The sequence below is a fragment of the Mus musculus genome, chromosome 5 (assembly GCF_000001635.26).
Source record: "Mus musculus strain C57BL/6J chromosome 5, GRCm38.p6 C57BL/6J".
NCBI classification, from domain to species: Eukaryota; Metazoa; Chordata; class Mammalia; order Rodentia; family Muridae; genus Mus; species Mus musculus.
Window position 1 is genome coordinate 87,318,594 of NC_000071.6, and position 140,169 is coordinate 87,458,762.

Below are 140,169 nucleotides of genomic sequence, written 5' to 3' on the forward strand. Positions count from 1 at the left end.
TGAGACTTCATCTTGGTGGATGTTACCTTTGATAGATATACAGTGTCCTTCCCTATCTATTTTGATTAGTTTTAGTTAAAATTATATTTTATTGGATGTTAGAATGGCTATTCCAGCTTATTTCTTGGTACCATTTGCTTGGGAGAATTTTTCCAGCCCTTTACTCTGAAGTAATGTTTGTTTATGTCACTCAAATGTGTTTCTTATATGCAACAAAATGTTGGATCATGTTCATGTATCCAGTTTGCTAGTCTGTGGCTTCTTATTGGGTATTGGTATTCATTGATGTGGAGGGATATTAGGAAATGATGATTATTAATTCCTGTTATTTTTGTAGTCAGAGATTGTATTATGTAATTGTATTATGTATTTGTGATTTTCTCTCTCCCTCTCTCTCTCTCTCTCTCTCTCTCTCTCTCTCTCTCTCTTTTGAGATGATCAATTTTTTGGTTCTCCTTGAGTATAGTTATCCTCCTTGTGTTGGAGATTTCCTTCTAGTGTTCTCTTTAGGGCCGAATTAGTAGAAAGAGCTTATTTATATTTGAGTTTGTCATGGAATATCTTGGTTTCTCAATCTGTGATATATGGGAATTTTCCTTGGTAGAGTAGAGTAGACTGGCATTGTGGTCTCCTAGAGGCTGCAAGGTATCTGCCTAGGATCTTCTGGCTTTTAGCATCTCTATTGAGAGATACCTCAATAGAGCAATCTACAGATTCAATCTACAGATTCAATGCAATCACCATCAGAATTCCAATGAAATTCTTCACAGAGACAGAAACAGAAAGTCCCAAATTCTTCTGGATTAACAAAATAAGCAGGACACCAAAAACTGTTCTCAACAATAAGAGAACTTCTGGGGAAATCACCACCCCTGACCTTAAGCTGTATTATGGAGCAATCATAATAAAAACCACATGGTAATGATATAGAGACAGATAGATCAATGGAATAGAATTGAAGTCCCAGAATTAAACCCACACATCTATGGTCACCTAATTTTTGACAAAGAAGCTAAAACCATTCAGAGGAAAAAAAGACAGCATATTCAACAAATTGTGCTAGCTTAAGTGAAGGTCATCATGTAGAAGAATGTGAATTGAGAGTTTTGTTGGGTACAGTAGCCTGGGCTGGCACTTGTCTTCTCTTAGTGTTGGTATAACATCTGTCCAGGATCTTCTGGTTTTCATAGTCTCTTGTGAGAAGTATGGTGTAATTATAACAGGCCTGCCTTTAAATGTTCAATCATAATCAATTACCATAGATGGAGAAAGCAAAGTATTACATGACAAAAGCAAATTCACAGAAAATCTTTCCATGAATCCAGCCCTTCAAAGGATAATAAAGGGAAAACACCAACACAAAGACAGAAATTACAAACTAGAAAAAGCAAGAAAGTAATCCTTTAACAAAACTAAAAGAAGACAGGCACAAGAACAGAATCTCAACTTTAACAACGAAAATGACAGGAAGCAACAATTATATTTCTTTGATTTCTCTTAACATGAATGGACTCAATTCCCAAAGAAGACCCAACATTTTGCTGCTTACAGGAAACCCACCTCAGGGATGAAGACAGACACTACCTCAGAGTAAAAGGCTGGAAAACAATTTCCAAGCAAATGGTCTGAATAAACAAGCTGGAGTAGCCATTCTAATATCGAATAAAATTGACTTCCAACCCAGAGTTATCAAAAAGACAAGGAGGTGGCACTTCATAATCATCAAAGTTAAAGTCTACCAAGTTGAACTCTCAATTCTACATATCTATGCTCCAAATGCAAGGGCAGACTCATTCATTAAAGAAACTTTAGTAAAGCTCAAAGCACACATTGCACCTCACACAATAATAGTGGGAGACTTCAACACACCACTCTCATCAATGGACAGGTTCTGGAAACAGAAACTAAACAGAGACACATGGACACTAACAGAAGTTATGAAACAAATGGATTTAACAGATATCTACAGAACATTTTATCTTAAAACAAAAGGATATACCTTCTTCTCAGGAGCTCATGGTACTTCTTCCAAAATTGACCATATAATTGGACACAAAGCAGGCCTAGACTGATACAAAAATATTGAAATTATCCCATGCATCTTATCAGATCACAATGGACTAATCCTGATCTTCAATAGCTTCATAAATAATAGAAATACAACATTCACGTGGAAACTGAACAACACTCTTCTCAATGATAGCTTGGTCAAGGAAGAAATAAAGAAAGAAATTAAAGATTTTTTATAGTTTAATTAAAATGAAGCCACGACATTCCCAAACTTATGGGACACCATGAAAGCAGTTTTAAGAGGAAAACTCAAACCCCTTAATGCCTCCAAAAAGAAACTAGAGAAAGCATACACTAGCAGGCTGACAGCATACCTAGAAGCTCATGGATGGAAGGAAGCAAATTCACCCAAGAGGAGTAGATCGCAGGAAATAATCAAACTTAGGGCTGAAATCAACCAAGTGGAAACAAAAAGAATTATTCAAAGAATCAACCAAACCAGGAACTGGTTCTTTGAGAAAATCAACAAGACAGATAAACCCTTAGCCAGACTAACTAGAGTGCACAGGGAGAGTATACTAATTAACAAAATCAGAAATGAAAAAGGAGATGTAACAACAGAACCTGAGGAAATCCAAAATATCATCAGATCCTACTACAAAAGACTATACTCAACAAAACTGGAAAACTTGGATGAAATGGGCAACTTCTTAAATCAGGATCAGATTAACGATCTTAACAGTCCCATTTCCCCTAAAGAAATACAAGCAGCCTAGTCTCCCAACCAAAAAAATCCCAGGACCAGATGGCTTTAGTGCAGAGTTTTATCAGACCTTCAAAGAACACCTAATTCCAACTCTAATCAAACTATTCCACAAAATATAAATAGAAAGTACTCTAACCAATTCATTCTATGAAATCACAATTACTCTGATACGTAAACCACACAAAGATGCAACAAAGAAAGAGAACTTCAGACCAATTTCTCTAATGAATATAGATGCAAAAATACTCAATAAAATTCTTCCAAACCGAATCCAAGAACACATCAAAATGATTATCCATCATGACCAACTAGGCTTCATCCCAGGGATGCAGGGGTGGCTTAACATACAGAAATCCATCAATATAATACACTATATAAACAAACTCAAAGACAAAACTTCACAGGTTCTTCTCATTACATGCTGAGAAAGCATTCAACAAAATTCAACACCCCTTCATGATAAAAGTCTTCTAAATACCAGGAATTCAAGGCCCATACCTAAACATAATAAAAGCAGTATACAGCAAACCAGTAGCCAACATCAAACTAAATGGAGAGAAGCTGGTAGCAATCCCACTAAAATCAGACACTAGACAAGGCTGCCCACTTTCTCCCTACCTATTCAATATAGTACTTGAAGTCCTAGCCAGAGCAATTCGACAACAAAAGGAGATCAAGGAGATACATATTGGAAAGGAAGAAGTCAAAAATTTCACTTTTTGCAGATGATATGATAGTACATATAAATGACCCTAAACATTCTACTATAAAACTCCTAATCCTGATAAACAGCTTCAGTGCAGTAGCTGAATATGAAATTAACTTACACAAATCAGTGGCCTTTCTCTACACAAAGGATAACAGGCTGAGAAAGAAATTAGGGAAACAACACCCTTCACAATAGTCACAAATAATATAAAATACCTTAGTATGACTCTAACTAAGGAAGTGAAATATCTATATGACAAGAACTTCAAGTCTGTGAAGAAAGAAATTAAAGAAAATATCAGAAGTTGGAAAGATCTTCCGTGCTCTGGATTGGCAGGATTAATATAGTCAAAATGGCTATCCTGCCAAAAGCAATCTACAGATTCAATGCAATCCCCATCAAAATTCCAACACAATTCTTTACTGAGTTAGAAAGGCCAATTTGCAAATTCATCTGGAATAACAACAACGACAACAAAAACCCTAGGATAGTAAAAACTATTCTCAACAATAAAAGAACCTCTTGTGGAATCACCATGCCTGACCTCAAGCTTTACTAAAGAGCAATTGTGATTAAAATTGCATGGTACTTGTACAGGGACAGACAGGTTGATCAATGGAATAGAACTGAAGACCAAGAAATGAACCCACCCAACTATGGTCATTTGATCTTTGACAAGGGTGCTAATACCAACCAGTGGAAAAAAAGACAGCATTTTCAACAAATGGTGCTCACACAACTGGTGGCTATTATGTAGAAGAATGCAAATTGATCCATTCTTATCTCCTTGTACAAAACTCAAGTTTAAGTAGATCAAAGATATCCACATAAACCAGAGACACTGAAGTTTATAGAGGAGAAAGTAGGGGAAAGACTTGAAGATATGGGCACAGGGGGAAAATTCCTAAACAGAACAGCAATAGCTTGTGCTGTAAGATTAAGAGTTGACAAATGGGACCTCATAAAATTCCAAAGCTTCTGTAAGGCAAGAGACACAGTCAATAAGACAAAAAGGCCACCAATGATTGGGAAAGGATTTTTACCAATCTTAAATCTGATTAGTAACTAATATCCAATATATACTAAGATCTCAAGAATCTGGACTCCAGAAATTCAAATAACCCTATTAAAAATGGGGTACAGAACTAAACAAAGAATTCTCAACTGAGGAATACTGAAGGACTGAGAAGCACTTTAAAAAATGTTCAACATCCTTTATCATCAGAGAAATGCAAGTTAAAACAACCCTGAGATTCCACCTCACACCATTCAGAATGGCTAGGATCAAAAATTCAGGTGACAGCAGATGCTGGCAAGGATGTGGAGAAAGAGGAACACTCCTCCATTGTTCATAAGATTACAAGCTTGTACAACCACTCTGGAAATCAGTCTGGCATTTCTTTAGAAAACTGGACATAGTACTATCAGTATATCCAGCGATACTTCTGGGCATATACCGAGAAGATGTTCCACCTGGTAATAAAGACACTTGCTGCACTATGTTCATAGCCGCCTTACTTATAATAGCCAGAAGCTGGAAAGAACCTAGATGTCCCTCAACAGAAAAATGGATACAGAAATTGTGGTACTCTTACACAATGGATTATTACTCAGCGATTAAAAACAATGAATTTATGAAATTCTTAGGCAAATGGATGGATCTGGAGAATATCATCCTTAGTGAGGTAACCCAATCACAAAAGAACTCACTTGATATGCACTCACTGATAAGTGGATATTAGCGCAGAAACCTAGAATACCCTATATACAATTTGCAATACACATGAAATTCAAGAAGAAGGAAGAACAAAGTGTGGATACATCATTCCTCCTTAGAATAGGGAACAAAATACCCATGGATGGATTTGCAGAGACAAAGTTTGGAGCTAAGGCGAAAGGATACACCATCCAGAGACTAACCCACCTGGGGATCCTCCCCATAATCAGCCACGAAATGCAGACACTATCTCATATGTCAGGAAGACTTTGCTGAAAGGACCCAGATATAGCTGACTTGTGTGAGGCTAGGCCAGTGCCTGGCAAATACAGAAGTAAATGCTCACAGTCATCTATTGGATGGAACACAGGTTCCCCAATGGAGGAGCTAGAGAAAGTACCCAAAGACTTGAAGGGGTCTGCAACCCTATAGGTGGAACAACAATATGAACTAACCAGTACCCCCAGAGCTTGTGTCTCTAGCTGCATATATAGCAGAAGATGGCCTAGTCGGCCATCATTGGGAAGAGAGGTCCCTTGGTCTTGCAAACTTTATATGCTCCAGTACAGGGGAACTCCAGGGCCAAGGACTGTGAGTGGGTGGGTAGGGGAGCAGGGCAGGGGGAGGGTATAGGGGACTTTCAGGGTAGTGTTTGAAATGTAAATGAAGAAAATATCTAATAAAAATTGGAAAGATAAGGAAATAGAAAAAAAACCTGTGTTCAAACATTGGGCAGATAAGTAAATATGCATAGAAATTTTCAAATGATTATACTCACAATATACTGCTAATGAATAACTTAAAGGCACTGAGAAAACTTATACTGGACAGTGCTCTGAAATTCAATCCTATAGTTACTGCTTTGGCTACAATGTAAGCAACATTATTGCATTGTTCGACAAACAAAGGAATGCCAGCCATAGGGATTCTATGGATGGCTTTATGTATGGCATTGGTTCTACCATGATATAAAAGATGTTTAGTTTTGAGGTAGCCTAGGATCAGAATGAAGGTCTAGGAATTAGAAAGAACCTTGACAGTCTTTTTTTGTTTGGTATATTTTTCTACTTTAACTATTTGAGAGAGAAAGATGTATTTAAGTGGGCAGTGGGATTGGTAGGATCTTAAAGGAATTAGGGAAGGGGGAAAATGACCAAAATACATTGCACAAAAATTCTTTTCAATAAATTATTTTTGGAAAATAAAAAAGAAATCATGCTCTAATATCTGCAACACTATAAAAACAGAAACGTTCCTTCTTATTAGAAAAGTACCCTCTCACACTAAATTCTTTTGGTTGTTCTTAGACAATATGATAGGCTTATGACATTGACTGTAAGAGATCCTCATATACATCAATAAGATTGGTATTATATGTCTTCCCAGAGGTCTAGCATATTGTTATTCATCACTTCCTTTCTATAGAATATATTTAGAATTAATTTTCCATATCTTAGAAGAGTGAGAGGAGAATGCCTACAAGATAGAAGATTGGAACAAATCAGTAGTTAATTATCATGCTTAATGTTTACATTTATTTCCAGTCTGAAACAGAGCTGCTTATTTGAAAATAGGTATAAAGCAGGAAGTTGCATGCTTCTTGTGGTGATTGTTAATATAATTGTCACTCAGGGCTTTCCCAAACCTAAAAAAGACCTAGTTCTTTTTCTTTCTGTTCCCCATTTTCTTACTTTCTTTCATATAAAGTTTTTGACACACAAACAAACAAAATTTAGTGATGATGAATGTCAGAGTAACGACACACAACAATAGGAACCCAATCACATCTAGGGAGTGGTACTGAAACCAGCTGAGGTCATGGGCTGCCACACGAAGATGCTTGGCTCCTTTGTGACGCATGACAAACTCAATCCAGAAGACTGCTCGGTCCAGGGGCTTCACTGGCTGATCATGGTGGATTCTTGATAACCGCATGGCATTCTCTTTATAACTGAAAGATAAACACACCAAAGCATTGTGTTTCTTATTTATAGAACAACCGAAATGTTACACAAGCCACAAGATATATGTAAGTTTAGGATCTACTTTCTTGTACTTTGTTAGTTTCGGGGATCTTCAGGACTTTAAAGAAAAAGTAGTTGAAGCAATCTGTTCCTAAGACAATGTGATCAAAGGCAGACATAAAAAGTGTAACATCTAGTTTTGAATCAATGCTCTCATCTTTTTGAAACAATTGTGATATCAAGGAGCTATAGTGCCCAAGACTGTTTAAGATAAAATGGAGAGACATACATATTTATCTGACCACTAGCATCTACGTAGTTCAGGTTACTGACACAGAGTATAGGCAGTCAGCATAAGTCAGTCATTTTAGAGTTGAGGATTCTTTCACTCCTTGATGTGTTGGGAGCCCTACTGAAATTTATAGTTGTTTTATAGAATCAAATATTGTTTTATAGAATCAGATAATGGGAATAAAAACATTATACCCTATGTTGTCAATATTCTTAAGTACTATGTGGCTTAGTGTTAACATCAAATTATTTTAAGTTAAATACTATTTTAGTCTTACATACTCAAGCACACATACACACACACACACACACACACACACACACACACACACAAACTTTCTAAAATTACTCATATCATTATTTCTTTTGTACATCAATATATTTAAAATAATAGAATAATAACTATTTAATGCATTAATGTTTAAAATAATCATAAAATCTAACCACTCTGATAGTTAATCAAAATGAGTCAAATTGCCACCAACTAAAAACTTGGTAAGAATCTAATGTAAAATCTATACTAATGTTTATGCAAAAAAAGTAGCTATTCTTAAGAAATATCAATATTCCTAGCCCTAATGTTATCTCCTAAAATGTATCTTTTTAATAGCCAAAATATTATGATACACTGACTCAGAAATATCTACTACATAATAGTAATTTTTAAGCATAAGAGCATTATATATTATTTTTGAAAAGTAATATTAAGCATATTATCAGTTCCACCTTGTATTTAAACAATACATCTAAGTGCCTATATATTTATTTCTTAAATTGAAACTACAAGTGAATTTGTATAATCATACTATATTTTACCAACATGTGGATTGGTACAATCTTCAAGCAAATATTTGTTCCCAGTTTCGGGAACTGACTCCAGCAGATAGAAAATGAGGAAAAAAATGTTCTTTTTTTTTTTTTTGCATTTGTTTTATGTTACCTGTTTGAAATATAAAATATAAAACATTGGAAAATGTCCAGAACGATGGCAAGGCTGCCAGTTTTCCACGCTGTAATACTTACGAAGGCTCATTAATGACTGCCCTCACAGCACTGAGTAAATCTGTGCTCGTCATTGTACTGATGCTGACTTTCAGGGCTGCTCCCTTGGCCTCCATGTGAGCGATGTTGTGAGGCTGATCCCCTAACATGGGAACGCCCACCATAGGGACCCCATGGTAAATGGCTTCATAAATCCCGTTTGTTCCACCATGTGTGATGAAAGCTTTGGTTTTAGGATGTCCTGTTTGAGGGGCAGAGTGACAAGTCAGTATGGATTTCAAGCTATTATATTGGCAGAAAAATGAATAGTGTCAGTCACTGAAGATTAAATGTTTCCTCTAAAGTTTGGGAACTGGGGGCATTGGTTCCCTAGAATTAATCCCTTCTTCACTGATTGAGAATCACTGGGGTGATGATATCTGATGAAGACTGCTTCTCAGCAGTCTTACCTGAGCATGCTCTTTTGTGACCCAAAGCAAAACCAAAACAAACTTAACTTAATGAATGATTATTTCATTTTATTTGTATCCACAGTAGAAGTGCCATATGAAAATTTAGATTATTCAATATTATCCACTGATTTGATGTCCTTTACCTAACTCTACAGCTTTTCTCGCTCAAGTTCTTACCAAGAAGATCATTCTGGGGAATCCAATTAAAAAGCCGAGTATTGGATCCTAATGTGGCTGGCTTCTTGCCTGAGTATCTCCACAAAACCTGTTGAAGATATAAGATAGATATAAGATATAAGATAGATATAAGATATAAGATAGATATAAGATATAAGATATAAGATATAAGATATAAAAGATATAAGATATAAGATATAAGATATAAGATATAAGATATAAGATATAAGATATAAGATATAAGATATAAGATATAAGATATAAGATGATATAAGATATAAGATATAAAAGATATAAGATATAAGATATAAAAGATATAAGATATAAGATACAGTGTTTTTTACAATGCATAGCCTATACTTATTAGATGAGATTTGAGAAGATAGTATATTTGTGGCAGCTTGGAAAAATTAAGAGATAATGTAAACCTGTTCATACCCACCTGTTGAAACAGCTTCTACAAATAGTCTAATAAACATAGCCTTACTACCTTGATCTTTATTATGGGAAACTGGCAGAACAAGAATTTACATGAAGAACTACTTTAATTAATCAGAATACTGAACATGAATGTCTCACACATTTAGTTCACATGATCTAGTGATCCCAATTATTGTGCACAAACTGTATCCCTTTTCCAAAAACATAACTAGGTTTAATGCTTGTGATAAATATTTTTCTTATTTATGTGATGACCTTCTTCATTCCCTTCACATGTTTTTCTTATTGACTCTTCTTCCCTTCTCTTTTTGTTTCTGCTTCTGTCCTTTCCTCTTCATCCCTCTCTGGTCAATCTCTCTCCTTCTGTCTCTCTATCTCTATCTTTGTCTCCCTCCTTCCCCCTCTCTCTTTCTCTCTCTTTCTGTTTCTCTCAGTATGTTTTTCACTTTTTCTATATTAGTTAATTGTTTAACAGTTAACATTTCCTACATAATATTTTCTGTAGAGTTAAAAAAATTCATATAAAAAAGTGGTAAAATATTGTAGAAGAAAACTATAGAAATAAACCCTAGTTTTTAAAAGTATTGTTAGCATATTTCATATAATTTTATGCACTTAGTCTAGCACATAAAGAATCTTGTCACATTTTACGAATAAAAGTATATGGAAAATAGAATTCTATTTATTAAATTTATAAAATTTATTAAATATAAATTGGAAAATTAATTATTTTTGACAATATTAGAATTCTGTATTTGAGAGTATAGAATATTCAATTTGGAAAGAATCAGAGACCCTAGGTTTCTACTTGCAATGAAGTATACTTTGGTAAAATGAAAAACATTTATGGTGTTTATTTTTAAGTCTGGTTTCTCTCTACTATGTGTATAACCTTTCTCTTTTTGTAAACCAACTTGCTAAATCATGACCAGAGGTTTTTCTAACATTCCGTGACAGTCACAGGATTTCAAAAGTACTTGGATTATTCTCCATGAAGGTTTGTGCCTAGTCTTACTGTACTTTGTTATGCCATTTTCAGTTGATATCCCTGGGAATTCAGCTCACTTCTTGAAGGGAAATGGGAAGGATGTGGGAGTTAGGGGAGGTGGTGTGGTGGACTCTGTGGAGGGAAACTGCACTCAGGATATAATGAATAAAAGAAGAATAAATGAAATAAAAACTAGAAAGACCAGAAAAGCAACATCTCTTTTAGTCCTAAATGTCAGTAGGCAAATGAGCAAACATAGCTAAACTGTAAAACATCATGTATATGTTCAATCAATATTTACTTAAAGCTGATGTCAGCTGCGCTCACAGATTTAAGCTTCCATCTGTAGAGAACCCTGTAAGCTGTTCTCTGGGCTCCACTCTAAGCTGGTGTGCTCCCCAGGATCTCACAAGAGGATATACCAACCTTCTGGGGAATCTGGGCAAGGACAGAGGCAATGAGGTTGGCTTTCTCTTCTGTCAGGTTTTTGACCATTGACCCCAGTGAAAATACTACTACACCATGTTCTCCAGAGCTCTGAACAAATTCTTCCATTTCCTGCAAACATAACATACTTTTTAATAAAATCATGTACCATCCTTACACATGGGTGCCTCCATTTAATCCAAATACTCTTGAGTCAGAGAAAGGCAGATCTCTGTGAATTCAAGGAAGGTCTGGTTTACACAGTGAGATACAGGCATACACATCGAAACAGACATTGACAGACTGACAGACACAGACACCCATAGTACCTAAATGATATTGAACTTTTACTTGAGTGAGTGTCATTATTTCCATAGTCTGCATTTTCAAAACTGGTGAAAGCCATCACTGACATTTTTTGGTCAAAGTCTATTTTGCTAAAGTACCTGAATATGAATAAAATACCTCACCACATTCCCATGGGGGAAAAATGTCTAGACTGTTTTGTGGAGTTTTGCATATGCAGAGATTCTAGTAAGTGAAATATAACAGTGTGGTGTGCACTTCCCTTGGCAAGCAATGTATATGTATTATATCTATCTATGTATCATTTAGGTATTGATTCATAAAACCCTATACAGCAAAATTCAGCTAACCTTGGTGACAGCTGTAGCTTATAAGAAAAGCATATTAAGATTACTAAAATAAAGTTTACATGTAAATATTCTCTTTCTAGCCTATACAGGAATAAAGAACGACCCAGGAAACATCGTTTAATGTTCAATCTTCTGAAAATTACGTGCTTAAAAAATTTATATTTCTTCATTTTCAATGGAAAGGTTTTTTTCCTAGTCTCTACCTGTTATCTACTTTCTCAGCAATTTTCATTTCAATATACTGGACATTCACTTTTTTTTCCTATACAAGGTCCAAGAAAAGACATGTAATTTTCTGTTTTACTTCAAAAACCCCTGGCTTCATACTCATAGGGGCACCATCTATCATTTGAATTTACCTGTTTTATTACTTTTCCTTGATGTTCATGATCTTAATTCATACCAATGCCTCATATTTTAGACATCTCAAAAGTTTTCTTCAGTGAAGTAATAAATCTTTGGCTCTTTAACACATGTAGTTGAAAGACAAACTCATCATTGTCAACTCTGGCTAATTTTTCTAGCAATTATTACTACAGCACTGAAGGTCAGCACACCTATTCTCTCTTGATGCTAAGATCTGTTTTGCCCTAATTCTAAATGCCTTCCACACATGCTTTCTCTGACTCAATAAATCCTGAAAGGTTTGCAAGTACTATCATGAAGTTGTCTTCCTCTATCAAGCTGTTGGATTCAAATAACTGTTCACAAGTCTATCAGGTACATAAAGAGTGCTGTTGGAAGGCTCTTTGGTGTTTTTTGGGACTCCTTTTTTCCCACAAAGGAGTCACAGAGATACTTTGAATACATTACCTCTGCATCTTATTCACAATGCTAAATTCTATAATAACATTTGGAAGATACAACAAGTTTCATTTAAGAGTAACTACTATGATAACAGGAAATTTTACTGTACAGAGAACACTAGATAGCATTACCTTTGATACTGAAATTATTAGCCTTGAAGGAAAAGAATCAGTTTTTGTATTGCAAAACAATTAAGACTGTCTCTGTCATCAACCTACCTTAGGTAAAGGCTTGGCAGGTTTGCAGTGCAGTCCTCCCACAAACTCAAAATTTGGTAAATATGGACGAGGAAACTCAACATCCCAATATGTTCGGATTAGCCAAATGTCAGCTTTCCCCACAGTCTTACAGAACGTTGTGGGCCTTCCTTGAAAACACACAGAAGGTTGAGAGGACAAAATCAGCACTCAGGTTTGTTGTGGGAGAAAATGTACCATAGGAAGGCTAGAGGCCAGTGGCTGGTGTCTGTCAATTTGACACAAACATAGACATAGCTGGGAAGAGGGATTCTCTGTTGAACAAATAAATACCTGCATCAAATTGGCCTCTAGGAAAACCATTAGGATTTATTCTTTTTTTTCCATTTTTTATTAGGTATTTAGCTCATTTACATTTCCAATGCTATACCAAAAGTCCCCCATACCCACCCACCCCCACTCCCCTACCCACCCACTCCCCCTTTTTGGCCCTGGCGTTCCCCTGTACTGGGGCATATAAAGTTTGCAAGTCCAATGGGCCTCTCTTTCCAGTGATGGCCAACTAGGCCATCTTTTGATACATATGCAGCTAGAGTCAAGAGCTCCGGGGGGAAATCCTATGGTGGTTCCTCAGAAAATTGGACATAGGAATTATTCTTGATTGATGATCATTGTGGCAGAGCCCTGCTCACTGTGAAGGCACTATCACTCCTGGGAAGAAAGACCTAGAGGATATAAGGAAGCTGGCTGAGCAAGCCCTTTGTAGCAGATATTAAGTACTGTTCCATCCTGGCTTCGACTTCAGTCATTGCCTCTAGGCAATGCTCCCCTCAAAAAAACAAAACAAAACAAAACAAATCAAAACAAAACAAAAAAACCTGTGACCCAGGATATGTAAGCCAAATAAACCCTTTCCTTTTCGAATTTCTTTTGGTCATGATGTTTCATCACACCAATAGAATAGAATAGAATAGAATAGAATAGAATAGAATGTGAGAGTGTGTGTGTGTGAACATTTGTGTAGTTTAAAGGAAGTTAAGTTAAATGGGGTTATAATGTTTCCACAAAGGGCCATAGACTATATAATAAAACACCAGTACCAGACATGGGAAAACTGCCTTTTGGGTTATTAGAACTATGAACAACAATGTCCCTCTTGCAAGATATCCACAATAATGTAATAATGACACCTTTACTAGTCAATAATCACTGTTTAATTGGACTGAAGACCTTCTCAGTAACGGAATTTAGATCTTGTGTTACAAGCCTAGCCAACTATTCATGGCTAGTGAGGTCTACCAGAGAAAAATCTACTACTGCTACTTTCTTGAACCTGTTTCATTTCTAAGTGCATTCTAGGCATCTATACCTTTATCTACATATAAATGTAGATATAAGCAGACCTTTGGAGGCCCAATATTAATTGGTGCAATTTTTCCCAATATTGATGGGAAAAATCTCCCATGACCCATTCTAAATGAAACCAAGGGGGGAGATCCATCAGTCTTTTCTAGAAATGAACTCCATGTATGTTATCCCCTACCAAGTCAGCCCTAAACACGGAAATATATGAGCAATACTAAATGTACTAAGTGGGTTACTCATGTGTATATGTGTGTGTTTGTGGTGTACATATATGTGTATTTACTTATATGTGAATCAAAAATAATTTAAAAGGAAGTCAGGAACTTGGAAGGAGTGGGTATGTCATCAGAAGAGTTGGAGGAGACACAGATGATAGACTTGCTCTAAATACAGCAGTCTTGTATGAAATTCTCAAAATAAAAATAATTAAATTAAATTAAGTAATACATTTGTTCACTCCAGTGTTGTATATGCAACAATCATTTTTGCTTAGTGATTATTAAGAATTACAGAATCTGGAATCTTTAACAACCAAAAATTGATGATAACCTATCTAATATTTTCCTGTACTGTGAATTGCATTCTCCCCACTAGGAAAGATGTATATAATCTTGCACAGGACAAGTCACAGAGCAGAGTTCATCGAAAGGATGAAATGTGGAGTGAGTCCTGACATCTTATGCCATTTCCTCATTTGCTAGGGCTTGAATGGAAAGCATCTTACAGAAATGGAATGCAGATGTATTCACTTTTTTCTCTTCTCTTCTCTTCTCTTCTCTTCTCTTCTCTTCTCTTCTCTTCTCTTCTCTTCTCTTCTCTTCTCTTCTCTTCTCTTCTCTTCTCTCTCTCTCTCTCTCTCTCTCTCTCTCTCTCTCTCCTCTTTCCTTTCCAGTTCCTTTTGCATTCCAATTACAAAACCCCTACTCAGAAACCTATTACTACAAAGCTAGTCTGCTATTGTTTCCTCTGTGTAATCTTCCATGGCCCACCTGCTTGTGGGGTTTTATCTTGTTATGATTCTATCTTACACATGATGTTTATAGTTTTCGAGCCTGAAATCTGTTCACCCAGAAGAATTGGTAGTGGTATCAGCTCCTGAGTCTGTGAATTCCTGGCTGGTCATTTTGCAGTTCAAATAAACAAATTTTCTCTGGTTAATTAAACTTGGTGTGTCCTGGGTGTTGGGTTTTCATCAGAGTCCACAGTATCCAAATGGTAATTCAGCTCCACCTAGTGGCAGGTACCCTGATTTGTGTATGGACTTTCTTACATTGTCTCCCAATGATAAATACTAAAAAGGAGAAAATCTGTACACTAAACGAACTATAAATTTTAGATCACCAGATCTTCATAGATTGTTACTCAGTCTGCGTACTGACTGATTTTGTGTGTCAGCTTGATACAAACTGGAGTAATCACAGAGAAAGGAGCTTCAGTTGAGGAAATGCCTCGATGAGATCCAGCTGAAAGGCATTTTCTCAATTAGTGGTCAAGGGAGGAGGGCTCCTTGTGGGCTGGTAGTCTTGGGTTCTATAAGAAAGTAAGTTGAGCAAGCCAGGGGAAGCAAGCCAGTAAGAAACATCCCTCCGTGGTCTCTGCATCAGCTACTGCTTTCTGGCCTGCTTGAGTTCCAGTCCTGACTTCCTTTAGTGATGAACACCTGTTTGGATGTGTAAAGTAAATAAATTCTTTCCTCCCCAACTTGCTTCTTGGTCATGATATTTGTGCAGGAATAGAAATACTGACTTAGGCACTTTGCTACCCAAATATTAGAACTTCTCCCCTTTTTTGTGCCATTAGAGAAGGATTGTTTGATACACCAACACTGAGCTGCTTACTAATTGATTTTTTTTGTAGAAACTTCCAATTTCTTGGAAAGGTACATAGTGTGAGAGTAGGCCTATAGTCTACCAAATGCATTACAGTATGTTCAATTAAGGTGTCTATGTTACTCCATTGCAGTAAGCAGGTATCATTACAAAAGGCACAGACGGTTCATGACAAGAATTGAAAAGCAGATTCTGATATAGCCAGAACACTCACATTGTGTTTTCCCCCTTCAACTTTTAGGATAACCTCAATATTCAACTAATGATACCATCTACAGATCAAACTACAGCATTCCTGTTGAGGATGATGTCAGTCAAAGGCAAATTCAAAGTAAGAAGCTGAGTGGAAGGCACAAGCATGAGTGCATATAACTACAGCCATCTTCCTTTTTTATGAAGATGCCAAAAATACACAACTTCAACAAATGGTGGGAGAACTTGGCATGAGAAGAGTGGAATTAACCTGTATCTGTCACCTTGCACTATCTCCGAATACATCAAAAATCTCAATGTGAAAATTATAACACATGAAACTATGAGAGAAAACAGGCCAAATCCTACAAAGATAAGCACACGAAGTTAAGCACTTCAGTTGACAAATGGGACCTGTAAAACAAAAAGGAGAGGAAGAACTGGAGTGAAGGGGAATCCTAGAATCTTGATTCAGAATAGTTTACAGCTAAATATCAGATAACATATTAATATCGAGAATATAAAAAAATCCATCAAGAAAACAATCAAAGTAAATAAAACTTTGAGTGCTGGACCTGGAATGAGACTTCTCCGAAGTCTCACACAAAACCAACTAAAGAATGTCTTTTAAAGTGTTTAGTATCCTTAGCAATTAAATAAATGAAGCTTACATAAAATGATGGGCAATTCACATTATTTGATTATAGGGAAAATAGTAGCTGTCATACAGGACGATATTTTCTTCTCTCAGTTGTGGCCCTGCTGAGAAGAGATGACAAGGTGTCACTCATGACTAGAGCAGCAGAGGGCCACATTGATTTACCTTGGATCTTTCTGTCCCTTTTATGTCTGATTAGCACTGTAATTTGCTCTGTCACATCACAACCTCACTATTAACACTGTCATATTGAAAAGTTTGTTAGAGTAGTTTATATTTGAGGTAGTAGAATACAGAAATATGGAAAGAGTATCAATCTCTAAATCCTATTTCTCCAGAGATTAAAATACAGTAAAAATGTTCACTTCACAAGCAATTACTTTTTTTTTTAATTTTATTCTGTTTTCTTAGGAATGACTGGTTTTTGCCTTTCAACCTGATATTACTCTGAGACTGACTCTATCAGATTCCATTCAGTTTTATTTATTTTTATCAAGAATCTCAATGATATATTAAACACCAAACAGATAAAATGGTGATTGCATGAAAATATTTAATAGTTCAATTCTTGATTGAAATATATTGCCAAGGTAGTTTAACCACAGTCTTCCATGACTCACCCTTAATTTGTGACGTGTATAAAAATAAAAAGCACCTCAATTAGCAGAAGAATGGTATAAATATAAGACCAATAATCGGTGGTTGCAAATAATTGTGTAATAAAATTCAAAACCATGCATTGCACACTGAATATTTCTCATATAATTAATTTATATTTCATATCATTACGAGCACAAAAGTTTTTTTTTTTTAATTTTTGCAGTAGTGTATTGTTTACCAATAAGAGACCCACAATTTTTTAAAATGTACATTTCACATCCTGGAATTAGTTGTCTCCTTGTATCTAACAAATAAAATCATGTTGCATTCCATTGATATTTATTTGTGGATCACTTCTCTTAGAACTGATAATGAGCTCTTAAATTTTGAAATACTATTAAACAGTTTAATGAGTACAACCACATAGCAAAAGGACTTCATTTTGCCTCTCTGATTCTTTATCTATAAGTGATTTATTACTTTCACATGTAGAGTTTTACACGAAAGTCAAAATTTATAAAATGTATTCTTGTTATTGTTTTTAAACATCTACTAAGCATTAAAATAACATTTAACAACTAGCTTAGTATGAAAACTCTTACCTAGGGTTTCACTGTAAAACTGATCCCAGAATGCAAAGTCATATTGCTGGAGCCAGTACTCAAACAACAGTGAAAACATCATATTTTTCACCCTCTCTGTGAAGGTCATATTGTCTGTCAGCTCACTCATGACAACCGGTACATACGAGAGTGGAATTGGAAGCTGGCCACAGTGTTTCTCCATGTAGTAGCCCATGCTGAACCTCAGTGTGTATACGAAAGGGATCTGAAGCACTTCTGCCACCAACTCTCCACAGGGAACGACAGGGTCTATAACCACTACATCATATTGTGCATCCCGTAGCTTGTCCATGAATTTCTGGTTGTACAATACACTCCTACAAATACTTTCAAAATCTCCAGTTACTTGAAGAAAGAAGTCTTGTAATGTTTTTGCTGCTTCCCACAGTGACAGGTTTGGAATGACATTCACAGCTAGATTTGCAATCTCATTTAAACGATTCTCAGCTGTCTCGATTTCATACAGCAAAGGAATATTCTCAAAGTGCAGTGGAATACGTTTACTCTGATCTATGATGATACTGGGGTATTTCAGGACTGTTACCTCGTGCCCTCTTGCTCCAAGCTCCTCAAGAATAGTCTTTAGATTCAGCCAGTGGCTCATATCACAGGGCCACACGAGGACCTTGCTGCAGAATCCACAGCCGGCCCAGCAAAGCTGCAGCAGAAAAAATGCCGCAACACATTTTTCAGAGACCATATTGTGCCTCCTCAAGTTGTTTCGCAAAGATTGAGGGTTTGTTCAGTTGAGTAATAATTTAGATAAGAAAGAAATTAACTATTAACTTTTAAACTTACAAAGACACGGAGCTCAAGAGAGTTCTATCCAATAAAACACCATAGACTAATATTATATAGATTACAACCATTTCCTTATGAATAGCTGGATATTCTTTTTTATTTTCAATTTTTACTAGATATTTTTTTCATTTACATTTCAAATGCTATTCTGAAAGTCCCCTATACCCTCCCCCCACCCTGCTCCCCTACCGAACCATTCCCACTTCTTGGCCCTGGTGTTACCCTGTACTGGGGCATATAAAGTTTGCAAGACCAAGGGGCCTCGGGTGACTAGGCCATCTTTTGCTACGTATGCAGCTAGAGACACGAGTTCTGGGGCTACTGGTTAGTTCATATTGTTGTTCCACCTATAGGGTTGCAGACCCCTTCAGCTCCTTGGGTACTTTCTCTAGCTCCTCCATGGGGGCCCTGTGTTGCATCCAATAGATGACTCTGAGCATTCACTTCTGTATTTGCCAGGCACTGACATACCCTCACTCGAGACAGCTATATCAGAGTCCTTTCAGCAAAATCTTGCTGGCATATGCAAGAGTGTCTGCGTTTGGTGGCTGATTATGGGATGGATCCCCGGGTAGTGCAGTATCTGGATCGTCCATCCTTTTGTCTCACCTCCAAACTTTTTCTCTGTAACTCCTTCCATGGGTATTTCGTTCCCTATTCTAAGGAAGAATGAAGTATCCACATGTTGGTCTTCCTTCTTCTCGATTTTCTTGCATTTTGCAAATTGTATCTTGGGTATTTTAAGTTTCAAGGCTAATATCCACTTATCAGTGAGTACATATAAAGTGACTTCTTTTGTGATTGGGTTACCTCACTCAGTATGATATCCTCCAGATACATCCATTTGCCTAAGAATTTCAAAGATACATTGTTTTTAATAGCTGAGTAGTAATCCATTGTGTAAATGTACCACATTTTCTGTATCTATTCTTCTGTTGAGGACATCTGGGTTCTTTCCAGCTTCTGGCTATTAAAAATAAGGCTGCTATGAACATAGTAGAGCATGTGTCCATCTTACCAGTTGGAACATCTTCTGGGTATATGCCCAAGAGAGGAATTGCTACTATGTCCAGTTTTTTGAGGAACCACCATACTGATTTCCAGAGTAGTTGTACAAGCTTGCAGTCCTGCTGTGACCAAGTGAGGAGTGTTCCTCTCTCTCCACATCCTTGCCAGCATCTGCTGTCACCTGAATTTTTGATCCTAGCCATTCTGACTGGTGTGAGGTATAATCTCAGGGTTGCTTTGATTTGCATTTCCCTGATGATTAAGGATGTTGAACTTTCTTTTCAGGTGCTTCTCAGTCATTCGGTATTCCTCAGTTGAGAATTCTTTGTTTAGCTCTGTACCCCATTTTTTAATGGGGTTATTTGAATTTCTGGAGTCAAGCTTCTTGAGCTCTTTGTACATGGTGAATATTAGTACCTTTCAGCTTTAGGATTGGTTCCTAAAATTCCTTTCCAGTCTGTTGGTGGCCTTTTTGTCTTATTGACAGTGTCTTTTGCCTTACAGAAGCTTTGCAATTTTATGAGGTCCCATTTGTCGATTCTTGATCTTACAGAACATGCCACTGCTGTTCTGTTTAGCAATTTTTCCCCTGTGCCCATATCTTCGAGACATTTCCCTACTCTCTCCTCTATAAAATTAAGTTTCTCTGGTTTTATGAGTAGTTCCTTGATCCACTTAAACTTGAGCTTTGTACAAGGAGATAAGAATGGATCAATTCACATTCTTCTACATGATAGTCACCAGTTGTGTCAAAATCATTTGTTGAAAATACTTTCTTTTTTCCACTGGATGGTTTTAGCTCCCTTGTCAAAGATCAAGTCACTATAGGTGCAAGGGTTCATTTCTGGGTCTTCAATTCTATTCCATTGATCTACCTGTCTGTCGCTATACCAGTACCATGCAGTTTTTTATCATAATTGCTCTGTAGTACAGCTTGAGGTCAGGCATGGTGTTTCCCTGAGATGTTCTTTTATTGTTGAAAAGAGTTTTTGCTATCCTTGGTTTTTTTTTTTTTTTTTTTTTTTTGTTATTCCAGATAAATTTGCAAATTACCCTTTCTAACTCTGTGAAGAATTGAGTTGGAATTTAGATGGGGATTGCATTGAATCTGTAGTGGATATTCTTGTTTAACCTTTTTACCTTAAGCTCATTAAAAACTGTGACAAAATGTGATATTTTAAAATTAAGTATGGAATGATAGGAGATATACCAGCTGAGTTTCAGGAAGGAAACTAGATAGAGATTACTAAAGAAAATGAATAGAAGAACATACAGTAACGAGAAACGATGTTAGAATTATGAACAATTGAGTTGAAAGTTCTCAGTTCACTGTAAAAATCACAGAATATGCAAAAAGAAACTAACCCCAAACAGGAGGCTCTGAACAATATTGAACTCTATGCTATGAGTGAGTTTATTTTAAATCTCTATGAAAATGTGTCAGAAGAATATAATCTTGGTCTGTGAATGGAACATAGCATTAGAATTCTTATGATTGATGCAAAGTGAATTAATTGACATTGTTTTAAAGAAAAAAAAAGTGGTACAGAAATTGTGGAAACTACCATCCAATGTCTAGCCTAGTATGAGACCCATGCAATGATAGGGACTCCGTTCTTCACAGTGCCTAGAGGGCCAGGAACCAGAGGCAGGAGTGTCTAGAGACCAAGGATAGAATCAAACACCACTGGCAGAAAAAAAAAGACATCAAGGAAATGATTGATAGTGATATTCTGCTATATTTATTGATTTTTGCCTAGCTCAACTGTCATCAGAGAGCCTTCACCCAGCAATAGATGGAAACAGATGCAGATATGCACAGCCAAACACTAGGGGGAAGCTTAGGGAATCCTGAGGAAGGGGGTCAGAAAGCATTGTAGGAGCCAGAGGTCAAGGACACCAGAAGAAAACACATAGAGGGGGCTCTAGAGTACTCTCCACACTGCAGGACATTGAGATAGCCTCTGGATCACGGGTGAGTGCAACACACCATCAGCTCCAAAGAATCACAGAGGGTCTAGTGCCAGCAGGAACAGGGACAAAGGAACCCTGCCCGACCAGAGACTGGGATTCTTTCCATTCAGGGCCAGACATGCCATCTTCTGCTTGAACCCAGCCTAGGGTGTCTAGGATCTCAGAGGACTCTCCACGCTGCAGGAACCCTAGCACACCCAAGACCACTGCAGAGCATGCGAGTGACAGAAGCAATAGAGCTTCTTGGGCAGGGTCCTCTTAGACCTTCATCCTCAGCCAGGAGGTGAAGCTGAGACCCAGACCCCTGAGCAACTTCCTTGCCAGAGGAGAGGCGGCCTACAGGGAACGCTCTGACCCCAGGACTCAGGAGGTGGATCAGAGCTCCAGACTTCTGGGCACCTATCCTGGAAGAGCAGAGCTTGCCTGCAGAGAGTGCCCTGACCACTGGGACTCAGGTGAAAGTTGGACTCCGAGGAGTGCTGACACAGGCTAACAGAATCACAGGAGGATCCAGCTCCAGCCAGAGACAGCTTGAACATTAACACCAGAGATTACCAAATGGCAAAAAATAAACGTAAGAATCTTACTAACAGAAAACAAGAACACTGGGTAGAACCCAGTATGCCCACCACAGCTAGTCCAGCAGGATATCAATTTTTACTTTATTAATCCTGCCGATCCATGAGCATGGGAGATCTTCTGAGATCTTCTGTAATTTCTTTCTTCAGAGCCTTGAAGTTCTTATCATACAGATCTTTAACTTCCTTAGTTAGAGTCACACCAAGGTATTTTATATTATTTGTGACTATTGTGAAGGTGTTGTTTCCCTAATTTCTTTCTCATCCTGTTTATCCTTTGTGTAGAGAAAGGCCATTGATTTTTGAGTTAATTTTTTATACAGCTACTGGACTGAAGCTGTTTATCAGGTTTAGGAGTTCTCTGGTGGAATTTTTGAGGTCACTTATATATACTAGCATATCGTCTGCAAATAGTGATATTTTGACTTCTTCCTTTCCAATTTCTTTCCCCTTGATCTCTTTTTGTGGTCTAATTGCTCTGGCTAGAACGTAAAGTACTATATTGAATCGTATGGAGAAAGTGGGCAGCCTCGTCTAGTCCCTGATTTTAGTGGGATTGCTTTGAAATTCTCCCCATTTAATTTGATGTTGGCTACTGGTTTACTGTATATGGCTTTTATTACGTTTAGGTGTGGGCCTTGAATTCCTGATCTTTCCAAGACTTTTATCATGAAGGGGTTGTAAATTTTGTCAAACGCTGTCTCAGCATCTAATGAGATGATCACGTGGTTTTTGTATTTTAGTTTGTTTATATAGTGGATTACATTGACGGATTTCTATATATTAAACCATCTCTGCATTCCTGGAATGAAGCCTACTTGGTAATAATGGATGATCCTTTTGAGGTGTTCTTGGATTTCTTTTGTGAGGATTTTATTGAGTATTTTTGCATCGATATTCATAAGGGAAATTGGTCTGAAGTTCTCTTTCTTTGTTGGATCTTTGTGTGGTTTAGGTATCAGCGTAACTGATTTCATAGAATGAATTTGGTAGAGCACCTTCTGTTTCTATTTTGTGGAATAGTTTGAGAAGTGTTGGAATTAGGTCTTTTTTGAAGGTCTGATAGAACTCTTCACTAAACCCATCTGGTCCTGGCCTTTTGTTGTTGTTGTTGTTGTTGGGAGACTATTGATGACTGCTTCTATATCTTTAGGAGAAACGACACTGTTTAGACTGTTAATCTGATCCTGATTTAACTTTGGTATCTGGTGTCTGTCTAGGAAGTTGTCCATTTCATCCAGGTTTTCTAGTTTTGTTGAGTATAGACCTATGTAGTAGGATCTGATGATATTTTGGATTTCCTCAGGTTCTATTTCCTCAGGTCTTCTATTTCATTTTTGATTTTGTTAATTAGGATACTGTCCCTGTGCCCTCTAGTGAGTCTGGCTTAGGTTTTATCTATCTTGTTGATTTTCTCAAAGATCCAGCTCCTCATTTGGTTGATTCTTTGAATAGTTCTTTTTGTTTCCACTTGTTAGATTTCGGCCCTTAGTTTGATTATTTCCTGCCATCTACTACTCTTGGGTGAATTTGCTTCCTTTATTTCTAGAGCTTCTAGGTGTGCTGTCAGGATGCCAGTGTATGTTCTCTCTAGTTTCTTTTTTGAGGCACTCTGGGCTATAAGTTTTCCTCTTAGGACTGCCTTCATTGTGTCCCATAAGTTTGGGTATGTTTTGGTTTTATTTTCATTAAACTGTAAAAATTCTTTAATTTTTTTCTTTATTTCATTCTTGACCAAGGGATCATTGAGTAGAGTGTTGTTTAGTTCCCACGTGAATGTTGGCTTTCCATTATTTATGTTGTTATTGAAGATTAGCCTTATTTCCTGGTGATCAGATAACATGCATGGGATAATTTCAATATTTTTGTATCTGTGGAGGCCTGTTTTGTGACCAATTATATGGTCATTTTTGATGAGGTACTGTGTGGTGCTGAGAGGAAGGTATATTCTTTTGTTTTAGGATAAAATGTTCTGTAGATATCTATTAAATCCATTTATTTCTTAACTTCTCTTAGTGTCTATGTGTCTCAGTTTAGTTTCTGTTTCCAGGATCTGTCCATTGGTGAGAGTGGGCAATTGAAGTCTCCTACTATTGTTGTGTGAGGTGCAATGTTTGCTTTGAGCTTTACTAACGTTTCTTTAATGAATGTGGCTGCCCTTATATTTGGATCATAGTTATTCAGAATTAAGAGTTCATATTGGTAGATTTTACCTTTGATGTGTATAAAGTGCCCCTCCTTGTCTTTTTTTGATAACTCTGGGTTGGAAGTCAATTTTATTCGATATTAGAATGACTACTTCAGCTTGTTTCTTCAGACCATTTGCTTGGAAAATTGTTTTCCAGCCTTTCACTCTGAGGTAGTGTCTGTCCTTTCCTTGTGTTGGTATTTTCCCTTCATGAGGTGGGTTTCCTGTAAGCAACAAAATATTGGGTCCTGTTTGTGTAGCCAGTCTGTTAGTCTATGTCTTTTTATTGGGGAATTGAGTCCATTGATGTTAAGAGAAATTAAAGAAAAGTAATTGTTGCTTCCTGTTATTTTTGTTGTTAAAGGTGGGATTCTGTTCTTGCAGCTGTCTTCTTTTAGGTTTGTTGAAGGATTACTTCCTTGCTTTTTCTAGTGTGTAGTTCAGTCTTTGTGTTGGTGTTTTCCCTTCATTACCTTTTGAAGGGCTGGATACCATAAAAGATATTGGAATACTTTGGTTTCTCCATCTATGATAATTGGCAGTTTTGCTGGATATAGTAGCCTTGCCTGGCATTTGTGTTCTCTTAGGGTCTGCATAACATCTGTTCAGGAACTTCTGGCTTTCACAGTCTCTAGTGAGAAGTCTGGTGTAATTCTAATAGACCTGCATTTATATGTTACTTGAACTTTTTCCCTTACTGCTTTTAATATTCTATCTTTATTTATTGCATTTGTTGTTCTAATAATTGTGTGTCAGGAGGAATTTCTTTTCTGGTCCAGTCTATTTGGAGTTTCGTAAGGTTTTTGTATCTTCATAGGCATCTCTTTCTTTAGGTATAGGAAATTTTCTTCTATACTTTTGTTGAAGATATTTGCTGGCCCTTTAATTTGAAAATCTTCATTCTCATCTATACCTATTAACCTTAGGTTTGGTCTTCTCATTGTGGCCTTGATTTTCTGGATGATTTGAGTTAGGATCATTTTAAATTTTGCATTTTCTTTGATTGTTCTGCCCATGTTGCCTATGGAATCTTCTGCACCTGAGATTCTCTCATCCATCTCTTGTATTCTGCTGATGATATTTGCATCTATGGTTCCAGATTTCTTTCCTAGGGATTTTATCTCCAGGGCTGTCCCACTTTGGGTTTTCTTTATTGTTTCTACTTCCCTTTTTAGGTCTTGGATGGTTTTGTTCACTTCCATTACCTGTTTGGTTATGTTTTTCTGTAATTCTTTAAGGACTTCTACCTCTTTAGCAGTGTTCTCCTGTATTTCTTTAAGTGAGTTATTAATGCCCTTCTTGATGTCCTCTACCAGCATCATGAGATATGATTTTAAATCCGAGTCTTGCTTTTCGAGATTGTTGGGGTATCCAGGACTGGCTGAGGTGGGAGTGCTGCATTCTCATGATGGTGCATGGTCTTTGTTTCTATTAGTGAGATTCTTATATTTGCCTTTTGCCATCTGGCAATTTCTGGATTAATTGTTATAGTTGTCTCTGGTTGTAGCTTGTTCCTCCTGTGATTCTGTTAGCCTCTGTCAGTAGACCTAGGAATCTAGCTCTTTCCTGAGTCTCAGTGGTCCAAGTACTCTCTGCAGGCAAGCTCTCCTCTTGAAGGGAAGGTGCACAAATATCTGGCATTCAGACCTGCCTCCTGGCTGAAGATGAATGTCCAAAACAGGACCTGTCCCAGAAGATGTGTTTCCTCTACAGTCTCCACGCTCACCTGCACAGACTGGTCACTGAGGGATGTGGGACACATGATGGCTCACTCACCTGCTCTGGCGTTCAGAGCCCTCCAGGGCAGACACTTCTCCTCTTGCGGGGAAGGAGCCAGGATGCGTGGAGTCTGAAAGGGGTCCATCCCAGAAGCTGTGTCGCTTCTGCCTGTCCCAGAAGCTGTGTTACTTCTGTAGTCCACACTCTCACCTGTGCAGACTAGTCTCTGAGGAAACCAGGACCCAAGATGGCTCCCGCACCTGCTCCTGCAGAGCCCTCCCAGGTGGACTTCTCTCCTTTGGCAGGGAAAGTGCCTGGATATCTGGAGCCCAAAACAGGATCTGTCCCAGAACCTGTGTTGCTTCTGCCTGTCACAGAAGCTGTGTCACTTCTGTAGTCTGCACTCTCACCTGTGCAGACTAGTCTCTGAGGGACCCCAGACCCAAGATGGCTCCCTCACCTGCTCCCACTGGTCTCTTCTTAATCACAGCTATTGTTTTAGCTCCAGCTAAGCAGCATCAATAGGCCAAATAATGCAAAGTTTCGATTTAGTACTTCTGGTATCTTGTTAATCACAGCTGATTCTTCAGACCCATCTAACCAGCACCACAGAATCTTCACAATCAAAATAACAATGGCCCTGATTAGAGTCTTTAATCTTACATCTGAAATTTCACAAGTCAGGACTCCATCTTCTGCAATGGTCTCAACATTATCTTCAAAGCTCCTACACAGCATCCCACAAAGCTCTTAACAATGAATGGATCTTCCAGCCCAGAGTTCCAAGTCCTTCCAAAGTCCTCCCCCAAACATGGTCAGGTTGTCACAGGAATACCCCACTCCTGGTACCATTTTGTCTTGGTCAGTGTCTATGTTCTTGGAAAAACATCATGACCAAGAAGCAAGTTGAGGAGGAAAGGGTTTATTCAGATTATACTTCCATACTGCTGTTTATCACCAAAGGAAGACAGGACTGGAACTCAAGCAGGTCAGAAAGCAGGAGCAGATGCAGAAGCCATGGAGGGATATTCTTTACTGGCTTGCTTCCCCTGGCTTGCTCAGCCTGCTCTCTTATCAAACCAAGACTACCAGCCCAGAGATGGCACTGCCCATTGGGAACCTCCCCGCTTGATCACTAATTGAGAAAATGCCTTACAGCTGGAGCTCGTGGAGGCATTTCACCAACTGAAGCTCCTTTCTCTGTGATAACTCCAGCCTGTGTCAAGTTGACACTCCCCCATCTCTCTTTTTTGCCAATTGCTTCTGAACTAACACAAAATATATTTCAATATATGTGTTCATCTTGGGATGCGACCATAATTCAGAGCACAGTAAGACCTAAAATTTACTCTAGTTTAAATAATCATTTTTTCAGTGTTAGATAATACCTGTTTAAGGCATGATTTCTTTGCAAACACCACAAAGATTGAACTTCCCATGATGCATGCTTAGTAAAATATCTATCTTTACTTAGGTTTCTTTTTTCCAGTGTCAAAGTTTTCTCTCAGATGGGTATTTGTCATGCATGAGGTTCATTGTAAGGACAGAACCCATTTATCCCTACATCTACTTTTACATCTCCCTACTACCAACATTGACAAGGCACATTCTTTATTCTCTTTTTCTCTGTTAACATAGTAGAAATAATACTTGGCTTGAGAGTTGATGAACCTTAGTCTGCCTTTAAATGATTGTTTTTAACCCCAAGAATGAAGAAAAAGATTGCATGACTAGCATAGGCTGCATGCTATTTTTCTATTTTGGATATTAGTTCAATATTACTATGCTAGTGAGGTCATTGATAAAAATCAAACTTCTTGAAATGTCTTTAGTATGTACAGTGACCTCAAATTATCAAGTAAAAGACAGAATTTTGGGTTCTTTTATTCTTGTTTGCAACATCATAATAATGCTAATATTTTATGCTGGGAACCTAATGACCCAATGTCATTGTCAAACTCATGGGTACATTTTACTTAACTCTTTGTGGAAGCTATGCAGAGGCTGATGTAATTATGCTGGACTTTTTCTGTTATGTAGCTAACCGTTGACCCCAGAGAAAACATTACCACATTCTGCTCTGGATCTCTGAATAAAGCCTTCCACTTTCTGTGAAGACAGGTTTTATTATATAAAAAAAAAAAAAGAGCAACATCAGAGAAAACAGGAGTATAATTGTTGTGAAAAAATAACTAGGAGAAAAAATATTGAGAATTATCAGGTACATGTGTGGTAAGTGTCTTCATCTTTGTACTCTTTTCTCACTCTCAAAATAACTCTATTAGAGCTGTCAGCACAAGTTCTTTGTAGTTTCTATGTTGGAATTCTCTGCTTATATCTCAATTTCATTAAAATTGTTCATCACAGAATTAAGAAGCAAAGATCCAAATCAGATAAAGCACAGTTTACTCAATATTTCTTCCTATTCAATATAGTTATACTTCATCTACTGAAGTGATAATCTGTGTTTCTGACTCACTGTAGTCACAGTGTTTTACTATAGCATTTGGACACTCTATAATCTAAGATTACCATGCCAGTGTATGTCCATGTTCTTATTTTTTACATTAACTTTGTCATCAGTTGCCTACTGGGTACCCAGGTCTCCTATGTGTTCTGTTTCTCAAAGGATTATTGGTGTCCAGTAATCATACATCACCTTTTAAAAATTATATTGTTAGATATAATCATTGTGTTTAACAATCAAGATAAAAGGAATTTGCCAACAAATACAATAAACAAGGCTCTTGTTTTCCATAATATGCATTTCATAGGTTGAGAGTTGTATCTACTATTAGGCAGATTAGATGAGTTATTTGCCTTTTTGCTGTCAATCTCCTTTTCTCTGACCTTCTAAAAAATTGTACAATTCACGTTGCAATAGAGCTATGATGACCAGAATGTAGAATCTGCATAACTACACATTAGCCTCATCTACCAAGGTTAATCATTTCTCCATAACTGGTACACAATTACTGTGTTAATACCAGCTATGCCCAAGCAGCTCCCTAATATGGCACTGATTCCTGAAGTAAGGCAGCCAAATATTAGATTTTGGTAAGGACATTACCAAGGATGATTCCTGGCTTGGAGAGGGGTTCCTAAGAAAGTGCTTTTGGGAGTAATAAAAGAATGACTGGAAGTCAATCATGGGTGCAACCTGAAAGCTCTGTGTTCTGCTTTAGCTGGTGCTCCAGAGAGCCATGTAGATAGTTCAGCTATTGCAGATAAAAGTCCAGTCATTTATTGACATAATTATTCAACCATTACCCCAGGTTCTCTTTCGATTATTCCACAATTCAGCATTTTATGACTTTAGTCCCTTGATTCAGAGAATCAGCAAGTACTTTTTTAAAGATAACAAATGATCTCAGAGATCTGCCTGATTTTGTAAGCATAATAATAAGTTTAGCTACATGTAGTCCCATCCTGAAATTACCATTCCCACCATGCCTGAACCTAAAGTCACTCTTTTCTAGGATGAGCTTGAACTAAGTAATCTGCCTGCCTGTGTACCTGATAAAAAATGTAGATCGGTGGGATCTTGCCCTGAGATCACCATTTCCTAAAATCTTTATCTCTTTTCTTAATATTTTTCTGACAAGCTGGCTCATTAGTGTAACTGTCTGTTCTTTTAGGTCTGTGAAGCCATTTGAAGAGTTCATATTACATCCCTATATTTTGCATAGTCGAAAAATTATATATCCGTGAACTCATGTTTCAGAGTTCTTTACCACAGCCCTAAGGGATGTCCTTAGGTTACAGTGTTTACCTTTTTGATGAAGAACATATGCTTGCCTCCCAGACACATCCTGTTTCTAATTATCATAGAGACATTTACTATTACAGGTAAAACATTCCTCAAAGGAAGAACATGAATATATGTTCATTATTACAAGCAAGCCCCACACCAAAGAAACCATCAGCACTCATAAAAACCCACATCTTGCTCTCTCTGTTCCAAGGGTGGGGAATCCTGTCATGTTGTCCTTTCCACAGCAATGCAGGACTCAGCAGGACACTACATAATACTTTAGGTATTTGAGGTAATATCTTAAACATGTAGCTTATCTTTAAATTAAAGCCAAATATATGATGCCTTTTTATTTTTCTTTGTATATACATACCTAAAATCCAAAGGATTAAGAGTAAGACTGAGACCTCTAAAAAGTATGCTTCTTTATTTCCTTCTTTTTTTTATGATTAGTCCATACTCAGGTAATTTAGAGCTGAGGAGATATTTTAAATAGGACAATGGTACAGCTATCATTCACTTCAATCAGAAACTATTAGAGTTCTGTCATCACTCAAAGCAAGTAATTTTTAATTCAATAAGGAAAGGCCATATTCTCTTGTAGTTGAATAACTAGCTCAATTTTTAGGTTGAGAATAGACACAATTTCTATCTATTATCCACCATTCAACAACCAGGCCAGGAGAAAGTCAAGTGAAATTACTAATACAAATTGTGTTAACACAATGATTTGGAGTTGATAGAATTTTGAACATTAACCAACTAATGAGCCCTTTCCTTGGAGAGACCATGAGAACATGGAATACTTATGAACAATGAACTTTGAGGCTCCTTCCTTCTCTTGTACACATCAAAAATGCTCTGTGATAAGAGTTATATAACAACAGCTCTGTTGATAAGGTCTGGACTCTTGTTTCATGAAGCCTGCGTTTCTTCATATGCAGAATTTCACAAAGGAATTCTATTGTCTAAATTTGCATTTTATTGCTGTGAAGAGATACCATGATCAAGGCAACTCTTATAAAGTAAAATATTTAATTGGGGCTGACCTACAGAATCAGGCCTTTAATGATTTATCATCATGGAAAGAAGCATGGAGGCATGCAAGCAGACATAGTGTTAGAGCAGGAGCTGAGAGTACTTCATTTTGATCCAAAGGCAACCAGAGCAGACTGGAATTCCACTCTAGGCAGAGCTTAAAGCTAGAAACCTTGAGCCTACCCCCACAGTGTTTCACCCTATCCAACAAGTCTACATTTACTCCAAAAAGGCCATAACTCATAATAGTTCCATCCTCTGTGGGTCAATCATTCAAACACATGAGTCTATGGGGGCCAAACCTATTCAAACCACCACAGCTATAGAAGTCATTTCCCAGCTGTTAGTTCTTTAATCCACAGATAAAATAAGTTACACTGATGAATGTGGCTTGTATCATCAGGGATTTTCTGCAGTCTCACTTGACTTTTGATAACACTCAGGCAAGGGAGATGCAGAAGAAAACAGCAGAAGAGGGAGAAAACTTGAGTGAGAAGGATATTGAGTGGCCAAAGTGGTTTTTCAACCCCAGTTTCCTACACAGTGGCATGGCTAGTCCACTACTTCTCAATGCATGATTACCATACTTTGATCTCTGCTGGAAAAAAAAATAAAGTGAAAAGAATAGGAAGCAATCATGAAGTCAACACAAAAAGAGCTTTTTAAAAGGTAAATAAAGATAAACCAAAATACATAAATATAAGCCATTTGGAGATAAGGTTGGTAACATTTACCAAATGCTTTTAATGTTCACAATATTATAGTAATTTATGTGCATCTTTAGTTATGCACATATACAAGAATATTATATAGTTATTTCTTACATCATCCACCAGCGTTGTTCCTTTGGATAGCTGTTACCCATGCTCATTTGCTCACTTGAAGAGCTGATTTTCCTAATAAGAGCACAGCCAACTAGTACTTAATGGTGGTGGTCAAACTGCCCTGCTAACTTGAGCTGCCCCTTGGAGGGATGGTCTCCTCTTGGAATGAGAATGGGCCTAATTGCTGGTTGTAAATCAGAGTTCTCTCCATTGTTATGGCAATGAATCTAATTAGCCTAATCTTGGTGAACAACTTTAGCCTATTAGCATCCTAAATTTTGCTGGTCTCCAGCTGCCTTGGTTAACAGACCACTTTTTTGGTATTTTGGAAGCAGTGCTCTTTCAGCTAAATTCTTAGTGTTATTTAATTATTTTCAAGTAAACCTATCACTAAATCCTTTATGACACGAATGCTATCACTTCAGACCTCCCTTACATCAAGATGAGTATCCTGTCCTTTAATTTAGGCACCTATTGTCATATGATCAGAAAATCTGGTAAACTAGTACATATTTGGTGTTAAAAGCAAATATGAGTTTAAATTAATAGAAAATAGAGACTGGAAAATTACACAGTGATCCCAATATAAGTATTTATTTTAGCAGAAAATTAAACATTTCATTATAAATGTGGTTATACAGTATGAATGACAAAATGTTTTAAGTATAATGGATAAACACAGAGCCAAAGTACAGTCCATTAAAATTTAAGAAATTACTGCAATAATTCTATATTTGCTTTTTATAGAAATAAGTTTCAAATATTGTTAGTAATGGTTTTCTGAGGGAAAAATGGCAGCTTAGTTCATTGCCTTCATTTTTTGGAAAAAGTATCTGAAAACTTTGACGGGATAGCAAGCATACAGACATATATTTTAGGGAAAAGCAGGAAGATAGACCATATTAATTTAAATGTACAAACAGTTGTTATATATTTTTTCCTATTATAATATGGATTCACAGTTCTGAACTGACCCTCTCTTGCCTGTGACAACAAATAAACACAGTAGCTGTCTATTATTTAAAAAGTTAATGATGAATCTTCTCATATTTTACTAATCCCTGTGGTCAGAGCTGTATTTGTGTGCTCTGTGGACCCCTTATGTTATTCTTAAATAAAATTCAGCTTGTCATCGTGTTCATGTTCACCTCCACTGCTGCTCCTTTGGCCTTCATGTGAGCAACGATGTCAGGCTGATCAGTGAACATGGGGACTCCCACCATAGGGATATCATGGTAAATTACCTCATGGATTTCATTTGTTCCACCATGGGTGATAAAAGCTCTGATTTTGGGATGTCCTATTTTGAAGACAAAGAAAGGAATGTGTATATATTTCATGCTAATTCGTTGTAGAATTTCAGAGGTAGAAGGGTAAGGGTCATAGTTATCAATGAAGGCAACATTTTGTATAAATGTTGAGAATGAGACATTGTGGTTCGAGGGAATTATATTCCCAGATGTTTGAGTATGTGTGTGGGGGTGGGGGTGGGGGGCGGTGAACTTATTTTCACTGTCTGGGAAGATATTACTGAGGTAGAGATGTCTAACATCTGATGGGAACTGAAAATGCTTAAAGATACAGTTTCGTCCACAGAGCAACCATGAATGTGTACCGTTCAATTATTTCTTCCTTAAACCTAGAGGTGAGGACTGTACTGTAACTTAGTTGTGGAGTATTTCCATTGCATGCAGAATCTTCTAGATTCAATACTCAGTTTTAACACAAAAGTAAAACTTGAAGTAATATATAAAATGTAAGCAATTTCCTAGCATTGAGACGGTTTAAAACATTCAATAATTTTGAGGGTTTTTTTAAATTGGATATTTATTTATTTATATTTCAAATGTTATGCCCTTTGCCAGTTTCCCATTCAGAACCCTGCTATTCCTTCCCCACTCCCCAAGCTCCTATGAGGGTGTTCCCCCTCATACCCCCACCTCACCACCCTGACATTCCCCCTACACTGGGGCATTGAACCTTCACAGGACCAAAGGCCTCTAACTTGCTTTCTGACTACACAGAGTTTTCTTGCCCCAGAGTCTTACGAAGATCATTCTGAGGAATCCAAACAGTCTTGTATCGGATCCTAATGTGTCTGGTATCTTTCCTTTGTATCATCACAAAACATGTAGAAGACAATGCTTTCATTTTGCAAGTAAAGCACACATTGTGAAGGTGTGCTGAGGCAGCAAATTACTGAGAACAAACTGTATACATACTTTAGGTTGTATTTGAGAAGGGGTTACAGATATGGACATTTGCAAACAAAGAGTTACAGGTTAGGACTGTCTACAACAAGCCACTACCAACAGCTTCTACTACTGATCTAATAAACACAGATTAGTAATTTGATCTTTATTATTGAAAAGCCATTTGGAATATACTATTGGGATAATTTTTTTTCCTTGTAGTTTTGGGGTTTTTTGTTTGTTTGTTTTGAGGGAAAACTATATAGGACTTGCTTATAAACCACTTTTGAAAAACTTAATTTTGGAGTAATGCGACAAGTTTTTAATTTCTAAATGAGAAAGACTGAAAGAGACAAACATAGGTATAAAAGACACAATTTTTAAGATGACTATAAAAGTATTACCTTTATAAAATTATATTAAAACTAACCAATACTTGAGTGACACTAAGTTAGTCCAGGAATAGGAATAAATAGAGATAAATTGTAGAATAAGAACAATAAACTTTAAGGATAACTGAATGTCATAAATTATAAACTACATTATATTTTAAAATGATATTCAATTTTTGTTTGTATAATTGTAGAATATTCAATTTAGAGAGAATAGTACATTCTAGACATTCTATTTCAAAAACACCCATATTTACATATAATCTTAATGTGATTCAGAAAGTTGAAGTATAGCTTTTAGCATGATATCTTTCTAAAGAAAGTATAGTGTCTTTCTTCTTAAAAGCATGGTGTTAAACTAAATTTCAGAATTTGGTGTCAGTCAATCTAGGCCAATGATTTTAGAAGTGGCCTAATGGTTTCTTTTCTATCCTATTAATAGATTATAGAAGTCTATTTTTCATAGTAACTGGGAAATAAGGCAAATGAACAAATACGTCAAAAAATAACACTAACTCTTGAAAACCATCATTAGTAGTGTTCAGCAGCTGACAGGTTGCTGCTTCTCTCGGCAGATACCACTACCAGTCTCTCTATTGCCAGTCTGAAGCTGTTCTGGTCTCAAAGACCAAGGGCTTTACTGACCTTCTGAGGAGTCTGGGCGAGGGCTGAGGCAATGAGATTGGTCTTTTCATCTGTCAGGTTTTTGACCATTGACCCCAGAGAAAACACCACAATACCATGTTCCCCTGAGGTCTGGACAAACTCTTCCATTTCATGCAAACATGACATTCTGTTGAAAATGTGTAAAATCATTAGGAGGAAATCTAGTTCCCTTACAATTCTAGGTGGAAAACATGGAATTAAGGTTCAAAGGAATGTTTATATTTCTCTGTCCCATGACATGTAAAACCAGAGAGTAAATGTTGAGAAAATGTGTTTTTTGAAAAAAAATTATAAGGTGTATTCAAGAAGAATGTGACACCAAATCACCGTAGAAGGGAGCAGAAAATAGAGGTAGCACTTCTCTTTGCAAGTGAATATGCTATTCTCAAAATGTATCTGTAAGAAAATAAAATGTTAGTTGACTTGGATGAACATTAGTGAAGCCAGTTAACCAGACTTTCAGAATTATTATCATGCCTGTTACACAAAAGTGAGCCCAATAAAAGTATCTTGAAACTATTATAATATTTGAATCTATCTACTCATGTTATTGTTTTCTCTTGATGTAGATGAGTTCAGACTGCATCAAACCTTATTTGTTGGTGAAACAAATGTTTTCTAAAAAAAATATCATCTAAAATATCTCTTTATCTTCTTAATAATATTATACTAAAATTTAAAGTCATCTTCATTATTAGTTCCTGATAATGGTTTCGTACCAATTGTTACTTTGACAATACAGGTCACCACAATGTCTATTAATACACACACTGAATTCTGAGAGATAGGCCTGATCCTGAAGGCTCTCAAAATGTGCTTTCTCTTACTCATCAAATCCTAAACAACTCATCAGGAGTACTCGTAAAGGCTCTTTCTCTATCAGTTAGGGAAGGTGTCCTTGGCCAGAGCTCAGTCAGGGACATTAGGAAGACTTCAGCACACCCCAGGCCATCCATGGTCCTGCCTTTCTACCCCCATTGCAGATTCCACACCATAGAAAAACAAACATTTTTTTTAAAGATTTATTTATTTATTTATTTATTTATTTATTTATTTATTTATTATATGTAAGTACACTGTAGCTATCTTCAGATGCACCAGCAGAGGTCATCAGATCTCATTAAGAGTGGTTGTGAGTCACCATGTGGTTGCTGGGATTTGAACTTCGGACCTTCGGAAGAGCAGTCGGGTGCTCTTACCCACTGAGCCATCTCACCAGCCCACAAACATTTTTAATATACCATTTATTCCATTTTGTTGTTAGTTTCTTTTTTTATTGAAAATAGATTATTCTCACATAAACCACTCTTACCATTAACCACACAGTTAATCCACTTCTCCTGATATCCCTCCTCCAAAACACAGCTCCCCCCTCTCCAGATCCACTCTGAAGCTTAAATTCTCAAGTCCAAATAATTCACTATAGTTAATAAAATAAATATGATGAAAGCAGAAATTCTCCTGAAAGACTGGAGTTACTCAGCAGCACATCTTTGTTATTAAAGATATTAACCTTGAAGGAAAATCAGTTATTATATCGTGGAATAATAAAGACCATCTCTGTCATCAACCTATCTTAGGTAAAGGCTTAGCAGGTTTGCAGTGCAGTCCTCTCACAGACTCAAATCTGGTAAATATGGATGAAAAAATTCAAAATCCCAATATGTTCGTATTAGCCAAATCTTAGCTTTCCCCATAGTCTCCCACAGTGTGGTAGGTCTTCCTGGAGAGTACACATAATATTGATTGGAAGAAATTAGTACTCATATTTGCAAATTAAAAAGGTATTATGCATTTCCTCATTAGTTTTTGGAAGGAAATGTAGACTTCCTAAGATACTTATCATAACCCTATGTTAAAAGAGGAGGAGAGTGAAAACTAGAAATTACAAAGACAGTGAAAGAGGGTCTTAAAAAAAATAATAAAAGTTTACGTGTAGCTACAATGACTGATGAATTCCACAATTTCTTCTCCTTAGTAAAAGGCAGAAGATAGTTTGGCTCTATTCTGTAAACTATGTGCCACCATTCACTGCTCTCCAGTCTCTTCCTAGGAACAAATTTCTCTTATACACTGTGTTATACTTGGTTTAAAAATTATGTTGGAGGATTCCCATTATGGAAATGATTCATCATTATTTCATTGTTGGGGGAGCCCTGATTAATTTTCAGAATACAATAAACTTTGGGATGTGAGATAAAAATGCAAGGATAACCAATACGTGTCTTTACACTTACCATTAAGAAGAACACTGGAATAGGAAAAATATTGAATGATACTTTCAAGAGCTATCTAGAGAAGATAATTATGTTTATATAATAATATTAGACAATTATTCACAGAAAAACTTGCTTTAGGTAAGAAAAAAACTGTCAATGAGAATTTTTTTAAGTAAAAAATTGATCTTGTGCAGGCTGCCAGATACTATTTCTAAAGGCCACCGATTAGTAGTTTTGACATGTGCATGAAGTCACAGAGCCTAATGACATAGCTAGGTTCACTACCTGAGAATACTGAGCTCAGAGTTTCCAGGCAGTGGATTTAATCCATCTCAAATCTCACCACCAAAATGTTTATATCCCTAACTTGCTTTACATTACATGTGCTTCTTCCAGGCTTTAGAGAAGTTCAGTAGATAAATTTTATATTCATAGATTTTAGAGTTAAGAAACAGTTATTTACAATAGTTATTAAATTCTATGTTAAAGCATTCATATTTGGATCTTGGATTGCATATCATTGGTAACATGTTTGTATTACATCAAGAGGCCTTGAAATTTTATTCCAAGAATTCTATAAAAAGCTGGCAGCAGTAATTCCTATAACATTAGTTTGGGGTATTTAAAGAGAAATGAATACCTGGTTTTCATTTGCTAACCAGGTTTGCCAAATTGGTGGGATCCAAAGTCAATGGGCCATTTCTTAGTACGTAAGGCAATAGCAATATGAGAAGACAATTAATACTGTCTAGCGTCCACACACAACAACATATAACCTCAGACCCATGCACACATATACACACATAAACCTAAAGCAGTGATTCTGGGTTATAAATATGAAGTCCATGTAAAGCATAGAAAATTGGACAAATATTTACATTTAAAGCCAATTAATTTCTTAATGTACACTTTTGAAGTATTAGGGAGGAACAATGATTGTAAATGTGAGAAGATCAGGGAGTTTGTTGTGAAATTGTGTCTACTAGAAGTGTTAGAAGCTGCACTGTAAGTCTCAACCACTGAGTGCTCAAACATGAGCTGAACAAGGGAAACAACAACAGATGTATCAAAGTGGGCAGGGGACAGACCTGGAGGCCTCAACCTTAAACAACTGTAAGTCATACTAAAAGTGGGAGACACTGCCTTTCCCAGAGAGGAGTACACCAATGGCTTATCCTTGACCCACTGGAAACATATATTCAGCCCTGAAAGCATATATTCAAGTATAATTTTGCCAAATAAGCAGATTGTATTTATGTATTATATATACACATAAATGTGTGTGTGTGTGTGTATAAAAAATAATGAAAAAAAGAGGCCATCAAGTTGAAAGAGAATAAGAGGGCATATATGGAAGAGCTTTAAGGAAATATGGAACTGATGAAATGATATAATTATATATAAACACAAAAATGAAATAAAATTTAGCAGTCATAAACTGTACTAAATTGAATTTATCCAGATGTTTAAGGAATAGTTTACCATGTCCAAACTAATAACTGTGATACGCCAAGTTAAAATTTAAGAATTAAAATATTGTGATATAAAGTATTTTTACTAGATTGGCATTCATGTGTAGCTTTTTGTATGTTTTGACAACATGTATCCTATTTCAAGTTATCACGAAGCAGTTTGGTGAGAATTTCATACTTCCCAGTTTCTAGCACAATTAAATATTGCATTTGTCATGCTGCTTGCAAAGTGGAGTGTTGTCATTGCATTCACAAGTCTGTCTACATTTTGGATTCTGTCATCTCATCTAGTAAATTCTTGGTGACGTCATTCTCACTGGGCACATAAATTCTTTCAAAGTTCTGTGGGGGACACTTGATGTGCTGTGACCTTGGAAGATGCTCTGACATCGGGACTGTGAGCCCTGCCCACGCTATGCAAGCTTCTTGATGTGCTGTGACCTTGGAAGATGCTCTGACATCGGGACTATCAGCCCTGCCCACGCTATGCAAGATTCTTGATGTGCTGTGACCTTGGAAGATGCTCTGATATCGGGACTGTCAGCCCTGCCCACGCTATGCAAGCTTCTTGAGAAGAAGCTTTAGGTTGAAGCCCATATCTTGGTTACGCTCCAGGACATTGTCAGGAAAGCTGTGATCAACACAACAGAGACACAGCAGAGAATCATGGTCCTATCTGAGAAACCATTGCTGTGGCTCCCCACCCTTCACTGAAGAGGATGAGTGTCTGTTAATTGAAGTGGAAATTTATAGATGAAGCAAGTCAAATACTAATTTCCAGAGTTATAAAAACACACAAATGGGAGGAAATCTGTCAGTAATTGTCTATGTATAGCACTTATATGCCTTATAGGAACCTATAGGCTAATGAAATTAGACCAATAGACATTTAAGTTTCTTTGGTAACCCTATGGATCTAATTGTCTCTACCTCCATAGCTCTGTTATTAGAAACCTTTGCTACAGTACTGTGTATTTTCATGTGGACTCTGGTGGGCAGTATCAAACCCTCACACTAGTTAAGCTAGCCCAATACTGAGTAAGCAATCTTGCCACCTATTGATATCATGTTCATTTGTAGAACGATTTTTTTTAAAGATAATAATCAGGTAAACTTGTTAGTCCTAGATGTTTATTAGAATAAACTAGTTACTAGTCTCAGAAAATGCAAAGACAATACATAACAACTTTAAAGGTGTGACTTAAAGGAGAAGATAAATATTTTAATAATAAAATTGAAAGATGCCTTGATTTCCCACCAAAAGTTAAAAATGTGCTGTTATTAAAGTTATACTTTATTTTGTGTTCTGTTCCCACAACATAAAATATATAGGAAGTGAGAAATAAAAAAAAATATAGAAAGTGAATTTGTTTAGTTAACTCACTTTGTAAGGTAAAATCTGACATCTGGAAGAATCTTGAGTCCGGGGATGAAGGACTTCTGGCTACATCAAAACACAGCAGATAGCATCCTGACTGCATGCCTATGAACGTGAGAGAGTAACCACTCTGAAATATAGGGAGCAAAGATAAGCACAGTGAAGAACAATGGCTACATGTGCTGCTGAATAGGAATGATATTGTCATATTCCTGATATTCCCGTTCCATTATCTGTTAGGTGGATGAAGGTGATTAGCCCCTCCTCCAAAAAGAGATGCAATCCTGACAACACAGGATATAAACTTTTGGATGAGCTCACTTGTACGTATCCTTTTATTCCCCTCTGCCCCTTAAAAGTATGTGTGCTAGTCATTACCCACAACCCAACTTTACTATTCGACTTTTTCCATAAAGAATGGAAGGATAACATTATAAGGAGAACTCTGTAGGAAACAAACACTTTATGAAATCTCTTATATTAAGAATAATAATATAGATTCTTCCAGTTTCTGTCTGTGCTCTGAGCTGATTCTGTGCCACAGTTCTTCATACCCAAATTCTTCCTGGAGAGAGCTGGTCTCCCAGGAGTTCTGATGCACAGTCTTACAGGAGGGACAAGCTAGAGTCAGAGACAGCAAGACCACCCACCAGAAATAACCAGATGGAGAGTGGCAAGGGCAAGAACATAAGCAACAGAAACCAAGTCTACTTGGCATCATAAGAACCCAGTTCCCCCACCACAGCAAGCCCTGGATACCCCAACACACCAGAAAAGCAAGACTCTGATTTAAAATCACATTTCATGATGATGATAGAGGACTTTAAAAAGGACATAAATAACTCCCTTAAGGAAATACAGGAGAACACAGGTAAACAGCTAGAAGACCTTAAAGAAGAAACACAAAAATTCCTTAAAGAATTACAGGAAAACACAATCAAACAGGTGAAGGAATTGAACAAAACCATACAGGATCCAAAAATGTAAAAAGAAACAATAAAGAAATCACAAAGGGAGACAATCTTTGAGATAGAAAACCTAAAAAAGAGATCACAAGTTACAGATGCAAGCATTACCAATAGAATACAAGAAATAGAAGAGAGAATCTCAGGTGCAGAAGATATCACAGAAAACATTGATACAAGAGTCAAAGAAAATGCAAAAAAAAAAAAAAAAAAAAAAACAAAACAAAACAAAACAAAAAACCTCCTAACCCAAAATGTTCAGAAAATCCAAGACACAGGGAGAAGACCAAACCTAAGAATAATATGTATAGAAAAGGTGAATATTCCCAACTTAAAGGGCAAGTAATTATCTTCAACACCATTATAGAAGAAAACTTTCCTAAACTAAAGAGATGCTCATAAACATACAAGAGGCCTACAGAACTTCAAACAGATTGAACCAGAAAAAATTCCCCCCCTTACATAGTAGTCAAAACACCAAATTCATAAAACAAAGGAAGAATATTAAAAGCAGTAAGGGGGAAAATGTCAGATAGCATATAAAGGGAGACATATCAGAATTATAGCAGACTTCTCACTAGAGCCAATGAAAGCTAGAAGATCTGGGTGAGATGTCATACAGACCCTAAGAGAACACAAATGCCAAACCATGCTACTATACCCAGCAAAACTCTCAATTACCAGAGATTGAGAAACCAAGATATTCTAGGACAAAACCAATTTACACAATATCTTTTTTACAAACTTGGCCCTACAAAGGATAATAGATTGAAAACCCCAACACAAGGAGGGAAACTACACCCTAGAAAAATCAGGAACGTAATCTTCTTTCAAAAAAACCGAAAAGAAGATAGCCACACAAACATAAAGATAACATCAAAAATAAGAGGAAACAACAATTACTATTCCTTAATAACTCTTAATGGACTCAATTCCCCAATAAAAAGACATAAAAGTAACAGAGTGAATACATAAACAGGATCTAACATTTTGCTTCATACAGGAAACGTGTACCTCAGTGTCAAAGAAAGACACTACCTCAGAGCAAAGGGCTGAAAAAAATTTTCCAAACAAATGGTCCCAAGAAACAAGCTGGAGTTGTAATTTTATTAGCATAAATAAAATCAATTCCCAACCAAAAATTATCAAAAAGGATAAGGAAGGACACTTCATACTCATCAAAGGAATAATTTACTAAGAAGAACTCTCTATTCTGAATTTCTATGCTCCAAATGCAAGGGCACCCCCATTCATAAAAGAAATTTTACTAAAGCTCAAAGCACACATTGCACCCCACACAATGATAGTGGGAGACTTCAACATCCCACTTTCATCAATGGACAGATCATGGAAACATAAACTAAACAGAGACACATTGAAACTCACAGAAGTTATGAACCAAATGGATTTAACAGATATCTATGGAACATTTCATCCTAAAACAAAAGTATATACCTTCTCAGCACCTCACAGTACCTTCTCCAAAATTGACCATAGAAGCAGTCACAAAACAGACCTCAAATAAGAATATTGAAATAGTACCATGGATCTTATCAGATCATTACAGACTAAGTCTGGTCTTTAATAGCAAGAACAACAACAAAAATAAAATAAAGAGAGAGAGAGAGACAGAGATTTTGAGAGAGTGAGTGAGTGAAAGAGAGAGAGAGAGAGAGAGAGAGAGAGAGAGAGAGAGAGAGAGAGAGAAGCCCACATACACATGGAAACTGAACAATGCCGAACTCAATGATAAATTGGTCAAGGAGGAAATAAAGAAACTAGAGACTTTTGAGAATTTAATGAAAATGAAGGCACAATATACCCAAACTTACAGGGCACAATGAAAGCAGTGCTAAGAAGAAAACTCAGCTCTGAGTGCCTCCAAAAAGAAACTGGAAAAAGCATACACTAGTAGCTTGAGAGAACAAAAAGAAGCAAATACACCCAAGAGGAGTAGATGGCAGGAAATAATCAACCCCAGGGCTAAAATCAACCAAGTGGAAATGAAAAGAACTACACAAAGAATCAACAATACAAGGAGCTAGTTCTTTGAGAAAATCAACAAGATAGATAAACCCTTAGCCAGAGTAACCAGAGGGCACAGAGACAGTATCCAAATTAACATAATCAGAAATGAAAAGGGAGACATAACAACAGAAACCAATGAAATCCTAAACAATCACCAGATCCTACTACAAAAGGCCATACTCAACAAAACCAGAAAATCTTGATGAAATGGACACTTTTCTATCCAGATACCAAATATCAAAGCTAAGTCAGGATCAGATAAACAATCTAAACAGTCAAAAACCCCTAAAGAAATAGAAGCAGTCATTAGAAGTCTCCTAGCCAAAAAAAGAAAAAAAAAAGCCCAGGACCAGATGGGTTTAGGGCAGAATTCTATTAGACCTTCAAAAAAGACTTAATTCCAATACTCTACAAACTATTTCACAAGAAAGAAACAGATGGAACACTACCCAATTCATTCTATGAAGCCATAGTTATCCTAAGTGTTATCCCTAGGAGACAAAACAGTTTCTGGCTAATTAGGAACTTGGCACAGTTCCCTTTCATAGAGGTCTTCAGAAGAGATTTTTTTCTACTTCTATCATGCTTAATGTTCCAAATAGATATTAAAAACTGGTTGAGTGCCTATTACTTTTAGCTCCAGAAGATTCATGTATATTTAAGAAGTATTTAACTATTATAAATTATTTTGATGTCTAAAAAATAATAATAATATAAAAATAATACACTTGTCTTTTTCACTATTAGTTTATTCACATTGGGTATCCGTATCACTATTAAAATATATAATATCCAGGAAAAGGCATTACATACAACTAGTTTCCGACAATGTACTCCTACTTAAAATAGTTTCTGTTCAAAAGTGTTTAATGAGGAAGTGAGGTGGCTCAGTAGGTAAAGGTGTTTGCCACCCAGCTTAAGGATATGAATTCATTCCTGAGGACTTACCTGGCAGAGGGTAAGACAGATCCTCAACTTAAATTACAGCCTCCACCTGCACTCTATGGCATACAGAGACGGGGTAGGGAGGGAGAAGAGAGAAGGGGGATGTTTAGTAATATAGGGAACACAGAGGACTTAAGTATTTAACAAACAACATCTCAAATGGTAGGATTTGCAAGTCTAGTCATTATTCTGTAATGTAAGAAGTATAGTTTTTTTTTTATTTACAAAGACATTCGCAAACATTATATGATTGTTATGGCTTACTTTGAAAGATTTAGCACCTACCATGTTTTTCTGCAGATTTTTGCTTTTAAATTTAACTCTTACCAAAACACAAGTCAATAGCAGTTTGAGAAAGAGTGTTATTTATTTATAACTAACCTCAAGCTTCATTTGTCAATAAAACATGAAGTTTTTCTAATCAAGGAAGATTAAAACTTACCAACTTACTACATCCAAAGATATAAAAACTCCATGGTTAACATTCTTGGCAACCTTGTGAATGTCTTCATGACCCCCGTGTGTGTCTTTTGAGAGTTTCCTACAACTCATTTTGATCATATTCACCCCTTACCCAATTCTTTCCAGATATGCCCTCTCCCATACTCACCCAACCTTTTGTTGTACTTTGTTTTTTAAATTTGCAAGATCAATTAGTGCTCCCTTAATACTCTTAAGTGTCTTGTCTTCCAATGGAGCATATAGAGTTACTACATTCTCAGAGGAAACTGTCTCTCCCTTTCCTAGCAGGTAACAATTACCAGTGACTCTGGGTGATAGGTATAATTTCATGACCCATTCCCAACACCATGCAGAGAATCAATGCAGTTTTTACTTACACAGGTTTTAAGCAGAAGACACTTTTCCTTCTAGTCATCCACATGTCTCTGTATATGTACATATGACATTACCACCGCCTCTGTTTGCATCTCTGTATTTATATTTGAGGTCATACAATTCCACTGCATGTGTCTATTTATGTACCTATAATGTCAGCTTCAGCTGTTGTTTCCTCATTATAAGGCATTGCTGTAGATATTGTCTTATTGGACCCTCCTACAACATTGTTGTCAGATGTTAACTCTTGCATTTCATTGAGAACTACAGTAGAGTTTTGTTACATATCATAAAACTAATATGCAAAGTTGTTCAACTGGGATTATATTTTCAAATTTATTTGGCCCACTGCTGAACTGGCATGATCATTCACATTTAGTAAGAAAATGGAAAATAACATTCATACATTGTAGATTTCCTCGAGTCACTCACTACTTTTATAAGTTTTAGATTGACTGGATTGTGGAGTACATTGATAAACATTATAAAGAGGATGGCCTTTTTATTCTGAGTGATTGATTCATCTTTCTTCCTGCTTCCTAGTTATAGTCAATTCTCATTTTCCTCCTTATGTCATCTTTTAAAACAATTCAGAACTCAGCTCCTTTAAACTAGTATACTGCTACATGGATTTCAAATTATAGATACAGTTACAGAATTAAAGAAAAACTTACTAGAAGCCTTGCCTATATTCAAATGATAAAACAAAATGGCTAAAAAAAAATGGCTACATACCTAAAGCTTTAGTGTAATAGGAATCCCATTGTTTCCAAAGGGTTTCAAACATATAGTCCTGCATTCTGTAAGAAATGAAGTTTCTTACTCGGCCAGCGAAAAACATCTGGTCTGTGAGTTCCTACAGAATTGCAGGTACATAGGAAGGAGGGAATGGGACCTTTCCACAATGCTTTTCCACTGTGGAGGTAGTGGAAAACCACAAGAAATAGATAAATGGAATTCTCAGTTCTAAATCCAGGATGTCACCACAAGGAAATATTGGGTCTGATAACAGTACTTCGAACATTTCTTTCTGCAGCTTAACCATTAGCTTTTCATTCTTAAGAACACCATCACAGATACCTCTGGACACCATGTGGAACTCCTCAATGACTTTGGCCATTTCCTTATTGAAGTTTAGATAGTTGAAGGATATGGCCCGTTTTCCAGCCAGGTCAAAACAAAGTCCTTGATCTCACTTTCAATTTTTTCCTTGCCAAAGGGCACTGGATATATTTCGAATGTCAGAGATGGGCTGATGGATGATGAAAAGGGTCCTGGAGGCCACAAGGACCATCACATTATGCTCTATTCTTAGGAGTTCATCAATTATGATTTTTACATTTACCCAGTGACTGCCTTCCATGGGCAAGATGAGAACGTTCCTAACAAGACTCATTTCGAGGGTACTTATATGAAAAGAACAGAGAAAAATATTCTTCAACATGACTGATTTGATGTAGATTTCTTAAAATGTGGAACAAAAAAATTTCTCTACTTTCCTAGAAAAAAAAAAGAAATACAAAAATATGATTCCTTTTTTACTTAAGAAAATCATATTTTAGTAATCCTTTCTCTTCCACAAGTTATTAGCAGCAATAGATTCATGTTTAATGGAATCAGGCTCAAAGTAAGCTATCATGTGCTTTAATGTGATTCCTACTTTTTATCCCTTCTGAATTTGATCTTTTGACCCCTGTTTGTATATCCTATTTGTTGATTTTTTTTTCTCCTTAAACTGATTCAAGTCCTTGTACTCATCAGTGCTAACCTTCAAGGCTAGACAATAATGTCAGTGGGAAAGTGCCAGAATCTACTCAGATATGTAAGGACTTTAATAGTGATATTTATTTATTTATTTATTTATTTATTTATTTATTTATTTAAGTGAGCTCATATAATTGCATTACTGGCAATAAAGCTTTTGTTTTAATGACATAATCATATAAGTTTATGACAAAAGTATAATATGAAAGTCAAATACATGTGGTGCATTATTCAATTATATTCATTAATGCTTCACCAACACATTTGAGAAATTATTTTGTCAGTTACTGACCGAGGAAATATAAGTAAGCAAAGAAAATATGCACTGAAAGATATGTAATTTGTGATAAATGATGCTCTGGAGAAAAGGCTCTACTTGAAGAGGTTTGCTTATTCAAGAGCAATCTGACTAACTTATCTCGATAAACAAGCTTACCCAGGCTAGTTGAGATGTCTTAGGTATAAAGTCAGCCTTTAATACTTGCTAACAGTTGCTAATATGAAAGACCCTAGAGAGTGCTTGGCATATATCGATCTCATTCTCTTCTTTTGTCATTTTCAAGAGATTTGACCTAAATGGAAAATGTTATTTCACTTTTATGTTTTGTCTACTGATGACAGCCTCATCCACAGTTATGTAACCTTTAAATTAGCTATAATACTTCACTGGACTGGACAATTGATTGTGATTCTCTTTATTTATATAATTTTTAGCAAGAAGTCAATCCCAGTTAAATATAGTATCCTCTAGTAATTTTTAACTTATTGGGTAAAATGCTTTATTAGAAAATTAATGTAAAGTATGTTTTTCACATTTATTTTATACTAAATAAAATTTAAGAATAAATTACATAAAATGTGTTACTACATATAATGTACAATTATATAATATAGAATTGATACTTATACAATCATATGTACAGAGTGAATGAATACATAAAAAGATATATTTATTAATTAACCAATATTGTGTTAGACAACATAAACTATTCTTCTTAGAATCCTTTTCCATTTTTTCTTTTAATTTAATATAATTGTTTTTATTTATTCACTTTATATCTCTCTCACTGTCCCCCTCCTGGTCACCCTCTCCTGCAATCCTTCCACGTTTCCTCTCCTGTTCTCTTTTGAGGGGGTAGGGAGCCCCATGGGTATCCCCACACCCTAGGACTTCAAGTCTCTGCTAGGCTAGGTGCTTCCTCTCCCACTGAGGCCAGACAACACAGCCCAGCTAGTAGAAAATATCCAGTATAGAAGCAACAGCTTTGGGGATAGTCCCCACTTCTCAGGAGAGGTGAGAGCTCCAATTGCTTTGAGATAGAATGATGCATATGGTAAGTTCCCCTTACAACAATTGAATTCTCAGAATCAATGAGCTCCTGGTTTAAGCCTTATATGCATGAAAGTAAAACATTGGGCTAAGGGATGTTATTTAAATATGGTTATGTGGGAACAATAACAATACAAGTCCATGATAGAGAAACCTGATGCAGGTACACTAGGAGCTCTACAATGTAAGGGTTTAAATCTAAAATCAATAGCATTTATGTCAGCTTCACATTATAACCAATCTATTCTTTTGTTACAAGCTACTACTCTAGGATGTGCTGCTCTTGATATTCCTTGTCCTATAGTATTGGCATTTCCCCTATTCTATGTCCATTTAAGTAGCACACAGGTTTTGGGGGACCTCATCTGCCCATTGCAATTGGACTATTTGGGTCACAGTAGTTAATACATGAGGGGAATCATAGTTCATATAGAGCCATTAATAAAAGTTATACAGGGAAAAGCAGTCATGGTCACAGTACCTACTAATTGGAAATTTAATGACAGGAAAATTTGCACACTTATCATCATCATCATCATTGTCTATATAGTCTCTTCATGAAAAAAAAAAAAAGACAGTGCTCCATGTAGGAGGATTCAGTAGTACAAATGAAACTGTAGCTTTAAGCATTTTATTAGAAGAAAATGATACACCATTATTAGCTTTAAAAAGAAAACAAACAAACAAACAAAAAAACATGTATAGAATTGATTGAGTCTGGAACTGATGTTTCTATTGTTGCCACAGAAAAGTGGCCACCTGAATGGCGTATAAGCTCATACCTGAGAGAGTTGGCAAGTATGAGCTCTAAAAAAGTTAAACAAAGTTACAGTGTATAATGAAGAAGACATAATGCAAATCCCATAGCCTTCTGTCACTCATATTCTGATTAATTTTTGGTGAAGAGACTTTCTATAACCATCTAAATGCAGAGTTCCATATTACTACCTTTAATGCTACCTATTCTTCAAAATTGTAATTACTAATGAAAAATTGTGATATAAAAAGGAAATAACGTAAGGATTACAAATGATTATGAAATCTATGTTCTCACACAAACAATATCATAAGCATGTATTGGGTATTTCATTGTGGCCAATAATTACAAAAAATTTTTGTTAGTCTGTCTGAATATCTCAAAGACAAATTTCTTTACTTGTTTGGTTGGTTGGTTGGGTTTTTTGTTGTTGTTGTTGTTGTTGTTTTGTTTTGTTTTGTTTTTGTTTTTTGGTTTTTGGTTTTTTGAGACAGGATTTCTCTGTGTAATCCTGGATGTCCTGGAATTTACTCTATAGACCAGGCTGGCCTCGAACTCAGAAACCTACCTGCATTTGGCTCCCAAGTGCTGGGATTAAAGGCATGTGCATGTGCCACCACTGCCCAACCAAAGTCATATTTTTGTTTTTGTTTTTTTTAATTTTTTGAGACAGGATTTCTCTGTGTTCTCCTGGCTGTCCTGGAACTCACTCTGTAGACCAGGCTGGCCTCAAACTCAGAAATTCACTTCTCTCTGCCTCCCAAGTGCTGGAATTAAAGGTGTGCGACATCACACCCGGCCAAAGACATTTTTTAAATAATTTATTTTTAATTTTTAATAAATCCTTGCGACATAGTCATATCCCCAATGATAAATCAACTGTTCAGAGTTAGCAAGAAACTAGGTTTATAAAATTTTTATAAGAAAAAATGTATCCATTATGCAGCATTTAAGAATAAAGCTGTCTAAAGAGCTCAAATGTGACACACCTGTGGCAAGTTTTAAAAGAACATGAATCAAAACACAGTATCAATATATGCCTATTCTATAACCTCAAAATCTTAATATATGCCTATTCTGGGACATCAGTCTAGTCATTGTATGTTTCCTCATCCCTACTCCTTCCCACTTCCACCTCTAAAATAAGACCTGATCATAGAACAGAGAGCCCGTTATGGGACTCTTGATTATCACCCATTAAAATTCTGGTTGTTGCTGGCCATGTGGTACACTCCTTTAATCCCAGTACCTGGGAGTCAGAGGAAGGTGGATCTCTGGGTTTTGAGGCTAGCCTAGTCTACAAATTGAGTTCTAGAACAGCCAGAGCTCACAGAGAAAGAAACACCCACAACTCTTCCCTAGATTTTTCTTTTTTTGTTGTTGTTGTCTTAAAAAGGGATGCTAATGCTACTAAATTATCTAACTCAAGACAGACCCCCTACAACAAGAGGATCCAGGGCCAGCCATGGTAGAGGCAAAGGTTTGCCCAACTCTTTAAAGTAGAACTCACTCACACCTTATGACTAACCATCTTTTTCACTAGAACTATAAACAGATTTTGCTGAATAGCTAATCAGTTACCATTACTACCAAAAGTAACAGTTACCTTTAAGCAGTAAAATAATAACTTCAGGATGGTTAAAGCACAAAATCAACTGAGAATGACAAAAATTAGTATACAGAAGTGGCCTTTTAAATCTGTGGGCCAAACATCCAAGGGCTCAAGCAACTGTCTATTAATATTTGATCTGTGCTGCACATGCAGACATCTCCTTATCATAAAGCATAGTACAACTATCATTTACAGGAGCATTTACGCTGCGTTGAGTGTCATGGCCACACCAGAGATGAGGTGAAGTGTAGTCAGTAATATGCAAATATGATACCTTCTCTCGACTTGAGCATCCACAGTATTGGTTATACAGGGTTCCTGAGATTAATCATCCTGTCTGAAGGCCGAGAGAGAGAGAGCCACGTACTTTCCTCTGAACCTGCTCTGTTGCTGCTGTTGTTACAATTATCTTTAGGGTTAGAGACTCAACAACCCATGACATCATGCCCACAAGGCAATCATGGTACACTGAGCTGTCTCCTGAGCCCTGACCATTTAACCTCTTAGTGCTGTTTCAAAGCAGCTGCTCAATTTTCTGATGTATGATAAAAATCTAAAGATATAAACAACACTTGGCAATTAGCAAAGTGTTCTGAAAGTGTCTGTCAAATGTAAAATATGAGTTCTAGTTACTTCCTCAATCTTGTCATAGCCAGGTATTTGGACAGGCTAAATTAAGTTTTACTTATGGCATAATTTTACAATAACCTCACCTAAATATCTTTTACAGACATCAGTGCATATATATGGGATATATAATTTAAAACTGTAAGCTAGTTGAGTTTTTCTTTTCTCAAAACAAATTCTGGTTGTAAAATACCTATGTATCATTTAAATTTAAAACCAAACCAAACCATTCTTACCAGGTAGAAAATTTTTCAAATCATTTACACATTCACAATCTATGTATTTTGTCATGGTCAACAAATGGACTCAAATGGTTTAAGTTATCCCACCATTTGAAGAGGAAAGTATCTGCAATTATCTTAAACCACAGAGTTAACTTAATTTCACCACTGGCTGCCTTCTTCAAAATTTCTCTGACTTCTTCCTTTGATACATAGCAATAGCTTTTAATCTCGTTGGGATCTGGATTCAAAGTTACATTCTTCCTCAGAAACAAAATCTAATCAACTTCATGTTCACCCCAGATACCATCAGATTGGGCCTTGTAGTAAATTCTTGTTAGATAATCCATTTCATTTAGATCAACCTCTTCCAAGGGTATTTCCAACTCGGCTTTCAAGCGCCGCTTTGCTGCTCACTTCACACCAATGGCGTTGTTCTCTTCCCGCTCGCCTGGGATACTTAATGGATGACTACAGCAACTATTGGTGAAACGACCTGGAAAGGTAATTTTAGCATCTGATCTCTGCTGTAACAGGAGCTTATTTTCAGTATTAAACAAGAAGACACTAAAAGCTCAATGTATTAATCCTTTGTCGATGTTTTCATTAAGGTGACAATTTTTCTTGGTGTCAGCCCCAATTTTATTGTCATTTTCATCAATAAGAATACACATCTCTGCTAGAAGCTGTACCTGTTTTTCATCAGGATGGCTGGTATTTATTTCAGGCATTGTGACAGAATGTCTGATCTGACCTAGAACACAGAGATTCCGGCTGCAGGTGCTCCAAAGACATATTTTTAAAGGAAAGTTATGATCTCCTTAGCAGTAGTCAGCCAAATGTTGAAGAATAGGAACAAAGATCTATGTTTCCCTCTGTGGAATTCTCTCATATTTTTAGTTAAAAGATAATATGGTAAATAGAGGTTGACTGACTTATGAAATCTTAATGCCACCATGTAGCCAATAGGAGTTTTACAGCCTGCATTATCTACACTGATAGCTATTGCTAAAGATTGGTCTTCAATTGATTTTGGATTTGAAGAGCTGGTATTTCACTATACATATTTGTTTTGATAATAATGTATATAAAACATTTTCTGTTACTTCACTCAATCATAGAAAACCCCATCTTTGCTATCAATGGAATATATTACCTTGAGGTATGGTAAAAATCCACTTATGTAGGAAAGATTTTAGAGCCTGTGAAGCAAGCCTTCCTTCAGGCTTATAGTATTCACTATATGGATGATATTCTGTTAGTCACCTCCAAAGAGAAAGAGCTACAATGTGTGTGTGACATGATTTAGGATGTGCTACATAAAAACGCTCTTATAATCATACCAGAAAAGGTACAAAGATCAGACATGGTATAATATATGGTATAATATATGGGACAACTGCTAACAAGAACACCTGTTAATACCCATTAAAATGTCAGACAGGACAGGACATTTAAGACATTTTCTAAATTTATTAGGGACTAACAATTCCCTACATGCTACTTTTAAAAAGTGTATTTCTTTAGTTTTATGTGCATTAGTCTTCTACCTCCATGTCGGGGGTGGGGGCGGTTATTGAGGGGCAGGGATAATGTGTGTCCCAGAACCTTTAGAACTGGAGATACAGACAGTTCTGAAATGGCATATAGGTGCTGGGAACTGAAACTGGATTCTCTGGAAGAGCAGTCAGTGCGCTTAAACACTGAGACATCTCTACAGCCCTGCTACATACTACTTTAAGAATACCCAATTAATCACTAGCCAACTGTTTAAAACTATGAAAGGTGAGATGGGATTGGATACATGTTTATTTTATCTGCAGAAATAAATTAAGAATTAAGGTTATTAGAATCCAAATAAAAGAGGCATTTCTGTATTACATGGCTCCTTTGTACCCTTTAAATTTACATATATTCCCCACTAAATTGTCTTCTATATGTATTGCAGCACAAGAGAGCAAATCTTTGAAATAGATATATTTACTCCATAAAATGTAAACTGCATGCCTTTCTTTTCTTGCTCAATTAGGAAATCAGGTGAGGATATAATGTCATCAATTATATGGATATATTCCTTGCTGTATTACTGTACACATAACTAACAATCACTTTTAAAGAAATTTGCAGAACTCTATGGATTTTCAAATTTCAAGTACAGATTCTTATAGTAGGATAGGAACCTCTTAATTTCATCTTCACATCCTACCATGCTCCCATTACTCCAGGATCTACAATCACTGATTAAACCAGCACTCATCCTGTACTTATTGCTCCTATTTTTGTATACTTTTGTATACTCTAACCTCCCTGATTCAATTGCAGAAGCTGATGCATTAACTGATTATTTTTACCTCTCCACAATGCGAGCATCACCACTTATAAACTAATACTATTGGAGTTCACGCACAATACCACATCCCACTTGGACAAATGAGAGTGATTATAGAAGAATGTCCTACTTGTTCTTCCTTACGCTGACACAGTTCTACAGTTGAGACCATCCAAGAGGTAAAACTATTAGTGAATTATGGAAAGTAGGTGTAGCTCTTATGCAGTAGATTCTGTACATGTGTAAACATTGATTCATACTCTAAATTTATTTGAGTTGTACCTCTATACCCAGAGAATGTTGCAAACTTTTGTTCTCATGGGAATGCCTGCTACAATAAAAAGTGACCAGGAGCCAATCTTTAGTAGAAAGAATTAAAAACTTTTGTAAATGATGGAATATTAATCATATGGTAAAACTTCATAATACTCAAAAACAGAACATAATTGAAAGAGCAAACAGAACATTAAAATAACAACTATTTAAAAATAAAAGCAGGGAGACATGAAGGTACATCCTTGCACTTTCTTTACTTATACTTATTTTGAAATTTACCTGAAGGTGATACATGTTCAGGAACTCAAACCCATTTATTCCCAGAACATTCTGCACTGTTTTTAGACAAACCTGTGAGGTTTAAACAGTTTGAGACTTGGAAGCACATTTGGCTGAAGAAATTTGGGAAAGGATATGAATTTGGCATTGCAGATGTTGTCCCTGGAAGATTATAGATTCCTCTCAGGCCCCTCCAGCTCTGGACCATGAAGAACAAAGGTGGAGAAAGAGAATAGTGCAGTCATCATGAAGACAGTAAGTCTCCAGCTAGAAGGGCAAAAAAAATTATTGACAAAACCAAACCATTAGGACCAAGACTGCCTTCCTGTGGCCAGGTAAAGACCCAGTGCACCTAGGAAAAAGTTATACAGAGCCCTTTGTCGGCTGAGAATCTCATTCTGTTGATTCTAGCTGCTTTGACCTTTGTGTCTGTGGATACACATGCATCAAAGGACAATTAGATTTATCTACATGTACAACAAAAACAAAAACAAAACACATACATGCATGCACACAACAAAACAAAACACTCTGTGTATTCTGTATTCAAAAAATTAAAACAAAGCAGATTTTCCATGAGAAAAGTGTTCCAGGAATAGAGTCACATGAGTTGATTTTTGACTGCTTCTGAGAACACGCCAAAAAAAAAAAAAAGTACAGGAGACTTTGACCTCAGTTTTTTCAAACCAAAAGCTTGTTTTCAGGATGTTTGTTTGCCCTTATCTCGGGGGTATGTGATAGGAGTGGGTGTGCTGCAGGTTAAATGCTTCTACTTGATATTGTTATCTAGAGAGTGTTTAAAGTGTCCTTTGTGTTCCTCTATGGTATAGCAAGTTTTTACCACATGCAGCTCGTCTTTATGATTATAAGGAGCTTGAACTCATGTGATATGTACTAATATGACCTTTCTTAACTTTCTGAGTTTAAATTGTCTGATTCTCTGAGTACAGTTAGCTGTTGCATGAGACTTTAGTCTTTCTCTTTATCTGGAGCATTGACAGTGTAGGTTTTAAAGCCAGATAGTAAACCTGCTGCATCAACTCTACCCAAATGGACACGTGTCCTTTGCAGAGAAATTCCTGTGGACCAATGGTTCAGAACATGTCTGCATCATATGCACAATGGACTTCCACCTGCTCTCCAAAAGACCATTATGAAAACAGCAAGTGAGAGCAATATTTGTTTTTAAAATTTCTCTCTGAGAATTTTATTTAATTAATTTTGAAAATTAATTCCTACCTACCACAATCTTCCCTAAGTCACCCCTTTCCTTTCAATCTATCTTAGTATTCTTAAAAAGCAAAACAAAACAAAATAAAACAAAAACAACAAAAAACTTCAAGACCAGATTGTTTACTCCAAATATTCTTGTGTATGTGTATTCTTCAACTAGAGAATGGTTGATTTTGCAGGGGCTGTACTCTTCCCCTATCACAAGCCAACTTTTATCAAGAGCGCATGGCCCTGTGTGGACTGAGTGCCACTCTTCCCTCTCCATGCTCAGATTTGGCCTGTTTTCATGTTGCACAGGTATCGTACATGATGGATTTTGTTCACGTGAATTCAAAATTCTATAATTTTATCTCTTCATGAGAAATCAATTTGACTTTGTGATTCTAAGAATATTAATGGAGACCTGTAAATCTCTAGTCACTAAGGGCTAGACAATTGGCATATAATATTTAATCCACATCATTGCAATTATCACTTAGACTAGAACTTTCTCCAACCCAATTTTTAAGGGGCCTTCATCCCTGTGTGTTCTGTGTGTGTTGGAGCATGGGTGAGCTGTTTGATGTGTGCAATTTCATGTTCATGAGACCTAAGGTGAGCATGTGACAAAGAGAAGACAACCTCAGATGTCCAATAGAATGTCTTTTCTGACATTCATACAAGACAAAATTTCTTTTTTTTTGTTTTTTTCTACTGCTGTCCCACAAAAGTCCAGGAATTTTATTTCTGCCTTCTCTCTCTATGAAGGTACGATTGCCATAGAGTCATACGATTCCATGTCTGACTTTATTTGGATTAGGGGGATTCAAACTGAGCTGCTCACAATGCATTGAAAACATTTTATGTACTGAGTCACCTGTGTAGCTTAAACATTAACTAAATATAGCAGATATATGTTAGACATATATATGTTAACCTCCATCCTATGAGCTTTGTCTGGGAGTTCTGAAATTATTACCTTGTTTGGGGCCTGAATTGAAACTGATTCAGATAAGATGAGAATATTACCCTGTACAACAACTTTTTGCAGTCTTTTGTAAACAATTTGAGACCACAAATGATATGGCTATTGAAAGCCCTCACCAAGTATAACAACACTACTTTTTACCTGTTGATGGGTATGTAGTCTTTATGACATCTTTCAAAGATTTTACTGCAGAGAACGGAGTGTTTTTGTGACAGATATAATAGTTACAAGCCGAGGACAATGATAGGTGCTAGTACTAGAATTTTCAGACCAGTCTCATAAAATGGACCATTATCCTCACATCTAAAATAGATTTTCTTTGTGACTGAACCAATTAACTATTGGATCATTTAAAAAATATATTGTGATTAGGGAGAAGATTTTCTAGTAGAAAACATAAGACACTCATAAATTTCCAACAGTTCAAATTATATTACTTTACAGTATACTGTGTGAAGTGATTCATCTGATAATTTTTCACATCCAACTCTTGCACTCTCCTATTTTTGTATTTCTTCCTTGAATGGTCCAATTTTCACTCAGACTGGTTAGAAGCTGAGACAGATGCTTCATGTATTATGATGCACAGAGATGATTGTAATGGCAACACTCATCTCTCCATTTCCTTTAGATATTTCTTCTACAAATGCTAGCAAGGAGCCCAGAAATGTAGGCTTTCTTTTTCTAATTATTTTTCTCTCATTTAGACAAAAGGGTACTTACATCAAAGTTAGAATGCAAACTCCAGCCACATTTCAAACATTTAAATACGTGCTTAATGTTCTTATGCTAACCGGTCAGTGGTAGCACATGCCTTTAACCCCAGCACTTGGGAGGCAGTGGCAGGCAGATTTCTGAGTTCGAGGCCAGCCTGGTCTACAAAGTGAGTTCCAGGACAGCCAGGACTATACAGAGAAACCCTGTCTTGAAAACCAAACCAAACCAAAACAAATCAAAAGAAAAAAATAATAAAGAGTAACTCCTCACTAAAAATCTTACAGTGACTTAAATAATTGAAAAATGGAACTAGTAACTCTGACAATTTTGCTGTGTCTACACTCCCTTGGCAGTGATGGCTGGCATCATATGCCAGCATTTCAGAATGTGTCCACAGTAGTCACAATGTTCATAACCAAGGTACTCATAGCCAAAACACCTTCTGTAGTGTTGTAACATCTCTTGTGTGTATCTGTTTCTAAATTGGCTTAGGTCAATTAGAGCTTACGCAAAACTTTAGGTTCCACAAGTCATTCTTAGAATCAGATCTTTTACGGAATTTCTCAGAATTAGTATGCAGTTACCTCCCGTGGTCACTTTACCTCACCTTTTGTGAAATCTGGGCAAGGGCTCATGCAATTGCATTGGTCTTTTCTTCTGTCATATTACTGACCATTGACCCCAGAGAAAACACTACCACATTATGCTCTCCAGAGCTCTGAACAAAGTCTTCCATTTTCTGAGAAGAAAGAATTTGTTCTATCACACAATAACAATAATAGAAAAATCACTCCTGAAACTCATACAAAAAATAAAGTCCCTAGAAGAATAAAAACTGAAGTATTCTTGGGAGTTTTTAGATTAATGTTGTTAAAACATTATGAAGACAGAACTGGCACAGTTGAACACTTTGAACATCACAGGCAGCAGTTCAAAGTCTACTCTCATACGTTAGACAAATGTTCTCCCTATTTTCCTCTGGTAAAATAAAAGCTCAGGAGTGCAAATGCAGTTTGTGAAATACTTGCAAAATTGTAACATCGTTACATTTTTATCTTACAGAAAGTATAAAGTTTCTTTGCTGTTTTATTTCCTTTCTATGATGGCTGATTTAACATTACTATCTAGTATTTGATGAAATCATATCTGAGTTGTAGTATGTACATATGTGGTAGTTAACACAAATTTCCTTTAATTAATTAAATGTTTTAGTCTTTATAAAGTAATCATAACTGCATGATATACATATACTAGGAATACTTTTCTAATATAGTGTATAATTAAGAGTATTTTCAAAGATGATGTACACAATTCATTCTTTGAAACAGAAACTATGTCAATGTTTTTTTCTGTGAATATAAAAGTAATAACCTCATATATGGTAATCACAGCTTTTGAATTACTGAAAGTTTCTGATGTGCTGAATTGAACTGACCTTATTTCTCTTTGTGTGTATTTATATATGTGTGCATGTGTATGACTCTGCACCTGTGTGTATCAGTGTGTGTGTGTGTGTGTGTGTGTGTGTGTGTGTGTGTGTTGGAGATTAGTAATGCCTATGAGGTTTCCTGCCTTTGTTTTAGCACATGGGTGCCAAAGGTGAAAATCAGATGTCTTATCTATCAATCTTTAACATAATTTTTGAGACTGTCTGCCATTGAATATGACCCTCCCATTTTTATCTGGTCTCTATGCAGCAAGCTTCAGTATTAACCAGTTTCTGCATCCTTAGTACTAAGGTCATCATGCTGTGCCAGGACACCCAACTTTTTCTATGGATACTGGGACTCAAACTCATGTCCTCATTGTTTAGTAAGAACTTTAACCAATGGTTAATCACTATAGTCCTCTGTATGACTTAATTTAACTCACTGATTTCCCAATTCTATCATGTCCTTTCCTGAGTTTATTGACTTCCTACTTAGCAGGACTCTTAATTCCACATCCCATACATCTGTATTAAGGGGAGTAAAAGGTGATGACAGATATAGAATCACTTTCACAATAAATAAAATGAAATGAAAAGGAGATAAAAAAGAATATATTTACCTTAGACAAGGGTTTAGCAGGTTTGCAATGGAGTCCTCCACCATAATCAACATTTGGTAAGGTTGGGTGAGGAAACTCCAAATCCCAGTAGGATCTAATGAGCCACATTCCTGCTTTGCCCATTGTCTCAGTTAAGGTGGTTTGTCTTCAAAGACAGAGAAAATGAGCAAATGAGACAGAGAAAAGTTGAAAAGCCTGTCTTTTGTGTATGAATTATAGTTTCTTAAAAGTGTTGGGAAAATTGTGTTTGACATAGAAAATCTGCTTCTTATATGTAATACAATTTGCATCTGTAATTGACTTGTGGCTCATACAATTTATATAAATGTAAGTTTGGGTTGGTTTTTAAAGGACTTACCATATGTTTCCTCATTAATTTAATGATTTCCTCATAGTTAATGAAAAAGCCACTGTATGAATAAGTATGCATTTTACTTCTCTCTAAATCTTCGAATGACACTCTGCAAACATAAACATACATTCCAGGTACAAATGTCACAACATATTTTGTACCTTGCCCAGGATTCCGAGGGTCATGGTAGTTTGTAGCTAATCTTTTTTTCTTCTTTTGCCTAGGGAAATAAGAAGTTTATGAATGGCTGGATTTCTGCTTAGTGCTTCAAACCTTATTTCTTACTAACACATTTAATATACTTATTCTGTAAAATAATCACAATATTTTCAAAAATTATGAGACTAGGAATTTTTTGCCCAGTCCTAAGTATGGTATATTTTTTAAGACAAAAAACATGATTTCAAAATATACAGACCGAGCGCATGAGTATCCATGCTTCTGTAGAGTTTAGACATTTGCAATAAATGTTATGAAATGGCACAATGTAGAAATATGGGGCTGGTAGAACCTTAGTTTTACTCTTAAGCTTGGGAAATAACACAGAATCTTTCAAGAGTAGCAGAAATCTATAAGAAATTAAAAGAAAACATTATATGATTTATCTTTTCATTTATGTGTGTGTGTATCTGCATGAGTGTATGCTAAATTTATCCCAGTGACTATGGATACAATAAAAGTGTCACAGGTCTGCTGAAAGTGAAGTTACAGGAAATTTTGAAACACTGGACACAAGTGGGTGTTAGGAATAGACAACAGGTACTAAAAATGTGGAAAGAACATTCTTAAACTTTTGGTCATATTCTCACAACCCACACCACTTAATTTTCAAAACTGATACTGGCCTAGGTAAAAGAAATTAATTTCTTCAATATTACACACACACACACACACACACACACACACACACACACACACACATCATTCTTGAATCTACACGGATCAAAATTTGAGTACCTGGCTAGGGTCTTGTTAAAATAGAGAAACCTTTTGTATTAAATGAGATAAAAAAATATTTAGGGACTAAATGCTTCTCTTTGTCACCATATAGCTAACTAGAATGTCTTATATCAGGACTACTACCGTCTTCTATTTGATCAATAATATGAGCTTTTACAGAGAGTTTGTTAGCTAATATAATTACATTTGACCACCTGTAAAAGACTCCACTTTGTACTTAACAGAAATGCATCTTAATATACATGTGAAACATGTTAAGCCTGTGAAGAGAAGCATAACTTACCTAAAGTTTCGCTGTAAAACTGACCCCATTTCTTCTCCCTAAATGTCTGGAAACAAAAGTCAAAATAAAGCATACATATCATATTTTTATCCCTCTCTTTGAATGTCATTTGGCCACCTCATCCTGACAAAATTACAGGTACATAAGAGGCAGGGAGAGGAAGTCCTCCACTGTATTTTTCAAGTTGTTAGCCAGGGAAAAGCCAAGACTATATAGAAAAGGAATTTGGTGCAGTTCAGCTATGAGCTCCCCACAGGGACCAACAGCATCTGACAAAGTAACATCAAACTTGGATTCTTGGAGTTTTGCCATGAGCTGTTTGTTTGAAACTGTGTTTTTACAAAGAATTAGAGATTAATCAGAATATTCATCAATTATATTTTGTAGTAAAGGGGAATATGATAAACATGTATCTCTTGGAAACTCATAAGTCCATATATCCACAACACTAGCAAAAATAATTTCCATGTCATCATTCCTGAAGGATGTAGAAAAAGTTTCAAACTTAAGGCCAGGCAATACTGTGGGATCAAGAAAAATGGAAATTGAAGGTCTCAGAATAGTGACTTCATGGCCCTTCTGTACAAGTTCATCCAGTATTATCTTTATATTCATCCAGTGACTGTAGTCCACCAGCCACAACAACACCCTCCCATACTTTGCAGATCTGAAGCAGCAACTTATCTGCAGCAGCAGCAGAACAGAAATCCACTTCCAAAGCATCCTGAAAATTAAAGTCCTTCTGTTCAGAGTGTAATCCCTTTTGTCACTGCTTGACCTTTTATCCAAGAAGCATTAGCCAAGAAGTTAAAATATAACTGGCACTGCTCAAAGCTGATAAGGAAATGAACATTACTGTGTTGATAGAAAAACATGAGTTTATCTGCCCCTCTAGATACCCCAGAGTCTGAAGGTCTCCCAGGAGATCTCCTGTACTCAGGGCAAAAGGTAAGGGACCCTCCCAAATAATTGTAGCAGCTGGGAACCCTGATGATCCCAGCAGACTCAGAACACATCCCCTCCACTCGAACTCCACCTGCCCCCTAGCCTGAGCATTCCACGATGACAGGTCATCAGCTTGTCTGCTACTGTGAAGACCCCACAGTCTGAAGGCCTCCAAAAAGATCTGCTGCACCCAGGACAACAAATCATCAGCTTGTGTGCTCCCAGAAGGCCCCACAGTCTGAAGACCTCCAAGGTTATCTGTTACAGTCAGAGCCACTGGTCTCCCACGAGATGGAAAGCAACCCATTGACAGATGAGTCAGACTCCATACTGAGAAACCTAGACCAGTTAGCACCAGAGATAAGCAGATGGTGACATGCAAGCACAAGACCATAAGCAATAAAGCCAATATACTTTGGCAGCATGAGAACCCAGTTCTGCCACCACAGTAAGCCCTGGATATCACAACACACCTGAAAACCAGGATGCTGACCTAAAATTCTATTTCATGAACATAATTGAGTCCTTCAAGGAGGATATAAACCTCCCCCCACCCAAAAAAAAAATACAGGAAAACACAGGTAAATAGGTAGAAGCCTTAAAAAGGAAACAAATAAATCCCACAATAATGGTGATACCTAAACCACACAAAGACACAACAAAGAGTGAAAACTCCCAACTAATTTACGTTTGTGAATATCAATGCAAAAATACTTAGGAAAATTCTAGCAAACTGAACCAAAGAATGTATCAAAACCATCATCCACCATGATCAAGTAGGCTTCATCTCAGACATGCAAGGTTGGTTCAATATATGAAAATATATTAATGTAACCCACTATATAAGTAAACTCAAAGAAAAAAATCACATGATCATCTCATTAGATGCTAAAAAAGGCTTTGACAAAATACAACTCCCCATCATGTTAAAGTATTGGAGAGATACTTAAGGTCCATTCCTAAATATAATAAAAGTAATATACAGCAAACAAACAGCCAATATCAAATTAAAAATGGAGAGATACTTAAGGCAATCTCACTATAATCATGAACAAGACAAGGCTCTCCCTAGCCCTAGCTCAGAGATCTAGGAGGTACAATTTGGAAAAAAAGAAGTTAAGGTATCATTATTTCTGGATGATATGATAGTATGCTTAAGTGACTCCAAAAATTCTTCCAGGAAAACTCTACATCTGAAAACTTAAACAAAGTGGCTGGATATAAAATTACAAATCAGTATCCTTTCATTTATACAAATGATAAATGGAGTGGAGAAAGAAAATAAATGACACACTTCACAATAGTCACAAATATAAAATATCTTGGGGTAATTCTAACCAAATAACTGAGAGATATGTATAGCCAGAAATTCAAGTCTCTCAAGAAAGAAATCAAAGACCTCAGAAAATGTAAGTATCTCCCATGCTCATGGATTGGTAGGATTAACATAGTTAAAAAGGCTACCCTACCAAAAGCAATCTACAGATTCAATGCAAACTCCATCAAAATTCCAATAAATTCTTCAAAGACAAGGATAGAGCAATTCTGAATTTCATATGGGAAACAAAGCCCAGGATAGGAAAAAAAAAAAAAAAACAACAACCATGTTTAACAATAAAAGAACTGGGAGAATCAGCATCCCTGAACTCAAGCTGTACTACAGAGCAATAGTTATTAAAAACTGCATGGTATTGGTACACAGACAAACAAATTGATCAATAAAATAGAATTGTAGACACAGAAATAAAACCACACACTTAATTGACACTTGATCTTTGACAAAGAAGCCAAAAATATACAATGGAAAAAAGAAAGCATCTTCAATAAATGATGGTCTAACTAGCAGTCGGAATACCAAAGAGTAAACATGGTGGGATTCATGGCTCCAGATCCATATGTAGCAGAGGATGGCCTAGTTGGACATCAATGGGGGAAAGTCCCGTGGTCCTGTGAAGTCTCTATGCCCCAGTGGAGGGGAATGTCAGGGCCAGGGAGCAGGAGTGGGTGGGTTGGTGAGCAGAGAGGGGTGGGAGGGAATAGGGGGCTTTCAGAGGGGAAACCAGGAAAGTGGACAATATTTGAAATGTAAATAAAGTAAATATCTAATAAAGAAAAGAAAAGGAAAAACCCTTGTGTCAGAATCGCCAAACTTTAAATGTACAGAGTATATGATCTTTTACCTAGAGTCAAATTAATTCAACACATGAATAAAATGCATTACTAAAATGAAGAATTCAATGAAGTCAAAATCTTAAGCCTTTCCTAAAATATTTAAATGTAGAGATTTGTTAATAAAATTTGAAATTATTATAAATATATAAAACATTATAGAAGCTACAAGATGTGAAATAAAGAAAGTAATTTTTGTTGTAGAAAAATATCTCCTAGCATTAAGTTATGATGACTTTGAATGAATGACTTTCATTTTTGTTTTGTCTGGGAGACAAGTCAATCAAGCTGAGCAATAAGAAATCCATTAAAATTATTGTCACCTTTAAAAAAAGTAAAGAATAGAAAAATGAAAATAGGCCTTCTGGTTTCCATCTCTGCCTGTAGCAGATCCTCTGACAATATACCCATAGCACCAGTAGGGAGCAAACCTCCCAGGAGTGCCTATGAGTGCAGGTAGGTCCACCACTGCTGCTCAGAGGAACCTGCCCAGAATCCTCAGGACACAGGAGCTGAGGCGTTGCCTTGGACAGGAGTTTTCTGGTCTCTGTCTTCACCTAAGAGCTGATCCTGTACCATAATTCTCCATACCCAAGTCCCTCCCGGGGAGAACTGGTCTCCTAGGAGTACTGACACACAGGCTTGCAGGAGGGACAAGACAAAGTCAAAGACAGCAAGACCAGTTTTTTGTTTGTTTGTTTGTTTTTGTTTTTTGGCTTTTTGAGACACTCTTTCTCTGTATAGCCCTGGCTGTCCTGGAACTCACTTTGTAGACCAGGCTGGCCTCGAACTCAGAAATCTGCCTGCCTCTGCCTCCCAAATGCTGGGATTAAAGGGGTGCACCACCACACCCGGCTGAATTCTTATTCTTTTCTTTTCTTTTTTTTGCAAGACCAGTTAACACCATAGATAACCAGATGGTGAAAGGCAAGTGTAAGAACATAAGCAGTAGAAACCAAGACTACTTGGTATCATAAAAACGTAGTTCTCTCACACAGTGAATCTTGATTACACCAACACACCAGAAAAGCAAGACTGATTCAAAATCACATCTCATGATGATGATAGAGGAATTTAAAAAGGACATAACTAACTCCCTTAAAGAAATACAAGAGAACACAGGTAAACAGGTAGAAGACCTTAAATATAAAACACAAAAATCCCTTAAAGAAGAAGTTATACAGACCTTAAAAGAACACAAATGCCAACCCAGACTACCATACCCAGCAAAACTCTCAATTACCATAGATGAAGAAACCAAGATATTTTGTGAGAAAACCATATTTACACAATATCTTTCCACAAATCCAGCCCTACAAAGGATAATAGGTGGAAAATGCCAACATAAGGAGGAAAACTACACCTTAGAAAAAGTAAGAAACTAATCTCTCAACAAACCCAAAAGAAGATAACCACACAAACATAAAAATAACATCAATAATAACAGGGAGCAACAAGCACTATACCTTAATGTCTCTTTTTTTAAATGAATTATAGAAAACTTTATTCCAAAGCTATACCCAAAATGTACAATGAAATTTATCTCCTTTCAAACTTAATAAAAAAGGGGAATATCTACATTTTAGATTTTACAATTTGCAGATCTTCTGCTCCCACAAAAAGTCTGATAAAAAGTTAATTCCATTAATTGAAATTTTAAATGACTGTCTTTATGTAAAGAATATTCTAAATGCAAAATATTCAAAAAAATTTTCAGTATGGACAAGTCTCTTCCGCTCCATTCGAGCACCAGGGTACCTTGCCAGCGGAGTCGCCTGACACCCGCAAGGGCCCACACAGGATTCCCCACAGGATCCTAAGACCTCTGGTGAGTGGAACACAGCATCTGCCCCAATCCAATCGCATGGAACCTGAGACTGCGGTAAATAGGGAAGCAGACTATCCGGGCCTGACCTGGGGCACAAGTCCCTTCCACTCCACTCGAGCACCAGGGTGCCTTGCCAGCGGAGCCGCCCAACACCCGCAAGGGCCCACATAGAATTCCCCACGGGATCCTAAGACCTCTAGTGAGTGGAACACAACTTCTGCCAGGAGGCAGGTTCAAACACCAGATATCTGGGTACCTTCCCTGCAAGAAGAGAGCTTGCCTGCAGAGAATACTCTGCCCACTGAAACTAAGGAGAGAGCTAGCCTCCCAGGTCTGCTTAGAGAGGCTAACAGAGTCACCTGAAGAACAAGCTCTTAACAGAGACAACTATAACAGCTAGCTTCAGAAATTACCAGATGGCGAAAGGCAAACGAAAGAATCCTACTAACAGAAATCAAGACCACTCACCATCATCAGAACGCAGCACTCCCACCCCACCTAGTCCTGGACACCCCAACACAACCGAAAATCTAGACCCAGATTTAAAAACATTTCTCATGATGATGATAGAGGACATCAAGAAGGACTTTCATTAGTCACTTAAAGAATTACAGGAGAGCAATGCTAAAGAGTTACAGGCCCTTAAAGAAAAGCAGGAAAACACAACCAAACAGGTAGAAGTCCTTAAAGAAAAACAGGAAAACACATCCAAACAGGTGATGGAAATGAACAAAACCATACTAGAACTCAAAAGGGAAGTAGACACAATAAAGAAAACCCAAAGCGAGGCAACGCTGGAGATAGAAACCCTAGGAAAGAGATCTGGAACCATAGATGCGAGCATCAGCAACAGAATACAAGAAATGGAAGAGAGAATCTCAGGTGCAGAAGATTCCATAGAGAACATCGACACAACAGTCAAAGAAAATACAAAATGCAAAAGGATCCTAACTCAAAACATCCAGGAAATCCAGGACACAATGAGAAGACCAAACCTACGGATAATATGAGTTGATGAGAATGAAGATTTTCAACTTAAAGAGACAGCTAATATCTTCAACAAAATAATTGAAGAAAACTTCCCAAACATAAAGAAAGAGATGCCCATGATCATACAAGAAGCCTACAGAACTCCAAATAGACTGGACCAGAAAAGAAATTCCTCCCGACACATAATAATCAGAACAACAAATGCACTAAATAAAGATAGAATATTAAAAGCAGTAAGGGAGAAAGGTCAAGTAACATATAGAGTAAGGCCTATCAGAATTACACCAGACTTTTCACCAGAGACTATGAAAGCCAGAAGAGCCTGGACAGATGTTATACAGACACTAAGAGAACACAAATGCCAGCCCAGGCTACTATACCCGGCCAAACTCTCAATTACCATAGATGGAGAAACCAAAGTATTCCACAACAAAACCAAATTCACACATTATCTTTCCACCAATCCAGCCCTTCAAAGGATAATAACAGAAAAGTAGCAATACAAGGACGGAAATCACGCCCTAGAACAAGCAAGGAGGTAATCCCTCAACAAACCAAAAAGAAGACAGCCACAAGAACAGAATGCCAAATCTAACAACAAAAATAAAAGGAAGCAACAATTACTTTTCCTTAATATCTCTTAATATCAATGGACTCAATTCCCCAATAAAAGGACATAGACTAACAGACTGGCTACACAAACAGGACCCAACATTCTGCTGCTTACAGGAAACCTAACTCAGGGAAAAAGACAGACAATACCTCAGAGTGAAAGGCTGGAAAACAATTTTCCAAGCAAATGGTCTGAAGAAACAAGTTGGAGTAGCTATTCTAATATCAGATAAAATCAACTTCCAACCCAAAGTTATCAAAAAAGAGAAGTAGGGACACTTCATACTCATCAAAGGTAAAATCCTCCAAGAGGAACTCTCAATTCTGAATATCTACGCTCCAAATTCAAGGGCAGCCACATTCATTAAAGACACCTTAGTAAAGCTCAAAGCACACATTGTACCTCACACAATAAGAGTGGGAGACTTCAACACACCAGTTTCATCAATGGACAGATCATGGAAACAGAAACTAAACAGGGACACAGTGAAACTAACAGAAGTTATGAAACAAATGGATCTGACAGATATCTACAGAACATTTTATCCTAAAACTAAAGGATATACCTTCTTCTCAGCACCTCACGGGACCTTCTCCAAAATTGACCATACAATTGGTCACAAAACAGGCCTCAACAGATACAAAAATATTGAAATTGTCCCATGTATCCTATCAGACCACCATGGCCTAAGACTGATCTTCAATAACAACATAAATAATGGAAAGCCAACATTCATGTGGAAACTGAACAACACTCTTCTCAATGATACCTTGGTCAAGGAAGGAATAAAGAAAGAAATTAAAGACTTTTTAGAGTTTAATGAAAATGAAGCCACAATGTACCCAAACCTATGGGACACAATGAAAGCATTTCTAAGAGGGAAACTCATAGCTCTGAGTGCCTCCAAGAAGAAACGGGAGAGAGCACATACTAGCAGCTTGACAAAACATCTAAAAGCTCTAGAAAAAAAAGGAAGCAAATTCACCCAAGAGGAGTAGAAGGCAGGAAATAATCAAAATCAGGGGTGAAATCAACCAAGTGGAAACAAGAAGAACTATTCAAAGAATTAACCAAACGAGGAGTTGGTTCTTTGAGAAAATCAACAAGATAGATAAACCCATAGCTAGACTCACTAGAGGGCACAGGGACAAAATCCTAATTAACAAAATCAGAAATGAAAAGGGAGACATAACAACAGATCCTGAAGAAAACCAAAACACCATCAGATCCTTCTACAAAAGGCTATACTCAACAAAACTGGAAAACCTGGACGAAATGGACAAATTTCTGGACAGATACCAGGTACCAAAGTTGAATCAGGATCAAGTTGACCATCTAAACAGTCCCATATCCCCTAAAGAAATAGAAGCAGTTATTAATAGTCTCCCAGCCAAAAAAAAAGCCCAGGACCAGATGGGTTTATTGCAGAGTTCTATCAGACCTACAAAGAAGATCTAATACCAGTTCTGCACAAACTATTTCACAAAATAGAAGTAGAAGGTACTCTACCCAACTCATTTTATGAAACCACTATTACTCTGATACCTAAACTACAGAAAGATCCAAAAAAGATAAAGAACTTCGGACCAGTTTCTCTTATGAATATTGATGCAAAAATCCTCAATAAAATTCTCGCTAACTGAATCCAAGAACACATGAAAGCAATCATCCATCCTGACCAAGTAGGTTTTATTCCAGGGATGCAGAGATGGTTTAATATATGAAAATCCATCAATGTAATACATTATATTAACAAACTCAAAAACAAAAAACACATGATCATCTTGTTAGATGTAGAAAAAGCATTTGAGAAGATCCAACACCCATTCATGATAAAAGTCTTGGAAAGATCAGGAATTCAAGGCCCATACCTAAACATGATAAAAGCAATCTACAGCAAACCAGTAGCCAACATCAAAGTAAATGGAGAGAAGCTGGAAGCAATCCCACTAAAATCAGGGACTAGACAAGGCTGCCCACTTTCTCCCTATCTTTTCAACATAGTACTTGAAATATTAGCCAGAGCAATTCGACAACAAAAGGAGATCACGGGGATACAAATTGGAAAAGAGGAAGTCAAAATATCACTTTTTGCAGATGATATGATAGTATATATAAGTGACCCTAAAAATTCCACCAGAGAACTCCTAAACCTGATAAACAGCTTCGGTGAAGTAGCTGGATATAAAATTAACTCAAACAAGTCAATGGCCTTTCTCTACACAAAGAATAAACAGGCTGAGAAAGAAATTAGGGAAACAACACCCTTCTCAATAGTCACAAATAATATAAAATATCTCGGCATGACTCTAACTAAGGAAGTGAAAGATCTGTATGATAAAAACTTCAAGTCTCTAAAGAAAGAAATTAAGAAGATCTCAGAAGATGGACAGATTTCCCATGCTCATGGATTGGCAGGATCAACATTGTAAAAATGGCTATCTTGCCAAAAGCAATCTACAGATTCAATGCAATCCCCATCAAAATTCCAACTCAATTCTTCAACGAATTAGAAAGAGCAATTTGCAAATTCATCTGGAATAACAAAAAAACTAGGATAGCAAAAACTCTTCTCAAGGATAAAAGAACCTCTGGTGGAATCACCATGCCAGACCTAAAGCTTTACTACAGAGCAATTGTGATAAAAACTGCATGGTACTGGTATAGAGACAGACAAGTAGACCAATGGAATAGAATTGAAGACCCAGAAATGAACCCACACACCTATGGTCACTTGATCTTCGACAAGGAAGCTAGAACCATCCAGTGGAAGAAAGACAGTATTTTCAACAATTGGTGCTGGCACAACTGTTTGTTATCATGTAGAAGAATGCGAATCGATCCATACTTATCTCCTTGTACTAAGGTCAAATCTAAGTGGATCAAGGAACTTCACATAAAACCAGAGACACTGAAACTTATAGAGGAGAAAGTGGGGGAAATCCTTGAAGATATGGGCACAGGGGAAATATTCCTGAACAGAACAGCAATGGCTTTTGCTGTAAGATCGAGAATTGACAAATGGGACCTCATGAAACTCCAAAGTTTCTGCAAGGCAAAAGTCACCGTCAATAAGACAAAAAGACCACCAACAGATTGGGAAAGGATCTTTACCTATCCTAAATCAGATAGGGGACTAATATCCAACATATATAAAGAACTCAAGAAGGTGGACTTCAGAAAATCAAATAACCCCATTAAAAAATGGGGCTCAGAACTGAACAAGGAATTCTCACCTGAGGAATACCGAATAGCAGAGAAGCACCTGAAAAAATGTTTAACATCCTTAATCATCAGGGAAATGCAAATCAAAACAACCCTGAGATTTCACCTCACACCAGTCAGAATGGCTAAGATCAAAAATTCAGGTGACAGCAGATGCTGGCGTGGATGTGGAGAAAGAGGAACACTCCTCCATTGTTGGTGGGATTGTAGGCTTTTACAACCACTCTGGAAATCAGTCTGGCGGTTCCTCAGGAAATTGGACATAGTACTACAGGAGGATCCAGCAATACCTCTCCTGGGCATATATCCAGAAGATGCCCCAACTGGTAAGGACACATGCTCCACTATGTTCATAGCAGCCTTATTTATAATAGCCAGAAGCTGGAAAGAACCCAGATGCCCCTCAACAGAGGAATGGATACAGAAAATGTGGTACATCTACACAATGGAGTACTACTCAGCTATTAAAAAGAATGAATTTATGAAATTCCTAGCCAAATGGATGGACCTGGAGGGCATCATCCTGAGTGAGGTAACACATTCACAAGGGAACTCACACAATATGTACTCACTGATAAGTGGATATTAGCCCAAAATCTAGGATACCCATGATATAAGATATAATTTGCTAAACACATGAAACTCAAGAAAAATGAAGACTGACGTGTGGACACTATGCCCCTCCTTAGAAGTGGGAACAAAACACCCATGGAAGAAGTTACAGAGACAAAGTTTGGAGCTGAGACGAAAGGATGGACCATGTAGAGACTGCCATATCCAGGGATCCACCCCATAATCAGCCTCCAAACGCTGACACCATTGCATACACCAGCAAGATTTTATCGAAAGGACCCAGATATAGCTGTCTCTTGTGAGCCTATGCCGGGGCCTAGCAAACACAGAAGTGGATGCTCACAGTCAGCTAATGGATGGATCACAGGGCTCCCAATGGAGGAGCTAGAGAAAGTACCCAAGGAGCTAAAGGGATCTGCAACCCTATAGGTGGAACAACATTATGAACTAACCAGTACCCCGGAGCTCTTGACTCTAGCTGCATATGTATCAAAAGATCGCCTAGTTGGCCATCACTGGAAAGAGAGCCCCATTGGACACGCAAACTTTATATGCCCCAGTACAGGGGAACGCCAGGGCCAAAAAGGGGGAGTGGGTGGGTAGGAGATTGGGGGTGGGTGGGTATGGGGGACTTTTGCTATAGCATTGGAAATGTAAATGAGCTAAATACCTAATAAAAAATGGAAAGAAAATTTCAGTATGAAACTGTTCTCAGTTTCTGGTAGTCTGTGAAAGCATAGATCCCTGTGCAGCTTGAAATGAGGTAAAAAGATGGTTTCCCAGACACCATCTTCAGATGTTTATCCTCGACGCCCAGTGCAACATGATTCTTCCACTCCTCTTTCTGTAGAACATCTCTGCTCCCCTGACTACCTAGTATTCTGCATGTCAAACAGCAGCAAACCTGTCATCTAAAAATTCCTCATGTTACAATGTTTTCCAAAGAATTTTATGTCCCAAAGGGACGACCTGCCTATAGAGGGCCACTATTTCTTTGAAAGGTATTTTAATAAATAAAGTCTACAAGTCTTTTAACAGGCCCTGAAGGGAAAAGGCAGCAAACCTCTGAGGAGGTGTTAGTTATCAATATTTTATTTTATAGGTCGCTTCTCTAAAATTTAAAAATGAAGTCCTTGGCTGCCAATTAAAATTAAAAGTAGCTTCTAATGAAACACCTCAAATGTTATTAAGACGCAAGCATCACATTGTACAATAGAACAAACCCACAGTATCTAATTGCTGGGCTGTATGCTTAACAGTAGGAAATAAAGTCAGTCCAGGGGAAGCCTGCTTCTAGGCATCCTCTTTGCTCAGTGCGACTTTCTTGGGGCTTTTGTTTTGATTGGATAATTCATAGGTCTGCTGTGTTTTTAATGGTCTTGCTTTAAAAAACAAAAGCAAATAAACTGGGAAAGTATCTTCTCTTCATGTGGTTACTTGGCAGTATTTTACAAAGACTAGGGTTACTTACATCCTGCCAGATGTACATATACACAGCTGTGTGTGCTCACAATCACTGGCCTGATAGAAACTAAGACTTCATGCCAAGTCAGCATGAATGTTCTCCATGGCTGAAAGGTCGGTGGAGATGGTACTGCAGAATGTTCTGATGGGCTCTCATCCACACTGCCATTACATTAAGGGAGAACATGATTGAAATGTGCTATAGAGACAAAATTAATAAAGGCAACAGCATGATCTTTTTCAGGCTTTTGATGCTGTGAACCTGGAATTGACTAATCACTGGTCTAGAGCTTGGCCGTAAGAATCACAAACTTAGGTGTGCGCGCGCGCGCGTGTGTGCGTGTGTGTGTGTGTGTGTGTGTGTGTGTGTGTGTGTGTGTGTGTGTGCTCCCGTGTGTGTGCTCTCGTGTGTATGCTTGTGTGTGTGTGTGTGTGTGTGTGTGTGTGTGTTGCTAGGGATTAAACCTAGAGTCCCATGCATGTAAGGCCAGCATTCTCCACTAAGCTATGTCTCCAGGCCCTACAACCCTATTTATGAACTTACAATGACAAATAACAACAGTTCTGAGTTTATCCAAGTAGATGAACCACAAGCTGTGACATTCTAGAATTGGGATCACATTCCAGTTAACTAACACACATATCAACTCTGAAGCTGCTGAAATTTACAACTTTGGTACCCACACAGGAAAGCTCTGTCACACCAATGGGCATCTGCCTACCTTAGAACTATAAATTAACATTTTTCTGTGCAAAAATTCTTTCTATAAATAGCAAAGACACAGTAAACACGTGGAAGACTTAGTCTCCTGAAGGTGTGCTTTCATGTACAAAAAGTAATTCTGTAGACAGGCATGATGGGGCACACCTGTGAGCTGAGTACTCTGTGGGCTCAGGCAAGAGGATAATTAGTTGAAGGCCAGCCTGAGCTATAGTCAGAAGTAAAAAGTCATGTTTCACCTTACATTAGGATATGACAGGTTGTTCTGCTCCTGATTGTGAATCTATGGATGTGAAAGTGTTTCAACACTCTTGTAAACAACTTCAACACTTCTATAGTTCATTGTGTTTCTTTTTAAATGGCCACTGTGGGTGTTGCAGTACATGTTCTGTGTCCTGAAGGACAAGGTACATGAATTCTACATCAAAAGGGTACTTGGTAAACATAGGGGGTACTCCCATAGTTGGATGGTACCCCTTATCTTGAGGAAACACTTTGCTGGGCTTCCACCAGGTGATATAGTGAATGCCTCTGAGCCTGGCCAGGTCTACGTAACAGTACCCATCATCACAGTGTACAGTTCAAACACAGCAGCCCAGTCCAGAAGGAAAAGTAAGTTGGTAAGGCCAGATCTCCCTTCATGCCAATAAATATGTCCGGGTTGTACATGATACTGAGCTGATCTAAAACCCCAAGTTCTCTGTATGTGTAATCAGCTACTCAGACATCAACTGTGGATACTGTTTTCAGTGCATTTACCAGCCCATTTTGATTCAGGATTTTTCTGGTATTCTGTGCTGTGTGGAAGAATGGTAACTCAAACTTTACCATCCTTGGGACCATCTTGAGTGATGATATGCAGCACATGCTGGGTGAAGGCTCTGAATAATCCATTATTCTGACAGCTAGAGATCAGAGGTGTGTTATAGAACAGACCGCACTACATGCGGGGCAGCAACAAAAACACAGATTCTTTAAAACATATCTTTTTGGAATCATAGGTTTTCAAATATATGGCATCAAAGCCAGTAAATGCTTTCCAGGTATTGGGGAAGAGGTCGCTGCATCCATAAGAGCTGGTGTCCCACATCACAATGTAAATATTTGTACTGAAAGGAATGTTAATGTGCTGAGTGATGTAAAGATTCAGGAAATCATAGAATTAGTGGTACATGTTAATATCTGCATCTAATTTTATGAAATATATTGGTTTTTCAACACCGATGTCACATTTAGCATCTTCTATAGGCTTGGAATTGAGCTGAGTGTAGCCTTCTAGCTTAACAAATCAAGATTGCAGAGGGATCTTGTGCTGACCTTCAGACACCAGTGTGTGACTGTCAAGTTTGCAGTATTCTCCAATTTCACCACCCTGAAGAAAAACTTCCTTGAATCTGTCATGGTTTCTCTTGATGTTTCTTAAGTCCATGTATAGACCAATAGCTTTAAAATACTGAAGATGATTAGAGCAAACCAGACTTGAGTTGCTTGCCCTCTCTGGCTTGCAGAATGTTCTTATCTCCTCCAGCTGCTCTTGTGACTATCCAAAGTCAGCTTGTTTCCAGAACATGTCCTGGGCTGACTCCAGTGTGTCTGTTCATCCCAAGTCGATGTAACTGCAAATGGGGAAACTGAATCTGAACTCTGGTATGCAGGATTTCTCATAACATCAGCAGTAGTGGGAAACCTCCCTGCACACAGAACCAACATGCCTGTCATTGTGCAACAAGGTAATGTACTTCTCTGGGAAGTGGAGGCTGGAGTAGTCTGTAGAGGGCTTTGCCTGAGTATTATCAGCCTCAGAATGAGCCTCATCTTGGACACTCAGTGGGATTTCATGAAGCAATACTCCAAAGACAAGCAGAATAACATAGCAACCTGCAGACCTCTTTAATCCTCAGAATCACGTGAAGCTGCTGATTGTTTGGATAGCTTAAAACCCTCTAAGTCACCAGTAGGAGTACTAGGTTCTGAATTTCAGGTATCAAAATCCACAGCTCTGCAATGCATTCTGCTGGTTAACAAAACTTGACCATTCTTGGAAAAAAAAGTAACCCTTGGCAGTGGGGAAAATCTAAAAAAGCAGATCAGACAGTTGGTTTTTGCAAGGGAGGGCCCACACCCACTTGCATATGCTGGGTTCCCTGTACTGCATGAAAGTACAACTTCAGGGACTGTTAGAAAGCCTTCCTGGAGTCAACTACTCTGGCAAGACTTGGCAGAGATGAAAGCTTTAGTAGGTTAGGCTACTGTATCTTTTTGCACAAAATGGCCAACTTCACTCCACACATGTATAGCTTGATGGGACTTCCACAGGCCTGCAGGTTGACAAGGCAGTGGAGGCAGCACAGCTCAGAAAGCAACCCCTTAATATCTCTTAACACCAATAGACTCAATTCCCCAATAAAAAGGCATAGACTAACAAACTGGATATGTAAATAGGACCCATCATTTTGCTGCATACAGGAAATGCACCTCATTGTCAAAGACAAACTCTACCTTTGAGTAAAGGGCTAGAAAACAATTTTCCAAGCAAATAGTCCCAAGAAATAAGCAGGAGTATCCATATTGGACAAAATTGACATTCAACCAAAAGTCATCAAAAGGGATAAGGAAGGATATACATCAAAGGAAAAATCTACCAAGAAGAACCCTCAATTCTGAACATATATGCTCCAAATGCAAGGGCACCCATATTCATAAAAGAAACTTTACAAAAGCTAAAAGTACACATACCTCACACAATAATTTTTGGGACTTCAACACCCCACTCTCAGCAATTGACAGATCAGGGAAACACAAACTAAAACTAGACACAGTGAAAGTAACAGAAGTATTGGACCAAATGAATTTGAAAGATATCTATAGAACATTTCATCGTAAATCACAAGTATATACGTTCTTCTCAGTACCTCATGGTACCTTCTCCAAAATTGACCATATAATCCATCACAAATCAGACTGCAAGAGATATAAGAAGATTGAAATAATCCTATGCCTCCTATCAGATGATTACAGATTAAGACCAATCTTCAATAAGAAGGAAAACAACAAAAAGCAAACATACACATGGATGCTGAAAAAGGCTCTGCTCAATGATAACTTGGTCAAGGAAGAAATAACAAAAGGAACTAAAGAATTTTCAGAATTTAATGAAAATGAAGATACAACATTCCCAAACGTATAGGACACAATGAAGGCAGTGCTAAGAGGAACACTCATAGCTCTGAGAAACTCAAACCAAACCAAAACAAACATACAAACCAAACCAAACCTAAATAAATAAATAAATAAATAAATAGATAAATAAATAAATAAATAAATAAAACCTCGACGAAGCATACACTAGCAGCTTTGCAGAACATGTGAAAGCTCTAGAAGAAAAACAAGCAAATACACCCAAGAGGAGTAGATGACAGGAAATAATCAAAGCCAGGGCTGAAATCAACCAAGTAGAAACAGAAAGAGCAATACAAAGTGTCAACAAAATGAGGAGCTGGCTCTTTGAGAAAATCAAGACGATAGATAAACCCTTTTCCTAGACTAAGCAGAGGGCACAGCAACAGGAACCTAATTTAAAATAATAGAAATGAAAAGGAAGATAAAACAACAGAAAAGAAGAAATAAAAAAAATTCATCAGATCTTACTACAAAAGGCTATACTCAACAAAACTGGAAAATCTGGATGAAATAGACAATATTCTAGATAGATTCCAGGCACCAAAGTTAAACCAGGATCAGATAAACAATATAAGCAGTCCCATATCCCCTAAAGAAATAGAAATAATCATTAATAGTCTCCCAACCAAAAAGCCCAGGATCAGGTGGGTTTAATACAGAGTTTTATCAGACCTTCAAAAAAGACCTAATACAAATACTCCTTAAATTATTCCCCAATGCCGGACAGTGGTGGCACACACCTTTAATCCCAGCACTTGGGAGGCAGAGGCAGGCAGATTTCTGAGTTCAAGGCCAGTCAGATCTACAGAGTGAGTTCCAGGACAGCCAGGGCTATACAGAGAAATCCTGTCTCAAAAAAACAAACAAACAAACAAAAAAATTATTCCACAAAATAGAATCAAAAGTTACTCTACCCAACTCATTCTGTGAAGCCACAATTATTCTGACATCTAAACGACACAAACACTCAACAAAGAAAGAGAACTTCAGACCAATTTCCCTTATAAATATCAATGTAAAAATACTCAATAAAATTCTCACAAACCAAATCCAAGAATACATCAAAAAGATCATCCATCATGATCAAGTAGGCGTCATCCGAGGGATGCAGCTATGGTTCAATATATGAAAATGCATCAATGTAATCCACTATATAAACAAATTCAAAGAAAAGAAACAAACTAGCATTTCATTAGATGATGAGAAAGCATTTGACAAAACTAAACACCCATTCATGATAAAAAATCTTGAAAAGATCAGGAATTCAAGGCCCATACATAAACATAGTAAAAGCAATATACAGCAAACCAGAAGTCAACATCAAACTAAATGGAGAGAAACTTGAAGCAATCCCACTAAATCAGGGACTAGACAAGGCTGCATACTCTTTTCCTACCTGTTCAATATAGTACTCAAAACCCTAGGCAGAGCAATTAGACAACAAAAGGAGATCAAAGGGATATAAAATGGAAAGAAAGAAGGCAAAATACCTCTATTTGCAGATAATATGATAGTATACTTAAGTGACCTCAAAAATTCCACCAGAGAACTCAACCTGATAAATAGCTTCAGGAAAGTAGCTGGATATAAAATTAACTCAAACAAAGAAGTGTCCTTTCCCTAGTCAAAGGATAAACTGAGTAAGAATGAAATTAGGAAAAAAAACACCCTTCACAATAGTCACAAATAATATAAAATACCTTGGTGTGACTCTAACTAAGCAAGTAAATGATCTATATGACAAGAACTTCAAGACTCTGAAGAAAGAAATCGAAGAAGGTATCAGAAGATGGAAAGATCTCAGATGCTCATGGATTGGCAGGATTAATATAGTAAAAATGTCTATCTTGTGGAAATCAATCTACAGATTCAGTGCACCCCTATCAAAATTACAACTCAATTCTTCATGGAGTCAGAAAGAGCAATTTGCAAATTCATCTGGTATAACAAAAATCCTAGTATATAGAAAACTATTCTCAACAATAAGAGAACTTCTGGTGGATTCACCATCCCTGATCTCAAACTGTAATACAGAGCAATTGCAATAAAACTGCATGGTATTGGTACAGTAGCAGGCGGGTAGATCAGTGCAATAGCATTGAAGACCCAGAAATGAACACACAGATCTATGGTCATCTGATCTTTGAAAAAGGAGTAAAACCATCCAGTGGAAAAAAGACAGCTTTTTCAACAAATGGTGCCGGTTCAACTGCCGGTTAGCATGTGAAAGAACACAAATTGATATACTCTTATCTCCTTGTACAAAGTTCAAGTCTAAGTTAATCAGTGACCTCCTTGTAAAACCACATACACTGAAACTAATAGAAGAGAAAGTGGGAAAAAACATTGAAGACCTAGGCGCAGGGAAAAATTTCCTGATCAGAAAATCAATAGCTTATGCTCTAAGATCAATAATTGACAAATGGGACCTCATAAAAATGCAAAGCTTCTGTAAGGCAAAGGACACTGTCAATAGGGCAAAATGGCAACCAAGAGATTGAGAAAAGATGTTTACCAACCCTACATCTGATAGAAGGCTAATATCCAATATATACAAAGAACTCAAGAAGTGAGACTCCAGAGAACCAAATAACCCTATCAAAAATTGGGTACAGAGCTAAACAAAGAATTTTCCACTGAGGAATACTGAATGGCTGAAAAGCACCTAAAGAAATGTCCAACATCCTTAGTCATCAGGGAAATGCAAACCGGAACAACCCTGAGATTCCACCTCATAGCAGTCAGAATGTCTAAGATCAAAAACTCAGGTGCAGTCAGATGCTGGTGAGGATGTGGAGAAAGAGGAACACTCCTCTATTGTTGGTGGAATTGCAAGCTAGTTCAACCACTCTGGAAATCAGTTTGGTGGTTACTCAGAAAATTGAACATAGTGCTAACTGACGACCCAGCAATACCTCTCCTGGGCATTTCCCCAGAAAATGCTCCAACATGTAATAATGGAACATGCTCCACTATGATGATAGCATCCTCACTTATAATAGCCAGAAGCTGGAAAGATTCCAGTTGTCCCTCAACAAAGGAATGGATATAGATAGTGTGCTTCCTTTACACAATGGAGTACTACTCAGATATTAAAAACAATGAATTTATGAAATTCTTAGGCACATGGATAGAAATATAAAATATCATTCTGAGTGAGGTAACCCAATCACAAAAGAATTCACTTCATATGTACTCACTGGTAAGTGGATATTAGACCAGAAACTTAGAATACCCAAGATACAATTTGCAAAACACAAGAAAATCAAGAAGGAAGTCCAATGCATGGATACTTCATTCCTACTTAGATAAGCGAACAAAATACCCATGGAAGGAGTTACAGAGACAAAGTTTGGAACTGACATGAAAGGATGGATCATCCAGAGACTGCCCCACCCGGGGATCCATCCCATAATCAGCCACCAAATGCAGACTCTATTGCATATGCCAGCAAAATTTAGCTGAAAGGACCCTGATATAATTGTCTCTTGTGAGGCTATGACAGTGCCTGGCAAATTCAGAAGTGGATGCTCATTGTCATCTATTGGATGGAACACCTCCCCAATTGTGGAGCTAGAGAAAAACCCAAGGATCTAAAGGGGTCTGCAAACCTATAGGAGGAGAAACAATATGAATTAACCAGTACCCCCCAGAGCTCGTGTCTCTAGCTGCATATGTAGCAGAAGATGGCCTAGTTGGCCATCATTGGGAAGAGAGGCCCCTTGGTCTTGCAAACTTTATATGCCCCAGTAGAGGGGAACACCAGGGCCAAGAAGTGGGTGTGGGTGGGTAGGGGAGCAGGGCAGGGGGGGGGGTATATGGAACTTTCAGGATAGCATTTGAAATGTAAATGAAGAAAATATCTAATTAAAAAATTGAAAAAAAAAGCTCATCTCAAAAAAAAAATCTTTGTTTAACCCTCAGAGTATACTTTATTTGATTATCTGAATAAAGTTGGGTATTGCTTTTGGCGTTCATCTTCCACTTCCTCTGGAGTGGTGGCAGGGTAGGATTTAAATGCAAATATTAAACCTGCTATGCCAACTTCACCTTAATGGACACACACCCTTTGTAGAGCTATTGTTGTGGACTAATGGTTCAGAACATGCAGGCATCACCCCTACCCTGGGATTCAACTTGCTGTTCCAATGATGACTGTGATCACACCAAGAGAAACTGATATTTCTCTTTGTTTTTGCATTTCTCTTTAGAATTTCATATAACGTGCTTCTTAAAATTCATTCCTTCTTACCATAATCTGTAAATCATCATCTTCCTTACCAACCCAACTAAGTACCCTTCAAAAAAAGAGAAAGAAACCCAACAACTTCAAGACTGATTTGCACATTCCAAATATTCTTGTGTATGCGGTCCTTCAGTAGATAGTAGTTGACTTCGCAGGAGCTGCACCCTTCTCCTCCTATAAGTGAACAGATGTCAAGAGTCCAAGGCTCTGTGTGGTGTGGACCAAGTGCCCCTCTCCTCTCTCCATGCTCAGATTTGGTTTGTTTCCATGTTGCACAGATTTTGTACATGTTGCTTTTCATTTACATGAATTCAAAACTCTATAATTATTAACTCTTCATGAAAAATCAATTTTGCTTTGGGATTCTAAGAATAGTAATACTGATCTGTGTATTTCTACTCAGTAAGGGCAGGAAAATTTGCACATAAAATTTAATTGAGCATTCTCGTTTTTGTAATTATCACTGAGATTTGTTACTTCCTCCATTTCTTAACTTTTTGTCTGCCTCACTCCCTCTGTGTTCTGTTGAAGCATAGATGAGACATTTGATGTGTGCAAATGTATGTTTATGTGTACCAAAGTGAGTTGGTGACATTGAGAAGACTATCTCAGATGTTTAATTGAAATGTATTTCCTGATAGAGACAGAATTTCTTGTTCTCTGTATTTTTTTTTCTCACTGGTGGTCCACAAAGCTTCAGGAATTCTCCTATTTATGCCTTCTCATTATGACAGTATTATTGGGATAGAGACATACAATACCATATCTAAGGTCATGTAGATTAGAAACATTCAAACTGAGCTGCTTATAATGCATTGAAAACATTTTATGCACTGAGCCATCTCTGATGGTTAGATATAATTCATTAAATATAGCAAATATATGTTAAACATGCAGGATATACTTCATTCTATGAGGTTTGCCAGGGAGTTCTGAAATTATTACCTTATTCTGTGCCTTAATGGAACTGATTCAGATACTGATGAGTATACTACTCTCTGCAAAACATTTTTTTACAGTCTATTGAAAACAAATTGAGAATCACAAGTGATATGGCTATTGAAAAAAAAAAACCTCAAAAATCTAAAACACTACTTTGTGACCTATGTTGGTTATGTAGTTCTTATGACAAGTTTCAAAGACTTTACTCTAGAAGTCAGAATTTTCTGCTACAGAAAAAACAGTTCCAACCCCAGGCTGATGATGCTTTACCAGCCCATGGCGCTAATGCTAGAATTCTCAGACCAATCTCATAAAAAGATCATTATCTATATGTCTACAATAAACTTCCTTTGAGACTGATACAATTAAGGATCATTTTAAAAAATTGTAGGTGATTAAGGAGATGGTTTTCAACTAAATAAATATTCTAAAACAATATCTAGAAAACTACTTTTGGTGTTCTGTATGAAGTAATTCATCTGACTCTTTTTCACATCAGAATCTCTTTGACTCATATTTTATTTCTTCCTTGAATGGTAGGATTTTCACTCTGACTGATTAGAAGCAGAGTCCTGTGATTCTTGTTTTCTTTTGCATAATGATGATCATAAGGGCAGTACCCATCTCTACATTTCCTTTAGATATTTCTTCTACAAATACTGACAAGGTAAGTCAGAAAGATAGGTTCATTTTTCTCCTTTTCTTAGTTAGCCAGTTAGTACTCTAGCCTTGGAATTCCTTTCTTTAAACGGTGCTCTCAACTGTACTCTGATAAGATCCACCTCAAAATTAGGATACAGATTTATGCTTCATTTCAAACATTTTCAATACTTGCTTAATGTTCTTCTACTAAAAAAAATTAATATAAATTAACTCTCCCCTGAAAAATCTTACATGTGCAGTGAATTAAATAATCAACAAATGGAGCAAATAACTCTAAAGGATTTTCTATGTCTACACAGCTTTGACAGTGATGTCATCATAATGTCAGCATTTTAAAATTTGTCCACAGAGATCACAACATTGATATCCAAGGTATTCACAGTCAAAAACATCATCTGTAATACTGTACCATCTATGGTGTGTATCTGTTTGTAAACTGGCTAAGGTAAATTAGAGCTTTCCTAAATGTTTACTTTTCACACAGTCATTTCTAGTATTGGTTCTTTCAAGGACTTTCACAGACTCATTATACATCCTCTTGCCATGGGCACTTTACTTCCCCTTTTGTGGAATCTGGACAAGGGCCCATGCAATTGCTTTGGACTTTTCTTATGTCATATTTCTGACCATTGACCCCAGAGAAAATACCATCACACCATGCTCTCCAGAGGTCTGGAGGAAGTCATCCATTTCCTATGAAGAAAGAACTTGATTTGTTGCACAATGACAATATGAGAAAAAAATCACACATGAAAATTTTATGCAAAAGCTAAGAGAATAAGAATTGAAGAGTTCTTAAGAATTTTTAGGATAGCGGTGTTAACATGCACAGAAGACAAAACTGGCAATATTAAACACTTTGGACGTCACAGGAAGCAGTGTAAAGTATACTAACACAAATTCAATAAATGCTCTCAAATTTTTTCTCTGGCTAAATAAAAACTCATGAGTGCAACCACCATGTATGAAATATTTATAAATTTGTAACATCATTACATTTTTCATCCTATAGGATGTATATTTTTCCTTGTTCTTTATTTTTGTTCTATGACGGCTGATTTAACATTATTAGCTAGTGTTTGTTGAAATAATATCTACATTGTAGTAGGTACATATGTTGTAGTTGACCCAAATTTCATAAGACAAGTAATTAAATGTTTTAGTTTTTTTGTAAAACAAATCATATCTGCATGGAAAACATGTACTATATAATAATTTTCTGATAATTATGTATAAGTAGGAGTATTTTCAGAAATAATCTCAACAATTCAATGGTTTGAATAGAAGTTATGTCTATGTTGTTTCTCTGGATATTAAAGAACTAACTCTGATATGGAATAATCACAACTTTTGAATGATTGATAGGTTTTGATGTGTTGAGTTTAATCAACTTAATTTCTCTGACATTTTGTGTATGTTTATATATGTATATGTGTATTTGAGTATCATGCACCTGTGTGTAAGTTTGTGCAGCATATGTGTGTGTGTGTGTGTGTGTGTGTGTGTGTGTGTTTGTGTGTGACTCAGATGTGATGGTGCTATGGAGGTTCCCTGCCTTTGTTTTAGCTCATCCAGGCCAAGGTTAAAAATAAGATATCCTATTCTATTTTTTTTTGAAACCATCTCTTATTGAATATGAATCTCACCATTTAAACAGGTTAGCATCATCAGTACTAACCTGTTTCTGCAACTCAGAACTAAGTCATACATCCTATGCCAGAACACTCAACTTTTTATGTGGGCATTGGGATTCAAACTCACATTCTCATGGCTGCTTGGTAAGGACTTTACCCAGAGGTGAATCACTCTAGTACCCTACATGACTTAATTTAACTCACCGATATGAATATTTTCCAGGTCCGTTATGTACTTTCATGAGTTCATAGAGCTCCTACTTAGCAGGATTCTTAATTCCACTTCCCATGTATCTCTATCATTGAGAGAAAAATGTCATGTCAGATGTAGAATCACTTTCACCAGAAATGAAATGAAATGAAATGAAATGAAATGAAATGAAATGAAATGAAATGAAATGAAATGAAAAAGAAGTAAAGAGAATGCATTTACTTTAGGCAAGGGTTTAGCAGATTTGCAATGGAGTCTTCCAACATAATCAACATTTGGTAAGGTTGGATGAGGGAACTCCAAATCCCAGTAGAATCTAATGAGCCACATTCCTGCCTTGCCCATTGTCTCAGCTAAAGTATTTGGCCTTCCTAAATAGAGAAAATGAGAAAATGAGACAAACAAAAGTCGACAGGACAGCCTGTTGAGTATGAAATATTTTTCCTTAAAAGCATTGGGAAAAGTTTTGTTTGATGTAGAACATACGCTAAGAGCACTTTTAAAGAAGTTAGAGAGATCCTACACAAGTCACTTAACAGCATGCCTTAAAGCACCAGAGTAAATAGAAGCAAACACACAGAAGAGGAGTAGAGAGCTGGAAATAATCAAATGCAGGAAATAACCAATCTTTATTGGTTAATTGAAATCAGCCAATTAGAAACAAAGAGATTGATACAAAAAAAATGAACAAAACCAAAAGCTGCTTCTTTGAGAAAATCAATAAGCTAGAAAAACCCTTAGCTGAACTAACTAAAGGACACAAGGACAATACACAAATGAACAAAATCACAAAGGTAAAGAGAGAGATCACAACAGAAACTGAGGAAATGTAAAAAGCCATCAGATTTTATTACAAAAGCCTTTATCCAACAAAACTGGAAAATCTATGTGCAGTAAATAACTTTCTAGACAGACACCAGGTACCAAAGTTAAATCAAGACTGGATAAACTATCTAACCAGTCCCATATCCAACAAGGAAATAGAAGTCATTAAAAATCACCTAACCAAAAAAGTCCATAGGCAGATAGCTTAGTGCAGAATTCTATCAGACCTTCACAGAAGAATCAGTACCAACTCTCCTCAAACTATTCCATACAATAGAAACTGAAGGAATACTACCAAATTCACTCTCTGAAACCACAGTTAAAAGGAAACCTAAACCACCAAAGACCCAACAAAGAAAGAGTACTTTAGAACATTTTTGCTTAGAATATCAATGCAAAAATACTCAATAAAATTCTCACAAACTGAATCCAAAAACACATCAAAACCATCATTCACCACAATCAAGTGGACTTCACCCCAGGAATGCAGGGATGGTTCATTATTCCAAAATTCATTATCATAATCCACTATATAAACAAACTCAAAAAATTACATGTTCATCTCATTTGATGCTGTAAAAGCCTTTGAGAAAATGCAACACTCCTTCATGTTAAGAGTCTTAGAGAGATAAAAAATTTAAGGCTCATATCTGTACATAATAAAACCAACATACATCATACTAACAGCCAATATCAAATTAAATGGGGAGATATTTGAAGCAATCCCACTCAAATCAGGGACAAGACAAAGCTGCCCACTCTCTCTGTAACTACTCAATATAGTATTTGAAGTTCTAGATAGAGCAGTAAGGCAACAGGAGATCCAGGGGATACAAATTGGAAATGAAGAAGTTGAGGTATTATTATTTGCAGATGATATGATAGTATACATAAGTGCCCTCCAAAACTCTACCAGGAAACATCTACAGCTGATAAACAACTTCACCAAAGTGACTGAATATAAAATTAATTCAAAGAAATCAGTTGCTATCTTTTATGCAAATTTAAATGGGCTGAGAAAGAAAATAGGGAAATTACCCCTTTCACATTAGTTTCAAATATAAAATAACTTGCTGTAACCCTAACCAAGTAAGTCCTCAGGACTTACGTCCAGCACGTGCTCATTCTTTTTCGTTGATTCAGTCTCTGGGAGCCCTCAACAGTCCACTTTGGTTGACTATGTTTGTCTTCCTGTGGAGTCCCTGTCTTCTCCAGGTCCTTTAATCCCTCCCTTAAGTTTTCCATGAGAATCCCTGAGCTCTGTTTGACTCTGGGTTACTTTTTTTTTTTTTTACGTATTTTCCTCAATTACATTTCCAATGCTATCACAAAAGTCCCCCACACCCTCCCCCCCCCACACTCCCCTACCCACCCATTCCCATTTTTTGGCCCTGGTGTTCCCCTGTACTGGGGCATATAAAGTTTGCCTGACCAATGGGCCTCTCTTTCCATTGATGGCCAACTAGGTCACTTTCAATTGTCTGCTGAATGGAGCCTTTCAGAGGATAGTTAGTCTAAGTTCCTGCCTGCATGTGTAACAGAGTACCATTAACTGTTTCAGGGCTTGTTTCTGACCCATGAGATGGTCACAATTTGGGGAATTCACTGTTTGGTCATTCCCTCAGTCTCTGCTCTGTCTTTGTCCCTGCACATCTTGTAGGCAGGACACATTTTGGGATGAAGGTTTTGTGGGTGGGTTGCTGTCCTTATCCCTCACTGGTAGTATAACTTGGTTACAGGAAGTGGCCACATCAGGATGCATATTCCTGACATCTAGAAGTCTTATCTCCAGTTACCCCCTTAAGCCCCCTAGTGGTTTCCTTCATCCCAGGTCTCTAGAATGTTCTGAGATTGACCCCCTATTCCTGATTATTTCCCTTCTCTCTCCCCTATGTCCTCATGTCTGATCCACCTGCCCTCTGCCCTGCTTCCCTCCATATCCCCTCACCCTTCTAGTTCCCTCCTTCCCTCAACCTCCAATACCTAGTTTGTTTCCCCTTCTGAGAAAGTTTTATCCACTCACCATTGAGCCCTCATTATTTGGCTTGTTTAAATCTGCTGATTGTAGTGTGGTTATCCTGTACTTTATGGCTCATAACCACTTATTAGTGAGTATTTACCATGCATGTCCTTTTGGGTCTGGGTTACTCACTCAGTTTGATATCTTCTAGTTCCATCTATGTCTCTGAAAAATTTATGATGTACTTGATTTTAATGGCTTTGTAGTATTCCATCATGCAAGTAAACCAAATTTTCTTTATCCATTCTTCAGTTGAGGAACATCTAGGTTGTTTCCAGTTTCTGGCTATTATGAATAAAGTGACTATGAACACAATTGAACAAGTGTCCTCCTGAGATCGTGGAGCATCATTTGGCTATATGTCCAGGAATGGTAGAGCTGAATCTTGAGGTAAAACTTTTCCTAATTTTTTGAGAAAATGCCAAATTGATTTCACAAGTGGTTGTACAAGTTTGCACTCCTACAACAAGTGGACTAGTGTTCTTTCTTCATAACCTTACCAACATGTACTATTCCTTGAGTATTTATCTTAGCCATTCTGATGAGTATAAGGTGGATTGTCACAGTCATCTTGATTTGCATTTCCCTGATGACTAAGTACCTTGAACATTTCTTTAGTTTTTTCTGGGCCATTTGAGACTGTTTTGTAAAGAATTCTCTGTTTAACTCTATATTTTATATTTAAAATTGGATTATTTGGGTTTTGGAGTCTAACTTCTTGAGTTCTTTATGTATTTTCAACATTAGCCCTCTGTCAGATGTAGGCTGTCATTTTGTCCTAATGATGGTGTCTTTGCCTTACAGAAATTTCTCAGTTTCATGAGATTCCATTTATTAATTCTTTAACTTAGAGTCTGAGCCATTTGTGTTCTGTTCAGGAAGCCATCTTCTGTACTGATGAGTTCAAGACTATCCCCTAATTTCTTTTCTATTAGATTTAGTGTATTTGGTTTTATAATGAGATCTTTGATCCACTTGAACCTGAGTGTTGTACAGGGAAATATATATGTTTCTTTTTGCATTCTTCTACATGCAGACATTCAGTTAGGAGAGTACCACTTCTTAAGATGCTCTCCTTTTTCCATTGTATATATTTGGCTTCTTTGTCAAAAATCAAGTGTCCATAGATGTGTGGGACCATTATATAAAAGAGGGTGGCTGAGTTGTTTGTTTGTTTGTTTGTGACTTAACTTTGTGTCCAGCCATTTTGCTGAAGGTATTTATCAACTGTAAGATTCTATGGTAGAATTTTTGGGGTCACTTATGTATAACATATCATCTGTGAAAAGCAATACTTTGACTTCTTTCTTTCTGATTTGTATCCCCTTGATCTCCTTTAGTTGTCTTATTGCTCTAGCTAGACCATCTAGAGCTATATTGGAGAGATGAGGACAAAGTACACAACCTTGTCTTGTTCCTAATTTTAGTGGAATCGCTTTAAGTTTCTTTCCATTTAATTTATTGGTGACTATTTGCATGCTGTGATTACCTTTCTTCTGATTAGGTATGAACCTTAAATCCATGATCTCTCCACTACTTTTAACCTGAAGAGGTGTTGGGTTTCGTTAAATGCTTTTTTTGTGATCTAAAGGGATGATCCTGGTTTTTTTTGTTTCAGTTTGTTTATATTGTGGGTTACTTTGAGGAATTTTCATATATTGAACCGCCCCTGCTTTCCTAGGGTGAAGCCTACTTGATTATGGTGGATGATGTCTTTGATACATTCTTTGATTCAGTTTGTATTTTATTTGGTGTTTTTCATCAATGTTCATAAGGGAGATTGATCTGAAATTATTTTTCTTTGTTGAATCTTTGTGTGGTTAGGTATCAAGGTGACTATGGTCTCACAGAGTGAGTTTGCTAAAGTTGTTCTTTATGTTTCTAAAGTATGGACTAGTTTGAAAAGTATTGGCATTAGCTCTACTTTGAAAGTTTAGTAGAATTCTCTGCTAATCCCATCTGTCCTGTGGCTCTTTTTTCCTTTTGGTTGTGGGATATTTAATAACTGCTTCTATTTTCTTAAGGGTTAAAGGACTATTCAAATAGTTTTCCTGAACTTGATTTAGCTTCCGTAATTAGTATCTTTCCAGGATACCATCTATTTTATTTAGATTTTTCCAGAATTTTGTAGTTCATACTTTTGAAGTAAGACCTAATACTTTTTGAATTTCCTCATTTTCCATTGTTGTGTCTCCCTTTTCATTTCCGATTTTATTAATTTGAGTACTGTCTCTTTGCCATTTCATTAGTTTTGCTAAGGGTTTGTTTATGTTGTTAATTTTGTTGAAGAATCACCTCTTGGTTTTGTTGATCCGTTTTATCAGTTGATTTCTTTGTTTCTACGTAATTGATTGACTTCAGCCCTGAGATTGATTATTTCTGACTGTCTACTACTCCCGCATGAGTTTACTATTTTCAGATGTATTTTCAATTCATTAGTAGGAGAATGCTACAATTTCTTTATGGGGGCTCTTAGTGTTATGAACTTTCCTCTTAGGATTGCTTTCACAGTGTTCCATAAATTTGTGTACATAGTGTTTTCATTTTCATTTAATTCTTGAAAGTCTTTCCTTCCTTCCTTCCTTCCTTCCTTCCTTCCTTCCTTCCTTCCTTTCCTTCCTCCCTCCCTCCCTCCCTCCCTCCCTCCCTCCCTCCCTCCCTCCCTCCCTCTCTCTCTCTCTCTCTCTCTCTCTCTCTCTCTCTCTCTTTCTTTCTTTCTTTCTTTCTTTCTTCTTTCTTTCTTTCTTCCAGGACCCAGTAATCAATGAGTAGAGAATTGTTCAGTTTGCATGAGTACATAGGTTTTCCATGGTTACTGTTCTTGATGAAGTCCAGTTTTAATCTACTGTAATATGATAAGATGTAGATGTTATTTCAATCTTCTTGTATCTGTTTAGGCTTGATTTGTGCCCAATTATATGGTCAGTTTTGGAGAATATTCTGTGAGGTGCTATGAACAAGGTATATTCTATTATGCTTGGGTTAGATATTTTAATAGTTAGGTCCATTTGAATAATAACCTCTGTTAGTTTTGTTATTTCTGTTTTGTTTCTGTTTCAATAGCCTGTCCATTGGTGAGTGAGGGGTATTGAAGTCTCCCACTATTAATATGTGGGGTTTAATGTGTGATTTAAGCCATTGTAATGTCTCTTCTATGAATATGGGTGCCCTTGCATTCATGGCAGAGTTGATCATAATTGAGACCTCATCTTGGTGGATTTTTTCTCAAGTGTGTATGAAGTATCCTTTAAATTACTTTTGGTTGTAGGTCTATTTTAGTAGATATTAGAATGACTACAGCATGTTTTCTGAGTCCATTTTCTCAGAAAACCTTTACTAGCTCTTTATTGTGAGGTAATGTCTATCTTTACTGATGAAATGTGTTTATTGTACACAGCATAATGATAGATTCCACTTATGCATCTATTCTGTTAGCCTGTGTCTTTTTACTGGGGAACTAGCCCATCGTTGTTGAGATATATTAATGGCCAATGATTGTTATTTTGCTGTTGGTGGTGGTAGTGTGTCCCTTCTTTTGGTTTTAATGGTGTAAAATTATTTTCACTTGTTCTCTTGAGTGTAGTTGGCCTCCATTGGGTTGGAGGTTTCCTTCTAGTTTCCTCTGTAGGTTTGAGTTAGTGTAAAGGTATAGTTTAAATTTGGTTTTGTCATGGAATATCTTGGTTTGTCCATCTATGATGGTTGAAGGTTTTGGAAGTATATTAGTCTGGGCTGATATTTGTGGTCTCTTGGGGACTGTAAGACATCTGGCTATTCCCTATTATATGTTAGAGTTTCATAAGAGATATCAGGTATAATTCTGGTATGTCTGTGGTTGTACGTTTATTGATAGGGAAACCCTATTTCTGGGGTAAAAAAGATAGGTTTCTTTGTAGTTTATGTGCTTGTGTTTAAAATTCAGTTTTCTTTACTTAAAAATATAAAGGTACAAATAGTATCTGGGGAGAGAAGCATAAAATGATAGTGTTTGCCCAGTAAACATTTGAAGTCTCCTAGTCAGTTCACTTTACATGGATCTTAGTAGTTCATTTCAGTTCCAAGTAGCAAAATGTTAGTTCAATATAAACAAAAGCAAAGTGGTCAAAATTAATGTGAGCACTATTCAATCTTTGAAGCTAGACCTAAACCTATAGTCGTGGTTGTATAGAATTTCCACAGTAGATAATCTACAATTTTTATCATTCCATTATTTTCTTATCTGCACACTCAAGACAAAAACCTTTAAAACAAAGGAAGTTATAGAATCCTAACTGAAACAAGTGGCCCCTGAGTGACATCACTGTAGACTTAAAATGTTTCCTGGGCAAACAAAATCATCATATGTTTCTTTCTGCAGATACTATTTGTATGTTTATATTTTTAGGCAGAAGCCACCACACCTGTCTCCAGAGACCTGTCTTTATCAAGCATCTGTTGACAGTCTGCTGGAAATTCTGAACACTGGGATCTCAGAAACTACATTGAAATATTCTTTGATTTTTAAGACTCTATCAAGTACATCTTTATTTTTCACATTTTTCTACAATACAATTTTTTATATTAAATAGTTTGAAATTTAAAAAAAATATGAGATTTTTGAAAATGGATCAGTATCCACAGATTTACATGTCTTCTTACACAGTAAAAATTTCCAAAGAAGATCTGCCTTGATTAAAAAAAAATCAAATCAGTATTTAGAAGGTGGTTCATAAATTAGAATGAGGGTGAAAGTTCATTCATGTAGTCCATTGTCAATGAGCTCTACTCATTCTTAATTTTCTTTTCTTTCTTTACAAAGAATCGGTAAATGAACAAGAGGCACTTTACAGTAAGAACTATAGTGACTGCAACACAAGAGAGTAGGAAGCCGATCACATCTAGAAAGTGGTACTGGTGCCAGGTAAGGTTATGTCCAAGTGATCTCAGGTGCTTAGCCCTTTTGTGGCGCATGACAAACTCAACCCAGAAGACAGCCCTGTCCAGGGGCTTCGTAGGCTGGTCGTGGTGAATGGTTGACAACCATATAGCATTCTTTTTATAGCTATAAGTGAGAAAATGGCCATCAATTAATGGAATGAATGCACTAAAACTCCTGTTCTTATCCATTGACCTGTCCTATGACTTGATTTTTTCATATTATTGCTGATCTTCATTTTTTTTTGTTCACATCCGAACTTAGAAAAGTGGTCCAAATTTTACAGAGAAGTATCCAGATACATTTGATTCTATTGCTGAAAAGATCATTGATGAGCATATATAGGAAAAGGATGACTTAGAGACATGAGTTACCAGCCCTAAATGACTGATGTAGCACAACAGGTAGGATTTACAGTGACGGTAACTTACCCTCCTACTCAATACAGATCAAAATAGCAAAACTGTGTATTTATTTCTCATATGCCCCAGTACAGGGGAACGCCAGGGCCAAAAAAATGGGAATGGGTGGGTAGGGAAGTGGGGGGGGGGAGGGTATGGGGGACTTTTGGGATAGCATTGGAAATGTAATTGAGGAAAATATGTAATAAAAAATATTAAAAAAATAAAATAAAACAACCTCATTTTTTAGTATGCTATGACAGTCATGTACAACTTAGGATTCAACTTATCTGATAGAGGAAGAGGAAGAGTAGATGCTCCTTAGGGATGGGGGAGAGGTTAATACAAAACAGGCATGAAGAATGTGAAGGTAGATGGCAGAATTTAAGTGATCTAATAAGGGAAATGGGAAGAGAGGAAAGGCAAGGGGGAGAAGAGGAGAGAAAAGGAGAAAATAACAAGAAGAATTCTGAAAAAATAATTATATTCTTAACTATTTATGCCTTACATCTCTTCTATGCATAAACATACATATATAGTTTTAATGAACTTCTCTCATCTAAACTGACATTCCTTCTTCTAATAGCCAAGGACTTCCTACCAAAAAGTCCCACAACAGATATGAAAGCCTTCTTTTGAAGTGTTGGACAGGACTATCAAGATCATTCTTGGCCAAGCAGTGTGGAGGAAGAAGCAGAAGGGTTACATATTTAGGACAATAAGAAAGAAATATAAAGCATAAGAAGGAATTAGAAAACAAAAAGTAAGAGAGAGAATAATATATGTACTGAATCATGCCCTAATGTATCTCTGCTCCTATTATTACCATTACCTTCAGGATAATTCTTGTTTGTTTGGCTTTCAGTAAGAAGACAATAAATGTATGAATTTGTGAATGAATGAATAAATGAATAATGAATAAATGAGTGAACCACATTTTAAAAGTTTATACTCACAAAGGATTGTCTATGACTTCCTCCAGTGCATTGAGTACATCTGATCTTGACATTGTTCTGATATTCAATGTAACAGCTGCTCCTTTGGCCACCATATGGGCAATATTATCATGTTGTTCTCCAAACAAAGGAATGCCAATCATAGGGATTCCATGATAGATCACCTCATAGACACCATTGGCCCCACCATGAGTTACAAAGGCTTTTGTTTTTGGATGACCTAGAAGAAGATGAATTCAGGAAAATATTATTTAGCAGTCTTAGACATGAAAAGAGATATGTATATTATGAAGAACTGAAGAGATTTTCTTCATGAAGATTGTTATACTCATAATAACCCCACTGAAATATTTCTCTGTCTCAGAGCTAGAAGAATCTAAATTTTCAGGAAACTATTTTGCAGACTTGCATGTAACTAAAGACTTGAAATATGAAATACTCATTTCCAGTCAAAAACATGAAATCCATAGTAGATATGAAAAAAATGAGTGGTAAAAAAAAGACAAAATCCATGTCATAACTTGTTATCCTAAATAAATAATCCATGAAGTAAGTGTAACATAAAAGTTTTGAAGTCAAAAGGGATAGGTATAGGAATCAGAGACTCAGTCATGATTTTGAATTTGTTTTCCAGAGTCTTACCAAGGAGGTCATTCTGGGGGAGCCACTTGTACACTCTCGTATTGTGTCCTAAAGTTGCTGGGGTTTTGCCATCAAATTTCCAAAGAACCTGTTAAATGTTAGACAATCTTTATTGGTGGAGCCAAATTTTACATTACAAAGACTGAGCAGGATATATATAGGATTATAAATGTAGAGACATATATATATGTATATATATGTGTGTGTGTGTGTGTGTGTGTGTGTGTATGTAATAACAATTAATTAAAAGAATAGGTCTTTAGTTTGAAAGAAACCAAGGGGGCATGCTTATGGGAGTGTTTGGAAGGAGGACTGGAAAGGGAGAAATGATGTAATTATAATTTCCAAAAGAGAAATAATTTTATAATGCATCTTTTTGTTAGTGTAGAGAAACAGATCTGAACACCTCCAATAGGATAGATGAGGAAGTCAAAGGACGTGAGCAATGAGAACTCTTAAAAGACTGAGCAACGAGTGTGCCAGTAATTTCTGTGTTTATTTTTTGCACTCAGACATGTTGAACACAATCATCACTTTCCACAAAGAATTATGTAGACAAATGATATAGTTAGTGATACATGAAAATATTAATACATTGCCAAGGTGTCTTAGTCAGGGTTTCTATTCCTGCACAAACATCATGACCAAGATGGGGAGGAAAGGGTTTATTCAGCTTACATTTCCACATTGCTGTTCATCACTGAAATAAGTCAAGACTAGAACTCAAGCAGGTCAGGGAGATGGAGCTGATGCAGAGGCCATGGAGAGATGTTCTTTACTGGCTTGCTTCCCCTGGCTTGCTCAGCCTGCTCTCTTATAGAAACCAAGACTGCCAGCCCAGAAATGGTCCCACCCACAAGGGGCCTTTCTCCCTTGATCACTAATTGAGAAAATGCCTTACAGCTGGATCTTATCGAGGCGCTTCCCCAACTGAAGCTCCTTTCTCTGTGATAACTCCAGCTGTGTCAAGTTGACACATAAAACCAGCCAGTACCCAAAGCAACATAATTCAACTGCAAAGAATATTGGCAAATTACTAATCACATTTTATATAAATTATTTTGAAAACTCTAATATTCCAGATTTAATATTGTAATAAAATACATTTTAAATAGTTTAATGTTTATGTTTATTGACTTGTGCTATGTTATTTACAATAAATTTCAATTTTTTTGTCTTTTATTGTGTATTCTTAATTGTTTGCCATCCAGAATTATCTCTGCCCAGGAGTTCTTGGAAATAATGGCCAATGTGTGGGCCAATAGAAATATAAAATCATCTGACCCATCTGGAAGAACCTTTGCATATTGTAGTGTTGCAACAGTTCAGGAATAGGGTCATGGGAGTAAAATCTTAGTCCACTGAGAATACTCCAAGAAAACAGGACAAGAGTCTTGTTACTCCTGTTAATTCAAAACATAAGACTTCTCTTGGGATGTATCTATGTAATCTTCCCATGTATACCAGATAGGAGTTGAGTTGAGATGTTATTACCTTGACTGGTCCTTGTGATTGTATAAAGCTTGAAATCTTGTGACCTTTACTCACGTGACATTTCTTAAGCCTCAGAGTAAGTATTGCTTGATGCTGTGAATAAAGTTGGCTCTTTCATGAGATTTTAGTCTGCCTCACTAATCAGCTCCATTCTCCCAAGTCTCCCTGTCTCTGAAGCTGTGACAAGTGGCAAAGAAGGGGGACTTAAAGTTGACTTCGCAATAGAACATTGGAGACCTTCACAGAGAGAGTTGAATGAGAAAAAGCAGGTAGAATACAGAGAAAGCTATACCTTATATGATCATGTGCATCATTTCTTTAAAGAAAAGAGGAGCACACGTATCAAATTCACAACTATTAGGCTGCTTACAAGTTGCTTGTGATTATAATCCCTAGTTAACAGAAGATGATAATTTAGATGAAGAAATATGGGACAGCAGCTAAACGAATATGGAAAAGCACATAAACATGGAGAAAAAGATTCCCTTTAAATCTTTGGTCATGTGGGCATTGATTTAGACAGTTATTAAAAACAAACTTTACAAAGATAAGTATGTTAATAATCACCAGGAAATAATGTCTAAGGCATTGAATGTATATCAAGAGAATGAGGATGACTTAAAATTGGTTTAAAAAAAGATGAAAAGAAGATTTCCCAGTGAAGGCAAAATTGAAAGGAAAATCAGCACCACTGACAATTATGCAGGTGATCTAATCTTGAGTTCTTCCCCTGTTTTATGAGGATTTAAGAGAGCCTACAGAAAAGCTAATATTACAACCAAGGCAAGCTAGGGCAATGCATGGAAAAGAAATCCATTCATCAATTCTTTCCTGGCCTTAATAGTTGTGCTCTGTGTTTCCTGTAAAGTTTCAATAACATCAAATTGTTTATTGGGAATTAAACATGAATATTATGAAAGATTTTAAGAAGGCCTGTCCTTCTTATAGACCTACTACTTTATATAGTTATGAATTTCTTTTTGGTTGGAGCAATAATGGACAATTGTTTGTCATATAGTTTTCATGTAATTGCTAAAATTGTTCTTAGCCCTTTCCAATTTCCTAGGACTGAGGGATAATCCTAGAAGTCTCATAAAGGAATGCTGACAGGGATTTGTATCAACAGATTATCAGTTGCTTGATATGCCTCCTTCAGTTCTTTCACACTAGAAACATCTTTAATCATCAGGGAAGTGTAAATCAAAACAACCCAGAGATTCCACCTCACACCAGTCAGAATGGCTAAGATCAAAATTTCAGGTGACAAGAGATGCTGGCGAGGATGTGGAGAAAGAGGAACACTCCTCCATTGCTGGTGGGGTTGCAAACTTGTGCAACCACTCTGGAAATCAGTCTTGTGGTTCCTCAGAAAATTGAACATATTACTACCAGAAGATTCAGCAATACCTTTCCTGGGCATATACCCAGAAGATGTTCCAACTGGTAATAAGGATACATCCTCCACTATGTTCATAGCATCCTTATTTATAATAGCCAGGAAAGAATCAGATGTCCCTCAACAGAGGAATGGATACATGTGGTGCATTTACACAATGGAGTACTACACAGCTATTAAAAGTAATGAATTTATGAAATTCTTAGGCAAATGGATGTATCTGGAGGATATCAACCTGAGTGAAGTAACCCAATTACAAGAGAATTCACTTGATATGCACTCATTGATAAGTGGATATTAGCTCAGAAACAGAATACCCAAGATACAATGTGCAAAACACAAGAAAACCAAGAAGAAGGAAGACCAATTTATGGATACTTCATTCCTCCCTAAAATAGGGAACAAAATATCCATGGAAGGAGTTACAGAGACAAAGTTTGGAGCTAAGACAAAAGGATGGACCATCCAGAGACTGCCCCACCCAGTGTGTCCATCCCATAATCAGTCACAAAAAGCAGACACTATTGCATATGTCAGCAAGATTTTGCTAAAAGCACACTGATATAGCTGTCTCTTGTGAGGCTATGCCAGTGCCCGGCAAATACAGAAGTGGAGGCTCATGGTTATCTATAGGATGGAACATAGGGCCCCCAACGGAGGAGCTAGAGAAAGTACCCAAGGAGCTGAAGGATTCTGCAACCCTATAGGTGGAACAACAATATGAACTAACCAGTACCCCCAGAGCTCATGTCTCTAACTGCATATGTAGCAGAAGATGGCCTACTCTGCCATCATTTGGAAGAGAGGCCCATTGGTCTTGCAAACTTTATATACCCCAGTACACGGGAACACCAGGGCCAAGAAGTGGGAGTAGGTGGGTAGGGGATCAGGGCAACAGGAGAGTATAGGGGATTTTCAGGATAGCATTTCAAATGTAAATGAAGAAAATATCTAATAAAAAATTTTAAAAAATAAAGAAATGCTGTTATGGCTTCCAGCATGAATACTGATATGGAATCAGACTTAGGATCTAGTAATATGCAAAATATATGTTTCCTCTGAGCCTTATGCTGATTTCAGAGGGAGACTCAGAGGTACTATTGAAAAACAATAAAGGGAGAGCAAATTCAAGACTTCTTAAAAATAGTTAGTTACTTTTGATAATGACAATGTAGATTGCCAAGATTTAATCAAGCCTCAAAAACAGATTAAAAAATGTTATGGTCTTTGTGAAGTTATGTAGAAATGTAGGGACATACAAATCTAGAGCAAAATTACCTGTTTTAGGAATGTGTGCTGTACAAAAAAAATGATGTTGGTTAAGTGGTCACTTTAAGAAACAAAGTAAATTGTCCTTTTAACAGTTCAATGCTCAGAGTGCAGCTGGAGCAACAGGTCCCTCCATATGTACTTTTCAGTTGGTTGTTTAGTCCCTGGAAGCTCTGGGTGGTCTGGTTGGTTGATATTATTGTTCTTCCTATGGAATTTCAAACTTCTTCAGCTTCTTCAGTCCTTTCCCTAACTTCTCCATTCAGGTTCCTCTGCTCAGTCCAAGGGTTGGCTGCAAGTATCCACATCTGTATTGGTTAAGCTTTAACAGAGCCTCTCAGGAGAAAGGTATATCAGGCTCCTGTCAGTAAGCACTTCTTGGCATCAGCAATAGTGTCTGGATCTGGCGCCTGCATATTGGATGGATCCTCACATGGGGCAGTCTCTGGATGGCCTTTCCTTCAGTCTGTTCCACTCTTAGTGTTGAATATTTTTAAATTGTCCTTTTTATGGGTACTAACAGGTGTTCTAATTACTAGTTGCCCCTGATATTATTCAGTGTCTGATCTTTTTAAATTTTCAGATTTGTACTGCTGAATCCTCCCTCATGAAGCACATTTTCTTCCTGATGTGACTATATAGGCAATAATAATAATGTATAAATTTACCTATGACTTTTAAATGCCAATTAGTAGGTACAGTGATAAGGACCACAATTTCTCTTGTATAACTTGCATCAGTGATTACTGTAAGAATGTGGGTTCCTTTCATGGATAAACTACTGTTTTACCATGGGAGAGGACGCCTTTGATCCTGTGAAGGTTTGGTGCCCCAGCATAGAGGGATGCTGGATGTGTGGGTAAGGAGAGGATGGGTGGGTAAGGAGAGGATGGGTGGGTAAGGAGAGGATGGGTGGGTAAGGAGAGGATGTGTGGGTAAGGAGAGGATGGGTGGGTAAGGAGAGGATGGGTGGGTAAGGAGAGGATGGGTGGGTAAGGAGAGGATGGGTGGGTAAGGAGAGGATGGGTGGGTAAGAAGAGGATGGGTGGGTAAGGAGAGGAGGGGTGGGTAAGGAGAGGATGGGTGGGTAAGGAGAGGAGGGGTGGGTAAGGAGAGGATGGGTGGGTTAGGAGAAGATGGGTGGGTAGGCACCTCAGAGAGGCAACGGGAGGAGAGGAAGGATGTGTGATTTGGGGGGGGGGGTTGGGTGCGTGTGGCAGGGTAACTGGGAATTGGGCTATCATTTGAGATGTAAATGAATGGAATGATTAATAATTATAAAAAAGGGGGGGGAGGATGAGGGATGGAATCAGGGTGTCCAGAGGGGAAACGGGGAAGAGAAATAACATTTGAAATGTAAGTAAATAAAATAACTACTAAAAAATAAATAAAAACCCTCAACAAATTTCAAAATTATTAAGGAATATTAATGACCTACATACTATTTTGAGAATACCTAATTTTGGACTAACCAATCTAATTAAAACTCTGAATTGAGAAATGGCGTTGGATATCCCTTGATTTTATATTGAGGGTCAAAAGTATTACAGCTATTTGAATCCAAACTAAAGGGGACATTTGTTTATATTGTGCATCCTTTGCTGCCTTTACACTTACTTTCTCCACTAAGTTGTCTCCTATACATACTAAAGCCCAAGAAAATAGACCTCTGGAATGGATCCATTTACACCATAGGGGCCATAAAATACTACTTTTCTTTCTCTTCTTGCTCAATTAATGAATCAGGTGAAGATTTAATGTCAACAATTACATGGTTATATTCCTTGATTATCTTACACCTAACTAAAAATCAGTTTTAAAGAGAGTTACAGAACTCTATGGAGTTTTCAAGTTTCAAACACAGATTGTTATAGTAGAATAGGAAACTTTTAATTTCCTCTTCTCATCCTACCATGCTCCCATTACTCCAGGATCTATAACAACTGGTTCAAACCATCATTCATCCTGTGTTTATTACTCACACTTGTGCACACTCTAACCTCCCTGTTTCTATTGAAGAACAAAATAAGCAAGCTGATGCATTGAGCAGCCCTATTTTTGCTTTCCTGCAATATGAACATCACCACCTACACAATTATGCTGCTGGGGTTCATGTACAATACCACATCCCACTTAGATGAGTGAGACAGATTGTACAAGAATGTCCTACTTGTTCTCCAATATAATATTATATTCATATAGCTAGAGTTAACACATAAGGTAAAAATCATTAGTGAATTATGGACAGTAGATGTAATTTCCCCTTCTGCCTTGGATACTGAACATGCATGTGTGCATTGACATATATTCAAATAATTTTGGGGGTTCTACTTCTATACTCAGAGAATGCTTTTGCAATGTACTCTTCTTATCCAAACTTTTGATGGTGTGTGAGTGCCTACTTCAATAAAACCTGACAATGGGCCAGCCTATAGTAGAAAATAAAATCTTCTTCAAATGATGGAATAAAAATCATATAGTAATACTTCTTTACAATCATCATGGTCAGTGCATAATTGAAAGAACACTTATAATGTTAAAATAACAATAAATTAAAAAACATGACTAGTGGCATATCCTTGCACTTTCCTCATTTACTCTTATTTTTAAATTTACCTGAAGGTGATACATATTCATCAACTCAAAACTATTTCTATACAGAACATTCTAAAATGCCTTTAGACAGTCCTATGTTATTTCAACAATTTGAACCTTGGAAACCTGGCTGACTCAAGAAATTTGGAAAAGGGTATGTATCAGGCGTTGCAGATGTTTCCAATAAAACACTGAATTCCTCTCAGGCTCCTCTAGCCCTGAGCCATGAATGAGAGATGAGGGTGGTAAGAAGATTGTGGCAGACATCATGAAGACAGCAAGCTTCAAGATAAAAGGTAAAGGGGATTTATTGACTATAGTATCAGAATTCAAGTCTGTCTACTTTGGGCCAATTAAAGACCCTATGCACCAAGGAAGAAGTTAACTGATGCCATTTGTCACCTGAGAATCTCTTTCTGGTGACTTCATCTCTTTTCACCTGTGATCCTTTGCATACTCAAGCATCCAAAGACAAGTAAATTTGAATATATATTAAATCAAAACGACTGGATATTCTGTGTTCAAAAAATTTTTTTAAAAGGGGGGAGATGTAAGAAAGGAGTCTAAGCATAGAGGAGATTTTTGAGTGCTTGTGAAAATTCTCTGAGAAAAGTGGACAAGCGTCTTTGGCCTCAGTTTCCTCAGAGAGATTACTGTTGGACTTTTGAAGCCACTAGCCTGAGCTGCAGTATGAGATTGTGTCAATTCACAGGCTCTGGAAAGTAGCTCCACAAGGGTTTGTGTTACATACTCCTATAAATTGCCATAGAATTATGAACATCCCATGTATTAATTTCACCTGTGCAGTGTTAACTGTGTGTTTTTATTCATCAAAAACAGCAATAAAAAAAAAAGAACAAATCGTAAGGAGCCATCTGTCCTCTGCAAATATTCTTTCATGTGTAGTCTTCCACTAAGGATTGCTTGGCTTAGATTTGGTCATTTATTTGGTTGCACAGGTTTTATACATGTTTTTGATTCACATGAATTTAAAATTCATACAACTATTATCTTTTCGTGTGAAATCAAGAAGAATTTGCAATGTCTACGCACCCTTGACAGTGATGTCATCATAATGCCAGAACTTCAAAATGTACCCACAGAGATCACAACGTTGATATCCAAGGTACATGCAATCAAAAATATCTTGTGTTATATTGCAGTATCTCTTGCGTGTTTCTGTTTATAATTTGGCTAGGGTAAATAAGAGTTAACCTAAACCTTTAGGTTTCACATGGTCATTTCTAGAATCAGACCTTCCAAGGACTTTTATAGACTCAGTATACATTCTCCTCCCATGGGCACTTTACCTCACCTTTTGTGGAATCTGGGCAAGGGCCCATGCAATTGTGTTGGCTTTTTCTTCTGTCATGTTACTAACCATTGACCCAAGTGAAAACACCACCACACCATGGTCTCCAGAGCTCTGGACAAATTCTTCCATATCCTGTGAATAAAGAACTTGTTTTCACACAATAGCAATTGTAGAGAAATCGCTCATGAAACTTTTACAAAAAGAAAAAAAAAAAACTTAGGGGAAAAAATTGAAGTGTTCTTAGGCATTTTTAGAACAGTGGTGTTAAAACATCCAGAAGACAGAGCTGTCACAGTCCACCACAGGCAGCAGAATGAAGTGCACTCACATATGTTCAACAAACCTTCTCAATATATTCCCTGGCAAAATGAAAGCTAAGAAATGCAAGTATAGTATGTGAAATATTTGTAAAATTGTAGCTCCATTATATTTTTCATCCTGCAGAATTTATAAATTTTGGCTCGCTGTTAAATTTGTTCATATAATGGCTAATTTAATATTATTAGCTAGTGTTTACTGAAATAACATCTATGTTGTGATATGTACCTATGTTATAAGTTAATGCATCCTTCCTCCTGTGATAAATAAAATATTTGGCTCTTTATAAAATAATCATAACTGTATGGTAAAATTATGTGATATTTTTCTGATATTGTGTATAAATGAGAGTATTTTCTTAATGTCTCCAAATTCCCTGCCTTTGTTTTAGCCAATAAAGGTCATGATAACAATCAGATGTTCTAATCTGTTAACTTTAACATTTTATTTTTGAGACTGTCTCTCATTGAACATAAATCTCACCATCTTATCAGGTTTGTATCCTCAGTATTAACTTGTTACTTCAGCTCCTACATGCTTTGCTAGAACACTAAACTTTTTTTGTGGCTCCTGGGAGTAAAACTCACATCCTCATGGTTGCTTGGTAAAGACTTTACCCAATGACTAACCACTCTAATACAGTCACTACCTGTCTTAACTCACTGATATAAATATTTTTTATGTCTGTCATATTCTTTCCTGAGTTTGTAGAGTTCCTACTAAGGAAGAATCATAATTTCACTTCCCACATATCTCTATCATTGGGAGAAAAATATAAGGAAAAATATATAATTATTTCACCAGAAATGATATGAAATGAAAACGAGATAAAAAGAGTATATTTACCTTAGGCAAAGGTTTAGCAGGTTTGCAGTGGAGTCCTCCAACATAGTCAACATTTGGTAAGGTTGGGTGAGGAAACTCCAAATCCCAGTTGGATCTAATGAGCCACATTTCTGCCTTGCCCATTGTCTCAGCTAAGGTGGTGGGCCTTCCTAGATGGAGAAGATGAGAAAATTAGACAGAGAAAAGTTGACAGGACTGTCTGCTGAGTATAAAATATATTTCCTTAAAGACGTTGGAAGAATTTGTATTTGATATAGAACTTGTACATTTAAAATGTAATATTTTTATATGTAATATATCATAGATAATTGATTTGTGGATTAAAGATACCTGTTAATTTGTGTTTCTTTTCTTTCCTTTTTCTTTTTTCTTTTTCTTTCTTTTTTCTTTCTTTCCTTCTTTCTTTCTTTCTCTCTTTCTTTCTTTCCTTCCTTCCTTCCTTCCTTCCTTCCTTCCTTCCTTCCTTCCTTCTTTCTTTCTTTCTTTCTTTCTTTCTTTCTTTCTTTCTTTCTTTTTTTTTTTGAAACAGGGTTCCTCTGTATAACCCTGGCTGTCCTGCAACTCACTCTGTAGACCAGGCTGGCCTCAATCTTAGAAATCTGCCTGTCCCTGCGTGCTGGGATTAAAGGCATGTGCCACCATTGCCTGACCTTGTATTTACTTTTAAAGCAATATGTAAGAGTTATTTCATGTTTCCTCTGTAATTTAAAACTGTAAATAATTACAGAAATAACTCAACAAGCAAATATATAAAGCAGCACACATTTTTTTCTTCTCCAAATCTTCAAAAAAAAAAAAAAAAAAAAAACCAAAACTATGTAAATACAAACACACATTCCATGACCAAAACTCTCACCACCCTGAGTACCCTGACCAGAATTCCAAGGATCATGATAGTTTATAGCTATTTTCATTCCTTTCAGGGAGCTGTAAAGTTTATAAATGATTGAATTTGTGGTTAATGCTTCTATTATTTTTTATATTGAGTTATTTAATAGTACTTATACTATAAAGCAATCTCGATACATTCAGAATTATGAGAATAGAAATTTTTTGGCTAGTCTTACATGTGGTACATTTTTAAGAGCAAAAAGGTGACTTCAAAAAAGCACAGCATATGTGTCGATGCCTTTGTAAAATTTAGGCATTTGCAATTGAATTTAGGAAATGGCCCAATAAGCAAATGTGGGACTGGTAGAAATATCTGTTCCACTTTTAAACTTTGGAAATAATATAATGGTTTTCAAGATAAGGGGGATTTTTAAATGATAAACAAAGAAAATATTTTGTTTTATCTTTACATTTATATGTATGTGTATCTGCACAAGTATATATTGTTTATGCCAGTGTCTGTGGAGATGATAAATGGCAGCAGTTTCCTTGAAGCTGAAGATACAGGCAATTTTGAGCCACTGTACATGAGTGGTGCCTGGAAGAGTGCTCTGGTACTATACTATACAGAAACAATCTTAACTCTTTGGGCATGTTTTCTGACCCTACATTTTCATTTTAAATAAAGACCCAGGCCGAGGCAAGAGAAAATAACTCCTTCCATATATATATATTATAAAATATGTCATTAAATGAGTAAAGAATCACTTAGGGACCATCTAATTTCATCTCTATGTAATTGTATAGCTAACCAAAATGTCTTCTATCAGCACTGATACCGATACCTTCTCCTATTTGATCAAATATATGAGTTTTTACAAGAGCTTGTGAGTTTGATAGTTTATATCATTATACATTTGATCACTTATAAAAGACTCTTACACTTTCTATTTCATGGACATAAAGATTTCCATACTTGTGAAACTTAGGTATTCAAGCAACTTAGAAAAAAATTTAACTTACCCAAATATTCACTGTAAAATGAGTCCCATTTCTTATCATTAAACATCTGGAACCAAAAGTCAAAATAAAGCCTGCATATCATATTTTTTACTCTCTCTATGAATGTCATTTGTCCACCTAATCCTGACAGAATTACAGGTACATAAGAGGGAGGGAGTAGAAATCTCCCGCTGGACTTTTCAATTTGGTAGCCTGGAGAGAAGCGGATACTGTACAGAAAAGGAATCTGGAGCAGTTCAGCTATGAGCTCCCCACAGGAAGCAACAGGATCTGACAAAAGCACATCAAACTTGGATTCCTGTAGCTTTGTCATGAGCTCTTTGTTTGAAACAACATCTTTACAAAGACTTAGAAAATAATCAGAAAATTCATCAATCATATTTTGCAGTAAAGGAGAATATGACAAACATGTATCCCTTGGCATTTCATAAGTCCACACATCCACAAACTTAATGAAAAAATTTTCCAGATTGTCTTTACTGACAGATGTAGGAAAAGTTTCAAACTTAAGGCCAGGTGATTTTTTGGGATCAAGAACATAGTAAGCTGAAGGTCTCAGAACAGTGACTTCATGGCCTCTCTGTACCAGTTCATCCAGTATTATTTTTATGTTCATCCAATGACTGAATTCCATCGGCCACACCAACACTTTCCCACATTTCACAGATCTGAAGCAGCAACTTATCTGCAGCAGCAGCAGAGCAGAAATCCACTTTCCAGGCATCCTGAAAATCAAAATCCTTCTCTTCACAGTCCATTTACTTTTGTCACTGCTTGACCTTTTATCCAAGAAGCTTCAGCCCAGAGGTTAAACTATAACTTGCATTTCCCAGAGCTGATAATTAAATGACCAGAACTATGGTGATGGGAAAATAATTGAAGAATGATTTCAATTAATCCCTGTTTACATGAGAGTGATTCATGTCTCTTATGATGGCATGTTTTCAAATAGCCAAGAAATAATGATGTCATGTTCAATTATTAATGGTACGTAGATATTAAAATATTCTAAAATGTCTCATAAAACTAGTGACCTCATAATATGGCTGGTCTCTGAATTCTCCTCTATATGACCTTGAAAACATATTAATTTACATAGTTAAATGTCATGATGATTCTTCCCTTTCCTTTAATGTGACCAATTATTCTGATTCAATCATGGACTGTTCTAATAATCAATCCAATATTAGAAATAACAGTCTTCATTTAAAAGGCTGGTTCTAGACATTTTAAGAGACATATGGACCTGGAGGGCATCATCTTGAGTGAGGTAACCCAATCACAAAATATGTACTCACTGATAAGTGGATATTAGCCCAGAAACCTAGAATACACAAGATAGAAGATACAATTTGCAAAACACATGAAACTCAAGAAGAACGAAGACCAAGGTGTGGACACTTTGTCCCTTCTTAGAATTGGGAACAAAACATCCATGGAAGGAGTTACATAGACAAAATTTGGAGCTGAGTCAAAAGGATGGTCCATCTAGAGACTGCCATATCCGAGGATCCATCCCATAATCAGCTTCCAAACGCTGACACCATTGCATACACTAGCAAGATTTTGCTGAAAGGACCTAGACATAGCTGTCTCTTGTGAGACTATGCTGGGGCCTAGCAAACACAGAAGTGGATGCTCACAGTCAGCTATTGGATGGATCACAGGGCCCCCAATGGGGGAGCTAGAGAAAGTAAGCAAGGACCTAAAGGGATCTGCAACCCTATAAGTGGAACAACAATATGAACTAATCAGTACCCCCCGGAGCTCATGTCTCTAGCTGCATATATATCAGAAGATGGCCTAGTCGGCCATCAGTGGAAAGAGAGGCCCATTGGTCAGTCGTGCAAACTTTATATGTCTCAGTACAGGGGAATGCCAGGGCCAAGAAGTGGGAGTGGGAGGGTGGGGGAGTGGGTCAGGGAGCGTGTGGGGGACTTTTGGGATAGCATTGGAAATGTAACTGAAATAAATACCTAATTTAAAAAAATACCTTATATTGAGTTCAGTATATATTCTTGCTTGCTATTATAATTGACATTATTTTATTAATTGTTGTGTTTCCATTTATCTTTAGAGATCTTCTGAGATAGAGGTGGAACATTCTGAAATTTCATCTAAAAAGTATAAAGAGGGCAAATGCCACACCCACTCCAGTGAAGACTGCATGGCAGCCCCAAGGCAAAAAAGTTTCACTGAAACTTAGTCTCCTGTAGCCTTGGCATCCTGTAACATGAATGCTCCAAACTTGTCCTTTCATTAGTAAGTGAATAGATCTATGTGCTTTCTTTCAGTATTATTTTATTATAGGTACCTCCGAGAAATAATTTGTCAAATACCTAAGCTAGACTGAACTTTGCTTCCTGGCCTTCACCAATTTCCTAGGATTCTTGGAGCCAATTCCAAGTCCTGGGCTTGGAATTTCGTAAGAATGATACTCATTTAGACGAAATGCCCCAGTGTTGGCAATTAGGAATCAGGCATCTCACAGTTTGCCAGATAGGAGTTAGTAATCTCAGGGCTAGTCAAAATAGTAAACTTAGAATTCTCCCTACAGTCAGGTATGGCAGACTACATTGCATGCTAAAAGAAAATTAGTGAGTTCTTCTGACCAATGGGTATTCCCTACAGACACTTAAAAGAGCAGCCAAGTTACTCCCATATGCAAGAATTTACAATGACCTAGGAAGAAGGAGGGTTGTGGTTTAAAGAGGAAATACACAGTATTGCATTATTCATAAAAAGGTCAGCAAGAGCAGAGTCCCCCTGGTGCAAACTATCACAAAGATCAGAGGAATAGCATAAATTGTGGCTAGGGTGTGAAATCCTCACCTGGCTCCTGTCAATAGCTGACTTTTGATAGGGTTGATCTTATCTCAATTGTAAACACTGCATGTTTCCTTGCAGTCTTTTTTTATGCAGTCTCTGTTTTGTCTCAGATAACTTCAATGTACCTTGGCTTATGTGTCACCTAACTTCTTTGTTTTCTTCTGTAATATAAATCTGATGCTCACTTTGAGACATTACATTCAGATCAACAGTCCTCCCCTGTGTTTGTGTCTGTTTGTCATCCTGACTGCTTGTCCATCTGATTACTGAAATCCTGGTTTCCCATAAGTTGAGAGACTAACTGAATCTAGTCCACAGCACATAATGAATGAAAAATGTTTGTATCTCTGTTGATTCATGTAATCATGTAATCCAATTCAGCAATATAAGTGTATGACAAGTATTTTGTGGTATACTTGCAGTAAACCATAAACAACCTGATGACAAGTCTGTAAGAATTTCATGAGACATTTCATTCAGTTCTCCCTTCAGCAAAGTCATAAAACCTCGAAAATTAAAACAGATATTTCATTGGCCCCTTCTCTAAAGTACCAAAGCATAAAGGGATATGTTGAGATTGCACAACATTGATGTGGTGGCTAGAATTCTCTGAACACTGAAGAACTCTTGCACATACAAATCCCAGAGGTAATGACTGTATGCTCAAAACTTGCCCAAGATTGCAGATCATAGCCCATAGAGACACTAGAATTCCCATCCCTACTTGAGGAGTTACTGACAGGTGATTGCTACTATGGATGAAGTCAGGAGCTTCAGAATAAGAAATCTAGCCATTACTCGGGAGATGGCTTTATACTATTGTGGTAAATATTTAACGGGGAATTTCTACCTATCCTTGATCATTCAGTTGCTAACTAAAAGATACAAAGCCTTTATAAATAAAATTAATCTTAACAGTACTAGAGCTGGGCATATATCAACCCTCTTTGCTATTTTATCTACATCTCTGTCAATAACCCTGAGTTATAACTTGGAAATTTCCATTTGGGCTTCTTCTCTTCACACTGGTCAGTCTTCATTGTCATTTTTTCATGGTTCAACTACCCCATAACATCTTCGGTTCTCCTCTCCTCTCTCTCCTCTCCTCTCCTCTCCTCTCCTCTCCTCTCCTCTCCTCTCCTCTCCTCTCCTCTCCTCTCCTCTCCTCTCCGGACTCCTCCTCCCCCACCACTACCTCCTCCTCCTCCTCCTCCTCCTCCTCCTCCTCCTCCTCCTCCTCCTCCTCCTCTTCCTCCTCCTCATGGTCTTTGCTTCAGACCTAAGACTGTGTACTGAATTTATGCTTACCTTTTCTGCCCAGCAGTAGGCATCTTTATTGATGAATCCGGAATAACTTGTGATGCAGGGTAAAGTTACATAGCATCACTTGTTATATGTGAGGAACTCCTTGTGCCTGGGAGCAAGCAGACCTTGGGGTCTACTATTTAGTATTACAATACAAAGCAACAGAACAAAACTTAACATTATTCCTAGCCACATTCTGGCAAGACTAAGTGGACTCAATTTGGTTTTAAAAATACATATCAAATTGGGAATAAAAAGTGGTGGGGTGTAGCAGGAAAAATGGTGGGCAAGAGAGAGTTGGTGATTTGATGAAAATATGTTATAGGTATATCTAATTCTGTACAATAAAATAATTGTCTTTTAAAAGGAAATTGAGCACAAGGCAGCTACAATCTTGACTCAGAAAACAGATAAGAATGAACAGGAGCTTAACCTGGCATGTCAGAGTATGCAGGGACTCAGTAGCTTCTTGTCACACCCTGTAGGAGAAGACCTTATCTTTCAGAGTCTACATGACTAGTTTGGTGGGATTCACAGTTAGCACACTACTACATTTTACCAGAGGGAAAAAATAACCAACTCATATCTTTCCCTCTATCACCTGACCCTCCTGCATAAATCAGGAGATGTCTTGTAAAGTAGCTGACCAACTTTCCCATGGCTCCTGTATCTTAGATCACTCTACCCTAACATCCTATTTTCTTGCCATGTGTACATTCACAACAGTGAGAAGCATATGGCAAATCACTCTATGTGTTTCATTCAGTAGAATCATTTGGAAGATAACTTAATGAATATGCCCTCTCCTGTTACCAATATATCATCCATCGAATAAATTTAAAAAGTCATTATGATAAAGGCCTTATCTGTTATTCCTCATCTTCTGGGAAAAAAAACAAATTATCTTCTTTGGAAATTCTTGCATAAGCAGAGCCCTGTTATTATCTCTATAATGCTCTAGTGTTTTTTAATTAATTAAAGCTAACAATTAAAAAGTATCGATAACACATTTTTACATGTAATATCAATACAGTTGGCCTATGGATCGATCATGACATAGTGATGCAAAATTTATGAAATAACAAGAGGACATTTTTCTCTAAAGGAACAAGAAACAGTCTACTAACAGACAGATAAGTGTAAAACTGATGTATTTCCTTATAAGAATTTCAAAATTGGAAATTTTAGGCAATTTTGCTTTACTAGGAAATACTGTTGAACAATTTGACAAAATTAGAAAGGAAGTACACATACTGAATGGTTTATCTCCAGAGATGGGTCTCAGTATAAAGAATAAAATATATACATGGTAATAACTACTCAGTTAACAGTATAAAGTTAAGAGTAGCAAGTCTTTTTGAGGTTCTTATTTTAAAATTAAAAATAGATTATTTTTTCATATATGTATCCTGATAATAGTTTCCCCTCCCTCTACTCCTTCCACTTCTCTCTCCTCCTCCTCCATCTTGATCTACTTTCTCTCTGTCTCTCATTAGAAAAAAGACAGCAGTCTTCTAAGAGATAACAACCAAACTTGACAAAATAAAGTATAATAAGTTGAAGCAAAACTATCATTTTGATAGTGAACACAGCAAGCCCACAAGAGGCAAAAAACTCCCGAGAGCTGACACAGGAGTCAGAGACCAACTTGTTCTCACAGTCAGGAATCCCACAAAATTAAGCTAATAAGCTATTGTATATATGCAATAGAACGTGTTGTGGACCTATATATTACCTGTGCTTGCTTCTGCAGTGTCTGTGAGCTCCTATTTCTCTTGCTCACTTGATTCAGAGGGCCTTATTCTTCTGGTATCGTCCATCCACACTAACTCTTTTTTTTTTTCCATTTTTATTAGGTATTTAGCTCATTTACATTTCCAATGCTATACCAAAAGTCCCCCATACCCACCCACCCCCACTCCCCTACCACCCACTCCCCCTTTTTGGCCCTGGCGTTCCCCTGTACTGGGGCATATAAAGTTTGCGTGTCCAATGGGCCTCTCTTTACAGTGATGGCTGACTAGGCCATCTTTTGATACATATGCAGCTAGAGTCAAGAGCTCCGGGGTACTGGTTAGTTCATAATGCTGTTCCACCTATAGGGTTGCAGATCCCTTTAGCTCCTTGGGTTCTTTCTCTAGCTCCTCCATTGGGAGCCCTGTGATCCATCCATTAGCTGACTGTGAGCATCCACTTCTGTGTTTGCTAGGCCCCGGCATAGTCTCACAAGAGACAGCTACATCTGGGTCCTTTTGATAAAATCTTCCTAGTGTATGCAATGGTGTCAGCATTTGAATGCTGATTATGGGGTGGATCCCTGGATATGGCAGTCTCTACATGGTCCATCCTTTCATCTCAACTCCAAACTTTGTCTCTGTAACTCCTTCCATGGGTGTTTTGTTCCCAATTCTAAGGAGGGGCATAGTGTCCACACTTCAGTCTTCATTCTTCTTGAGTTTCATGTGTTTAGCAAATTGTATCTTATATCTTGGGAATCCTAGGTTTGGGGCTAATATCCACTTATCAGTGAGTACATATTGTGTGAGTTCCTCTGTGAATGTGTTACCTCACTCAGGATGATGACCTCCAGGTGCATTCATTTGGCTAGGAATTTCATAAATTCATTCTTTTTAATAGCTGAGTAGTACTCCATTGTGTAGATGTACCACATTTTCTGTATCCATTCCTCTGTTGAGGGGCATCTGGGTTCTTTCCAGCTTCTGGCTATTATAAATAAGGCTGCTATGAACATAGTGGAGCATGTGTCCTTCTGACCAGTTGGGGCATCTTCTGGATATATGCCCAGGAGAGGTATTGCTGGATCCTCCGGTAGTACTATGTCCAATTTTCTGAGGAACCGCCAGACTGATTTCCAGAGTGGTTGTACAAGCCTGCAATCCCACCAACAATGGAGTAGTGTTCCTCTTTCTCCACATCCACGCCAGCATCTGCTGTCACCTGAATTTTTGATCTTAGCCATTCTGACTGGTGTGAGGTGGAATCTCAGGGTTGTTTTGATTTGCATTTCCCTGATGATTAAGGATGTTGAACATTTTTTCAGGTGCTTCTCTGCCATTCGGTATTCCTCAGGTGAGAATTCTTTGTTCAGTTCTGAGCCCCATTTTTTAATGGGGTTATTCGATTTTTCGAAGTCCACCTTCTTGAGTTCTTTATATATATTGGATATTAGTCCCCTATCTGATTTAGGATAGGTAAAGATCCTTTCCCAATCTGTTGGTGGTCTTTTTGTCTTACTGACGATGTCTTTTGCCTTGCAGAAACTTTGGAGTTTCATTAGGTCCCATTTGTCAATTATCGATCTTACAGCACATGCCATTGCTGTTCTTTCCAGGAATTTTTCCCCTGTGCCCATATCTTCAAGGCTTTTCCCCACTTTCTCCTCTATAAGTTTCAGTGTCTCTGATTTTATGTGAAGTTCCTTGATCCACTTAGATTTGACCTTAGTACAAGGATATAAGTATGGATTGATTCGCATTCTTCTACATGATAACAACCAGTTATGCCAGCACCATTTATTGAAAATGCTGTCTTTCTTCCACTGGATGGTTTTAGCTTCCTTGTCAAAGATCAAGTGACCATAGGTGTGTGGGTTCATTTCTGGGTCTTCAATTCTATTCCATTGGTCTACTTGTCTGTCTCTATACCAGTACCATGCAGTTTTTATCACAATTGCTCTGTAGTAAAGCTTTAGGTCTGGCATGGTGATTCCACCAGAGGTTCTTTTATCCTTGAGAAGACTTTTTGCTATCCTAGATTTTTTGTTATTCCAGATGAATTTGCAAATTCCTCCTTCTAATTCGTTGAAGAATTGAGTTGGAATTTTGATGGGGATTGCATTCAATCTGTAGATTGCTTTTGGCAAGATAGCCATTTTTACAATGTTTATCCTGCCAATCCATGAGCATGGGAGATCTCTCCATCTTCTGAGATCTTCTTTAATTTCTTTCTTCAGAGATTTGAAGTTTTTATCATACAGATCTTTCACCTCCTTAGTTAGAGTCACACCAAGATATTTTATACAATTTGTGACTATTAAGAAGGGTGTTGTTTCCCTAATTTCTTTCACAGCCTGTTTATTCTTTGTATAGAGAAAGGCCATTGACTTGTTTGAGTTTATTTTATATCCAGCTACTTCACCAAAGCTGTTTATCAGGTTTAGGAGTTCTCTGGTAGAATTTTTAGGGTCACTTATATATACTATCATATCACCTGCAAAAAGTGATATTTTGACTTCCTCTTTTCCAATTTGTATCCCCTTGATCTCCTTTTGTTGTCGAATTGCTCTGGCTAATACTTCAAGTACTATGTTGAAAAGGTAGGGAGAAAGCCTTGTCTAGTCCCTGATTTTAGTGGGATTGCTTCCAGCTTCTCTCCATTTACTTTGATGTTGGCTACTGGTTTGCTGTAGATTGCTTTTATCATGTTTAGGTATGGGCCTTGAATTCCTGATCTTTCCAAAACTTTTATCATGAATGGGTGTTGGATCTTGTCAAATGCTTTTTCTGCATCTCACGAGATGATCATGTGGTTTTTGTCTTTGAGTTTGTTTATATAATGGATTACATTGATGGATTTTCGTATATTAAACCATCCCTTCATTCCTGGAATAAAACCTACTTGGTCAGGATGGATGATTGCTTTAATGTGTTCTTGGATTCGGTTAGCGAGAATTTTATTGAGGATTTTTGCATCGATATTCATAAGAGAAATTGGTCTGAAGTTCTCTATCTTTGTTGGATCTTTCTGTGGTTTAGGTATCAGAGTAATAGTGGCTTCATAAAATGAGTTGGGTAGAGTACCTTCTACTTCTATTTTGTGATATAGTTTGTGCAGAACTGGAATTAGATCATCTTTGAAGGTCTGATAGAACTCTACACTAAACCCATCTAGTCCTGGGCTTTTTTTGGCTGGGAGACTATTAATAACTGCTTCTATTTCTTTAGGGGATATGGGACTGTTTAGATGGTCAATTTGATCCTGACTCAACTTTGGTACCTGGTATCTGTCCAGAAATTTGTCCATTTCGTCCAGGTTTTCCAGTTTTGTTGAGTATAGCCTTTTGTAGAAGGATCTGATGGTGTTTTGGATTTCTTCAGGATCTGTTGTTATGTCTCCCTTTTCATTTCTGATTTTGTTAATTAGGATTTTGTCCCTGTGCCCTTTAGTGAGTCTAGCTAAGGGTTTATCTATCTTGTTGATTTTCTCAAAGAACCAACTCCTCGTTTGGTTAATTCTTTGAATAGTTCTTCTTGTTTCCACTTGGTTGATTTCACCCCTGAGTTTGATTATTTCCTGCCGTCTACTCCTCTTGGGTGAATTTGCTTCCTTTTTTTCTAGAGCTTTTAGATGTGTTGTCAAGCTGCTAATATGTGCTCTCTCCCGTTTCTTCTTGGAGGCACTCAGAGCTATGAGTTTCCCTCTTAGAAATGCTTGCATTGTATCCCAAAGTTTTGGGTACGTTGTGGCTTCATTTTCATTAAACTCTAAAAAGTCTTTAATTTCTTTCTTTATTCCTTCCTTGACCAAGGTATCATTGAGAAGAGTGTTGTTCAGTTTCCACGTGAATGTTGGCTTTCCATTATTTATGTTGTTATTGAAGATCAGTCTTAGGCCATGGTGGTCTGATAGGATACATGGGACAATTTCAATATTTTTGTATCTGTTGAGGCCTGTTTTGTGACCAATTATATGGTCAATTTTGGAGAAGGTCCCGTGAGGTGCTGAGAAGAAGGTATATCCTTTTGTTTTAGGATAAAATGTTCTGTAGATATCTGTCAGGTCCATTTGTTTCATAACTTCTGTTAGTTTCACTGTGTCCCTGTTTAGTTTCTGTTTCCACAATCTGTCCATTGATGAAAGTGGTGTGTTGAAGTCTCCCACTATTATTGTGTGAGGTGCAATGTGTGCTTTGAGCTTTACTAAAGTGTCTGTAACGAATGTGGCTGCCCTTGCATTTGGAGCGTAGATATTCAGAATTGAGAGTTCCTCTTGGAGAATTTTACCTTTGATGAGTATGAAGTGTCCCTCCTTGTCTTTTTTGATAACTTTGGGTTGGAAGTCGATTTTATCCGATATTAGAATGGCTACTCCAGCTTGTTTCTTCAGACCATTTGCTTGGAAAATTGTTTTCCAGCCTTTCACTCTGAGGTAGTGTCTGTCTTTTTCCCTGAGATGGGTTTCCTGTAAGCAGCAGAATGTTGGGTCCTGTTTGTGTAGCCAGTCTGTTAGTCTATGTCTTTTTATTGGGGAATTGAGTCCATTGATATTAAGAGATATTAAGGATAAGTAATTGTTGCTTCCTTTTATTTTTGTTGTTAGAGTTGGCATTCTGTTCTTGTGGCTGTCTTCTTTTTGGTTTGTTGAGGGATTACTTTCTTGCTTGTTCTAGGGCGTGATTTCCATCCTTGTATTGCTTCTTTTCTGTTATTATCCTTTGAAGGGCTGGATTCATGAAAAGATATTGTGTGAATTTGGATTAGTCGTGGAATACTTTGGTTTCTCCATCTATGGTAATTGAGAGTTTGGCCGGGTATAGTAGCCTGGGCTGGCATTTGTGTTCTCTTAGTGTCTGTATAACATCTGTCCAGGCTCTTCTGGCTTTCATAGTCTCTGGTGAAAAGTCTGGTGTAATTCTGATAGGCCTTCCTTTATATGTTACTTGACCTTTCTCCCTTACTGCTTTTAATATTCTATCTTTATTTAGTGCATTTGTTGTTCTGATTATTATGTGTCGGGAGGAATTTCTTTTCTGATCCAGTCTATTTGGAGTCCTGTAGGCTTCTTGTATGATCATGGACATCTCTTTCTTTATGTTTGGGAAGTTTTCTTCAATTATTTTGTTGAAGATATTAGCTGGCCCTTTAAGTTGAAAATCTTCATTCTCATCAATTCCTATTATCTGTAGGTTTGGTCTTCTCATTGTGTCCTGGATTTTCTGGATGTTTTGAGTTAGGATCCTTTTGCATTTTGTATTTTCTTTGACTGTTGTGTCGATGTTCTCTATGGAATCTTCTGCACCTGAGATTCTGTCTTCCATTTCTTGTATTCTGTTGCTGATGCTCTCATCTATGGTTCCAGATCTCTTTCCTAGGGTTTCTATCTCCAGCGTTGCCTCGCTTTGGGTTTTCTTTACTGTGTCTACTTCCCTTTTTAGTTCTAGTATGGTTTTGTTCATTTCCATTACCTGTTTGGATGTGTTTTCCTGTTTTTCTTTAAGGACTTCTACCTGTTTGGCTGTGTTTTCCTGCACTCTAACTCTTAGTACTAACAACAAGTCAGTTAGAAGAGTATCTGACCTTGAATATAAGTTTTATGAAACAGGTAAAGCAGTCAAGTAAATGAGGAAAGAAATGAAAATGACTTCAGAAAGCTTCAAAAATATTTTTAAACAATTAGACATTGAGTTTTGAGTCGTCTTAAGAAGATAAGAAATCCCCTCTTAAAATACAAACAGAGCCACCAAAAAAAAGTCATTGGAAAATGTATTTCTATTTTTGGAAAGTTTGGGACATTCCAGGTCCAAGAACATCAAGGGATTCTCAATGAATTTGCCCAAATGGCACTATCTGGTGAATTTTTCAATCAACTTGGCTAAGTCTTGTACAAAAAAAAAAAAAAAAAAAAAAAAAAAAAAAAAAAAGGAAATCAGCAGGAAAATCACATTGCAATCATTACATAATTACTATAAGAGAAATGACCTGCTTCCCAGTAGATTCCCTATGGGTCAGAAGACACTGAGGTAACACCTTCAACACCAACAAAGAGGCTGAGACCATATATGCAACAAAATCATCTCTCAGAAAATAAGGAAATAGCAAGTCCGTGACAAGGAAGAAAACTCATGAATTTATTACTATCAGGCCAATTGTATAAGACATGGCTAAGGGTGTTCTGTCCTTGAAGGAAAAATAAACAGCATCAAAAGCAGTAGATGAGCTAATAGAGATATCTATTATAGGTTAAAATCAATAAAATAAATGATAAGCAAGGGAAAATGAACTAGCAGATACAAATAAGAAAAAAATTGAATGAGATGATATGTATGTATGCTGTGTCACACACAACCTGCCTGTGGATGCCTTTCCCCTAACAGGGATGCCTTGTCTAGCCTCAATAGGAGAAGATGCAACTAGTCCTACTTCAATTTGATATGCCAAAGGGGCTTGATATCCAAGGGAGGCCTCCCTTCAGGAGGTGAATGAGAGAGGAGATGGAGAAGAGATAGGTGAGAGGGATGGACTAAGAGCAGAGGAGGGATTAGAATCTGTGTTCAGAATGAAAAGAAAATTAACCAATTCATTAACAAAAGGAAATTCACTTCAAGAGCAACAACACATGGACTGAAAACAAAAGATTAAACAATAAATGTCGTGCAAATAGAAACATAAAATGAGTTCTACAGTCCCATCAAATTAGAATTAAGTAATAAACAATTCAAAAGGAATGGTTTTGTTTTTTTAATTTAATTTTTAACATTTGCTTTACATACTATTCACTGTCTCCCTCTAGTCCCCCTTTTTCAGTCCTTCCCTCCATTTCCTTGCCATTCTCTTCTAAGCAGGTAGGAGCCCCATTGGGTATTCCTTCCATCCTGGTACATCAAGTCTCTATGTGTATGCATTCTCTCCCACTGAATCCAGACAAGGCAGCCAGCTAGAAGAACATATCCCGGACAGACAACAGCTTTTGGGATAGCCCAGCTCCAGTTGTTAGGGAATCACATGAAGACCAAGCTCCAGATCTGCTGCAAATGTTCAGGGAGGCCTATGATCCAGCCTTTGAATGCTCTTTAGTTGGTGGTTCAGTCTCTGAGGGCTCCCAAAGGTTCAGGTTAGTTGACTGTTGTTTTTCCCTTTCAGCCTACAATCCGTCCCCCTATTTTTCCATAACAGTCCTGGAGCTCCATCTACTGTTTGAGTGTGAGTATCTGCATCGGAGTCAGATGCTGGGTAAAGGCTCTTGTGGTTAGAGAAGAACCATGCTAAGGTAAGTAGAGAGTGGGCAGCCTTGTCAAGAGTGACCCTGATTTTAGTGGATATGCTTTAAGTTTTTCTCCATTTAGTTTGATGATGGCTATTGTCTTGCTGTGTGTTGTTTAGGTATGTGCTTTGTATCTCTGATCTCTCTGATACTTTTAACATGAAGGTGGAGTTGAATTTGTCAAAGGCATTTGCAGCATTTGATGAGAAAATTGTGAGTTTTTTTTTTCCTTTGAGTTTGTTTTGTGGAGTATAGACTTTGAATTAAGATCTAATGATTCTTTGAATGTGCTCAGTGTCTGTTGTATCTCTCTTTTCAATTCTGATTTTTATTTGGATACTCTCTCTCTCTGTCTTTTGGTTTAGTTTGGTTACACATTTGTCTATATTCTTAAATCCTAAAGAATCAACTCTTGGTTTTCTCTGATTCTTTTTATTGTTTTCATTTTTTCTAACGGATTGATTTCATCCCTGAATTTGATAATTTCCTCCCTTCTACTTCTCTTGGTGTGAGTTCCTTTCTCCTTCTTTTCCTTCTCCGTCTCTCCGTCTCCGTCTCCGTCTCTGTCTCCGTCTCCTTCTCCATCTCCATCTCCTTCTGTGTCTCCTGTCTCCCATCTCCTGTCTCCCATCTGTCTCCTGTCTCCCATCTGTCTCCCGTCTCTCCCGTCTGTCTCCCATTGTCTCCCGTTTCCCGTTGTCTCGCGTCTCCGTCGTCCCCCTCCTCATTTTCTAGAGTTTTCTAGTGTACTTTTAAATTGCTGGTATGAGAACTTCCTAATTTCTTTATGGAGTCACTTAATGCTATGAACTTTTCTCTTAGTGCTGCTTTCATCATGTCCTATGACTTTGGGTTTGTTGTGCCTTCATTTTCATTGAATTTCAGAACATCTTTGATTTATTTATTACTTCCAAAACCCATATATCATTGACTAGAGACTTGTTCAATTTCCAAGTGCATGTAAGTTTTCATTGTTTCTGTTGTAGTTGAAGCCCAACATTAATCCATGGTGGTCTGATAAGATACAAGGTTTTATTTCAATTTTCTTATATCTGTTGAGGCTTGCTTGTGAGCAACTATATGGTTATTTTTGGAGAAGGATCCATGAGGTGCTGATATGAGTATATATTCCTTTGTGTTTGGGTGAAATATTCTATAGATGTCTGTTAGGTCCATTTGCTTCATAATGTCTGTTAGTTTCACTTTTCTTCAGTTTAGTTTTTTTCTGAAAGTCCTGTTAATTGATGAGACTGGGATGTTGAGGTCTCCCATTATTAATGTGTGTGGTTCAATGTGTGATTTATGATTTAGCAATTTTTATTTTAAATATTTGGGTGCCCTTGTGTTTAGAATTGAGATATCATCTTGGTAGATTTTTTTTCATTGATGAATACATAGTTCCCTTCTCTGTCTCTTTTGATTAATTATGGTTGAAAATATATTTTATTAGGTATTAGAAGGGCTACTCATGCTTGCTTCTTGGGTTTGTTTGTTTTTAATTTTTTTTCTATCTCTTTACCCTGAGGTAAGGTCTATAGTTATTGCTGAAGTATGTTTCTTGAATGCAGCATCCATTCTGTTAGTCTGTGTCTTTTTATTGGGTAACTGAGTCCATTCATGTTGAGAGATATTAATGATCAGTGATTGTTAATTCCTGTTATTTTGGTGGTGGTAGTGTTAGTGTGTGTGTGTCTGTTGTGTTTCCTTTGTTTTTGTTGGTATAGAATTACTTATTTCCATATCTCAGACTTAGTTATCCTCCTCAGGCTTGAGTTTTCCTTCTAGTGTTTTCTATACAGTTTGATTTGTTGATAGATGTTGCTTGAATTTGGATTTGTTTTGAAATATCTTTTTTCCCTCCATCTATGGCAATTGAGAATTTTGCTCAGTATACTAACCTAGGTTGGCATCTGTGATTTTATAGAGTTTAAAAGATATCTTTTCAGGCCCTTCTAGCTTTTAGAGTCTCTGTCCCAAAGTTGGGTATAATTCTGATAGGTCTTACTTTTTATGTTATCTGCACCTTTTCTTCTTGCTGCTTTTAATATTTATTCTTTTTTTCTGTGGATTTTGTGTTTTTATTATTATTTGGTGGGGGAATTTTGTTTTCTGCCCCAGTCTATTGGTGTGCTATAAGCATTTTGTATGTTTATTAGCATCTCTTACTTTAGAGTGGAAAAGTTTTCTTCTATGATTTTGTTGAAAATATTTTCTCTGTCTTGGAGCTGGAACTCCTCATATGCTTCTTTCCGTATTACTAATAGGTTATGTCTTTTCATGCTATCCCAGACTTCCTAGATATTTTTGTCAGGTATTTCTTAGATTTAACATTTTGTTTGACTGATGTATCAATTTCTTCTATTTTGTCCTCTATGCATGAGATTCTGTCTTCTATCTCCTGTATTCTGTTGATGACACTTGCATTTGTTGTTGCTGTTCTCTTCCCTAGATTTTCAATATTTCTCCAGTTTGTCTTTTCTTTATTGCTTCTATTTCTAATTTCAGGTCTTGCACAGTTTATTTATTTCTGTCACCTGTTTAATTTTATTTTTCTGTACATCTTTAAGAGATTTATTAGCTTCCTCTTTAAAAACTTCTTTCTGTTTGATTGTGTTTTCTAGCTTTTCTTTAAGGAATTTATTAATTTCCTTTTTAAAGGCCACTATAATCTTGATAAGTTTAGATTTAAGTTCATTTTCTTGTGTTTGTGTTGGAATACCCAGGATTTGCTGTAGTAGAGTAGCTGTGCTCTAAAGGTGTCATATTATCATGGCTTTTATTCACGGTGGTTTTTGGAGGGCCTTCAGCCATCTGGATGGCTTTGGCCTTGGATGTTCCTGCTGTAGTAAGTATTGTGATCAGGGTTACTCTGAATGTTTCTGGTGTGGCAGACCTCTAATGGGTATGCTTGTGTTGTATGGTTAAGGATCTGTAGGTCTGTATGGTTCAGGCTCTGCATGTTTAAAGAAGTTGAGAAGAGCTTTCAGAGGAGAATGGAGGTCCAGGGATAGCAATCTACTAAGGGTAGCTTGACATGCCCCAGAGGACTCAGTGAGCAGGTAAGATGGGTGGGGAAATGGAAGCTTAATTGTATGGTTCAGGATCCACAGGTCTGATGAAGGTGGGTGGAGAGGTGGCAGGAGAATGAAGTAAAATTTTTAAATAGAAAGTTTGAGGAAGAGAAATTACAAGTATGAACATATGTCAATGAGGCAAGAACATGTAGCTCTATTCAAAAATAGTTTTTAGAAGTGATGGTTATTAACTATTGTTGTTGTGGCAAGAAACAAAAACAAAACTCTTCCAGTCCCTCAGGCCTAGTGGCAGTAAAAGGGATTCAAATCAAATTTACTGTTAGCATGGGTTAGACTTTTCTAGACTGTGAGGTGAAGAGTATAGAAAGTCACTAAATTTGCTTGAAGAAAAACACAGTGCGTACCGTTTATATTCTATTATATAATTATAGAAATGTTTAAAATAACTCAAATCTTGGACATTTTAAAAGGAATTTAATTTTCGTACCTGACATCACTATGCCACATTCTGCACTGTCAATGCCTTGTTGACACACTCACCTACTTACCTCACAAATATTAGTATGGGATACAGTAGTAAAATCCACCTGCTTATGGCCACCATAACTAGAGCTCTCTCCTCTGCCACACTTTACCCTGCATGAGCTGATAAAGCTGTGAAACTATGAGACCATTTCAATTCCAATCTTATATTAAAAATGGTAACATTGAAGTCATAATATTGATTTGATAGTTTGGACATCACAGAAGTTGTATGACTTCACTTGAGACTTGTAATCAACTCCAAGTGAGTGGGGATGCACAGTCTATGCAAGTCTCCATTGAGCAACTTAGCTTAAGAATGAGCAAGTGATTTGATACAGTGCAAAAACTTTTCCTGTGTAACCAAAGAGGCTGATTTGGAGGATACCTTCATATAGCATACAATAGTAAAGACTAAATATGGCATAAGATCATAAGATACTCAAGATTTCATATGGCATATACAAAATATAACTTTGCACAGCATAAGATAAGACTCTAGGTGATATATGTATGTGTGTGTGTGTGTGTGTGTGTATTCAGCATATCAGTCACTATAGGCATGATAGTTATAGGAATTTCCCTTTATTTCATAGGATTAATCTGTGAATAAAGGGAAGTATAAAATATCTGACAGCAATAAGAATACATTTCTGTCATCTAGTGAACACAATGGAGTACTGGGGAGACAAACCTGAAGAAAAGATTAAGAATAAACAGTAAACAATGATAGGGCATATCAACTTCTTACAGATTATGTTAATGATAAAATCTCCATAAGACTAAAATCAAAAACTCCATAAGACTGGAAAGAGAGAACATTAAAAGATTTCTTGAGAGTTTCTCAACAGGTCATTATACGAAATCAAAGCAAAGGACAAAAATAATATTGGCAAGCATATATCAGATTAGTGGGGGGTGAAAGGACAGGAATTCAAGGTTCAATTCTCAAATAGAGACTTTAAACAGAACAAGACAGGTGAGAGTATCGAGAGAGGCAAACATAAGAATCTAACTAACAGAAACAAAGACCACTCACCTTCATCAGAACACAGCAATTCTACCCGACCCAGTCCTGGGCACCCCAACACACCCGAAAAGCTAGACCCAGATTTAAAAGCATATCTCATGATGATGGTAGAGGACATCAAGAAGGACTTTAATAACTCACTTAAAGAAATACAAGAGAACACAGTTAAACAGGTAGAAGACTTTAAAGAGGAAACACAAAAATCCCTTAAAGAATTGCAGGAAAATACAACCAAACAGGTGATGGAATTGAATAAAACCATCCAAGACCTAAAAAGGGAAGTAGACACAATAAAGAAAACCCAAAGTGAGGCAACTTTGGAGATAGAAACCCTAGGAAAGAAATCTGGAACCATAGATGCAAGCATCAGCAACAGAATACAAGAGATGGAAGAGAGAATCTCAGGTGTAGAAGATTCCATAGAGAACATCGGCACAACAATCAAAGAAAATACAAAACGCAAAAAGATCCTAACTCAAAAAATCCAGGAAATCCAGGACACAATGAGAAGACCAAACCTACAGATAATAGGAGTTGATGAGAATGAAGATTTTCAACTTAAAGGGCCAGCAAATATCTTCAACAAAATTATAGAAAAAAATTCCCAAACCTAAAAAAGACATGCCTATAAACATACAAGAAGCCTACAGAACTCCAAATAGACTGGACCAGAAAAGAAATTCCTCCCGACACATAATAATCAGAACAACAAATGCACTAAATAAAGATAGAATTTTAAAAGCAGTAAGGGAAAAAGGTCAAGTAACATATAAAGGCAACCTATCAGAATTACACCAGACTTTTCACCAGAGAATATGAAAGCCAGAAGATCCTGGACAGATGTTATACAGACCCTAAGAGAACACAAATGCCAGCCCAGGCTACTATACCCAGCCAAACTCTCAATTACCATAGATGGAGAAACCAAAATATTCCACGACAAAACCAAATTCACACATTATCTTTCCACAAATCCAGCCCTTCAAAGGATAATAACAGAAAACAAAAAACAAAACAAAACAAAACAAAACAATCCAAGGACAAAAACCACGGCCTAGAAAAAGCAAGAAAGTAATCCCTCAACAAAACAAAATGGAGACAGCCACAAGAACAAAATGCCAACTCTAACAACAAAAATAATAGGAAGCAACAATTAATTTTCCTTAGTATCTCTTAATATCAATGGACTCAATTCCCCAATAAAAAGACATAGACTATCAGACTGGCTACACAAACAGGACCCAATATTTTGCTGTTTACAGGAAACCCATCTCAGGGAAAAAGACAGACACTCCCTCAGAGTGAAAGGCTGGAAAACAATTTTCCAAGCAAATGGCCTGAAGAAAAAAGCTGGAGTAGCTATTCTAATATCGGATAAAATCGACTTCCAACCCAAAGTTATCAGAAAAGACAAGGAGGGACACTTCATACTCATGAAAGGTAAAATCCTCCAAGAGGAACTCTCAATTCTGAATATCTATGCTCCAAATGCAAGGGCAGCCACATTCATTAAAGACACTTTAGTAAAGCTCAAAGCACACATTGCACCTCACACAATAATAGTGGGAGACTTCAATACACCACTTTCATCAATGGACAGATCGTGGGAACAGAAACTAAACAGGGACACAGTGAAAATAACAGAAGTGCTGAAACAAATGGACTTAACATATATCTACAGAACATTTTATCCTAAAACAAAAGGATATACCTTCTTCTCAGCACCTCACTGGACCTTCTCCAAAACTGACCGTATAATTGGTCACAAAACAGGCCTCAACAGATACAAAAATATTGAAATTGTCCCATGCATCCTATCAGACCACCATGGAATAAGGCTGATCTTCAATAACAACATAAATAATGGAAAGCCAACACTCACGAGAAAAATGAACAACAGTCTTCTCAATGACACCTTGGTAAAGGAAGGACTAAAGAAGGAAATTAAAGTCTTTTTAGAGTTTAATGAAAATGAAGCCACAACATACCCAAACCTATGGGACACAATGAAAGCATTTCTAAGAGGGAAACTCATAGCTCTGAGTGCCTCCAAAAAGAAACTAGAGAGAGCACACACTAGCAGCTTGACAACACACCTAAAAGCTCTAGAAAAAAAGGAAACAAATTCACCCAAGAGAAGTAGATGGCAGGAAATAATCAAACTCAGGGGCGAAATCAACGCAGTAGAAACAAGAAGAACTATTCAAAGAATCAACCAATCCAGGAGCTGGTTCTTTGAGAAAATCAACAAGATAGATAAACCCTTAGCTAGAATCACTAGAGGGCACAGGGACAGCATCATAATTAACAAAATCAGAAACAAAAAGGGAGACATAACAACAGATCCTGAAGAAATCCAAAACACCATCAGATCTTTCTACAAAAGGCTATACTCAACAAAACTGGAAAACCTGGATGAAATGGACAAGTTTCTAGACAGATACCAGGTACCTAAGTTAAATCAGGATCAAGTTATCTATCTAAACAGTCCCATATCCCCTAAAGAAATAGAAGCAGTCATTAATAGTCTTCCAACCAAAAAAAGCCCAGGACCAGACGGGTTTAGTGCAGAGTTCTATCAGACCTTCAAAGAAGATCTAATTCCAGTTCTGCACAAACGATTTCACAAAATAGAAGTAGAAGGTACTCTACCCAATTCATTTTATGAAGCCACTATTACTCTGATACCTAAACCACTGAAAGACCCAACAATGATAGAGAACTTCAGACCAATTTCTCTTATGAATATCGATGCAAAAATCCTCAATAAAATTCTCGCTAACCGAATCCAAGAACACATTAAAGCAATCATCCATCCTGACCAAGTAGGTTTTATTCCAGGGATGCAGGGATGGTTTAATATATGGGAATCCATCAACGTAATCCATTATATAAACAAACTCAAAGACAAAAACCACATGATCATCTCCTTAGACGTGGAGAAAGCATTTGAGAAGATCCAATACCCACTCATGATAAAAGTCTTGGAAAGATCAAGAATTCAAGGCCCATACCTAAACATGATAAAAGCAATCTACAGCAAACCAGTAGCCAACATCAAAGTAAATGGAGAGAAGCTGGAAGCAATCCCACTAAAATCAGGGACTAGACAAGGCTGCCACTTTCTCCCTACCTCTTCAACATTGTACTTGAAGTCCTAGCCAAAGCAATTCTACAACAAAAAGGGATTAATTGGATACAAATTGGAAAGGAAAGAGTCAAAATGTCACTTTTTGCAGATGATATGATAGCATATATAAGTGACCCTAAAAATTCCACCAGAGAACACCTAAACCTGATAAACAGCTTCGGTGAAGTAGCTAGATATAAAATTAACTCAAACAAGTCACTGGCCTTTCTCTACACAAAGAATAAACAGGCTGAGAAAGAAATTAGGGAAACAACACCCTTCTCAATAGTCACAAATAATATAAAATACCTTGGCGTGACTCTAACTAAGGAAGTGAAAGATCTGTATGATAAGACCTTCAAATCTCCAAAGAAAGAAATTAAAGAAGATCTCAGAAGATGGAAAGATCTCCCATGCTCATGGATTGGCAGGATCAACATTGTAAAAATGGCTATCTTGCCAAAAGCAATCTACAGATTAAATGCAATCCCCATCAAAATTCCAACTCAATTCTTCAACAAATTAGAAAGAGCAATCTGCAAATTCATCTGGAAAAACAAAAAACCTAGGATAGCAAAAACTCTTCTCAAGGATAAAAGAACCTCTGGTGGAATCACCATGTCTGACCTAAAGCTTTACTACAGAGCAACTGTGATAAAAACTGCATAGTACTGGTATAGTGACAGACACATAGACCAATGGAATAGAATTGAAGACCCAGAAATGAACCCACACACCTATGGTCACTTGATCTTTGACAAGGGAGCTAAAACCATCCAGTGGAAGAAAGACAGCATTTTCAACAAATGGTGCTGGCACAACTGGTGGTTATCATGTAGAAGATTGCGAATTGATCCACTCCTATCTCCTTGTACTAAAGTCAAATCTAAGTGGATCAAGGAACTCCACAGAAAACCAGAGACACTGAAACTTATAGAGGAGAAAGTTGGGAAAAGCCTCCAAGATATGAGAACAGGGGAAAAAATCCTGAATAGAACAGCAATGGCTTGTGGTGTAAGATCCAGATTTGACAAATGGGACCTCATGAAACTGCAAAGCTTCTGTATGGCAAAAGACACCATCAATAAGACAAAAAGTCCACTAACAGATTGGGAAAGGATCTTTACCTATCCTAAATCAGATAGGGGACTAATATCCAATATATATAAAGAAATCAACAAGGTAGACTCCAGAAAATCAAATAACCCCATTAAAAAATGAGGTTCAGAGGTAAACAAAGAATTCTCACCTGAGGAATACCGAATGGCTGAGAAACACCTGAAAAAATGTTCAGCATCCTTAATCATCAGGGAAATGCAAATCAAAACAACCCTGAGATTCCACCTCACACCAGTCAGAATGACTAAGGTCAAAAATTCAGGTGACAGCAGATGCTGGCGAGAATGTGGACAAAGAGGAACACTCCTCCATTGTTGGTCGATTGCAAACTTGTACAACCACTTTGGAAATCAGTCTGGCGGTTCCTTAGAAAATTGGACATAGTACTATCGGAGGATCCTGCAATACCTCTCCTGGGAATATATCCAGAAGAAGTTCCAACCGGTAAGAAGGACACATGCTCCACTATGTTCATAGTAGCCTTATTTATAATAGCCAGAAGCTGGAAAGAACCCAGATGCCCCTCAACAGAGGAATGGATACAAAAAATTTGGTACATTTGCACAATGGAGTACTACTCAGCTATTAAAAAAAATGAATTTATGAAATTGCTAGGCAAATGGTTGGACCTGAAGGGCATCATCCTTAGTGAGCTAACAGAATCACAAAGGAACTCAAATTATATGTACTCACTGATAAGTGAATATTAGCCCAGAAACTTAGTATACCCAAGATATAAGATACAATTTGCAAAACACATGAAACTGAAGAAGAACGAAGACCAAAGTGTGGACACTTTGCCCCTTCTTAGAATTGGGAACAAAACATCCATGGAAGGAGTTACAGAGACAAAGTTTGGAGCTGAGACAAAAGGATGGACTATCTAGAGACTGCCATATCCAGGGATCCATCCCATAATCAGCCTCCAAACGATGACACTATTGCATACACTAGCAAGATTTTGCTGAAAGGACCCTGATATAGCTGTCTTTTGTGAGACTATGCTGGTGCCTAGCAAGCACAGAAGTGGATGCTCACAGTCAGCTATTGGATGGATCACAGGGCCCCCAATGGAGGAGCTAGAGAAAGTATCCAAGGAGCTAAAGAGATCTGCAACCGTATAGGTGGAAAAACATTATGAACTAACCAGTACCTGGGAGCTCTTGCCTGTAGCTGCATATGTATCAAAAGATGGCCTAGTCGGCCATCAGTGGAAAGAGAGGCTCATTGGATATGCAAACTTTATATGCTCCAGTACAGGGGAACGCCAGGGCCAAAAAGTGGGAGTGGGTGGTTAGGGGAGTTGGGGGGGGGGTTATGGGGGACTTTTGGGATAGCATTGGAAATGTAATTGAGGAAAATACCTAATAAAAATTTTTTTTTAAATTAAGAATTGAATGAATGCAGATGTACCAGCTGAGTGTCAGGAAGGAAACTAGGTAAAGACTACTGACGAAGATGAATAGAAGAACATATGCTAAAGAGAAAAAGCATTAGAATTATGAACACTGGAGTTGATAGTTCTCAGTTCAGTGCATGAATCACAGAATGTGCAAACCCCAAACAGGAGGCTCTGTAGAATGTTGAGCTCTATGCTATAAGTGAGTTTAATTTTTAAATCTCTATGAAAATGTATCAGAACTATATAATCTTGGTCTGTGAATGGAACCATAGCATTAGAATTCTTATGATTGACGGAAAGTGAGTTAATTGGCATTTTTTTAAAGAAAAAAATTGGCACAGAAATTGTGGAAATGACCATCCAATGAGTAGCCCAGCATGAGACCCATGCCATGATAGGGACTCCCTTCTTGACAGTGCCTATAGGGCCAGGAACCAGAGGCAGGAGGGCCTAGAGACTTAGGATAGAAGCAAACACCACTGGAAGAAAAAAAAGACATCAATGAAATGATTGCTATTAATATTCTGCTATATTTATAGATTTTTGCCTAGCTCAATTGTCATCAGAGAGCCTTCACCCAGAAATTGATGGAAACAGATGCAGAGACCCACAGTCAAACACTAAGAGGAAGCTTAGGAATCCTGAGGAAGAGGGGTGAGAAAGCATTGTAGGAGCCAGAGGTCAAGGACACCACAAGAAAACCCATAGAATAAACTAACCAGGGCCTATAGGAGCTCATCACAACTGAATCACCAACAAGGAAGCCTGCATGGGACTGCATATATGTTAGAGTTTTGTAGCTTCATCTTCTTGTGGGACTCCTGACAGTGAGAAAACAGGCTGTCTCTAACACTTTTCTCTTTCTGGATTGCCTCATCTAGCCATAATAGGAAAAGAGGTATCTAGTCTTACAACAACTGGATATGCTAGTTGATATCCACGGGATGCCCACCCTTTCCTAACGAGAAATGGAGAAGGAATAAAAGAGGCTGGGAAGAGAGGTTTGGGAGAGGGAGCCGGAGGAGAGAAAGGCGGGGAAACTGTAATCAGTTGTAAAAGAAAAAAAAAATCAGTATTAGTTCAGAACCCAAGGAATCAGAGCGAGATAATGTTTTTAGCAAAGACATGAAAGGAAAGGAGACATAGCAATGGACTGGCCAGGAGACAGTAAGGATGCAATAATGCTTCAGATAAATCTTTAAGGATGAATACTTTATGAAGTGAAAAAGCACTATTTTATCTTAAAGAGAATAGTAATGCATATGCTACTATATTATATGACCTAATATGATTTATTTTCAGTCACAACATTTGATGAACTGGCTTATTAAAACTTCAAATTTCTGGAGCTGGGGGGGAATGCTCAGAGATAAATAGAGCTTAAGATTTTGCAGAAGATCCAATTTAATTTTCTAGCACCATTGTCTGGTGTCAGAAGGGTGTGTGAAATATTAGCTGGAGGAGAGCTAATACCTCAAGTCTCTGCAGACATCGCTTTTATTTGTAGATACCTACCCACAGACAGACAGACAGACAGACATGGGGGGAGTGGAGAGAGAGAGAGAGAGAGAGAGAGAGAGAGAGAGAGAGAGAGAGAGATCACTTTTTTCCAAATTGCTTTGGAAGTTTTGTTTTGCTAGCATGATGTCCTAGAATATATTCATTTATAATTCAAAGTCAAATTAGCACAAAAGTTAAAGAATTCTATGAAATTAAAAAGGTATGGTTTACACAATGGTTAGTAGCTTCACATTGAAAACCCTCCCCAAAAGATCAGAAACAATTCACAATATATGAGAGGGTTAAAAATTGCTTTAAGAAAATATTAACATTTTTATCTTAGCAAGCAAAGTCTATAAAGTAAAATTAATGCCACAGAGGCAATAAAAATCATTTTATATTTAAGTTTTGTGATATTATGTAAATTTGAAGCAAAGATGGTAAAGTTGTAGATAATATCAATTGTAGTTTGGGGAACTGATTCCCAGATATAGGTGTGAATAAAAAAATTCAAAGTTGCTTGATTTTGTGAAAAACACTGAAGACTAGCTCCGGCTATGTATTAAGATTTATTTAAATAAATTTAAAACTGTAAGTGCTTTGGTGGTTTGAACGTGAATGGCTTCCCATAGGCTCATATATTTGAAAGCTTGGTACCCATGTGGCAGAAGTTGAAGGATTAGGAGATGTGGCTTTGATAGAAGTGGTATTTTAAGGTTTCAAATTCCTTGCCTTGCAAGTGAAAGAACCTAGTGGGGAACCCCCCACTTAGCTCCCGATTCGGTGTGCACCCAAGAATCACGAATAGAACACAACACCTTGATGTAACAACACGAGGTATTTTAATGGCGGAGCTCCGGGTTGAAACGTATCTCACACAGGAGACAGTGGATTCGACCACGAGGCTTGGAAGCTAGGGTTTTTATAGAAAAGGAGTGGGGCTGGGGGAGGAATTGGCACGGTTTCACATGATTGGTCCATTTAAACATCAGCAGCCTGTAACATTTAACTTAGGTCAGAGGGGTGGGAGATAGGGAGGCGATGGGCCTGCCCAGGGAATGTCCTGGTCTGTTCTGCTATGCTCTCAGTCACAGGTTTCAAAGCTCACAAACAACTCTTTGGGCTATTTGACATACATTACATGAATCACAGGTCTCAAGTTTTATTTCCTTTCACAAGCAAGCCTTCAAGAAACTCTTCTATAAGTTGCCTTTGTCTCTGTTGGAATTGACTTATTTATAAAACATCACAGCAATAAAAATATAGCTGCCCAGGTATATTTCTCTTCTAGCAAAGTATAACATTTAAAAATATGGATAAAATGTAAAATTTTTTTAATCCTTATTATTATTTTATTTTTTTATTTTTGTAACCAAATAAAAATAACCTTCCCTCTTGCCAGTAATCCCTCCAAATATGACAACAAAATCTTAGCATACAAAATTTCACCAAAACTTAAGTACTTAGTGTGCTTAGAACAGTGCTGTAGGCCATGACTCCTTTGGTTTGAAGGGCCCTATCACAGAGGTCACCTAAGACCATTAGAAAACACAGATATTTACAGTATTATTCATAACAGTAGAAACATTAATGTTATGAAGTAGCAATAAAAATTATTTTATGGTTAGTGGTAACTACACCATGAGAAACTGTATTACAGGTCACAGTATTAAGAAAGTTGAGAACAGCAGACTAAGAAGAATAGGGAAAAATAAAAATCTCTAATATGGGACTTACAAGTTTTTCCTCTCATTCTCATAAGTCAATTCCAATAGAGATGTTTATAGCAAGTAAGATACCTGACTTGGCATGACACTCTTGAAAAAAAAAAATCCACCTTGGATATTACCAGCTAGCAACACTCATAAGCATTTTCATATCTAATTAAAGCTACAATGGAATTGTTACAAAACTCTGAATTTGAATTTAATATTTTCTTAAACATAAATGATTCTTCATATAATAATCAATGCCAGAAATTGAATAAAATATTAACATCATGAGAATATCAGCAAGGGATCTTGTGGAGGGCTTTGAATGGTTCATGCCCCTTAGCTCGCAAAGGGATGTATTTCTGTTGTCTAAGTGAGCTGGACAAGACATAACATGGCAGGAATGAAGTACACTTTAGTTTTTCCCTGAGGGTAAACTGAGGGGAAGACACCATCAATGTTGCTGGCAGCATCCTATGTACAAAGTTCTTAACTGAATATAAAGGGGAATAGAATAAAGCCAGCTGAGATCCAACATTCCTTTCTTTCAGGTTTTTATCTGTTAGGATGTGAGCAAATAACATGAGTTTCTGTGGGCACAACTACAAGCTACTGATATGACAGTGTTCAAAACTGCAGTTTAATTAGATGTTTTATCCCTTTAATTGCCTTGTCAAAAGCTTGACCACTGTGACAAGAAAAGCCCAAAATATAATATGAACCTCACTTTAACCATGAGAGCATATAACATCAGTTAACAACATTCTAATTGAAATAATTGACTACAACTTGAAATGCCACAGACTAACCTCTATTGGGTCTCCTATCTGTAGCAAACGGGTTTCTGGTTGCAGGTGAGCAAGGGTCTGCAAGAATTGACAAACACAAGAGGATGCTGAATCTGAATGTATTTTTGTCAGAGTTAGGATCAGTTATATATAATACAGAAAACAAAGGAGTAGGATGTCACAGCAGGCAACATACATAGAAGTTATCTGACACAAAACAAAGGAATGACCTCAAAGGACTGACAGAAACCAGGTAATGTTTACAGTAAAGATAAAACAGCCCTGCCTAGAGCCAGCAGTGACAGGTAAGGATTTCACAGCCTAGTCAAAATTTATGCTACTCCTTTGAGTCTTGTGAAAGCTAGAACCAGGGTGTTCTGCTCTAGCAGACCTTCTCATGAATAATACAATACCACAACTCCCCTATTCCCTAGGCCTTGGTAAATTCATGCATATGGGTATAACTTGGCTATTCTTTTAAGTATCTGTAGGGAATCTCCATTTGTCAGAAGAATTCACCAACTTGCTTCTAATATGCAATGTAGTCTGCTTTACCTGGCTGTAATGAATACTCTAAGTATACTTTGCTAAGCTTGCCCAGAGATTTCTAAATCTTATCCAGTGAAATACTGTAAGAAAGCATGCAAGACCCTCCACAATATTGCAGGGACAAATCTGGGGCATTCTAGCTATGGGAATGCCAAGGTTCCAGGAGGCTGTTTCCTTGAAACTCTTTGCCCAGTGACTGCTTCCAGGCTTCTAGGCAAAGTGACTGCTTCCAAGCCGACTTCACTGGAGTGGACGTAGCATTGAAACATACTTTTCATCCAGTATTTATTGATATATTCTGCAGTAATAAATTTGATTTATTGTATATATTCTGTTCAATTATTTTCCTTTTTCTTACTCAAACTTGCATTTTTTTTCTCCTTTTCACATTGCCTTCTCCCTTATTTTACCTGATCCCACTGTGAATAGAATAGTTCAGACCAAAGCTGCAAGATCTCCATGACACAGGACCATAAAAGGATATCTGAAATGAGTCCCCCAGGAGAATCCAGTATTGATAGTATAGCAGAAGCCAAAGGCCTTGAGCCAGACCAAGCCATCATTGTAATGAAGATTTACAAGTAAGGCTGTTTGGGCAAAATGTTTTACTTAGTGTTCCTATTTCTGTGATGAAATATGACCAAAAGTAATCTGGAAGAAAGGGTTTATTTTTCTCACAGTGTCATGTAACAGTTCATCATCAAATGCAGTGAGAACCTGAACCTAAAGTTAGGAGCTGATCCAGAGGCCAAGGAGGAGTGCTGCTTATTGACTTGCTCCTCATGGTTTTCTCAGAATGCTTTCTTAGCGAACCCATGAACACCCCCCAGGGAAGGTAGCACCCACAGTGGTCTGGGCTCTTCACCATAAAACACTCATTAAGAAAATGCCATACAAGCTTGCTCACAGAAGCTCTTATGGAGGCATTTTCTCAAATGTGGATTCCTCCTCTCCAATGATGCTAGCTTGTGTCATATTGTCATAAAACTAGTCAACATAGATGGTGTCTGCTTGGTCCTTGACCTTAATAATTTCCTAAATTTCTCACAGTTTCCTCTTTCGAAACACAGCTGCACAGTGAAATCACGCTTATGATGGGATTGATTGTACTACCTTCCTTGTGGGAAGACTGGATATTGCTGGATAATCATTCAGCATAGAATATTCTTGAAGATTCTCAATAACATTTTCTCATGGACTTTGTGCTTTCTTTGTTCCCTGTTCTGGTCACTCTTCTTCATTTGTCCTGTAGATCACCTGTAGCCTCCCTCATCCCTGAAGCAGGCTGATCCAGACTTTGACCTTGCTGCCACCGAGAAGGAAATTACCTAAGGTGGAGCTTTCCAACCTAGATGGCTCTTTTGTTCTGCCACCTGCCACTGCTCTCTCCAAGACACTGCTACCCGCTGAGAAGCCCCTGAGATATTCCGGAGGAGCATCCTATTCTGCACATCGCCTACAGGCTGGTTCCAGACACCAAGAATGGGCTGGCGGGGGGGGGGGGGGGGGGGGGGGGGGGGGGATGGGCCTTCCCCTTTTATAAGTAGACTCTCTTAGTAAACTGGTGGGCCTTGAACAGAATCACGTCTTGGTCTCCATTAATCTCTCGCCTTCTAACCCTCTTTTAGCCCCAGCCTGTCTCCCTGGTGTACCCTGTCCAAGTAGGCTGCAGGCCGGCATACAACAATCACCCAGCTCAGATTTTGCCATGGAAGGCATTACCTCTGGACCAAATCACTCAGTTCCTTGGAGCCACTGCTGAGCCCTGAACACTTTTGACCCTTGAGCATCTTTACTGAAGTTGCCCACAGACAATCTTGGTTCTTCTGCAAACAAGTATAAGCCTTTATTTCAATTCTTTGGCTAAGAGACCAAGAACCTAAAAACACCCGGGCAATAAGTACCAGAAGTTCCAGCAAATCCAACTATAATGAGGAGACATAATGTGGTACAAATTTCCTATTAGGTCAATAAGACCTCAGCTCCACAGGCCTTTGCATAGTCCAGGGGAGGGCATGAAAAGAGAAGCTGTGGTGGGTGGGTATCCAGAATCAGTATTAGCCATAGCTGATGACTGTCGAGATGGATGGTGAAGGGACTTTACATACTTTACTTTTGTATGTTTGAAATTTTATAATAAAAACACTTCAAACCAACACCTCGACAGGCAGGCAGTAAAGCACGGAAAAAGTCAATTCTGGAATCCAGGTGATGAAAATATGGGTGTTTGCTGTAGAAATTCTTCCAAATCTATTTCATATTTAAACATTTACATAAGATGTTCCTGACCCTACACTCTACAAAAGATTGTTAAACAATTTAAAGAGTATACCATTTGTGTGCTAAAAATATTCCCCCTACTGAACCCAACATCCATCAAAAAGGAACAAAATGTAAGGAATTATTTTTATTTGAACACTAAGAAACAAAATTCATTCAGATGGCTAAAGCTTAAAGTAACAATAAAGTTTTACTAGTGCTTCTGGATACGCAATTTGGCATGGTGGAGGCATAACACAGTGAAATAAAAAATTATAGAGATAACTAAATTCTTGTCCAAAAATATTATTATGATAGTTTGGAGAACCAGTCTCTACTCATACTGATTGAGTAGCTGCGTATTCATTCTCCTTCTTATCTTTCATTTCTTTTTCTTATCCTTCTTCATCCTCATCCTCCTTTCCTTCTTCCTCCTCCCCTTATTTCTCTCATTCACCTCCTCCTTCTCCCTCCTTTTTCTCTTCCTCTTTCATTTTGTGATACATGGTCTCATGTGTTCCAGTCTTACTAACTTCTAACTGCCTAGAATCAGATACTGTCCTTACAATATTTATTATTTCCCTCTTGCCTTTTTTTCTTTGATTATAACAAGGTATCCTCTTCCCTCCCCATCTTTCTGTGTCGCCAATTGCTTTTTAAGTAAGAAAAAAATTATATTTTAATATATGTTTACATCTTGGGATACAACTATAATTCAAAGCACAGTAAGACCTAAAATTTACCCTAGTTTAAATAAATATTTTTTGTGTTAGATAATACCTGTTTAAGGCATGATTTCTTTGCAAACACCACAAAGATTGAGCTTCCCATGACACGTGCTTATTCATATATATATATATATATCTTTACTTAGAATTCTTTTTTCCAGTGTCAAGGGTTTCTCTCAGATGGGTATTTGTCATGCATGAGGTTCATTGTAAGGACAGAACCATCTATCCCTACATCTACTTTTATATCTCCCTACTACCAATGTTGACAAGGCACATTCTTTATTCTCTTTTTTCTGTTAACATAGTAGAAAGAATACTTGGTTTGAGAGTAGGTGAACCTTAGTCTGCCTTTAAATGATTCTTTTTACCCCAAGAATGAAGAGAAAGATTGCATGAGTAGCATAGGCTGCATGCTATTTTTCTATTATGGGTATTAGTTCAATATTACTGGCTAATGAGGTCATTGATAAAAATCAAACTTCTTGAAATATTTTTAATATGTACAGTGACCTCAAATTATCAAGGAAAAGACAGAATCTTGGGTTCTTTGTATTCTTGTTTGCAGCATCATAATAATGCTAAAATTTTATGCTGGGTACATATTGTCAAATCAATGTCATTGTCAAAGTCATGGTCAATTAAAAGCATAGTCTGTACTATTATAGCATCCATTATATTCATTTTTCTTTTTAAACTTGCAAAATAAGTTAAAAGTTATATAGACACATTATTTTTCAAAAGAGAGTTTCTCTAATCAGACCTTTATATACTTTAAAAGTTTGAGTAATAGTGGCCTCGCAAAGGTACATTTTAATTAATTCTTTGTGGAAACTATGCAGAGTCTGATGTAATTATGATGAACTTTTTCTGTTCTGTAACTAACCATTGACCCCAGAGAAAACATTACCACATTCTGCTCTAGAGCTCTCAATAAAGCCATTCACTTTCTGTGAAGACAGATTTTATTATATAAAAAAAGAGCAACATCAGAGAAAACAGGAGTGTAATTGTTATGAAAAATAGCTAGGAGAAAAATATTGAAAATTATCGGGTACATGTGTGGTAAGTGTCTTCATCCTTGTACTCTTTTCTCACTCTCAAAACAACTCTATTTGAGCTGTCAGCACAAGTTCTTTGTAGTTTCTATGTTGGAGTTCTCTGTTTGTATCTCAATTTCATTAAAATTGTTCATCACAGAGTTAAGAAGCAAAGATCCAAATCAGATAAAGGAGTTTACTCAACATTTCTTTGTATTCAGTATAGCTCTACTTCATCTATTGAAGTGATAATCTGTGTTTCTGACTCACTGTAGTCACAGGGTTTTACTATAGCATTTGGACACTCTCTCATCTAAGATTAGCATGTCAGGTATATGACTATGTTCTTATTTATTAACTATGTCATCAATTGCCTAGTGGGTACCAAGGTCTCCAATGTGTTCTTTGCTCAGAAGATTCTTGGTTGTCCAGCAATCATACACAGGCTTTTAAAAAATATATTGTTAGATATAATCAGTGTGTCTAACAATCAAGATAAAGGAAATTTGTCAACAAACACAATACACAAGACTCTTGTTTTCCATAATATGCATTTCATAGATTGAGCGTTGTATCTACTGTTAGGCAGATTAGATAAGTTATTTGCCTTTTTGCTGTCAATCTCCTTTTTTCTGACCTTCTAGAAAATTGTATAATTCATGTTGCAATAGAGCTATGATGACCAGAATGGAGAATTTCTTAACTCCACATTAGATTCATCTACCAAGTTTAACCTTTTCTCTGAAACTGGTACACAATTACTGTGTTAATAGCACCTATGTCCAAGCAGCTCTCTAATATGGTACTGATTCCTGAAGTAAGGCAGCCAAATATTAGGTGATGAAAGATGCATTCTTTAATGTTGAGCATTTAAGGTTTTGATAAGGACATTACGAAGGGCGATTCCTGGCTTGGAGAGGGGTTCCTAAGAAGGTGTGTTTGAGAGTAGTAAAAGAATGACTGGAAGTCAATCATGGGTGCAACCTGAAAGCTCTGTGTTCTGCTTTAGCTGGCTCTCCAGAGAGCTGTGTAGATAGTTCAGCTATTGCAGATAAAAGTCCAATCATTTCTTGACTTAATTATTCAACCATTAACCCAGGTTCTCTTTCGATTATTCCACAAATCAGCATTTTATGACTTTAGTCCCTTGATTCAGAGAATCAGCAAGTACTTTTTTTTAAAGATAACAAATGTTCTCAGAGATCTGCCTGACTTTGTAAGCAGAAATAATAAGTTTAGCTATATATAGTCCTATCCTGAAATTACCATTACCACCCTGCCTGAACCTAAAGTCACTCTGTTCTAGGATGACCTTGAACTGAGGAATCTGCCTGCCTGTGTAAGCACAAACAATATATGTAGCTGGGTGGGATGTTTCCCTGAAATTGCCAGTCCCTTAATCTCTTTATCTCTTTCCTTAATATTTTTCTGACAAGCTGGCTCATTAGTGTAACTGTCTGTTCTTTTAGGTCTGTGAAGCCATTCAAAGAGTTCATATCGCATCCCTATATTTTGCATAGTTGAAAATTTATATATTTGTGAACTCATGCTTTCAGAGTTCTTTACCACAGCCCTAAGGGCTGTCCTTAGCCACAGTGTTTACTTTTTTGATGAAGAACATATTCTTGCCTCCCAGACTCACCTTGTTTCTAATTATCATAGAGACATTTAACATAACAGGTAAAATATTTCTCAAAGGAGGAACGTGAATATATGTTACAAACAAGCCCCACACCCAAGAAACCATCAGCACTCATAGAAACCCAATTCTTGCTGTCTCTGCTCCAGGGGTGGGAAAACCTGTTATGTTGTCCCTTCCAGAGCAATGCAGAACTCAGCAGGATACTACACCATACCATAGGTATCTGAAGTGCTATCTTAAAGCATGTAGCTTATCTTTAAATTTAAAACCAAATATATGATGCCTTTTTATTTTTCTTTGTATATATATACCTAAACTCCAAAGGATTTAGAGTAAGACTGAGACCTCTAAAAAGTATGCTTCTTTACTTCCTTCAATTTTTTTTAATAATTAGTCCATACTAAGGTATTTTAGAAATGAGGAGATGTTTTAAATATAACAGTGATACTGCTATCATTCACTTCAATTGGAAAGTATTAGAGATTTGTCTTCACTTTGACCTAGTAATTTTTAATTCAATAAGGAAAGGCCATATTCTCTTTTAGTTGTGCAACTAACTCAATTTTTAGGTTGAGAATAGGCACATTTTCTATCTACTATCCACCATTCAACAACCAGGCCAAGATAAAGTTATGTGAAATTACGAATACATATTGTGTTAACACAATGATTTGGAGTTGATAGAATTTTGAACAACCAACTAATGAGCCCTTTCCTCAGAGAGACCAAGAGAACATGGAACACTTATGAACAATGTATTCCTTCTTTCTCTTGTATACATCTAAATGCTCTGTGATAAGAGTTATAAAACAACAGCTCTGCTGATAAGGTCTGGACTCTGTTTCATGAAGCCTGAGTTTCTTCATATGCAGAATTTCACAATTGTCTTCTATTGTCTAAGTTTGCATTTTATTGCTGTGAAGAGATATCATGATCAAGGCAAATCTTATACAGGAAAACATTTAATTGGGGCTGGCCTACAGGATCAGGCCTTTAATGATTTATCATCATGGAAAGAAGCATGGAGGCATGCAAGCAGACATAATGTTAGAGCAGGAGCTGAGAGTACTTCATTTTGATCCAAAGGCTACCAGAGCAGACTGGAATTCCACTCTAGGCAGAGCTTAAAGCTAGAAACCTCAAGCCCACCCCTACAGTGGTTCACCCCATCCAACAAGGTCACATTTACTTCAAAAAGGCCATAACTCCCAATAGTGCCATTCTCTGTGGGTCAATCATTCAAACACATGAGTCTATGGGAGACAAACCTACTCAAACTGCCACAGTTATAGAAGTCATTTCCCAGCTGTTAGTTCTTTAATCCACAGATAAAATAAGTTACACTGATGAATGTGGCTTGTATCATCAGGGATTTTCTGCAGTCTCACTTGACTTTTGATAACACTCAGGCAAGGGAAAAGCAGAAGAAAACAGCAGAAGAGGGAGAAAACTTGAGTGAGAAGGATATTGAGTGGCTGAAGCATCAGAGAATAAAAGGGGTTCTTAGGCTCAGTGGTGTTCAAACCCAGTTTCTCACACAGTGGCATGGCTAGTCCACTACATCTCAATGTATGACTACCATACTTTGACCTTAACTGGAAAAAAAAATTAAAGTGAAAAGAATGGCAAGCAATCATGAAGTCAACACAAAAAAGTCCTTTTCAAAACGTAAATAAAGATAAATCAAAATACATCAATATGAGTCATTGTGATAAAGTTGTTAAC

The 140,169-nt window shown here is 37.1% G+C and overlaps 2 protein-coding genes and 4 pseudogenes across 2 annotated transcripts; all 6 read right to left on the reverse strand.

The window, feature by feature from the left end:
* Positions 1-6,378: 6,378 nt before the first annotated feature.
* On the reverse strand, positions 6,379-18,602 carry Ugt2a3 (UDP glucuronosyltransferase 2 family, polypeptide A3). The gene is made up of 6 exons (NM_028094.3): positions 17,850-18,602; positions 12,625-12,773; positions 10,944-11,075; positions 9,089-9,176; positions 8,481-8,700; positions 6,379-7,153 (listed from the first exon to the last, which is right to left on the reverse strand). Exons 1-6 carry the CDS (start codon positions 18,568-18,570, stop codon positions 6,859-6,861), a joined length of 1,605 nt encoding a protein of 534 aa, NP_082370.2. The 5' UTR covers positions 18,571-18,602; the 3' UTR covers positions 6,379-6,858.
* Positions 18,603-32,875: 14,273 nt separating this feature from the next.
* Gm7652 lies at positions 32,876-46,328 on the reverse strand (annotated as a pseudogene).
* Positions 46,329-50,192: 3,864 nt separating this feature from the next.
* Gm35570 lies at positions 50,193-54,029 on the reverse strand (annotated as a pseudogene).
* On the reverse strand, positions 57,565-61,327 carry Gm21049 (predicted gene, 21049; annotated as a pseudogene).
* On the reverse strand, positions 72,292-75,479 carry Gm2439 (predicted gene 2439; annotated as a pseudogene).
* Positions 91,346-105,610, reverse strand: Ugt2b38 (UDP glucuronosyltransferase 2 family, polypeptide B38). The gene is made up of 6 exons (NM_133894.2): positions 104,855-105,610; positions 103,001-103,149; positions 101,837-101,968; positions 93,768-93,855; positions 93,126-93,345; positions 91,346-91,894 (listed from the first exon to the last, which is right to left on the reverse strand). The coding sequence occupies exons 1-6, from the start codon at positions 105,576-105,578 to the stop codon at positions 91,615-91,617; spliced, it is 1,593 nt and encodes a 530-aa protein (NP_598655.1). The 5' UTR covers positions 105,579-105,610; the 3' UTR covers positions 91,346-91,614.
* Between the last annotated feature and the right edge of the window lie 34,559 nt (positions 105,611-140,169).

Excerpts from the sequence above, each read along its gene's own strand:
- Ugt2a3 (NM_028094.3), bottom strand. The coding sequence starts at position 18,570 with ATGGTCTCTGAAAAATGTGTTGCGGCATTTTTTCTGCTGCAGCTTTGC. Across the intron at positions 12,774-17,849 it reads GTTTTACAGTGAAACCCTAG|GAAGGCCCACAACGTTCTGT; the intron begins GTAAGAGTTTTC and ends TGTGTTTTCAAG. Across the intron at positions 11,076-12,624 it reads CTGCCAAGCCTTTACCTAAG|GAAATGGAAGAATTTGTTCA; the intron begins GTAGGTTGATGA and ends TTATGTTTGCAG.
- Ugt2b38 (NM_133894.2), bottom strand. The coding sequence starts at position 105,578 with ATGCCTGGAAAGTGGATTTCTGCTCTGCTGCTGCTGCAGATAAGTTGC. Across the intron at positions 101,969-103,000 it reads CTGCTAAACCTTTGCCTAAG|GATATGGAAGAATTTGTCCA; the intron begins GTAAATATACTC and ends CTTTATTCACAG. Across the intron at positions 93,346-93,767 it reads CCCCCAGAATGACCTCCTTG|GTCATCCAAAAACAAAAGCC; the intron begins GTAAGACTCTGG and ends ATCTTCTTCTAG.